The sequence below is a fragment of the Balaenoptera ricei genome, chromosome 5 (assembly GCF_028023285.1).
Source record: "Balaenoptera ricei isolate mBalRic1 chromosome 5, mBalRic1.hap2, whole genome shotgun sequence".
Classification (NCBI taxonomy): Eukaryota; Metazoa; Chordata; class Mammalia; order Artiodactyla; family Balaenopteridae; genus Balaenoptera; species Balaenoptera ricei.
In genome coordinates, this window is record NC_082643.1 from 140211749 (window position 1) to 140352750 (window position 141002).

The window sequence follows — 141002 nt, forward strand, 5'->3', positions numbered from 1 at the left end:
ACATACCCCCCGGAACCTGTCATGTCACCTCACGTGGCCAGAGGGACCTTGCAGCTGTCATCAGGTGCAGGGTCCTGAGATGGGAGGTCACCCTGGATTCTCCGGGGGGGGGGGGGGGCACGTGACCACAGCGTCCCGATAGAGCGAGGCAGGAGGGTCAGACAATGGATGCGAGGTTGGGGTGACATGAAGGGGCTGAAGACTGTGGGAGCCCCTGGAAGCTGGAAAAGATGGGGAAATGGGTTCTCCCCTGCAGCCCCCAGAGGAACCAGCGCTGCCCACACCTGGAATTCAGCAGTGACACTGACCCTGAGAACTGTGAGAGTAAGTGGCACTGTTTTAAGTCACTGCATTTATGGTGATTCGTGACAGCAGGAGCCTGAACCCTCTCTAAAGCCCATCCATCCTCTCTCCCCAGGAAGCCTGGCCGCACCAGGCCCCCAGGGAAGTCCCTGCTTCCCACATCCGGTCTGTCCCACTGTTCAGTTGTATACTGACCGCTTCCTTTCCCAGAAGGCCGGCTCCAGGAGTTTGTGAATTTCTCTGAAGTCCCAGCCACGCCCCCAGAGCCAGCCCGGTGCCTGCAGCAGAGCAGGTGCTCAGGGAAAACACTCCACTCAGGTGGGGCTCGTGAAACCGAGGTCCTCTTAGCTCTAACATTCTGGGGCCCGTGCCTGCCGCGTCACTGCAAGCCAGACCCCCAAGTTCCATATCAGGGAAGGCCAGATACCCAGGGGCGTGGAGACTCGGGGAGGGGAGGGGAAGGGCAATGGGGGAGGGCGGAGAATGACCCCAGTTTCCTCATTGCCACGGATTTCTCTGAGCCCCGGGAACAAGCCTCCCTACACCCACAGGTGTCCACTCTGATGGAGCAGACCACGTGCTGTCCCTTTACCCACCCGGAGTCACCAAGCTCCACCCGGGACCCGCTCCAGGCTCTGGGGACATCTCCGGCCAGGAGAGCCTCCTGGGGAAATGGACCGTCCTCCTCAATTTGGCCTCCATCCTGTTCCCTCCCCTCACTTCAAAGGAGGCCCCCCCCACTCTGGGGCCACCCCTCCAGGGCTCCTCAGAGGCGGTGAGCCTCTCACCTCACCCCTCACCCCTCACCCACTGAGAGGGGCCCTCCTCCCTCCTGCTGCCCAAGTCCTCTCTGACGTCCGTCATCTCTACACACGGTGGTCACAAGCCACACGCTGTCCCACAAATGGCTGCCCTCTGTCTTCTCAGGTCCAGAGGCGAGGCCAGAGTCTGGCCCTGACCCACCTCTGCAGACCCTCCCAGACTCACAGCCCCGGCCCCTCCAAACCCAGGTAAACGGAACAAGATGTGACAGCACACGCGCTCACACTGCACATGTGACTATGCACACGGCCACATGTAAATATACACATGCAGACACGTGTGCACACAGCACACGTGAGTGTGCACAGGGCACACATGTGAATATACACACAGACATGTGCACGCACACACAGCACACACGCACGCGATCGCCCTGCTCCCCACCGCACCTCTGTCAGCGTGCCGTGTCCTTGTGCACATTTCTTTTCATTCCACGTGTCAGGTTATACCCACTTTTCTTGAATTCAGTGTCGTCTTCTTCCATCAATGTCTTTTTCGTTTTGGTTGAAATGTTTCTTCAAGTAAATGTTTTCTAAAAACGGCACAGTGGGTAAATGAAGAGTTGACATGCTTGAAACGTTTTTATTTTTTCAGAATCATTTTTCCTGTGAAATGTGACACATAGAGAAAAGGGCCCACGCCTACGGTGAAGTGTATCATCTGAAAACAAACCCACACCGCCACCCCACCTTGTCAAGAACAGAAGCCTGACAGCCCCCACGCCGCCTGCAGTCCCTCCCACGACGCCCCCTCCTTCCCTCACTTTGTGGTCATCATTTCCTCCCTTTGCTTTAAAGTTTTATCACCTACGCCCGCATTGCTAAACACAAGTTGAGTTTCACGTGCATCTTTCACTATTAAAAATGGGATCCCACGGTGGGTCCTCATTTGTGTGTTTTACCAAATATGGTGCTTGTCAGCCTCATCCACAGCGATTGTGGCTTTAGTTATTGATGTTCATCAGCACTGCAGAGCGTCTGGTCCACGAGTACCTGTCTCCTGGTGACAGACACTTGGGCTGTTTCCAGCTCGGGGCTGTGCCCCAGCTCCTCCACGCAGCCGTGAGCACGTGTGTGTGTCTCCAGCGACTGGGCGAGCATTTCTGCTGGGTGCCTTTCTAGGAGTGAAACGGCTGGGTCATTGGGTGCATGTGTATCCCGTTTGGGTAGAAATATAAGCTTTTCGAAGTGGTTTTACTAACTTGCACTCCCCGCGCCCCCCGCGTGGATGAGAGTTCTCACTGCGCCACACCCTCACCAGCGCTTGACGTAGCCAGCCTTGAATGTGAGGCATTCTGTGGCCATGGAGCAGTAGCTCTTGATTTCAGGTTGCAAATCTGTGACTTCTGGGAGCCTGGGCAGCTTTGCAAACACTTGTTGGTCATTTAGATGTGCTCTCTGGTGCAGGACGTTTCACATCTTGCCCGTTACTCTCTAGAACAGCCTTTTTCTTATTGCTTGGTGGTTCTTTTATACACTGTAGAAATGAGCTCTTTTTCAGGATTTTTGTGCTGAGAACACCTTCTCTGTCTCTGTAGCTTGCATTGCCACTCTTCAAACGGTATCCTTTGATGAACAGAAGGGTTTGTTTTAATAGCCCAATTTACCCATCTTTTCCTTCCTAGCCAATGTTTTTTATATCTGGCTTAGAAAGTATCTTCCTACCTCAGGATCCCTACCTTCCTGATAGCTTCCTGAAGCTTTATTATTTTACGGTTTACACTTAGATACATAATCCAGCTGGAACTGACTTTTATGTGTGGTGCAAAGGAGAGGTCAAGTCCCATCCTTTTCCATCTGGACATATGGAGATATCATTGTCCCATAAAAGGCAATTATTTCTCCCTTTGTCAGAGCCCAAGCTCCCATATATGCCTGGTCTGTTTCTTGGATCTTCCCCTCTATCCTTGTCCCAACACCATCCAGTCAAAATCACTTTAGTTTTATGATATATTTTATTATTGAGTACAGTAAAACCATCCACATTGTTCTTTTCCTTCAAGGGTGCTTAGCTGTCCTTGACTCTTTGCTTTTCTGCATATATTCTAGAATAAGTTTGTCAAGTTCCACCTCTTGTGAATTTCATTAGTATGGCACTGGATCTACAGATCAACTTTGAGAGAGGTGACATTTATAATATCCAGGCTTCTACTACATGAACATGGGTATTCCCCCATTTATTTAAATTTCCATTAATTTCTCCAAAAATGTCACATAGTTTTCTGTGTAGATAGCTTACATTTGATGTTGTAAATAGTATCCTTCAAAATTTTTAAAAATTTTCTGACTATTGCTGATATATAGCCTTGTTTTTATGATTTTTTTCTTATTTTTCAATAATTTTGTATACTGGTCTTATATCCAGCAACCTTGTTAATTCTAACGATATATATAGAGGGAGTATTTTGGATTTTCTACATACTCAATAACATCATCTATAAATAATGAGTTTTGTTTCTTCCTTTTCAATCTTAATACATTTTACTTGTTTTTCTTGCCTTGTTGCACTGGCTAAAACTGCTAGTTCAATGTTATGTAGAAAAACTGATAATGGACATCTTAATCTTGTTTCTGATCTCAAAAGAAGAGATTTCCACATTTCACCATTAAAAATAATGTTTCCTGTAAGTTTTTTATACTAACCTTTATCAGCTTAAGAAAGTTTCCTTTTATTGCTAGTTTGCAATAATAATAAAAACTATGAATATTGAATTTTAACAAAAACCTTTTCTGCTTCTACTAAAATGATTAAATGATTTCCTCCTTTGCTCTGTTACTGTACTGAAATACCTTGATTTTAAAATGCTATACCAACCTTGCACTACTGGACAAAATCTTATTATGGTGTAATATCCTTTTTTAATATTTTGCTGGCATTTTGTTTGAGTTTTCTGTGTTCATTAGTAGTTGGTCTATAATTTTCCTTTTTCCAGGTGTTCACTTTGGAGTTTTCTATCACGATTATTCTGACCTCATAAAATGACTTGGGCAGTGTTTAATCTTTTTCTGTTCTCTGCAAAAATTTGTATAAGATTGACATTATTTCTCTCTTAAATGGTGATAGAATTTTCTGGTAATGACATCTATTCTTGGAGTTTTCTCAAAGAACCTTCTTGGGAAGGTCTGAACTATGGATTCAACCTCTTTAGTGTAACAGGGACAATTCAAATTTCCCATTTCTTCTTATGTCAGCTTAGGCAAGTTGTGTTTCTCTGGGAATGTGTTTATTTCATCTAAATTTTGCAAGTATTGACAAAATTGTTCATAATTTCCTCTTTTTATTTCTTTAATGGCCTCTGTTTCTCGCATTATGTCCCATTTTCATTCTTGACACCACCATTTGTGCTTTCCCCTCTTTTTATCCTGATTAGTCTTATCGGGGGTAATACATTTTATTACTCTTTAAAGAAGATTTGACTTTGTCGACCCTTTCCATTGTATATTTGTTTTCTATTTCACTGATGCACAGACGTGTCTCAGTGTCCAACCCAGAGTGGACACCCAGACCTGCTGTGCCCCAACTCCTTGTTCAGAAGATGAACCATTTCCAAACAGACCCAGCTCTGTTCTCAACTCCCCTTGGCTCACAGCTTTCCCAGGGCTCCTGCCCCAAAGCTGGCATACCTTTGGGCTGGGATGGATATGTCTGAGTCTCTGGGGGTCAAGCTTAGGCGCAGCTGATTCCCCGCCACCTGCAACCTGCTCACACACGCGGACAGTGTGCCATCCCGCCCTCCTCTCTGCCACCCAGGCCCCCCTCTCCATCAGCCAGGGCTGAGCTTTGAGCAAATCTCCTGACAAAAGACTGTGCATGTGAAGAGCTCAGGGACCCAGGGCCGCACCAGCCAGGGGCCAACAAGGCCCTGTGTATATGCTTACGTTCACTGAAATAAAACTATGAAGACCACCAATCTGTTAGATGATCTGTCACGACCCAGATCACAGGGTACTGAGAGGCAGGGAGTCTGTGAATCAGTGTACTGAGGGGCAGGGCGTCCTGGGCGCCTGCTTTCCCTTCAGTCCAGGCCTGCTCTGCTGGCCCCACAGAGAGCAAGAAGCATGCCTCTCTGTGTTCACTCCTCCCGGCCTTCTGACCCAGCATCCTCACTCCTGCCTTCAGGCCCACCTGGATTCCTGAGACCCTGAGCAACTCCGCTGCTTGACATGCTGTGGGTTCATCCATCCCACAGTCACCCAGGGTCGCGGCATCCCCGCCGGGCTGTGCCACTTCCTGCACCCGGTCCTCCTCCCGCACCTGGCTCCCTTCCATGGTTCCAAGTCCAGGCTCACCTGCGCATTCTCAGCCTCTTTGAGGCCCCAGGACTTCTTTGCAAACCCTCTATTCTTCCCAGCCATCGTCTTTACCTTTATCTTCTATCCCCACCTGGGACCTCTTTTTCTGCTTGTTCTAAATAGGAACAACAGACTTGTCAGATAACAGATGTCATTGTCGCTGAGGGGCAGGTGTGCAGGAAAAAACACCATATCCTGGAATTCTCTGAAAAGAAGAGTTGGCAGGAGGTGAGGGTTGGAGGCACACCAAGGCCGAAGCATTTACACACGAGGTGTCTGAGGCCAGGTCCCCCAGATGTTGACCCTGAGCCATGGATTCAGGCGTAGGTGACCCCCAGAAGCCCTGCAGGGAGTGGGGAGTTGGGACAGGGAGGCAAAGGGAGCCAAGAAGCTGGTGACTTCAGAAGCACCTGGGGCGTGATCCTGCTGGGGGAGAAGGGAGATGGGGAGGAGGAAGGGGAGGAGGGGGAGGAGACAGAGGCTCCTGTCTGAGCCTCCATTTTCTCATCTATGAAATGGGATAGCAATGTATCCATCTCATGGGGTGGTTATGTGGCTTGAGAGAGGATTCAGGTGAAGTATTAGTACAGCACCAGCCCGTAGTGAGAATGCAATGAATAACTAGGGGCTATTATGATTTCTGTGTTCCTGAGATGGTCCAAAACTCCCAGTTCCCACATCCAGTGGCTTTCTAACTCAGGGAAGCCATGATAACGATAAACGACATCGAGCACACTCCTTTAGCAAGTAGGATCCACTGTCTGCCTGAGGTCTGCCTCTTCCCACATGCCTGACACCGAGATCTGCCCCGGGAAGAAGTGCCTTTTTATGAGGTTAACTGCAACATGTTTCTGCAAGCATTTTTATACTGTATTTGGGTAGGAAGCATCGATGTGTCCGGGTCATCCAAGGGCGGGGCTGTCTGGATCTGTCCGCTGAAGGCGAAGCCTTGGCCAGCAGGCCATGACATCCACAGATAGAGCCATTTTCTATTTTGGTGTCGCAGAGTGGGCTGCTCGTGGACAGGATCCAAGTTGGCCACTACCTTGACAATGTGTTTGCGTTTCCAGCTGAAATGGGTCTAAAAGTAGGTCTGGGAAAGATGGCTGCTGAGGCCGGCATTCTGAGTGCCCAGTGGCAGGTTTGGGGGCTCAGGATGGAGCCCCGGCTAAGAATGTGAGCAGAGCAAATACAAGACCCTGCCTGCTGGCCTCCCCAAGCCGCCATCTGAGCATGCCTCCTCTTCTCTCCAGGGCCAAAGGCCACCTCCTCCAGGAAGCCTTCCCGACCCCTCAGCTGAGGTGGCCTTCTTGTTCCTCCCCTGTGGTCAGTTTACCTGCCTGTCTCCTCCATGAGACTGTGAGCTCCTTGAGGCAGGGCTGCTGCTTCTTTGCCTTTCTATCACTTGGCCTAGATGCTTAGTGAAAGCTCTGAATCAAGCCCACATGAATTTTCATCTTGTCTCTGAGTCCCCAGCTCTGTGACCTTAGGCACAGGCTCTCCCTCTCTGGGCCTCAGTTTCTGCACCTGGGAGGCAGAACAGCAATCCCTCCTCATAGGGATTGGTTGTGAGGCTCAGAATATCCAGGCATCCCCTTCCTTGGTGCCCTTGCACTCTTACACCTGCAGGAGCAGCTCTTTCACCTGGAGCAATAGGGACATGGAACTCATGCTGGGAACGATAATGGTGTACACTTAGAGACGGTTCATTAGGAATAAATGGGATAAATCAGGTAAAATAAAATTAATACTGTGCCTGAGACTTAGTAGGTGTCCCCAAGTATTAGGAGCCATCATCATGATTACCATCAACAGTCATCACCGTCACCATCACCATCATCGTCACCACCACCATTAACATCACCATCATCATCACCACCATCATCACCATCACCATCACCATCACCATCACCGTCATCGTCACCACCACCATTAACATCACCATCATCATCACCACCATCATCACCATCACCATCACCATCACCATCACCGTCATCGTCACCACCACCATTAACATCACCATCATCATTACCACCATCATCATCATCACCATCACCATCACCATCACCGTCATCGTCACCACCACCATTAACATCACCGTCATCATCACCACCATCATCATCACCACCATCATCATCATCATCACCATCATCATCACCATCACCACCATCACCATCATCACCACCATCACTACCATCATCATCACCACCATCATCATCATCATCACCATCATCATCACCATCACCACCATCACCATCATCACCACCATCACTACCATCATCATCACCACTACCCCATCATCAGCATCACTATTGTGATCACCATCTTCTTCAGTATTTCTCAAGAAGAATCCTCTTGCAAACTATATGAGAGAAATATTGACTACTGAAGATTTCGTGGAGAACAAGGGAGGGAAGGTACATCACAGCCTCACAGCAAACAACTTAAAAATGTCTGCAAACTACAATAGGGTTGCTTCCCCTGGAACCCCAGTCCTCACTGGAGGACCGCCTTCCACTCTGACCCCGCTCCACCTGCTCTCTGCATGCTCCCCCTTCTCCTCCCTGGTCTCCCCAAGGAGCAGCAAGTCCCCTGCCCTGGTTTGCAGAGTATCCTCCCAGCAGGCAGGCTCGCCACGAGGCATTCCTTGACTCAAGCACATCCATGGTGGCTTCTACACACTTGTTCCACGGTGTTAATGAACATGCACCCAGCCCCGTGCTAAGTATTCAGGGCACAGCATCTCATCCAGTCTTTCCAGAAGAAACTACAGCTCAGAGATGCCAGAGGACGCACACTCAGGGCACAGCTGTAGGTGGTGGTTCCCACAGGAGCACTGCCCAGCAGGGTCAGCTGTTATGTCATCTGTGCCATTAGTTCAGTGGAACTAATGTGGGGCCTGGAACTGGCTGAGTGGGCCTCAGTTTCCTCACCTGTAAAATGGGGATAATAATACCTGTCCTTGTGGTTTGGGAAGGACGGACACAGGCAGGCGGAGAAGGCATCCACGAGGCTCTTCTGAGGAAAGTGGGCCCAGCAGGTTTTTCTGTGAAACTCCGAGGACGGTCACGGCTGGTCTCAGCCACACAGTTCAGTGGGCAGGCCCGAAGTGTCCGAGACAAACCCTGCCCACTGGGGGAGCTGCCCACATACAGAGAGGGACGCCTGACGCAGGCAGAGCCCCTCGTTTCGGGGGACAAATGCTCTGGCCCCAGAGGAGCCCACATGTGGATTAAGGTGCCGCCTGCCCAGCTGCTTCTCTGACCCTCCTTGAAGCAGGAACAGCTGGGCCCGGGAGGCTGCGGCGGGGAAAGCCTTCCTGGGTTGTCCCCAGCAGGCTGGACTGTGTGCCCCTCCCAGCGCCAATGCTCACCAGCATCATGTTGGTGGCTCAAAATCAGCCACTGTGGGAGAATTTACACGTGACAAGTGGCAGACCCCACAAATCAGGGCTCTGTCTTTGTTTTACCCACGGAGCCAGTGGTTAAACAGGTACCAGCACCTGGCCCTCCCTCTGCACCTACCTCCTGCATTTACACGGGACCCAAGTGTGCCTCTTCCCAGCCACCCTGGGGAGTCAGCCGGACGACCCCCTCCCCCCCTCCCAAAGCCTCAGTTTCCCCATCTGTGAAATGAGGCATCTGGGCTCAGACTTTTGGAGTCTAGAAAATGAAGTCTTTCTAAAACTGGGACAGTTTTTCTGCCTCAGTTCTCCTAGCGCTGTTCTTAAATAATTACCGTAGACTCAGGGCACCTGAGTTACCTTCCACCCTCCTGCCTGCAGGCTTCTGACCCTCTGGGAAGCCAACCGTCCAGGCAGTGGGCTGGTCTGTCTTGTCCTCAGCATCGGCCCCGCAGGCTGCGGTCCCGGCTCCCTGCTCCTAGGGACAAGGCCTCCGCCACCAGAGCCCCAGTGAGCGCTGCTGATGTTCCCCAGAGAGGGGACGTGTCCCCTGCCTGCTTGCACGAGGACAGGGCCAGGCACACCACACAGAGGACAAACAAATGTCAGCAAGCACAAGGGAAGGGGCCAGCGTCACCAAGAATGGGGGATGGAAAGTGACAACCACCACGAGATGCCATGCTACCATCACCAGCGGAGCTTGGAGGCACTTAGGTCCATCCGGGCCCAGGTGCGGAGACAGGCCACACACCCACCGTGGGCAGGAGACCTTCTTGCAGGGCAGTTTGGCCAATGTGTCTATTAGAGGGTTAAATGCTCATCGCTCCAACCCAGAAATCCATACCAGAAAAATACACGTCTGCGCAAAAGTATGTGCACTCCTGGCTGGTCCACTCATTCCACGGCTAACGAGAGCCTCGCAGGGCTGCCCTCGGGAAAACTGTGGTCACTTCCCCGGCTCCTGCTTCCCACAGGCCACCCCTCCCTGCTGCTCTCCCTGGGGCCACTTGCCCTGGCAGGAGGACTCCCGGGCCGGCCACTCTGCAACGTGGCTTCAACCCCTCCGCTCTGCAAGGGCTGGTGCTCCTCCCCCGTCTCCCTGCTCGCGCGGTGCCCTCGGATTTTCCACGGCTGCGCCCAGCTCTGTGCGGCTCGGAGAGACATCTTTCTGCCGGCAAGTGGTTCCCTCCAAGCCCCGCACCCGGCTTGGGGCCTGCACGTGCCTCTCCTCTCACCTGGGGCTGGAGGCGCACAGCTCCCGGGCAGCTCGCCCCTGAGCACCCTCGCTCCGGTCCCTCTCAACCACGATCACCAGAAGCGGGTGACGGCTCGGGTCGGTATGCCCAGCACCCCTTAGTCACCCCTCAGTCACCTTTTCAGAGAGGTTCTGGCTCCTTCTTTAGAAAGGGTGGGCATTAGCCCGCTTTGCTCTCAGAAACAAATTCTGGGTGGGGAGAGCCCCATCTCATGGCCCGTTACCATTGTGATGCTGTGCTGACCACTCGCCAGGTGGAAGGCTGTGCTCTGAGCACGTGATGTCTGGGTGACATGGAATCCTCTGATGACCCTGTAACTGAGTTTGTTTCCCACTTTTGCAGATGAGAGACGTGATCAGAGAGGTTAAGGGTGTGCCCAGGCCACACAGCACAGAGCGGGTGGAGCTGGAATGTGATTCCAAAGTCAAGCTGTGAGCTCCGCGCACACTGCCTGCAGGGCCAGCGCCCCTCCCGGGCCCGAGCCTGTTTTACAGGGACCAAGGGTCCTGCTTTGACTCAGAGTCTTGGAGCTACTACCAGCTCCTGTGACAGCCTCAGGTTCAGGGCCTGGCAGATCTGGGGCTGCCGATAAATATTTGTTGGATGAATGAAAGCTTGTCGCCTCCCCGGGATGGGTCAGAGCTGGCACGGACTCTCCCGGCTCTGTTTTCTTCATCAAACCTCCGGATACCCGCTCTGGGCGCAAGGAGAGAGGGGCTGGGGGAAGTGGCAGGCGGCCTACCCGGGCCCTCAGCCTGCCTTGCATCAAATGCCGCTCCAGGCTAGCGTGGGGGGCGCAGCCTCTGGGGTCCTGTGGTTGCCCCAGGACACGGGAGGAGGCGTGGTGACGCCCCATCCCCACCCCTAGGCCAGCCCACCTGCTGACGGTCCCGTCACTCCAGCCAAAGGCTGCCTCTGTCTGCCATTTCAGGCCAAAGGACCAGCCTGCAAGTGTGCCAGCAGGTGCCCAGGCAGGACGGACATGCCTGGGAGGCTACGCCCAGGAGTGGCCCTCAGCCAGTGAGGGATGGCCGCCTGCGGGTGATGCCAGCTTCCTCATGCCTGGGTGGGACCACTCGAGGTGTGCTCCACAGTCTCCCAGGGGGCCCCACTGGGATTGAGCCCCAGGAGCCTGCAGCTGTGATTCTTGATGCACCCTCCGTCCCCCACTCACTTCCTCACTCCCCTGTCAGGGGTCACTGGGGTCAGCCTGATCCCCTTCCCTAGGTTCCTCCACAAGGAGAAAAAGCTCAGTGACCCAAGACAGGGCAGGTCAAGCACACTAGGACACCAGGCAAAGGGGTGAGCACTGTGGGCCCAGGAAACCAGAGGGGGCTTCCTGGAGGAGGTGGCACTGGAGAAAGGCCTTAAAGCCAGAGCAGAGTCCAAGGAGCAATGCCCTCACAGTCCTTGGGCCTCCTTGGGGCCTTTCCGCTGCAGGCTCTGTGGACAGGGGGCTTGACCGTGAGGAACTGCAGTTGGGCTTTTCGGCAGTATCTGCTCCATCATCTATTTCAAAAGCCTTTCAAAAGAAAGGACTCCAGCTGGAGAAATAATCCCCTCTCGGCCCATCCAGACCATAGAAAATGGATGCTTCCCAGGTGTTCCATCTCCGCAGATGTAAAATGCAGAGAGGCCCAGACCCCAGGCCAGTCTGAGTTGAATTTCACTGTGGGACTATCTCTCCAGCAAAGCGCTTGGATGGGGCAGGCTGGGGGCGGGGTGCCCAGACACCGGGAAGGAGACGTATGACAGCTGGCCCCAGTGACACTCCTGGGCCCCGTCCAGCCAACTCCAAAAGGCTCTGCTGCTAAACTCTTCTCCCCGGCCCCTCTCTGCTTACTTTTCTTTCTTGCTGCATTTATTTCTTTTAAAAAATATATAACTTCATTGCTCTTTTCTAATGTTAAAAGCAGCATATGCTCATGGCAGAAAAATCAGAAAAGCACAAGTAAAAAAATTAAATCACTCGTAATGTCAGGGCGCAGTGGCAGTATCTGCTGACTTTGCTGTGTCCTTCTAAGTCTTTTATCGACGTCCACAACAAAACAGGCTGAGATTTTAATTGGGTTGCTGTGAATCTATAGATCAAGTTGGGAAACTGACATCTTGACAATATAGAGGTTTCCTGTCCACGAACATGAAATATCTCTCCGTTTATTCTCTGATGTTCGTCTTTTTCCTATGTCCGAATCTTGCTGCATTGAGATCACACTGTAGGTAAATTTCAGTGCTGCTTTCCCACTTCATATTATGTAACGTTAAGCCTTTCTTCAAGCACAGATGCTAATTCCTGCCTAATTTTCCGATATGTGGAGACACAAGAATGCACTAATCATCCCCCATTATTGTACCTCTAGGTTGTTTCCAGGCTTGTTTTGAACTATAATAACAATAATGAAGAAACGCTTGTCTTCTGTTCACTAAAACTTGAAAGCAGTTCAGCAAAAAGCTCAGAAAACGGCTCATGCACGCTCAGTCAGCTGTCCTTCTCACCATGCAAGCTGCACCCACCCTGTGTGATCACTGAGACCTACGGTGAGCAGGCCCGGGGCACTCAGAGCACAGGAGAGTCCTAAAAGCATGGGGTCAGGACAGGAGACCCATTCACCGATGCTCGACCAGCGTGAGGGCACGGGACTCACCCCCACCCCCACCCCGGGCATAGATCCTTCTGTTTCCAAAGCACCTCAGACTGATTCCCTTGGGGGCTCTTTGAGCCTCTGCACACCGTGGGCACCCTCAGAGCTCGCTGTTGATGTAAGACCCTGAAACATTACGACATGTCCTTCATCCTACTTTCCTGTGATTCCTTTGCTAATGAACCTTCTCCTGGCTATAACGTACATACAGAGCAGCTCTAATCATCAGGGTACAGCTGGTGACTTTTCACAAGGTGACCGTGCCATGCACCCAGCCCCGGATCCGAAAGGGAACGGTACCAGGAGTGCCTAGGGGTAACCTCTAGTCCGGGGCTCTCAGCTGGGGCAGTGTTGACCCCGGGGCACGTCTGGCAAGGGATGCAGACACTTTTGATTGTCACAACTGAGAGGGCGCTGCTGGCATCAAGTGGGCAGGGGCCAGGGACGCTGTTCAAAACTCTGTTCTGCACAGGCTGGTCCCCAAATGGAGGACTATTCAGCCCCAGGTGTCCACAACCCTGAGTTTGGGAAGCCCTGCTCTCGTCTATCCTGACTTCCAACTGCATAGACTAGTTCTGTCTGTCACTTAATTCAATGACCAAACCTGGTTCAATTTGATCTTTCCAGAATCAGTTCACAGTTCCCATCCATTCCTTCCTATCCTCCCCGACCTCTGAGTCCAGACTCTCATCACATCCTGCCTGAGTGAGGGTCAAGCCTCCCCAGCCCAGACGTGGCGTGGTGCCTGACTTAGAGGTCAGGGACGAGTGAATGGAGGAACGATGCCTGCCACATCGAGCGAATGCTCCCCAGGGCTGGGACAGGTCACCAGGGTCCCATCTCTGAGCAGGACCCCAGCGCCAGGCAGGCCCCCGAGTCGGGTTCTAGAGAAACCCCAGGCCCCTGGGAGGAACAACGATACCCCAAGGGAGGAGGGGTGGTCAGGGACTCTCCCACGCTGGGCACCCGGAGATGGACCCAGGAGGCCCGTGCCCCTCAGGAGCCCCTGTGCCGAGCCCGACCAGGAAACAGTCAGGGGACCTGCAAGAGAGTGACTCTGGCCAGTGGCTGGGGGGCAGCAGAGGCAGATGGAGAAGCGGGAGGAGTGTCAGCCTGGGAGGAGGCCGGAACGGGGGAGACCAGGAGAGATGGGGAGGCCGTGACTTCTCAGGGAAGCAGGAGGCTAGGTGACGGTCCTGGGGGAGGGGACAAGCCAGGCCCAGGAGCTGGATGCCGGGAACAGGGGCCAGGCAGGCACACGGGGTGTGGGGGACGAGGTGCAGCTGAGCAGCAGGGCCACCGGGCCGGGTCCCTGGCATCGGGTGACACCCCCATCCACACTCCTGGCAGGCTGGAGGCTGCCTGGCAACCCAGGAGAGGCAGCTCTGCCCTCTCCGTGTGCCACAGCCGCTGGTCACCCAGCTGCCGAGCAGGCATCAGGCTGCACCTAGGATGCCCAAATCACGCCTCTGCACTTGCACGCCCCCGAGAGTGGGCACCTCGTTAACCTGTGCCCTGGGCACCCACCCTAGTCCAGCCCTGCGTGAGCCACTGGGAACAGGGACCCATTAGCACGTGAGGCCCCCTGGGTAGGGCCTCACCCTTCACCTCCCGAGCGCCAGGCCCAGGAGGACGGCACCCTGCATGGAGCTGGCTCGTGAGGGAGCCGTGTGGTGGAGACACCCGGGACCTTCCGGGGTGTCAGCGTCTCCCCAGAAGCCAGCAGGGAGCAGATGGGCTGCCGATTGAGGGTGTGGGTGGGGAGGAGGGCGGGTTTCAGGCCCCTGTCCCAGTCGGCTGGGCTGCGGTACAGACCGCATGCTGCTTCTGAGGGCACTGGAGGTGGCACGTTTGAGGAGACTATGTTATTCTTCAAACCAGAAAGAAATAAATTGTATCTAACGAAAAATTAAAGTCTGAGAATGTTTTAGCACTACAGCCCTCCGGGGAGAATTGCTCCTGGAACCAGAGATCAGACTCCGCAGCGTGAGACTGGACCAGCTCTGGAACATCGAAGCCTGGAGTCCTGGATGCCTCGGCTGGCCCTCGCGTTCTTTCTTTTTTTGGCCGTGCCGCGCAGCATGTGGGATCTTAGTTCCCCGACCAGGGATCGAACCCGCGCCCCCTGCACTGGAAGCACGGAGTCTTAACCACTGGACCGCCAGGGGAGTCCCCTGCCCTCTTATTCTAAACAGGTCCTTGCTGCCCAAACCATGACTCCCGGCCCCCACTCCCACCCCCTACCTGGGGGGGACCAGACAAGGAAAGCGAGGCACCCGGCGCGGCACCGGAGGAGGTGCCGCTCGCAGGCCGACACCCGAGAGAGAGAGAGCTCGGCCTCCTTAAACGTTGCCCCTGGTGCCTCTCTCCCCTCGCCTGCCCCACCCTGGGCTCAGGCCTCGACCTTGACTTCTGGACCACAGAAGACAGCAACCTGTCACCTCCTCACCACGTGGAAGGCTCCAGCAGGCTCCACGCTCAGCCTGAGGCTCGTTGGTGGCATTTCAGGAGGTCATTGGGCCTGCTGTCATCAGAAGGCAGGGAGGTGCATCCTGGCCCCTCCACCCACGGCTCTGAGACCCTGAATTGATCAGTGTACTTCTCAGACCTCAGTTTTCTCATCTGTTAAATGGGTACGGGCTCTACCCCACAGGGTCACTGTGAAGAGTCTCCGAGACCACCCCTGGGCGAGCGGTCCAGCGCTGCACGTGCTGCCTGCCCCTCCATCCTCATGATGTGAGTAGCAGGATGAGTCTGAGACATGAAACACACCCACCCCCAGATCCCACACCCAGCTCGAAGCAGACTCAGGAACTTTTGTCCCCTCTCTTAGGCTGGCCGGCTGGCTGTGGCCATGGTCCCGCAGCTGGCAGCCCTGGGCGGGTGAGGTAGTGTCTGTGCCGGGCCCGGCTCTGGTGCCCGCATGATGTGGGTGCAGGAGTGGGGGGCTGGCGGTGCAGAGCGGAGGTCTTTGGGGAGACTCAGGGAACAGCAAGCTGGCTCCCTCAGGCAGGGGCCCAGGTGGAGGGCACTGGGCCACCCCTCAGCCCCTTCCCCTCGTGGGACCACCCCCCCCACCTGTGCGGCAGGAGAGAAAACTGAGCTGGCCTCCTGCCCAGGGGACTGAGGGAGGTGGGCAGAAAGATGAGGTCACAGGGACAGAGGGAGTCACTTGTTTACAGTCAAACACCCACAGCCAGAGACACTGCATGGACACACACGCAATCCTGTGGACAGACAGCCCTGCACGGAGAGGGTCGGGCAGGCGGGGCCTCAGTCGTCAGCCGGCTGGCATGTCTGGACAGCAAGGAGGTGACACATGTCACATGCGAGCAGCGGGCTATCAGGGCTTCCGCCACATGGCCCAGTAGGAGCCGTGCACAAGGCCCCCTGCTGGGCTCCACACGAGGGGCCCAGGCACGGCCAGGAGACCTGCACGGGGGAGGGGCCCAAGGGCGAACCTGGGCGGCCTCGGACCCATAGACAGAGAGACCCCGCAGGCCTCAGAGGGACCACAGGCCTCGGTCTCCCCAGGGCACCCGGGGGAGCAGATGACAGAGGTATCAACCCCTCCTGGGTTTTTTTTTTGTTTGTTTTGTTTTGTTGTTGTTTTTGGTTTTCGGGTTTTTTGGCCAGGCCGCGCAGCTCGTAGGATCTTAGTTCCCCGACCAGGGATTGAACCCGTGCCCCAGCAGTGGAAGCGCTGAGTCCTAACCACTGGACGCCAGGGAATTCCCAACCCCTCCTGTTGTAAAGCAGGAGCCACTAAGGCACGTTAAACGGGAGTGAGGGGTGACCAGGCGTGTGCCAGGTGGCCTGGGTTCCCCTGCAGCCCTGGGAGAGGGGGAGGCGGGCAAGTCTGGGGGCTGCAGGGGTGGGCAGCCAGGAGGTCACCAGCCAGGAAGTGACACACCCCTACTGATCTCACATGCACGCTGGGCGGACTCACAAGTTCCCACCCACTGAACTCACGCTCACACACACACACACCCCGTGCGGCCCAAGCCCCAGGAAGACGTGGGCGGCCCTCCTCTCAGCTCACCAGCTGGCACCGCATCCCACACGCAACGCCTGAGCCTCCGCCGCCCAGAGGAAGGGAATGAGAACACCACGTCCACTTCAGCCTGGTGTCGGGACCTGTCCTCACCGCTCAGGACGCGCACAGCTACCTCCCGCCCAGAAGCCGCCAGAACCAAGGAGGCTGCCCTCAGACGACCCCTTGCCTGTGGTTGGCAGGAGGAAATAGAAGGAAGGGAGCAGGTTGACCCGCCCACAGGTAAGATCAACATATTGCAGCCCCTGAAGCACTGCTTGAGCACCATTTATGCACCAGGCCCAGTGCCTGTCCCACGAGACAGAAACTACTACTCACTGCTAACCAGGGGCTCCCAGGGCTGTGGAGGGGTGGTCTTCACCACTGGGGCAGCCGAGCTGGCACTGTGGGACTGCTGAGAGAAAAGAGAGCCCGTCTGAGAGGCACGGAGGGGTCTGGGCCCTGACAACACTGTTTGAGCCCTGGATCCAGCAGTGCCTGAATCCTGACGTGCACTTAGACTTATCAGTCACTGAGTCAATCAGTCACCCTTTGCCTGAAGCTGGTTTGAGTTGTGTTTCTGCACCTTGTGACCAAGAGGGTCCAAATGAACCCAGTAAACGTCTTCTGAATCTGAAAGTCATCATTTGAAGACCTGTGTCCTGAGGAAGCACGAGGAGGCACCGCACGTGCACCCCACTTAGCCCACATGCCTACTTTGCCCAGGGCTGTATGATGACCTCCGTGGTGCTCAGCACTTTTGCTTTCGTGGATTCCTTCCTTCATTAAAAAATATTAAAATTATATCTTACAACTGTGTTGGTACAAGTGTGAATGTGATCCAGGCCAGATTCGTTATTATGTATTTATTCTTATTTTCACTTTTTATTCTATTTTAAAAAAGAATTAAAATCGAACATTTCCAGGGGCCCCTAGGAGCCTGTCAGGCCCTCAGGTATGTGGGTGCTGTGTCTGCTGGAGAAGTCGGCCCTGACCTAGCCCAGAGGAGACTGGGTGCTGTGCCCATCCAGCAGCCCAGCCTAAATGCGGGGCGAAGCTGACACAGAGGAAAGCCACCCTCCTGGCAAACTGTGTTCATGGAGGGGGCAGGAGGGGGCAGAAATCCTGCTCAAAACTCCCGCAAAGGCACCAATACTCGAGGACCCCGCTGACTTGGACCCGTGGACCACCAGGGAAGGGAAAATCCCGAGGATGGAGACCCGAGAGGCGTGATCCAGGAGACAAAGATCAGAGCATCCCAGGCAGACCTTGGGGACACAGAGGGAGTCCTCTCCCCAGCACCTGGCCAGGTACCCAGTGACCTCCTGGATCCCTCCCCCCATCAGCCCCACCTGCCCCATCCCGTCACAGAAATCATTCTGGACACCGCCCGCTCCCTCAACCCCACGTCCAGGAAATGCACACTGTCCGGCGGCCCCTGGGGTCCCCAGGGTAAGGGCCGGTTCCTTATTCCAGGGTTCCAGCCTCTGCCCATCTCTGCCTCGGGTCCATCCTCTGTAGCCACGCTCACCTGCCTGCAAGAGAGGCTTCCGACGCGATCCTCACCCACGCCTGGAAGGCCCACAGGCCCCCCGGTTCAGCGCCCGTGGTCCAGCCCAGGCCTGCTCACGGACCCCGAGTCCACATCAGGCCCTCCTCCGCCTCCTTTCTGGAAGGTGCAGGTCCCCTGGCTTGACCCGGCTGAGCTGACGGCACTCGGGCTGTGACGGTCCCAAGGGGACTGTGACGGTCCCAAGGGGACTGTGAGCCATGGCACTGCCCAACAGGGAGGGGTAAGGGAGGTGACAAGTCCTGATGAAAACCAGAGGGGGCGGGTGGCCCAGCCCTTCTTGGCAGGAGTTCCCCCGCCTCCCAGAATGCCGCAGCTCCAGGTCGGGGACAAGGGGGCTGTGGTCCGCATCAGGCTCCAGCTCCCTGGGGACAAGCCTGGACCCTCTCTAAGTGGAGCCTCAAGGGCGTGTATCACAAGTGTTAGGCCCACCAAGGACCCCTGGCTCCTTGGCAGACAGTCCGACGGTGAGTGTGAGGACCCACCTAGTGCCACTAAGTGCTCATCAAACCATACCTCGTTATTGCTTTAATTTTCAAAACAGCTCTCCTCTCCCCACTTTACAGGTGTGGAAACTGAGGCCCAATGGGTCAAGCCCCTAACCTTGGTTTACACGGCTGTGAGGGCGGCCCTGTGATTTTAACCTTCTAACCCATGCTCTAACCCAACCCAGCACGATCCCACTCAAACCCAAGGCAGACAGGAGGAGGGGACACAGTCTGCCTCCCTCGGAGGGTCGCCTGCAGCATCGGGGGCCTCACGTGCTCCCCACTGCACCCCGAGTTGGGAGAGATGCACACCGTCAGCTACCTGAAGGGCCGTGGGGACCCGGGAGGCGGCTGATGTAGAGGCGGCTGGGCCAGGTGGGCGCTCCCGCGGGTGCATGGGCGGAGGAGGCAGGTGCCCTGGCGCGGGGATGATGGTGCTGGGCGCTCCCCCTGCCAAGGGCCACTGCGTGCCGGGCACTCCACGCAGCGTCCGCGGCCAGTTCTACAGCGCACAGACCCACAGGGGTAAGATTCGTGACAACAAGGTTCACCCCCCCACCCTCACATCACCGTGCCCGCTGGCTCCACACTAGATGGGACATAAAGCCAAGATTTACTCCTGAGATTAATCTGGGGCGTGAAGTCAGCTCCCCCGGACATACGTAAAACCAAGACTTGCTTTTGCCTGTTTGAAAGATGCAGGCGTGAGGGCCAAATGAGAGCATTCACAATTATTTTTTTTAATTACTTTAATTTTTGAATAAGTAATAGAAGAGCAAAAGGTCACACGTGCAGGCGTGAGGGCCAAATGAGAGCACTCACAATTATTTTTTTAAATTACTTTAATTTTTGAATAAGTAATAGAAGAGCAAAAGGTCACACGTGAAGTATTAGGGATCAGGATGGCTTTGGACTTGACAATGGTTATACCAGCAACTAGAAGATGATAGAGAAATTCCTGCAAAATTGGCCTCTGACCACCCTTTTCTATAGGGAAGTGATTTCCAAATTAGAATTTTATACCCACTGCGATAGACTGAATGTTTGTGTCCCCCACCCCCAAATTCACAGGTTGAAATCCTAACCCCCAATGCGATGGTGTCGGGAGGTGGGGTCTCTGTGAGGTGATTGGGCCACGAGGGTGGAGCCCTCATGAGTGGGATTAGTGGTCTTATAAAAGAGACCCCAGAGAGCTCACACACCCCTTCCTCCACATGAGGTCACAGCAAAATGATGGCATCTATGAACTGGGAAGCTGGTCTCACCGGACACTGAGTCTGCTGGCGCTTTGATCTTGGACTTCCAGGCTCCAAAACTGTGAGAGATAAGTGCCTGTTGTTTCTACGCTGCCCAGTCAACGGTATTCTGCTGTAGCAGCACGGACGCCCTGGGACAGCCAGCCAAACTATCAATCAAGTGTAGGATGGCATGGACCTTTCCAGACGGTTGAACTCTCCCCTGCACTCTTGTTGGAAAGCCAGCAGACTACAAGCTCCCAAGACAAGGGAGTAAATCCAGACCAAGGAAGATGCAGAACACCCCATGTGTCTGAGGTCTGGAGATTTAGACAAGAGGCAGAGGGTCTGAAGCTGGATTAACAATAAGCACATGAAGAAAAAAAAAAAAAACAGATAAAACAACATAGCGATTGATAACCGTAGGGGAAAAAGGTAAGGCAGGAAAAGTAATGATAGTATATTACCTGGCTCTGCCGTAGGCTCCATTTACATGATCGTGTGAATGTAACTGAAACCACGCTCTCTGCATCGCTGGGCTGGTGCTGGGAAGGAGGTGGTAGGGGTAGGGGCAGTGGATGAGGGGAAATTTATGCCCCTTCTCCATAAGGGAAGTCAGTAGATCCTGATTCAGCTGAAAAAACAAGAAGGAGCAATACAAGAATGTTATTTAGGAATACAGACAGAAATACCAAAAGAATTACTTTTTTAGAAAAGAGGAAGTGGCTGCCTCTGGGGAAGAATAACTGGGGTGGGTGGGGTGGGGGGTAGGGGATTGCTGTTTTTTTATAAGAAGCCCTGGGAATGACTTAACTCCTTAGATTATATGCACATACAACTGTGATTTTAAAAGACTTTAAAAAAACGTTTTCCTGTGAGCTGTGGATAAGCGAGAGCTCAGACTGCAGCTCAAGGGAAGTAGGCCCAGGGAGGCGGATGGAGACCCTGACTTGCCTGAGAGGCACGGGGGAGGGAGGACGAGTGAGAGCCAAGGGCCCTGGGCTCCCTGGTGGAGACGGGGATCTCAGAGACCACCAGGCAGTGTGGCGGGTACCCGCTCCGTGGGGCATGTCCACCTCCCGCTGCAGGTCCGGAGGAAGACCCTTGGCAGCAGGGCCCTGAGATGCTCAGGGAAGTCACAGCGGACAGGCCGTGAGGGGTGGGACCCAGGTCTTCCCCCCCTGGTCTTGCCTCCCCTTAGATCCTATCTGGAGACCCTTAGGGGCGGGGACACAGGCTTGGGCGACGCTGGTGCCCCGTACTGAGCTGACTTGGCCGCCCTCAGGCCATTCCGGGGACTCTGTCCTCCCGTTTCCGGATGCAAAACCAACACTGGATTTTTGCCATTTGAAGGACGCGGGAGTGAGGGCCGAGATTCCTTTGTGTTCTGAGAAAAATACAACATCTGGCTCCTCTGCCCCCAGCGTGGGAACAAACAACCCTCAAAATGTGTGGGCGTGCGTGCGTGTGTGTATGTGTGCAGAATCACACTCCTAGGCCCCATCTGTCCTTTGGGCTTCAGGATAGTTTCCTCCACGTTGCTGACAAATTCTGCAGTTCTGACAACAGCTGTGAATACTCCGCTTAGTCTCTGTGAGCCCCATGGCCACACAAAGGGTTCAGTCTGCCGGCCCCTAAACCTGCCCCCAGCGGTGTGCCGGGCAGTGACACGGGGGGTGAGGGGCCAGCGCGGGGGCCTCGATGTGCTGGGCCCGTGTCCTTGCTGCTCAGAGTGTGACCGCAGTTGGGCAGCTGGGTGTCACTCGAGAGCTTGTTGGACAGGGGGCTCGCCAGTGGCACCCCCAGATCTACCCACTCGGGACCCACGTTCAAGCAGATACCTGGGAGGTTAAAGTCCAGGGCTACCTGGTTTATAGGACTTAATGCTCACCCCAATCATGCAAGGTTGGGGTGTCACCTGAGGGTGAGAAAAGTGAGGTTCAGTGAAGCTGGGTGACTGACCCCCCTCACCCAGCCATGAGTAAACGCACTGGCCTTGACCCCAGGGCCGGGCCAGCTGGGCTCAGAAGGGCTGCCGGCTGGTCTGGACATGGCCTCTGGTGACATACAAGGGACACCAACTGTCTGGGGCCGTTTCCTCAGCTGGAAGGTGGGGAGGATCGGATCTAAGGGCACCTGCATTTCACACACGGTTATGAACCCCACTCCGCTGTGGGCCAGGCAGGCCCGGCCAGAGCCTCCGAGGGGCCAGACACAGGCACGGGGCAGACAGGCGGTGGGCGGGCAAGGACCCAGGCGGCCAGATGCACGCACCAGGTGCCTATCTGCATCCTGACTCTGCTCCCGGCGGGCTGTGTGACACTAGGCAAGCGACCTGCCCTCTCTGTGCTTCAGGTTTCCTCCTCTGTGAATGGAGAGCAACTGGAGATGAAATACTTTACTACCTGTAAGGTGCCTCCAATGGAGCCTGGCTTGACAAGCACTCTAGACTTGTTTCTTAAACAGATATTAAAAAAAAAAGTGCTAGGCCAAGTTCAGCTCAGGGGCAAGAAGGAGCGGGGGGTGAGGGGGTGGTACGTAACAGCCAGAAGGGAGGTGGGATCAGGGGAGGCTTCTGGGAGGAGGAGACCCCCAGGCTGAGATCACCTGGGACAGAAGGAGCAGGGGTGAGGGTCCAGTGGAGAGAAAGGAGACCAGGGGCCCCTCGGGGATGGGATGCACCCCCGGGAGCTGGCTGGTCCCAGCGGGGTGGGAACAGGCTCCCGGGCAGGTGGGGAGAGATGAGGGAAGGCGGGCCTGCTGGACCCAGTGCCCACCTGGGGGGTGAGATACCAGGTCCTCAAAGTCAGAAACGATGCCCGACCCCTAAGTGAGATGTTTCCAAAGAGCTTCCTTTGTCTTGTAGAAAGAGCTGAATGAAGGACGTTGCCAGGAGTGAACGCTGGGCTTAGGTTTGGACTGCTGACGGCTGCAGCCCAGGGCGCAGCTCACGGGAAGGATCCCAGGCCACTGTGGGCACAGAACCACACTCCATTACGGGCACCCCCTCTTTGGGCACCCCTCCCAGTCTCTCTTCCTTCCCAGGTGGGGCAGGTGTGGACCGGTGGACCGGGAGATGCCCAGGTGAAGGGTCCCGAGGTCCAAGGACACAAGCTCCGGACTGGGCAGGGGCAGGGAGGTCATGCAGGAGCAAGCTGGGCCGCGGTGGTGGAGCTGGGGGACCAGAGTGACCCCTGGGAGCTCCAGGAAACGGTGCCCAGGGATGGGGCAGATGACCAGCCTTCAGAGGAACGGCACCAAGCACGGACGTGTAGGTGAAAGGCTTCCCGCGCAGGGGATGCGCCCAGACCTGTCCAGCGGCACGTGTGTCTCCTGAACTGTCAGGAAGCAGACTCAGGACTTGTCACCTGTCCCAAGTCACAAGGTAACAAACGGCTGGGTTCAGGCCCATCCGAATCTGCCTCCTGGACACCTTCAAAGTCAATCTATCCCCTTCAGGGTCTACCTCCTGGAGACTGTCATCTGACCGGCTGTCACCCCTCTGTCTACCACCATCTCAAGCATCTGACCAGCAAGTCCCAAAGGCCTCACCACCCGCAGACCTAGAACTTTCCCACCACCTCGCTCGGAGCCACCATCAGCTGGTGGCTGTCTGCCTATCTCCCTGCTTCCGCCCTTGCTGCCCGCGGCCTAGCCCTGCCCCGCCTTTACTTTCCCCAGAGGACATGGCGTGCTCTGTTTACTGTTTACGCTTTAATCTAATTCTCCCCATGGGGATGTCAGCGCCATGGGAGCAGTGCTCTCTGCTTTCTCCCTTTGTGCCCCCATCCTACAACAGCATCAGAGAGGGCGCATGCGCAGGCAGGGAGGCCAGCTGGGGGGCTGCAGTTCTGATGGAGAGAGTAGGGGTGCTGACCCAGGGGCCCAGGAGGGCTCCCTGGAGGAGGTGTGACTCAGTCGAGTGGGCTTGGCTGTGCACGCTCAGTGACTTACATCAGCAGAGGCTCAAGAAGGACGCCTCACCTCCCTGCTAATCAGGACGCAGCTTTGAAGGAGCATCTGCAGAGGCCCGACCCTGGCCACTCAGCTTTGTGCCTCAGGAGTCAGCAGGCACCCAATGCGGTAGGACTCCGTCCCGCAAGTATTAAAAGGACTCTGTCATTTATATGCGAGGCTAGAGGAACCTGGAGGGGAACCACAAAGCCGACTTCCGCGCGAGAGCACGTTTCCGCCCGAGAGCACGTTTCCGCGAGAGAGCACGCCTTCCGCGCGAGAGCACGTCTTCCGCGAGAGAGCTCGTCTTCCGCGCGAGAGCACGTTTCCGCGCGAGAGCACGCCTTCCGCGAGAGTATGTTTCCGCGAGAAAGCACGGCTTCCGCAAGAGAGCCGTCTCTGGAACGCAGGCAGGCCACCTGGGGCACAGAGACGGGGAGGCAGAGCGAGGGTCGGTCTGGGAAGAGGAGCTGCTGGGAGGACAACGAAGGGAATGGTGTTGGAGGCAGAGGGAACAGCCTGTGCAAAAGCTCTGAGCAGGAGGCCCCAGCTGCCTCTCTGTCCTCCCAGGGACCTGGCGGGATTGTGGGAGGACAGCGCTGGGCCCGCCATACCGCAGTTGCAGCTCTAGGGGTGGGTGCAGGGCCCTGTCAGGTGGACTTTCTCCAGCACAGCTGTTGGCTTTGCTCACGTGTCCGCCAGCGGCCTGGCAAACGTGCCGCTGAAACCCCACTTGGTTGTTCTGGTTTGGGTTTGGGTTTTTCTTTTTAAGGAAAAACAGCTGCAAGGCCAGGACAGAATGGCCGTTTTGGAGAAACTTCCGATGCCACGGGCCCGGCTTATACACTCAGGGCCAGGCCCCAGAGCCACCCCCTCCCACAGGCCTGGGCACTGGGCTCCCCCGTCCAGCAGGATGCCAGCCCTGCCCCCTCAGGCCTCGGGCTCAGGCCGGCACGACATCGATCTCCCTTCAGCTTTCTCAGACGAGGGCCTCCCTCTGGGCGGAGCCCAGACCAGCTGCTCAGCGTGCTCTCCGGAGCCCAGCTCGCCAGGCCGGGCTGAGCCCAGGGCCCGTGCGCGGCCGCCCTAGCCGGGGCTCCACCCTGAGCACCTGCCGGGCCTGGGGCTGCCCTCCATGCCCCCAGAGCCCCAGACGGCACCATCCTCCCCGCCGTGACCCTGCACAGCAGCAGGTGGTCACCACCTGCTAGACGTCTCATGGGAGCCCGGCCCACTATCTCCTCAAACCCTCACAGGAGCCCTGCCATGTAGGCGGGCCGCCCCATTCTACAGGTGTGGAAACTGAGGCACCAGCAGTTTGTGTCGCTTGCCTGATCCCGGGAGCAGGGGTCGGGACCCCTTATGTCAACACACAAGTTCTCTCCCCTCCGGGTATCTGGGTCCAGCCTAGAAAAGGGATGAGAAGAGGCACGGGCCCGGAAGTCCGAGCCTGGGATTGCAGGCTGGGCTCTGACGTCACTGCCGCCGGAGAGGCTGGGGATGGAGTCCCCACCTCCCTCACCCTCCACCTCTGCCGTCCCACGACCAGTGCGGGAAAGAGGGTCCCCACGTGCCTCTGAGGTGAAGCGGAGAGGGAGGGGCTATGGTGGCCGTGGGGGCAGAGGCAAGGGAAGGTCTCAGAGAGGGTCCAAGCCGAGGCTGGCCAAGGGCTTGGTGAGTGGCCTGAGGTGACTGGTGCTAGGCTGCAGGGGCAAGAAGGGGAGCAGGTGGGGGGTGGGGGGCGTGGAGGCTGCCATGAAGGGCCCTGAATGCCGTCCAAGGAGCTCCCCCCTGGCCCCCAGGGGCGGGGAGCACGGGGAGGCCTCTCCATCAGGCCCAGGTGATGGGCGCTGGCTCAGAGAGCTTCACGGGTGGGCACGGAGAGGAGGGGCTTCTGAGGGAGGGGGCACCCCGGGGCCTTGTCAGGACCAGGTCGCTAGGGGCCAGCGGTGACTCCAGGGTGTCTGGCTGGGGCTCCCACAGCTGTGCCCTTCCCTGGGGCGGGACCTGGGGAGCAGAGGCGTAAGCTGACCATAGCCATTGGGGTGGGTGAGATGGGACCCCGGGGCTCCCGGCCTGCCTAGCGCTCTCCACGTCCACCCTGCCTCCCTCTAGTCCTGGCCCACCTACTAAATTTAAATGTCCTGCAGTAGCAGTGCCTGCACTGGGGGGTAAGCTGACAGCCGCATCCCCAAGCCTCACTGTTGACTTGACAAATTGGGGTTTAACAAGCGTGAAAAGCAAACTTACATGAGCCGGTAAACATCAAAAATGTGCATGGACCTCGACCCAGAAGTCCCACTCTTGGAGGGCACCGTATAATCCCAAATACACAGGGGAGGACACGCACATGACCTTGTCCACCCCTCGCTGGGCCATTTGTCATAGCGGGAATCAGAAAACAGCCTTCACATCCAACCACAGGGAAATGGCTACAGCAGCCGTGGCCCTGCTCGCTTGATGGAATATCATGCAGCCACTTGAAAAGATGGGTGTGAGCGCTGTACGGTGCCATGGAGAATACTTAGAATCGAATATTAACAGAGGAAACAAGAAAAACCACGTGAGCCCAGGAGTGTAATGACGTCCAGAAAACCCACTGCAGGTGAAGGTGCGGGGTAGAGCTCCCCACGATGAAGGATTTGCTGTTTGGAGGCGTGTGGCTCAGGCTGTGGGTGATTCTCTTCCTTGAGCTGAGAATTTTATATGATGTGTTTATATTGTTTTTCTGATTTTAAAAAGAACCCTTGGGCTTCCCCGGTGGCGCAGTGGTTGAGAATCTGCCTGCTAATGCAGGGGACGCGGGTTCGAGCCCTGGTCTGGGAGGATCCCACATGCCACGGAGCAACTGGGCCCGTGAGCCACAACTACTGAGCCTGCGCGTCTGGAGCCTGTGCTCCGCAACAAGAGAGGCCGCGACAGTGAGAGGCCCGCGCACCGCGATGAAGAGTGGCCCCCGCTTGCCACAACTAGAGAAAGCCCTTGCACAGAAACGAAGACCCAACACAGCCATAAATAAATAAGTAAGTAAGTAAGTAAGTAAAGTAAGTAAGTAAGTAAGTACGTAAGTAAGTAAGTACCCTTAACAGAGAGAGATGATGTCAGCCGGAAGGCTCAGGGTAGAACTTTGAGTTCACACTCGCTCCTTTGGTAGACGGGGAATCTGGGGTGCGGAGGGGAGGTGAGGTCCGCCCAGGCCAGGGGTGCTGCTCCAGCACCAGGGCCCCCCTCTCGCCCCCGACCCTCTGCTGGGCCAGGAGCTGTGGGGGCCTCCAGGGGGCCCGACCCGGAGGCAGGGATGGGGTGGGGGAGGGACTAGGAGACGCCCTGGGGAGGGGGCGGGAGATGAGCACTCCCGCGGACCCGCTCTCCTCGACCCGGAACCACGTGCTTCCCCGACGCTGACAGGCAGGCAGGTGGGCTAGGCAGAGGGGCTTCCCAGAGTCTATCCCTCTCTTAAAACGTCCCCCAGAAACCCCACCCCCAAACTTCTGATTACACCTCACTGCCCAGACCCACCAGGCACGGTGTGCTGGTTTCCCGGGGCCCCCGTAACACAGAACCAGACTGAAGTTTATTTCCTCACAGTCCTGGAGGCTGGAAGTCCGAGATCAAGGTGTGGGCAGGGTTGTTCCTTCTGAGGCCTCTCTCCCTGGCTTGCAGACGGCCACCTTCTCCCTGTGTCCGCACAGGCTCATCCCTCTGTCCCTGTCTGTGTCCTGATCTCTTCTTACAAGGACACCAGTCATACTGGACTCAGGCCCACCCTCAGGACCTCATTTTCCCTTAATTGCCTCTTTAAAGGCCCTAACTCCAAATGCAGTCACTCTGAGGTATTGGGGCTGGGGCTTCAACATATGGATTTCGGGACAGAATTCAGCCCGAAACACACGGCCATCCCCAGCTGCAAGGGAGGCTGGGAAAGTAGGCCTGTCAGGCCCAGCCGCAGAGAGGAGACGACAGCTGTAAATCACGCACACGTGGTTCTGTGAACCAGCCCCGAGTCTGGTGAAAGGCACACGAGAATCAGGAAGGGGACTGCGGCCCCGCGTGTCTGTGTGACCCTTCGTGCCCAAGGCTTACTGTTGATCCATTTAGGCTAAGATTTCTGTTACGATGCCGTGGTTTCAGCTCGACTGTATTCATGGGCTCTGCCGCGGTGGGAAGTTTGCACAAAGGTAGCAAGTCGTGAAATTCCATCGGCTTCCTTCACAGCCAGAGCTTCTGAAACTCCGCTGCTGTTGACAGAGCCCCTAGCTTGTGCCCGGCACGGCGGAGCGCTGGGAGCACAGAGGAGGGTCCAGGGTAAGCGGGAGCTGTCCAGAGGCAGCGGGAAGGGTGTTCCAGGCAGGGGGAGCAGCTCGTGCAAACAGTCTGCGGAGGGGCTGGAAGGGGCGTTGGCTTGAGGGCAGGGGGAGCCCGGGGGAGAAAGGAGTTGGGCTAGGTGGTGGGGGCGGGGCGAGGTCTGAACAGAGGTGCCGTGGGGAGTGGAGGCGTGAGGCTGGGACAGAGGGACACTGGGCAAGAACCATGAGCGGCTGCAGTGAGAAGGGAGGCAGGGCGGGTTCGCCCGGACATCTGGCGTGAGTGGACGCACGGTCATCGTGGCTTCGTTAAATTTTTAAAAATTGCTTTAAGAGGCCCCATGGTGCCAGCCCTGCAGGGCAGTGGCGCTCCCTGCAGGTCCCCGTCCTGCTGCGTGGGGCCCTCTGTCTGCCTCTGCAGGCTCCCGGGGTGGAGGCACGCCGGCCCACTCACCACCGTCCTCCATCCTTCTGGCGCTAGGCGGGAGGGAGACCCAGGCTGCCCGGCCCTGCCCACCCCGTCCTGACGCTGGCTCTGGGCTGAGCACCCGGCAGGTCTGCCCAGGCTGCTGACTAGGGGACCCGAGGCAGCAGGCCTCGTCACGTGACCCGGGGTGAGTCTCGTGACCTTGCTGAGCAGGGGACCCGAGGCAGCAGGCCTCGTCACGTGACCTGGGGTGAGTCTCGTGACCTTGCTGAGCAGGGGACCCGAGGCAGCAGGCCTCGTCACGTGACCTGGGGTGAGTCTCGTGACCTCGCTGAGCAGGGGACCCGAGGCAGCAGGCCTCGTCACGTGACCCGGGGTGAGTCTCGTGACCTCGCTGAGCATACCTACTGAAATCTGGGGGAGTGGGGGGTTCAAGCGGTCACTTAGCTCGGGGGTCTGGCACAGCCTCGGCGTGCCAGGTGGCAGACCGACTGCTGCAGCTCAGCTCTGGACCGGAGCTCGGTGGCACCTGAGTGGTTAATGTACTGCCTGGCAGGAGGCTGGGAATTCGCCAAAGGAGTTGTCAGAGTTTACCAGGGGGCCTCTCTTCCCAAGACGCTCGCCCTGGGGGCCTGGGCTGTCTTAGAAGCTCCCCCCTGCAGGCGCCCCTGCCCAGCTCCCAGGGTTGGACCTGACCCACGGTCGGGCCGATTAGCTGGACAGCCGTGACCTCACGGGGCGGCTCCGCACAGTGCCCAGGGCTCGGTGATAAGGGACGGACAGGGTCCCGCATCTGGGATGGCTCAGCCGCCCTGGACAGGCCGCGGGCCCCGGGTCAGGCCGTGCAGAGACCGCCGGGGCTGGAGAGCGGATGCCGCAGTGCAGGAGCGCGCGGCACAGCCGAGGGGAGCCGGGCACGGAAGAGCAGCCTCCCCTGGCTGCCCCGGGTCAAGGGCTGTGTGTGGCTCTGCTAGATTTGGAAGTGCCAGGCGACCGGGCCGGTGGCAGATGTGCTGCATCTCCTCCATGCCCACTGCTTGGGCGCACACTCTGCGCCCCAGACTTTGTCCCCACAGCACCCAAGAGCCAGTCAGCGGAGATGCGGAGCCGCAGCAAAGAGCACTACAGCGGCCAGCCCCCTGCTGGGCAGTTCCAAGCACGGTGACCACGGAGCACCTCCACTTCCTCACCTGCTCAGAGACCAGCACACAGCAGACGCTTAGTGGGTGTTTGTTAAATAAATGCTTGGTGGTGCAAGGGGCGGGGCTGGGTGGATGTTGGGGAGGGGCTGGATGGAGGTGGGGGAGGGGCTGGATGGAGGTGGGGGCGGGGCTGGGTGGATGATGGGGAGGGCCTGGGTGGAGGTGGGGGAGGGGTGGAGCTGGATGGAGGTGGGGGCGGGGCTGGGTGGATGATGGGGAGGGCCTGGGTGGAGGTGGGGGAGGGGTGGAGCTGGATGGAGGTGGGGGCGGGGGCTGGGTGGATGATGGCGAGGGCCTGGATGGAGGTGGAGGTGGGGGCTGGCAGGTGAGGTGCCTATGGCTGTTGGCTGCCCCAGTCCCGCTCATGCCTCTCGGAGCCCATCACCCTGGAGTTTTCAAGGTTGCTTCAGGGAAGCGTGGGACCTGGTCTAAGGCTGAGATTTGTTGAAACCACTGTGGTCCTGGAGCAGAGCAAGGAAAGGAAACCTCTCTCTGGTGACCGGACTGCGGGGGTGCTTCTCCAGCCTGGCTGTAGGAAGACGTCGTGCAAACACAGACCAGACACCGTCTGAGGCCAGCAGCTGGGCAGGATGCCCGCACCTTCTTCCCTCCCGTCCCCACAAAGGGCTCTTGTGTCCCCCTGGCTGGGCCGGTGTCACCGCTTTCTGAGCAGTGTTGTCTCTGCTGCCTCTGGCGCCTGTGGGCCAGCCAGGCAGGGGCGGGGCAGGCACCGTCAGCAGAGCTGTCACCGTCATCGTGGCTGCAGACGGAGAGGTGAGGGTCCTGCAGAGGCGCCACCAGGCCCCGAGGCCTCCCGCCTCCCCGAGGGCATCCCTGGGTGCAGAGCTTCTTCCTGGAAATGCCCACGCTCTCCGGGAGGATGTTTGCCTGGCCCCAGACCTGGGCTCCTCACGTGCGGCTCTCCCGACCTCAGGCTGCGAGCACGCCCTCGGGACCGGCCGGATACCCGTGTTTCCTCGCCATCCTGGGGAGGATCAATCATCCCAAACCCCTCTGCTTTCCACTCCTAACACAGTCACTAGCGTGACTCTGAACACCCGCCCACCCAGCGCTCCAGACAGAACCAGCACACTGGTCCTGAGGCCCCTGCTATGGACGAAGGAACCTTCTGGAAGGACGATTTCACCGCAGACCACCTGGACAGAACACAAGGCAGCCGGTTTCCTCTTCCACACTCTTCTTAGCACATGACGGTTCTGCTGCCACCTTTGGACTCACAAAGTTAGCCTTGGAGGGGCTGCAGCCCCCAGCCTGGGAGCCCCTCCCCGAGGGACGGTGGAAGCACTTGGGACTGCAGGCTGGTCACTTGAGCTCTCGAGCAGCAGTGTCCTCACCTGGAAAATGGGGACGATTCCTACCTCTGGAATCAGATGTACACGGCCTGCAGTTTCTCCCCAGTGGCAGGCCAGTGCGCTCTGGAGCCGGGGAACCTGAGTCTGCATCCCAGCCCGACTGTGGGCTGCCTGACCCAAGAGCCCACTTCCTCGCTGTGGCCACCACCCCCGGGGCTGGTGGAAGAGAATGGCAGGCAGGGGAACGCCGGCTGTGAGGTGCCACCTGGACACCGGTCCCCAGGCCAGCTCTGCACACGTCTCCTCCTGGCTTCCCTTTCACTGTCCCACGCCAGCCAGCGCCCACATGCCCACGATTTCCCTGGAAACACACACGTAGTCCCTGTCCCCTTAGCCTTTTCCCTCTGGGCAGCGGAAACACAGGTTGAAATCTGCCCACTCTGGGTGCAGAGTGCCCGCTGTCAGAGGAGCCCTGGACCAGCCACCAGGCCACCCGCTGCAACAGGTGGAATCTTCTGGCCCCTGGCTGGGCTTGCAGAGATCATACGGGAATGGGTCCTGTGCGTTTCCTTGCTTGGGCTTCCGAACCACAGAAACTGATTTCCTCACAGCTCGAGAGGCTGGAAGTCCAAGATCAAGGCGTGGGCAGGGCTGATTTCTTCTGAGGCCTCTCTCCTTGGCTTGTGGACGGCCGTCTTCTCCCTGGGTCCTCACGTGGTTACCACTCTGTGTGTGTCTGTGTGCTGATCCCTGCTTCTCATTAGGACACCAGTCTTACTGGATCAGGACCCATGTGTATGACCTCATTTTACCTTAATCGCCTCTTTAAAGGCCCGTCTTCAAGTACAGTCACATTCTGAGGTGCTGGGGGTAGGACTTTGGCATATGGATTTGGGGGGACACAGTTCAGCCATAACATCTTGTATGGTCATTACTGTGGGGAAGAAGGACATCAAATCCAAGGTGCCGTAGCACTGTGGTCACAAGGGAAACCCCCGGACTCCAAGTCCTCCCTGCTGAGCTCCCCTAATTCAGAAGATGCGAAGCATGCTCCTTCCCTGGGCTTGCTCTTCCCACCTGGACCTCCCTTCTGCTTTTCCCTTCCTGTAAGTTCTCGTGGAAGGTCAGCATCCGCTCGCTGAATGACCAAGCCTGAGCTTGACCACTGCTGCTTCCCTGGCCAAGTCGAGTTCGTGTTCACAAAGCCTCTATCCAGCGTTCTGTCATTTGATACATGATTTTCTACATAGGAGTAGAAATACACTCTTGAAAAAAATGCTTGGTTACTGAGATGGGCAAGTGAGTAGCTCTGGAAATAGCATTTGTTCATTTAATAGGGCTGGAGGGGAGCAGTGGCTTTGGCTTTTTTTCCTTATGATGATTTTTAAAGAATTTCAACTGCAATGATACTGCAAGATGAAAAATGGACTTTTCGCTGGCTGGTGGGCCCCGTCTGGTCATACTGTACTCCAGCATTATTTCCACGGCGGTCCACACATCCTGCCTGCTGTAGACGGGATGCCTTTGGTCTTCAGTGTGAAGGACGTGTCCACCCCTCTGCTCACCTCTCCCTCCACGGAGCACCTCATTGGTGGCGCCCTGTGAGGGGCAGAGCTAGGAGACCATCCCTGGTCCCGGGGATCCAGAGGGGAGGCAGCCCCACCCAGGGTAGAGACCCCTGGCTACTGCCTTGGAATGGGGCTGACCAGGAGCTGCAGCCAGTACTGGAGCTGGAAAGGTGGGCGGGGGTCAGCATGGGCTCAAAGCAACAGCACAAGCCCAGGATGGAGACAGGAAGGGCCGAATCTCACACAGGAAGGCGAGCAGCCCCACTTGATGGAGTGACTGGGACCACAGCTGTACCTGCCATCGCTGGGCACTGGGGCCAAAATGGTCCTTCTTCCTTCAGCAGCATCTAAATCCACCCAAATCATTCTTTTACTCATTCATTCATTCGTTTCTTCACTCATTCATTCGTGAGTTTTTTCATGCAACTCATTCACTCATTTGTTCATCCATCCACCCACTCATCCACCCATCCACCCACTCATCCACCCATCCACCCATCCACGCCTCCCTCCAGCACTTGCCAAGTACTTCCCCTGTGTGTGGCCTCGAGCTGGGAACTGGAAACAGGTGATTCAGATCTGGTCCCTGACCTCAAAGAGCTTCCAGACCAATGGGAAGACTGACTACAAGCCAGTCAGTGCTGTGCTGTCCAGGGAATTGGGCTACTCATGCGGTAAAGGCAGCATGTCACATAATTCCTTCTGGCAGACGAGTGACAGCTCAGCAGGACAAGGGACAGGCCCCCCCTTGCTCAGATACCAGGTGGGAAGGGAGTCCGCTGCCAACACCACATCCGTGTCCACACAGAGGCCGTTGGTCGGTCAGGGAAGGGGGACACGCCAAGGAAGGACGGAGGGAGCCGGGGTTGGGACGCCACGTGGTCAGCCCTGGGACAGAGCAGATCGTCCATGGGGCCCCTGGCCCTCGACAGCCACGTGTTGAGGGCGCTCACAGACAAAGACCACGTGACCAGGGCTCCCCCGGAGGGCAGGCTTCTGTGCAGCTCAGTATTTGCAGAGAAGGGCCAGCCTGGAGCCACGTGAAGCTCCTCCTGCGGCCCCACTGGTCCCTGGTCCTCAGACAAGACCCTCCGCCCAGGCAAGAGGGCTGGAGGCGGAGGGCAGAGCCGGTCCCGGGCACACGCAGGAGGTGGGGGGGCTGCACCTGACCAGCCTCCATCCTCCATCTCAGCCACTTCGTACGGCCACAGGACGGCCCCTCCCCTGCCCCGGAGGCCGGGGGGAACGGAGACGGGGTGTCGAGTGAGAACCCAACCACCAGCCATCGTCCTGACCTGGGACACTCGAGTGACTGGTGGAGACGCCCATCAACCTCCTCCATCTGTCTCCCCCCACCACCCCATCAGGGCGCTCAGGACCGCGGAGCAAACGCCCCCCCCCCCCCCAGCGGAGCCAGGCAGCAATGGGTGTTCCATTGCCTGTAGGAACAAACCGATTCACGTAACAGAGTGACAAAGTACACAACTGGGAGGTCAGAACTTAAGGATGACCAGACGTTCAAATCATTATGCATTTTTTTTTCCTTTGGAAACATTTCTTTGATGGAAGCTTCCAGTTCCACACAAAAAAGTAATAAAACTGATTTTCTTTTCCTTCAAAATCTTCAACTATGTCATTCCGGTGGTCCATGGTGCAAATTAGTAAGGTTATAATTTAATTACATGAGAAAGTCAAACCAGAGTGAACAAAGAATCAGACTGGCATCGTATAGGGCTTACTGAAGCAGAGCCTTGTAAGAAATCTCAGATGAAGGCAGAATATTGCCTAACGCGAATTACCAGCGGCCAGTTTCATAATTAGCATATGAAAATAGAACGTACAAAGCTCTAATTATCAAAAAGTGCTCAGTCCATCAGGAAGAAATGATCTTACAGGTTTTCTTTTCACCCAGCAAATCAGGATGGACCCAAATCAGCCCTGCCCTTCAGGCTTTACCCATCCTGCTGAGACTCGGGGTGGGGGGCAGGCCAGGATGAGCGAGTCCCGCCTTGGGCTCGACAGGACGAGCAGCCGGGCAAGGGCAGAGCTGTGGGTTCGGAGAGCGGCAGCCACCTCTGGGGGCTCCGGAACTTGAACTCGAGGTCCATGTCTTCACGGCTTCATCATAGTTGGCCAGTACGACTACAGCTTTGATTTCAAACTTCCTATGACGGGCTTGTTGGCAGAGAATTCCGACCACCACGATGCCCTCTCTAGCACCTTGCTTTCCTGAAGCACAGCACTCCAGAGGTTTTTATAGAGCTGCAAAAAATACATACAGAACACACACGTATGTAATAAGAAAGATTTTGAGTGTGCCAATGCAACTGTGAAAACCCAGGAAGTTCTCTCCTGTCACTTCATGGAAACATTTTAAGATGATTTAAATTTAATTTATGTAAACCAGTCTTTGTCAGTAGAGAACAATTGTGAAAATGCAACTATAAAGGACCATAATGTGCACTTAATGATGAAGACATCCTGCTTGCCCTTTGCTTTGGAAATTCTCGTGGAAGGTGGATTCTGCAAGTCGACGTTTCTCTCGCACCCACGTGGCTGCTGGCTGGCCGGCGGCGGTGCAGCCAAGCAGCAGGATGACGGCTTGTCCCCTGGGCCACAGGGCCTGGGCACGCACTGTCCCCTCTCTGCCTGCCCCGTCAGACTGTGCCGACTGGGCCAGCTGGCCGTCGCCTCAGGGCCCCCCAGGCGGAACTGCTCTCAGTTGTTATCTTAGAGGAAGGTCCTGAGCGTGGCAGGCAGCCGCCTGACACCTCCCTGCTCCCAGCACGGCCAGCGTCCAGGCTGAGGTCCGTGGAGACAGGGAAGGGGCCGGTTTTGTATCTGGCTGATGTTGACAAATGTTACTTTTAAGAAGCCACCCTCCCCTGCACCTGCTAAACACACTCAGCAATTCCGCCCAGGTTCTGCTATTCTTGGCTCCCAGGGAGACACAGAGACAGGCTTTGTCTCCACAGGTCATCAATCCGAGGCCTGGAGCATTATGCTTCACTTACTGATGATCTCAATCTCCTACAGCTGTGCTTGTTCATCTAAAATGAATTTCTGGGACTTGCCTGGTGGCACAGTGGTTAGGAATCGGCCTGCCAATGCAGAGGACATGGGTTCGAGCCCTGGTCTGGGAAGATCCCACACGCCGCGGAGCAACTAAGCCCATGCGCCACAACTACTAAGCTTGTGCTCTAGAGTCCGTGTGCCGCAACTACTGAGCCCGTGCGCCACAACTACTGAAGCCTGCATGTCAAAACTACTGAGCCCGCGCTCTAGAGCCTGCGAGCCACAACTACTGAGCCCACGCACCATAACTACTGAAGCCCACATGCCACAACTGAGCCTGCACTCTAGAGCCTGTGAGCCACAACTACTGAGCCCACGTGCCACAACTACTGAAGCCCGCGTGCCACAACTGAGCCTGCGCTCTAGAGCCTGCGAGCCACAACTACTGAGCCCATGCTCCACAACTATTGAGCCTGTGCTCTACAGCCCGTGTGCCACAACTTCTGAAGCCCGCACACCACAACTACTGAAGCCCGCGCACCTAGGGCCCGTGCTCCGTGACAAGAGAAGCCACTGCAATGAGAAGCCCGCGCACTGCAACGAAGAGTAGCCCCCGCTCACCGCAACTAGAGAAAGCCCGCGTGCAGCAACGGAGACCCAACGCAGCCAAAAATAAGTAAATAAATAAATTTATGAAAAGTAATGCCTGACATTAAAAATAAAATGAATTTCTTACCCAGGAGCACCTAGTTCAAACCTCAGCCCTTACACCAGGAGGAACACGTGCTGTGTAAGGCACCCTGTTGGGTGAAGCCTCGGGCTGTCTCTGGTGTCAGCGTGGAACCCGGGGCCCCCGTCTCGGGACAGGACGGGATGGGACGGCCCTCCCCTACTCCTCCGCCGCCCGCCCGTGAGTCAGGGCCGCCGGGCGCCGCCTGTTCGGGGCTAATGCTCCCGTGTGTGCTGCCTGCTGCTGGGAGCCCCGTGTCGCAGAGGCCGGCCCCTCTGCCATGGCCTTGTGAGCACGTCCTCCTCGTGCTCCTGCTGGGGCCCTGGCCAAGAGCGAGGTTCACCCTCTCCTGCCTTCCCTCCAGACTGTCCATCTCAACCCCAATCCTGGCTCCGCTACAACCCGCCCGGCCCCTCCGGAGGCTGGGTTTCTCCCTGGCGAAGTGGACGTGGTAACACACACGGTGAGCGGGGATGCCCCGCCCAGCTGCGCAGCCAGAGGACAGCAGGCCGTCCACAGATATACGGTCCCCACCGTCCTGAATTCGATGGGGGACTCGTCCGAACTGCCCACCCCAGTGCCTGGTACTCCTGTCCCAACCCCAGGTGTGGCTTGGGCTGGTCAGAGGTCCAGGCGCCTGCTCCCCCAGACTGATTGCAGTGTCCCCTGGGGACAGACGGAGGGTTCCTAGCACCCTACGTTCAGTCTCCTGGGTCAGCAGAAGTCTCGGCAGAAAGAACACGACAGCCCTGGAACCCCAGCACGGGACTTCAACACTTTGAAATGCCACGTCTCCATGGAAACACAGGGACAACCACCCACAGGTAGTGGGCGGCATCGAGCAGACGCGTGGGTGTCGTCCAGCACGGGCATCTCCACGTGGTGGAGGAGGTCAGGTAGGGATACCTGTGGGCACTGTGAGGGTCCCACAGCAGGACAAAGTGGGGCCACTCTTGGGGGTGGCACTTCAGCTGGAGGCCGGAGAAGACCTCTCTGAAGAGGCGGCATTCCGCTTAGAATGAACAGAAGTGCTCCGGCAACAGGAACGCAGGTGCAAAGGCCCTGGGGTGGGAATGAGCCCAGTACGACTGAGAAACGGGAGGACAGTGAGACTTCAGTCCAGAGGGTGGGAGGGGCGCGGTGTGAAATGACCTTGGAGAAGCGGGCAGAGGTCAGGCCGCGTGGGCTGGGGATGCAGGAAGGGATTTGGGTGCCATTTCAGGTGTGGGGCATGTGCAGGTGCAGGGCTGCATCAGAGCAGCGGTCTGACAAGGTCTGCTTTCTAAGCCATCATTGCGGAGCGTGGGGAGGAGGGGGAAGAGAGGAGCTTGGGAGCCACATGCGGGCTGCGGGGGAAGCACAGGGAGAAGGGTGAGGGGTTACGAGCTAGTGCCGTGAGACGGTCAGAAGACCCGGGAGCGGAGAGGCTCCCAGGAGAGCGTGAAGACAGCGAGACAGCTGCAGGGCCCCGAGCTTCGCACAGGCTCGGGCTGACCTCGGCATCACGGCCCAAGGGGGCGGCAGTGCCATATCCCCTTTCTCGGAGGAGGGCAGGCTGGGGGATGGCTAACCCGCCCATGACCACCCCCACTTCTCCCAGCCACTCCCTCCCTGCTGCCCACGTGTGACCAGAGACTCCCGAGCCACGCCATCATCTCAGGCTCTGCAACGACTGCCATCAGGCCCCAGAGAGCCCCCGGCTTGCGGTCCCGAGTGCAGTGCCCCCAAGCGCCACGGGAGCGGGCTGCCCTTTACCTCGCCGTCAGCTCTGCCAATCGGTGAGTCCAGGATGAAGTCAGGAGGGGCGATCACATCCACCAGGGCAGCAGCGTCATCTTTCAGCTGTGGGAAAACAAAGTCCGTACACTTGGCAACTCCCGGCGTCTCCATGGCGACCACCGAGCAACAGAGCCTACAACCCACTAGCAACGGCAACTCCAGCAGGCAGGCGCATGCGGCTCCATTACTAAAGCATTATCTTTTCATTGGCCTGGATTTTAGGTTCCCTGAGTGTGTGTCTGAATATTTTCACCATGTTGCTAGCCACTCAAGACTTCCAGTGTTCTATTTTTTTTCAACAAGGTACGGACCGCTCGTAAAACTGATGATTCTGTAGCTCATTAATTGGCAACTGTCTTCAGAGGTTTGTCTCTGAACCCTGACTCATCTGGGCAATTACTGTTCCAACAGAGGAAAATATGTCCGGAAAAAAATGTAAGAGAAAAAGCATTTATGAGCACCTGGAAAAGCCATTATTCCAACGCTCTTCGGTTCCCAGTAGTTTTATTACCCTCCCGTCCCATTATACAAATTATTCTTCAATATGACAAATGGAATTTATATGAGAAGACTCCCAAGAATTTTCTTGAAATGCAAAAAATAATTTTCTTAAAATAACTATGAAATGCCGTGGCTGAACTGAAGAGAACGCTGGAACGGAGGCGACTTGAACGATGTATTACAGCAACTGTTGAGCAAAGAGTCACAGGAACAGAGGAAACGCAGCCCGCTTCGTGGTTCACATGCTGCTCCACGGCCCCCGCACACCCTCGGCACCACGGTGGGTGAGGGGAGACGAGCCTGCCCCACTGCAGGGGGAAACGTCAGCAGAGCAGGGTCCTGGTCTCGACCGGGGTCGGCCAACGTTTAATGTAAGGGGCCCACAGGAAAGAGCCCGGCCTCGTGGGCTGCAGGGTCTCTGTCTCACGCTCACCACTGCTGCGACGGTGTGGACAGACCCACAGACGATGCACAAGGGAATGGCTGGACCAGGGAAGGAGCTGGCGCCCTCCACCCGGCCGACCCCGGCCTCCCCGAGTCAGGACGAGCCTGGATCTGCCAGGCGGCTCGGGCTGCATTATGGCCCAGGACGGCCAGCCACCAGCTCCGTGGTGTGTCACGTTTGAGAGCAAGGAAAATGATGGCTGTACTTTTTATAATGGCAACTCACCACCTGTGGAACACACGAAGGAAAACCCCCTCCTGTTTAAGTAAACGTGGCCTGTGTACGCAGCACGATCACAGAGACGCCCTTACCCAGAGCCCACGTGGGGAGAGACGGGCGCTTAGGAAACACACCCGGGGAGAGCCTTCATGCCAACCACAGAGCCATCACCTGGAACTACATCAACTTGAAAGCCCTGAAAGGGGAGAAACAGAGAGGCCTGTCGCCCATCATGTGAGACACTGGGCAAAATGCTGGGGACTTTGGTTCATGTCTTACCATCAAAAGTAGAGAAATGCCTCTAACTGCACCGCCCGATATGGCAGCCACGACACACATGACTGTTTCGTTAAAATTAAAGAAAAACTGGACTGCCCTGGTGGTGCAGTGGTTAAGAATCCGCCTGCCAATGCAGGGATCACGGGTTCGATCCCTGGTCCAGGAAGATCCCACATGCCACGGAGCAACTAAGCCCGTGCACCACAACTACCGAGCCTGCGCTCTAGAGCCCACGAGCCACAACTGCTGACCCCGTGTGCCGCAACTCCTGAAGCCCACATGCCTAGAGCCCGTGTTCCGCAACGAAGAGTAGCCCCCACTCGCCGCAACTAGAGAAAGCCCGCACGCAGCAACGAAGACCCAACGCAGCCAAAAATAAATAAATAAAATATAAATAAATATGTTTAAAAAAAATTAAAGAAAACTAAATATCCTTGGTCACACCGGCCGCCATTCTACCACCAACAGCCCCAGGTGGCCAGTGGTGATGGTATGGGACAGCGCCGCCCCAGAACACGTCCACCCTAGGAGAAAGCTCCAATGGACAGAGTGCCGCCAGAACGTGATGTGGGGCTGAGGCCATCTGACTTTTCTGGGCGACAAAGGTAGAAGGATGCAATAAAAAAGGAAAATACCATGAAATGAACTAAAATTGGAGGCTAACTTGAAATGCTGTAGAGAATTATCGATTTTGCTGTAAAAAATATTATTAGAGCGAGCTGAACGTGTACAGATTCTATGACAGTCCCTGAAAGTGACGCTTCCTGAAATTTCTGACATAAGCACGTTCTCTGTAAGTTTCCTGGCTGCGCTAACAGCTGCACGCACACAAACGAGTGGGAAACTAAGGTCAGTGAACGTTGACATACAGGTGATTGCATGTAATGTGGAAATCGTATAAGGATATAAGGGGATTTCAACTCACCTGGGCACACAGGGCCAGGATGGCATTCTCTACCATTTTACCTGCTTGTTCACCAGAAAAGTAGCCACCTGTAAGCAGAGCGCTGGTTACTCTGGGGTCTGCTACCCTAACTCCCAAATTACCCACAAATTGCAAACATGCTGAAACAGCTTTCCAAAATAGCCCATTCTGTGTGAAAATGCCTCGCTACTGCTGCCCGAGCCCCACTGTGACCCCTTCACAGAACGGCACCGGCCAGGGCTGGGTTCCTGTGTCCCCCTTCCCGCCAGCTCACTGAGCCTGTGCTGGGGGTCAGAGCCGGGAGCTGGGGAGGCTAAAGCCCAGGAAGGGCGGCCTCGGGGGGCTGGGGGGAGACCTGCGGGGCAGGGCGGGCGGCAGGCAGAGCGCAGCGCGGGCGGTGGCAGGAGGCTGGGCTGGGGGCCGACAGGGGCTGCAGGCACACAGCTGCACCTGCGGGCATGTGGGCGTCTGTAGCCACCAGGGGCTGGGCACGAGACCCAGCTCCTCCGCCTCACCTCCTACACTGCGGCGGGCTGTGCCGTGCCGTCCAACAGGCCTAAAGAGGTGGCCCCGATTTTGCTGCGGGACTGGCTTTTGTCTGACTTTTGCCGCAGAGAATGGCGCCCGCTCACTCAGAGTGGGTGGGGTCCTCGCGCCACATCCCGCTGCTCCCTCCACCCGGGAGCCCTCGGGCATCACCTCCCAGGGGCAGCACCAGCCCCAAGAGGGAAAACATGGGTTCTTGGCAAGGGGGAGGGGAAAAATCTACTCCTCACACAGCCCAGATGTACACACAGAACGGGAACAGATACACAGAATAGCTGTAGTGTTAACACGTCATGGGGGTGGTTAGGAAAAAACGTCTAAAAGGGCTCCTTGGGGGATAATAATGAAAACGAAGGTTGAGAAACTCAGATTTACCCCCTTCCCACCAATCTTCCAGGAATCAGGCCATTCATCACCGCCTCCAGGAAGCCCTCCCGGATTCCCAGTCTGGGCATTCCTGGGGGTGCTGCCCCAGCAGCCCGGGCTCAGCCCTGTGGGCGCCATCCTGCTGCTGTGCTTGTCTTCTTGTGGCCTCTGGGCTCCTCTGCTCCTCACTCAACATGTGACGAGTGCTCAGTAAATGGCATGGAAGGAGCACCACACGGGCAAAGCAGAGTCTCCTGGGTAAAGCGGAGGGCGCCCAGCTCCTGGGCAGGGGGCTCACCTCGGTAGAGCAGGGCCGTGTGCTGGTTCAGGGACCACAGGGCGTAGAGAGCACTGAGCCGCCCGAGCACAGCCCGCAGCGAGGGTGGCACGTGGGGCTGGTGCACGTGCTCGTGGAACCTCCGCACGACCGTGAGCTCCAGGAATGCCAGGGCCAAAGGGCGGCAGCAGTACACCTTCAACAGAACACAGCGCACCGCGTTAGGGAACGCACACCAAGGTCTGCGTGCCAGCAGCACTAGTGCAGCAGGGGACAGACGGGGCCGGGCAGTGCCTCTGGGGAAGCACCATGGAAAGGCCAGCTGCAGCGGCTCTGGACCTCAGGCCCGGCGACCTCTCTCAGCTCAGTCCCATCTGGGACGCGGGGTGACCCCACAGCCAACACACAGGCACGGCGGGCTTGTCCAGTGCGGCCTGGCACTGCAGAGCAGTGGCGTCTCCAGGAGGTGGGCTCCCTGAGAGCACAAGGTCAATTCCCTTGTACCCGGGGCCACAGACAAGGCTACTCCGGGGAATCACCTGAAAGTGACGTCAGCTCGTCCAAGGGTGTGGCCGCGCCCCTGCCTCGCAAGTTTCTAAAGATCAGCCTTTGTCTCCCACTCTCCTATCACGTCCAGGAATAAGGGAACCGCTGAACAGGGGCCAAGATGTGCAGCCGTTCCCAGCCGAGTTTTACTTGCGTGTGAGTTCTGATGCTGGCTTTGTTTGTGGAAGCAGGAAGTCACCACGGATCTGGTGACCAATATCCAAAACATCTGCTGCTAATCATTAGCTTTGCTTGTCAGCTTTTCTTTCCCCATCTCTAATTTATCAGTTTACTGTTTTTTTATTAGAACAATTATAGATGCGTTCCTGATTTGTTATAATGATCATGTGTTGCTTGTGTAATTAAAAAAATAATCCAGCAAGGAGGTGACCGGGGATGGGGCAGGGTGAAGACCTTTATTCGGTGCCTGCCTACTTTGCCCCCGAACATCAGCCAGAATCAACAGAGCGCGGTCCAGAGTGCGGTCCGGGGGCGGCGGGGGGAAGGGGGCGCAGTCACCAAGGGGCAGGAGCTATGATTTCAAGGCCTGCTCTCGACTTTCAGAGCAAACACTGGGTCGTCCCTTGGTCACTTCCGAGGCCGAGGCTCTCCCAGGGCCTGCCCGAGACTAGGCGCCCTCAGGAGAAAATTCAAGGGGAGGAAGCTTCCCCGGCCTCGTGCCAGTCTACCTGGTCCGACCCCAAGACCCCGCTGGGCTTCTGAAGCCGTGAGGGCACACATCCTGCGTCCCCGTGTCCTGCCTGGAGGGCCAGCCCGGGGCCTTCAGAGCGGCTTTGTCCCCTTCCCTCTCGCACACGCCGTGGTGTGTGCGCCCTTGGCTTTGGAGGGTGAGCGTTGGGGGAGGCTGGGTGAGGAGACCTCACAGGAGGGAAGCTGACAAAGCTGACGACGGAGGTGGGCAGGGAGTACCCCACCCTCACCCCAGGCCAGGCACTAAGCTAATAAGAGCCAGCAGTTTATCACCTTGATCCTCCCTGGACCCCACGGATGAAACAAGGTCACGCAACGGGCAAGAGGCGGAGACACAGTTGAACCCAGGCAGGCTGGCCCCAATGTCCACCCCTTCACTATGTCGCTAGAGCATGTCATTACAGTAACCACCAGCACCCCTAAACGTGCTCACGCGCTGTGGGCTCCGCTCGGCGTGGGGACCCTTGCGAATCCCAGAGGCCGGGCTCAGAACTGAATCCAAACTCTCCATGCTCTCCACTTTACTCTCTCCTTTTCAACCACGTGGACTTTCTAGTATTAAATCGCATTGCGTTCATCTTATTTTCCCGTGCAAGCAGCGCATGTCCATTTCAGCTATGGCATCAGCTGGTGCAGGCCTGGAAAGGCGGCGCCACCTCTGACCTCGCCACCCGAAAAACGCATCCTGAGCCCCGCTGAGCTTTGAGTCACTGACGCAGAAGTGATTCAGGGTCGAGGGGACCAGCTTCCAAATCCACCCGGCTTTTCCAAATGTGCACGTGTGGACAAGTGGTTTCCGCCCCAAGCCCAAGCTTCTTGGTCTGAGAAGAGGGAGCGTCAGGGTGCAGCCTCCGAGCGCTGCCGGCAGGACCATCAGACAGCATCTCACGTGTCCAGCACCTGCTCGGGGTCCTAGAAGCTGCTCTGTGATGGTGGCTGCTATTCTACTCTGTCTCAATCCCAGGACTCGGACACGCACGAAGCTGCTACGTGTGCTTCTGGAAATGTTCAGATGAGGCCATCAGCTAGCTGCCTGGGGGACATGGGCTTTGGGGGTCCGCCCCACCGCGACCTCCGCGCCCAGGACGCCCGATGCAGCAGCGGGCTCAGGAGCCCACGTCTACTCCCCACCCCGCGGACTGGGCGCCAGGGGCTGGCTGGCTGGCTCTCCTGGCCGCCCGTCAGGCCACCTGACCTGCTGCCTGAGAACCTGAATGAATAGCCGTGGAGAACACAGTGCACGGGCAGTATGTGCTGGGCCTGGGTGGTCACGTGGATGTAGGGTGATGGCCACGCCAGGCCATGGGCAGGCAGGAAGTGTCTGAAGGGAGACATGGCAGAGCCGAGATTCCACGAGCCACAGAGAACGGATCTGCTTCTGCTTCCCATCAGCTCCCCGCTCCACACAGGAGGCTCCGCTGACTCAGGGGTCCTTGACTGGGGCCGGTTTGCCCCCTGGGGCATCTGGCACCGTCAGGAGACAGTTTGGGTTGTCACGACTCGGGGGTGTTGCTGGCATCTTAGTGGGTACAGGCCTGGGGTACTGCTGGGCACCCCACAATGCACGGACAGGTCCCCCAAAATCACACCGCCCAAACATGCATAGGGGTGAGGGCCTCACTCCAGCTCCCGTGCCGTCAACTTCCCTCCCAAATCCTTACACACGGTGCCCGTCCTTGACTTCTCCCGGACAGCCTGTCCTTGCAGCCAGCAGATCTGACCGCACTATTAACAGACGTGGGCCAGTGCCCACAAAGGGTCCTGTATGGTGTCCACTCTGGGGCCGTGGTGGGGACAGAAACACTCAGGGGTGGTCCTGCCCCCCGTGGCACAAGCCGCTCCATACTCAATGTTTCTGCCGCTCTGTCATCATGAAAAGCTCCAGAGAGAGACCAGCAGTCTGACGTGTGAGGCCAGGAAGGTCCGTTCCCCTCTCCCCGCACGGGTCCCAGTGCCAGGCTCCTTCCTCTCGTGAATCCCCGCCCCCAAGAAACCTACAGCCCCAGGGAAAAGATTCGGATCCAGGTATCAGTTTCTGGTGTGCTCTGATTTCTGAGTATATTTGCATTTTAACAAGTAATAAATATTTTAGGCAGAAAACAAACTCTGAACTATCCAAGTGTGGACATCAGCCGTGCAGTGTGGGGAAAGAGCTGGGCTCAGGGGTCAGCTGGCTTGGGTTCAATGCTTGGGAGTTCTTACAAGCAGAAGCAGATAAGGAAAAGTTTATCAACTCCCCCCCCGCCCCCCGCTGAGTCAAAGCGTGAACACGCTTTATATTTTCACAAAAGCAGCCAGTTACCTCCCCCAAAGGGCACAGAAGTTCACACCCTCGGCTGACGGCGCATGGAGCGGCCCTTGTCCGTCAGACACTGTCCTCTGACCCGCACATCCCTGGCCCTGGTTCACGGTCAGCGACTGCTCTGGCTGCCGCCTCGGGCCAGTGGCTGGTTTCCGGGCCAGGCTGACCCTCAGTCTGTAGGGACTCTTTCCTACCGTCGGTTACGTACGTTCCATGCTTCCCCAGACTGGAATCTGTCTCCTGACTTCGCTTGTAGTACCTTTTGCTGTTTAGAAAGGGTGAACGTGTGTGTAGTCAGAGCTGACGGTTCTCTCTTCTTTCACAGCCTCTGAGTTTCCTGTCATACTTGAGCAGCTCGGCCCGCCGAGGGCACGTAAACACTCGCTGAAGTTTCCCTCTCAGGCTCTACTGCTGCTCCGATCACCATACGGGCAGGGACCACATCTCCACAGGACCCTGAACGTCCAGCCCAGGGCTCTGAGGCGCTCTCAGCTGGCAAGATGACCCAGCGCTGACTCCTAATGCTCCGTGATCCAGACCAGGTCTGGAGAATGCAGCCCCCCTCTCGGGTCACCTTCCCCTCCAGGCCCCGCGGCCGCCTTCCAGCCCACATCACGGCCGCTCCGTCTGGCTGGACCCAGGCTGGGTACGCTGGCTCCTCCTATCCTCTGCCACGAGGCTCACTGAAGTGCCCTTACCAGTCGAAGGTCTAAATGTGAATTCCTTCTCAAACGACCAAGCCACACACTCGGGTTCTGTTTTCTGTGTGTGCAGGTGCCAGGCACAGGCCGGCGGGCACAACGGTGTCACAGAACGGCTCAGACGAGACCTGTGGTGACCTTCTGGGCAGCTCTGCGGGATGCGGATGTTGTGGGAATGGGCGGCCTCTGTGTCCTCCATCTCTTCGGGGTCTTGGGTTACAATGCAGAGAAAGGAGGAGCTCCGCAGCCGTCCGTGTCCGAGTGACCGAGTGTGCCGTGGCCCCAGCCCACGTGGAAGGATCATGTTCACACCTCCTCTCTCGGGTTCCTGGACTGAACTAGGGTTTCACCGACCTTCACGTCTGCTGAATTCATTTAAGACACAGGTGTGATCTTGGTTTATTCGCCCTCGGTCGGAGCCTTTCCAGTCGAGAGCCATCCTTGTGAGCCCCTCTCCCTCCCCGGGGCAGGCATGCCCAGCCGGTCCCTGGACGCCTGCTCTGCTCTGGCTGCATCTGCTCAAGGGCGTGAGGCTGCCCCTCGCAGCACAGGGGGCGGGGCCCCCGGAGGTGATGGGCAGACGCGGCCCCAGGCTCCCGGGGGAGGCTCCATCGCCCAGTGTCCAAGGAGAAGGGGTGACACCAGTTTTAGAAGCTTCCTGGGCTACGTTTTTCCCAAACGACACCCGTCACTGTAGAGGCACGGGGCCCACGGACCACAGCAGGACCAGATCCCGCGTAAAGAGGTGTTTAGAGCGGCTGTTTTCGTGGTGGGGATTCCAGACACGAGAGGCAGCCCTGTCCCGGAGTGAGAACCAGAGCTGCCCTTGGGCCAATCTCACCAAGCCTCCTTGGAGAGAAGCACGATGACTAAGGAAGCAAATGCAGACAGAGCGCGGGTGGGACCTCACAGGAGTCACTGAGCCGTCACTCTGCTGGTCGGGAGGGACCCTGGCAGCTGATGGGCTCCACTGTGCACCTCAGGCCCCCACAGCCCCGGGTCCCCCCTCCAACCAGCACAGCTCTGGCCGACGGGCCACACACTTGTCGGGCACCTTAGGTATGATGCCCACAACCTCTTCCACACGGGGCAAGGGGGGCGCCACTGTCCCAACAGCAAACCACGGTGCGGAGAGGTCAGGCCAAGCGCCCGAGGTCACAGGGGCTGAGCACCAGGGCCTGCCACCACCAGGACGTGCAGCTCACCAAGGACACGACAGTGCGGGAATTAGGAGCGAATCGTTAGAAAAGCAACTTTTAAAACAAACACATACCTGACAGTTGTTTCTTGCTTCAAAGTCGTTGCTTCCCGATTGTTTCTCTTGATTTAATTTCTGATAACTCTCGCGGAGCAGGTAACAGACCAACCACTCGTAGGCCGCCAGCGGGACTTCAAAACAAGAAACAGAGAGAACTGTAACCGATGCAACCGCAGGGCGCCTCACCCTTGTCGAGAACTCAGTTCTCCAGTTTACAGGTGCGGAAACTGAGGCCCAGAGACGGGGGACTGCCCGTGGCAACCCCCCCCCCGGGGGGTGGCCGGGCTGGGACAGGCGCAGGTGAGGGTATTTCCTGGCTCTGCTGTGAGGCCAGCCGTGTTCTACACGGTTCTAGCGGCCACGGAGTCCACAGGGCCACGGAGTCCACAGGGCCACGGAGTCCACAGGGCCACGGAGTCACTCTGGGGGCAGCCACCTGGTTTACGATGAGGATACACAGTCTGGAAGGAGCTCGGATCCGCACGGACGTCGGGACGACTTTCCAGCAGGTGGTCGGGGGAGGGGCTCCCTGTCCACCTGGCCAGCCCGGCCCTGGGATCCTGGGCCTCACACCGGCCCCCCGAGGCCTCGCCCCCCTCGCCCGAGAGCCCTGAGGGGCAGAGAGGAAGCACCACGGCAGGGGTGTAGACAGACAGGGGTGGGCTGGGAGGGGCTGGAGGGAGACCGCCGTCCTCCTCCCCATCCCCCAGCGCTGCGCCCGCATCTGCGGGTCCTTCTCGTCACGTCTCCGTTAGTTCCGAGGCCTCGGCGACCTCAGAACACCCTGCCCGGCAGGACTGCTACCGCCTCTTCCGTTAAGGACACAGGGCGTGAGGAGGAGCCCAGGCACATGGCGAGTGAGCGGGGCAGGGGTTAGGAGTCTGAAGCCACCACGCTTTCACCCCCGACCCAGGCAGAGGGCCCAGGGCCAGGGCGCCCAGGCCTGTGGGACCTGCAGCTGCTCTCGGCTCCGGACTCCCAGGTGGGATCTGGCCGAACTGGGTCTGGGCACAAAGGCAGGACACAGGGGACCTGGGATTTCCTTCGATGTCACACAGCCCGTTCCCTGGGAAGATGACACATGGTACCCACTGGGGTCCTGCTACAGACCCCCGACCGTTTCACGCTGTCGTATCCGTTACCTCAAAGCACAGCTGAGAACTTCATTAAACAGCAAACGATCCATCTCACTGGGCTGAGGAATTGAAGGCTCCAAGGCTGCAAGCAGCCTGCCCGAGCTCACACAGCTGTTCTCAGGGAGCCCAGTGAGGCGGGGGCGGGGACCTGGGACGAGGCACCCCTCCCAGAGGCCTGCCAGGTGGGGTGGCTGGAACGGGGCCCCCCGAAGTCACATCCATGTCCTAACCCCCTGAAACCTGTGAATGCGCCCTTACTTGGGCACAGGGTCTTTGCAGATGGAATGACGTGACAACACGGGGTCATCCTAGATCAGGGTGGCCCTGAATCCAATGAGAAAGAGGAGAAGCGCAGACACAGAAGAGAGGCCGTGCGAGGGCAGAGGCAGAGACGCGGGATGCGGCCACAAGCCCAGGGACGCCTGCAGCCCCCATGAGCTGCAGAGACGAGGAGGGAGCCTCCCCGGAGCCTCCGGAGGGGAGGGAGTGCGGCCCCACCCACACTGGGACTTTGAGCTTCGGTCCAGGACACATGCCTGCTGTTTTCACACCCGGTCCTGTGCCACGGGACGTCCACAAACCAGTGGCCCAGGGCGCTGCCCTTCAGGACATCCCTGAAAAGCCAGGTGGACGCTGGAAACCAGCTCTGATGCCGACGGGGCCCGCTCTGACGCATGTGTGTCCCAGGGTCTTTGTGGCTAAACTCTTCCTGCTGGATGGACCGTCACCAAGACGGTAACAGGTGGGCGCCACGGGGACTCAGATTTTCCATGATTTATTGACGTGGCAACAAAACCCAAGGAAGTCGCCAAGGCCAGAAGCCGCTCAGGCTAATTCCTGACTCCAGCCAGAGGCCCCACCATCCCAGGACGCAGCAACCGCGGCTGCTCCAGACTGTTCCCAGACGCTGCCCGGGCAGGCGACCCTCTGCAGAAGTGACCCGGCTCCCCGAGGGTCCCGCACCACGTGGAGCCACCGTGCCTGACGTCAGCAACCCGTTCAGTTTGCTCTGTGCTCCGAGTGAGAAGCAAGCTTGATACGTGAGTTGCTGGAACGTTTTTCTTTAGAAATTCCACGTTTAGCCCTTAATTCTTCACAGAGAAGTGGGTCACGCTGCTCTGTGCCCACACGGAAGGGGGGAGCCCCCAGCGAGCACACAAAAGGTACAGTCGTAGCCGGGCGGCGTGTGGGCCACTCGGAGAGTCCGTCTGGGCGTGAGGAGTCATCGGGAACAAACAGGGAAACTGGCACAGGTGGGCGGTAACGCTGCTGCTTGGGGGGCTGCTGAAGGCCCAAGACAAATGCTGCCTCAACTGCAGTCCTCAAGTCCTTGCCGGTCTCCTGGGTCACAAGTGGCGTTTGAGGCGCTGCCACACGGGGCCTCCTCGGGGCTCCCCTGGCTGCTTCCCTGTATCCCTCGAAGGCCCTGAGCGCCGCCTGTCTCCCCATGCCGGCCCCCCCAACCCAGGCGTGCTCCCAGGGCGGCCACTGCCACTACCGTCAGTCACTCCGAGGTCTGCCCACCTGCATGGGCTCTCAGCGTCGCGGCTCCCTGACACGCCCACCGGGCACTCAACGTGGGACACCTGACCTCCCAGCTTCACCAGCACCCACCCCTCCGGGGGGGGGGGGGTCTCACCTGGCCCTCCATCGAACGTACCACTCAAGCCGTCCTTTCCGTCTGACCATCCCCCCTGCCCTCACCCAGCTCTCCCAACTCTCTCCTGCACTGCCCCTGCCCGGGTTCTGGTCTCCTGGCTGGTCTCCCGAGTCCAGCCTTGCTCTGCGTCGGCACCAGAGCATGCCTTCCAAAGTGGGGCTCTGGCCCAGGTGCGCCCCAGAAAGCAAGGCTTGGCCACCTGGCCCCAGATCCTCGGCTGGCACACAGCCCCAGGTGTGGGAGCCACCTGCTCTCCCACCACGCCCACCCCGCGGCTCCCGTGTGGCTGACGGCCCCCCAAACACTCCGCTCTGAACCTCCAAGACCCACCTCGCGAGCCGCCTTCCTGGGAAGCAGCTAAGCTCACGCTGCAGGGGTCGTTCTGCACCCACCATTCCCAAGGGAGGGCCCCAGCTCATGGCGGCGAGCCCCCCTCGAGGGCGGGGGGTACCGCATTCCCTCCTGACACCTTACAGGGGAAACTGAGGCTCAGAGAGGTTAAGCATCTAGCTCGAGGTTACACAGCTGACTCCAGACCCTGAGCTCCCAGCCTCTGGGCGGTGTGCTGACCGCGTCATGTACCCCCCTGAACACGTGATGCTACACAATCCTACTGTCCTGTGTACGTACACAAGGGTCAGAGCAGCCAACACGCTGAACTCCAATTATTTAATATTTTTGCAAATAAGCCAACTAAAGGAAAGAACTGGGCCTCAGTTATTAAGCGACGTGCAGCTCCTCAACGCTCAGGACCATTTGTTACACCCATCCTCAGCACACACGCACCCTCAGCACATAAATCAGAGGAACCAGACAGAGAAGTGCCCCACCCGGCCCCTCCCTCTCCAAATAAACCTTTTAATCCCTGAAGGAAAAATCTCCTGACCTTGCAGACAGCCCTCGCTCAATACTGGAAAGGTCCTGAGTGTCCAGCCCTACGGAGCCCCAGGGTCATATGTCATTTACGGACTTTTTACCAAAGATGCAGCTGAGACAAAGGCTGGCCCCGAGACGTGGGATTTGATGATCGAATGCCCTGGAGACCAACGGCTGGCCGTGGGCTCCCTTCTCCACGTGGGGAAGATCGTCAGTGTTGGACGCCAAGCCCCTGTTGTCAAATGAATTTTGTTTGCGTTCTTTGCTCCAGAAAATGTTTTCACTTTGTTGGAACGAGCAGAAATTAGAGCACCCACAGGAAAAACAGATGACGCTGCCCTGGCGTGCTTCCTGATGCCGGTGCACAAAACAGCTTCCGCGTCCACAGTTCCAGCGAGCGGGGAAGGGACACAGCAGGCATAGCGGACACATCCTGAAGCTGGCACACCACGTGTTTACATTCTGATTTTACAGTGGGGGACAGTATTAGGGGAAAAAATTCCGGTGGGGTTGATGTTATTAGAATGATTAGGTCATTCCCGGGGGCTTCCTGGAGCACCATTTGGGGAGCTCTGTAACCATCAGAAAGAGATCTTCAAGTGTGTCCCTGCGTCCTCTTACCGCTTTAAAAAGGCAGATGAAGGAGGTGAGTTATTGTCAGAAAAGCTGTAACAAAGTGTGGTGAGGGAGACGAAGCAATTACTAGCAGAAACGTTTCTGGCTGATGATGGCGATGAAGAAGATGGAGGAGAGACGGCTGGCAAGTCAGCCCAGCCGGGGTCTGACGCCTGCTCCGGCCGCGGGCACGCACTGGGGTGGACTGGGCAGCCGTGGTCTCCTCTCCTGGAGACGTGAGCAGCGGTGCAGCCCGGCGGGGTCCCCCAGAGACGGCACGCCCAGTGCCCGCAGCTGCCGATGCTGCGATGTGTCACATGCCCTCCATCCTCCGAGTAAGGGAGGGGGGCGGCTCCTTCACCCGGAGGACCCAGCGACCCGCCCCCAGGGGACACAAACACTCCGTAAAGCCAGGTGCCCTCCTGCCACGCCGAAGGCTCTCTGCTAACAGCGTTCCGTGGACCACACAGCATCTAGACAGCGGTTTTTGCGATTAAAATCACAACCGTTAACACGGTGGGGGGCCAGGAGCAGACCCAGCGCCCCTTGCTCTCTGGCAGATGGGCTGCCATTCCGGCTTCTGCCGGGCACAGTGCAACCTGGAGACACGGAGGGAGTGTACTTACCTGAGGAGTTCAAGCAGTCCTCAGGGCTGCAACCCTCGAACCTGTGGCCAAGGATGTTGGGATAGGCTTCCAGAAAGTCCACGGTCTTCAGCGGGCTCTCGATGCGGGCACCGCCTAGGAGCACAGCCAGTGACTCAGGAGAGCCAGGGACCCTCCCCAACCCCAGGGGACGTCTGGCGGAAGGACCCCACCTGGCCCAGCCCATCACTTCAGAAGCTGGTCCATCCCCATTTGATCACACATTTCCTTCCTGCAAACCCAGGGTCCATCCTGACAGAAGAGCTAGCTCAAGGGGGCCTGGGAACCGCACCCTCCCGCCCCCAACTGGGCTGCAGGGGCGCCAGCCTCCTCACCTTGGTCCCGGCGCACCAGCAGGCCAAGCAGGTAGTTGCTGGTCTGCTGCAGCAAGACGTTGTTGTCGCCTTCGTATGTGCAGTTCGGGTCGTTGTCATCTCTGAGGTCTCCCAGACGGTTCACTGCAAGGAGGCCCCAGCGTTCTCGTCACTGGGGGTGCACATGTGAGAAGTGCCCCCCAACCCCCAACTGCCACCTGGGACTCTGAGGTCCCAGGCCCGGCTGGACCGGATGAAGCACTTCCCACCCTGCTCCCAGTGCCGACTCCACCCCCGACCCGCGGTGTGCCCTCTCGATCCAGCTGCTCCCTCTTTAAGGACATATTGGTGACACCCGCAAGGTCCCCAGGAAGGGAAGCGGGTGGCTCCACATGAAGTCCCAGTGCCGCGCTCGAGAAGCATCCGCTGGCATCAGCCTCCCTGTCCCTATCATGAGCCTCTCAGGTCACCTGGCAAAGCGCCCTCCAGTGGGGTCACTGACAGAGCTGACTACCTGAGCGGCGGGAGGGTGCCCTTCTTCCTCTTCCAACTGAAGGAACCCTTCTTTTGACACGAGACATTTCAAATGTCTGAAGACAACTCTCGTTTTTCTCTTGTCTTTCCTACCAGTGAAATAACCCAATTCCTTTGCAGATTTTATAAAGTATGCTTCCCAGATCCTCACCACCTAGGTTTCCATCCTCTGACAGAGAATATTCTCCAAACGTGAGGCTGAGACGGGAGAAAGAGTAGAACCCTAACTGCTCACACTCACTATTGCTATGAACAGCCCAAGAGGGTGTAAGATGTTCTGCAGCAGACGTGAGGCTTGTGGTCACCTATGACACGCTGATCGTCTTCCTCTGACTTGCTGCCCATGCCACAGTTAGACCACTGAACATGAAGGGCTAAGAGCGCCCTTAGAGAAATGATTTGCAACTGATATTTAAATCTAGATAAACGGCTTTACGTTTATCCCTGCTGAGTTGGGCCTCACTGGCTTCAGCCCTGTTTGTATTATGTGATGACACTTCCTTTAGTCATTTTTGTTGTCTGCAGGGCTGCATGATTCAAGTTCCTCCTTCTAAACTATTTATAGTGTCTCTATGAGCTATAACAACAAATAAATACTACAAAGAGCATTGCACAGAGGACAAAACACATGGATGAGTAACTTCTGCAGCCCCACGGTTACCCACACGTCAGTAAACGTGGAGTGTGGAGGAGGGGAGGGGCCCCCCTGCCTGCTGCCCCCGCACGAGGAGTAACTGGGACACATCCCAGTTACTAAAAGCTCCTAAAAGGCTTCCAGAGGAATAAACTGTCAAGAAGGTCTCTGCCAGTTCTGTTGTTGCCTTCTCTGAGTAACCAGACTTCAACCAGTCAGTTACTGAAGATTAGCACATGGGGAGTTAGGCAGGTAAGCTGCAATAATGATGATGACCACAATAATAATGATAATAATAACAGACCAAAATAACCGGGCACACGCCGTATGCCCACACTGTGCTAAACCCTTCACGTGGGTTAGTTCACTTACTCGTTGCAAAAACCCCCGTTGTGCTATCCTATCATTAGTCCCATTTTATGGAGAAGAAAGCTGAGGGGCGGTGAGGGTGGGCAGCTTGCCCGCGGCTATGAAGCCCGCGACCGGCAGAGCCGGGATCCGGTCCCGGGCTGTCGGTCACCCCTCTCTCCACCATCCACCAGCTGACCGAACAGCTGCCAGCGTCAATAAAAGCCAACTCTCTTTTTCTAAGTTTCAGAATTTTTCTTCGGAACAAAACTTGGTGCCGGTTTACTGCCAAAGTCATTAACAGTGGAACAAGTCATTAACATTGGAAAAAGTTCCAATTCAGATGAACAGATAAGCTCCTTTCTGTTCTGGTTTTCGGTCTCCACGCTGCCTCGTGACACCCGGATTTCGACAGAGGAACATCAGGTGGCAGCGAGCCGAGGGATTGGACTAGAGCAGGGGTTGGCAAACTTGCTCTAGAAAGTTCCAGCCAGTAAACGTTTTAGGCTTTGCTGAGACGGCTCAGCTCGGCGAGTGGAGCGGGAACACGGCCACAGGAAGTGTGTAAACGAATGGGCGTGACCGGGGGCCAATAAATCTTTATTCACAAAAACCTTTACCCACAGAGACAGCCTTTGGCCCGCAGGCTGTCGTTTGCCGACCCCTGGCCGTGAGCCGCATGGTGTGGGCGAGGACAGAAGACCAGCCCACGTGTCCCCAAAACCTACTGGCCAGATAGCCGTGTCCTCCGCACGCCTCCCGGCACTCCTGGATTCCGCGCTGGGCCGTCCACGAGGCCAGGGGCTTGCCGGCCGACGCCAAGGCGTGGATCTCGCGTCCCAGCTCTGCCTTGGGAGAGAGAAGCCAACAAGAACAGGTGAAAAAAAGGCTCCGACCCCAGAGGTCAGGGGTCAGTTCAAGCACAGCCTCAGAGGCTTACGTCCCCTCCAGTCTAATCCGAGGTACCCGACAACTACAAAGGGAAGAAACCCAATTTTAGTTTAAAAAACAGCATTCAGCTAAGCACAGATACCCTGCAGTACAGTCACACAACTTCATGACAGTGAAAATAAACGACCACAGCTCTGCCTAGCCGGTAAACACGGGGTGGGAGTGCGGGGGAGCGGGGAAGGCTGATCGCAGAAGAACATAACGTTATGACTCAGTTTACGCGAAGTTTGCAGCGGAGACTAAGAGGAAACCCAAGGGGTGGGAGGCGGTGCTGAGACACTGCCCCCAGGGGAGAGGGTGGCAGGCGGCCCCAGAGGACTGCACAGACATGGCCACTCGGTCCACACTGTGCGGAGGGCCCAGCCAACATCCCCAGCCTTAACACGTCTAGTAAATACCCTTTCGCCTCGACTCTATGTTCAATGCGAACAATTACAAGAAAGACACACACGCACACCCGCTAAATAACGTGATGTGTTTCACCAGCATCTTCAGCTTCAGAGGAGGGCTACTTTATAACCTGTGCCTGGGTTGAAGCACTGAGTTTCAGAAAGAACAGAGCTCGATGACACTTCAAAACATTTTTAACAGGACAACTCCATTGTCAGCTGGCAAAAGTTTCAATGACTCACGCTTGGGAGAAAAAACACGCGTAACCCTGCACTCCTGATGAAACGGTCTTCAGGGTCACGGTCGTCGCGGTCGGCCTGTGTGCTCAGCAGTGCACACTGCCGGCAACCCCCCGCCACCCCCCACCCACCTCTTGACTCCTGGATGTTTACGCTGAATATTCCAAAACGTGCTAATTTGATACAGGCTTTTCAGGGTGTGGTACATAACCCCGATCTGCAGCATTCCTAATCAGTTTTCAGACGCCCTTGGTGTGATTCACATTTCACCGCTGCCCATGAGGCAGCATAAGGGGGGAAAAAAACAACACGTGAACCGTCCACATAGAAATTAGCGGAGGACCCCTTTCTACGTAGGGGCCGATCTCAGTGGATTTGCACGCTCGTTTCTGGAGCAAGGCCTCGCCTGTCAAGTCAAATCCAGTCAGCTGGATTCAGACCTTTGTCGGGTTGTTTACAGAGAGATCAGAACCGTGAAATCGACGGAGGGGCCGGTAATGTGGATTTTGCAAAACCATCATGTTCTCAAGAGGAGAACAGCAGCTGAACTCACAGACGGGAACCAGGAGACGTGTCAGCACATCCTTGAGAATCGGGAATGTGGACACGTGCCTGACACGTTCCCATCGCAGCGAGGGCTCCGAGAGGACACAGCCCAGGGGTCAAGTCGGACGGAGGCTTCATCCCCGCGAATCCGCGCACCGAGGTTGTTTTGAAAGAAAGGCTGAATCTGCGCTGTCCAACCCCAGTGAAATTTAAAGGATGATAAACGCTGCGGAGAAAAGCAGAGACCCTCACCTGCCTGGCGCTCCGGTCTTTCCCCAGAAGGCCTTGCTGAAGCTCCACCAGATCCAGGAAGAGCGATTTGGAAAAGTGGTCCAAGGCATAGGCCGCGGCCAGGTAAGGAAGTAAGCGCCATTGCTGAAACAGACAAATCCCTGCCTGGAGACCTCCAAGTGCCCCCAGGGCCCGCCTGCCTTCCGGGGTGGGCGACAGGGCTGGAGCGCCAGGAACCCGCTGCCCACCGTCTCCACTTGTTGCAGAAGGTCCTGCACGTCTCCCGGACCCACCCCCGTGACACCTGCCCCCCGACGCTCTTCCAGTGCGGCCAGGTCTCCCGCACCACCCTGATGACCCCACTCAAGGAGAAACTGTGCCGTGTGCACCACCCTGCACGGCCCCGTCACCGCTCTCCCATCCACATGACCCCTGAGCCAGAGCAAATGCTGATCTACAAGAGAACTAAGAAAGCCAGGCGGCCGTGCCCGAGCGCGGGGCCCACCCGGCGATGCCTGTGCTTTGGGAGCCTATGGGGAATGAAGCGACCACCCCCCGAGCCAGACGGGGAAACAGGCTCACGGAGAGCCGAGTGAGGGTGTCTCTTTCACCAGCGCACATCCGCTGTTGCGTGGATGGAGGGAGCAGAGCCTGAAAGGACCTGGGAGACAGGTGCCACCATCGGCAGCACCATGGTCACCTGCCGTTTCCTGGGTGTGGTCACGGTGCCAACTGCTTCTCATGCACTGACGTATTTAATCCTTACAGCCACTCACAGAGACGTATTATCACCAGTCCCAACTTACAAAGGAGAAAACTAGAGCACAGAGAGGTTCAGTGGCTTGCCCAAGGACACACAGCAGGGAGGGGGCGGACCTGGGCTCAGGAGCCCAAGCATGTGGCTCAGGTGGGCTCTCGTGACCGCTGAGCCAGGCCTGATGCCCAGGCAGTCGGACGTGCCGTGACCTCACCAAGGCCACGGGGTTAGTGGTGTGGTGGACACTGTGCCAGCCAGGCATGAACCAGGCACTGGGCTTGTCCTTACTTGTTTATTTGGCATTAAAACAGGTTCACGGCCATAGCAAAAGAAGTGTTAAAAGAAACAACTTCGATTCAGTTACAATTTCCTGAAACTTTCGCTCAGATACACCTTTGCTCACGCCTAACTGACCAAGACCTGGGTCCGATTTAGCTGCTGACTCTGGCAGGAGCCACCGACTCGATCCTCGGGGACCCACCTGGAGCCCGGGGACAACCACCAGCCCACCTGGTGTGCACAGAAGGGCTGGGGGCTGGGGGCACCGGTGGGGGCTCGCTGTGATAAAATGCACGCCCCGCCCCGCCCCGGCGTCCAGGTGAAGCTCAGCCTGGGTTGCACCTTTGCCATCGAGGGCTGCCTCATCTCGGAGGACCTGGGAGGCGAGCATCCCCTCTGCCTAAGGAGGACGTCACCACGAGCAGTGCTGCCCACGCAGCCGCTGGGTCCTGGGGTCACTGCCCAGGGACGGGACGGGCGCGTTGGAGCGTGGCCCGGACGTGCAGGGCCCTGCAGGTGGGCTGAGCGTGCACACCTGCTCCCTCGGCCTCACCAGAGCGCCTCCTGCTGGTCGTACACGCTCCTTTTCAACTAAAGACCACTCATCGAGACCACGCGGGGCCCCAGACGCCGCACTCTTTCCCTGGGAGCGTCTGTCACTCCCGCTGTTAACTCCCGAAGAGGGCTGAGCAGCGACCAGTAACCCCGGTGCAGCGACCTAAGAGAGAAGCTATGTCTGCACGCGGAGCAGAAAGGAAGTGAACTCACGCCTGCGCAAGCTGTACCTGCGTCGGATACTCCAGCACCGGTGCTTCCTCCTCGTCTGTCGGTCCAAACTGACGCCTGGTGGCTGAGAAACGCAGAGCTATGGACACGGCCAGCTTCAGGTTCACGACGGACATGCCCGCGATGGCGACCCGGCCGGAGGACAGGCTGCGCAGGGAGTCGCTGAAGTGCTGCCTGGCGTCCTGCAGGAGGAAGGCAGGTGAGGGCGGACCTGGGACCCGCAGGCTGCCTCGGGGACGGGCGCGGACCTGGGACCCGCAGGCTGCCTCGGGGACGGGCACGGACGTGGACGGGCGCTCCTTTATCCACTCAACCCTTCCAGGCCCTGCCCCCGGGGCGCCCCAGACACAGGCCCCTGGGCCCAGGAGGCCAAGCTGCATGGGGGCCGGCGTCCCCGTCACGGGAGGCTGTGGGGGGGCCCGGAGGATGCCTAGCGACAGGAGGACGGGGCCCCGGGCAGATGCACCACCTGCAGAGACCTGCAAGCTGCCCCCTGGAAGTACGAAGCCCTGCTCCCGACCCCACCGAGGACCGGACAGCGTGCTGAGAGCGAGGCAGGAGCCGAGGGCAGAGGGCACGGCGGGCACCGACAGTTCGTTTGTAGAACAGGCTCCTTCCCCCACCCCCTCACCCCCCACCTGGGGTTCCTCCCGGCCCATCAAACCACCATTCTAAGGGGTGTGATGGTCATCTGTTGTCCTCTGTGATCTTTGAAACTGGGTAATTGCCTGTGTGCATCTATTTTTAATGTGTGGTAAATCGCAATGCACTTATCGCTGTTTCCAACAGTGGCTTGTGCTTTAAGGGCCATCGGCGGCGTTTGGGTACATCCGCCCGTAAGCCTCACCAAATTATTCGATCACGTGCGCCTCCCTTACCCGCTGCTGCTTCTCCTGGGTTCACTTATTTTACTATTCGGGTTTTTCTTCCAAAATTATGTCCACTCTGGTATTTGTATGGCAACACTTCAAGCCTCTGGCCGAGAATATTTATTATGTTCCCACGCACGAATGACAGTCCAGTTGGATTTAGAAGAAGCATGTTTACAGTTGTCTTCCCTCAGTGGTTTGAAATGTCATCTCGCTGACTTCTTGCGTCCGGCGTCGCGCCGCAGAGCTCTGAGACGAAAGGGGGTTTCATTCCGTGGGAGGTGGCTCAGCGCCCTGTCTCCGGAAGACCTCAGCATCTTCTCTACGAGGTTCTGCCATTTCTCCACAGTGAGTGTGGGATGGGAGATCCTGACTCCCCCTGTATGCGCCCCTCCGTCAAGGTTTTCTTCCTTCTTTACTTTAGAGACATTTATCTTCATCGTTTCTGCAAGACATTGTCTCCGTGGTTCTCTCCATCCCTTCCTGCCGCCTCCTTCACTCTGATTTCCAACCGCTAATTCACTCTCCCGCTGTATGTACCCCATCTGTTGGGTTCTCTCAACGACTTACTTTCGTACTTTTCGTTCATTTTTTTATATCGCTGTTTCCATTCTTGAACGGCTTCCTGTGTCTCCTCTAGCTTCTCTCGTCATCTGAAGGTACTTGTCACACTCGTTGAAGCCCTGTTCTCTCGGCTCCAAGCAGCCGACGCTCAATGTCAGGCAGGGATCTCACACGCACACGTGCTCCTGGGACGCGTCATCCCGGCCGTGGGTTCAGGACCGGGAGGGCTCAGCTACCCTGACTTGGCCACGTCTGGAAAGCGCCCGGGGCCGTGCCACTGCATGTCTACACTCAATGAACTTAGGTGTGTGGTCAGCCCCAGACACCAGAGGACACTGTCACCCCCGTTGATGCACAGCCCACCAGGCGACCCTTCACTCTTAAGCCCCTGGTGGGAAACAGAACTGGCGGGGGCAACCTCCCTAACTGAAGTGCCGGGGGGCTGGCAGGGGCGGGGTGGGGGGAGGTCATCGTGCTCGGGGCCCTGGGGGTGTGGCCGACCCAAGCACTCCCGTCCCTGTTGGCGGCACTGGGACCTGATCCTAGGCAGGTCTGCACGGGCCACGGCTCCTGTGGTGACTATCCCCCTCTGAGCACAGAGGGTGGGTGTCCTGTGGGCCTGGAGGCAGCTGTACCTTAACATGGGTGACGTAGGTGCCCTCGGGGGTGATATCTCCTGAGCGGTTCAGCAGGTCCTGGCGAGGAATCCTGACCTTGTGGAACATGGCAAATCTGTGCGGAGACACAGCGCTTCTGGTTAAACTGGGGTCGGCCCCCGGGGCTTATCTCCTCTCCCTCCTGAAACTCAGTCAAATAAAAGCAAAGGACAGCTCAAAAGGTGACATAATCCCCCCACAAAAAACCCAAAAAACCCAACAAGACAAAAACGCAGGAGAGAGAAGGCACCAGTAGACAGGACATTTCAACAAATTGTTCTATCCAAAAAAGCAGGCGTAAGCAAAAGGTGGTGTGAGTGATGGGCTCTGCGTGAGATAAAGCGGCCGTCTGCTGGTAATGATGGAGGCCAGCCCCCCCACGCCCCTACCCCCGGCGCTCGGGCCTCAGGGCTGCACGCGGGCTCCCGCTACACTGCACGCTGGGAGGAAACGTCCTCGCTCGCTGCGGCCAGAACACCCGGGACCGGTCATTCAGCAGAAAAGGCGGGACCGTTTTCGTAAAGATGAGAATCTCCGGTTCTCACACTTGAATCCCACGCCAGAGTCCACGCACGGAGTGACAAAGTCAGCAATCTGAGGTTTTAAACGTCCCACGTCAAACAGGAGAACCGCACCATCCCATTAGGGCTCCAGAGGCAGGCGAGTCAGCTCCCCTGAGCAGCTGAGAACACGCGTGCACACGCATCCCTGGGGATCACGCGTGTGTCAGTAATCGAAGGTATCTTCTGTGGTTGTCAGGAAGGAAAATCTGTCTCACGATAGTGCAGGGAACAAGGTTATGCGAAGTAACGGGTGGTACAGAAACTGTGCAAAAAAACCCAAACCATCTTAAAATATCAATAGTTCCGATGGTGCCTTATCTGATTTCTAAGCAGTTTCGATGTCACACGGAACATTCTTTTACGGAACCACGGGAAGCGGCTCTGGGAAGAGCAGCGGCGCCCTGCGGAGAAGGGGGGCAGCTCCTCGTGCCACCCCCCAGCTCCTCCTTGGATCCCAGGCTGTGCGGCTTCCCAGGCACCGTCCCGAGCCACGGCGCCCCCCCACCCCGAGCTGTGTCTCGATGGTCTGTACCTCTTCTTGCCCCATCTCCTGCAACAGTCTCCCCTTGGCTCTTTCCAGACCCCACCTCGTGCCCCTGTCCCGCACACGGGAGCAGAGGCCTTTTTAAACTTCAGCTCGGAATGGTCACACCCGGCACGAGAATCTTGGGTCCCTGGGGCCAACAGAATCTAAACCCGTAGGAAAACGTGGTAAGCCCTCCGGCGGGACCCCTGTCAGCTGCTGCGACAGCACCGGCCTCCTGGTAGCCCGCAGCCCGCAGCTGGGTCACATCTGCCTGTGACCGTCAAGCCGGCCAGGCCCTCTCCTGGCCTCTGGGCCGACGGCCCTCAGAGTGCTGCCACCTCCTCCAAGATGCCTGCCACGATTCCCACCCCTGCCCCGAGGTGAGCACCCAGGGGTCCCACAGCACCATTAGATGGCGGTCCTGGCCACGTTGCCCACTGAGCCACTTGCTTCTCGGTGGCAGTTAGTGACCCTGTTAGAAGGGGGCCACGTGCCTGGCACCTAGCAGACACGTAATAAGTGCCGGGGATGAGTCAACAGCGGCGAGACATTGTCCTTAGGGCGCTGGTGCACCCCCACAGAACCCCGAGTCCCGGGGCAGCCTTGAGGGGTGACACAGCCAGTGCACCTGGGGAAGAGCTGAGACCCGGGGCTGGGCGCGGGGCGGCTGGAGGGGCCCCTCCCCAATTCCTTCGGAAGCGACTAGGATTTCTGCACGCGAGGCCGCCAGGCCCCCACCAGCATCCAGGCCAGGGTCTCCCTCCGGCGTGTGAAACGCAGGCCCGGCCCAAGCATCCGAAGGCACTGCCTGGAGGGAGCCACTCGTCAGGGCCTTTGTGGGGTGGCTCTGACTGGCCCCGGGAGCCTTTGGCGGGTTCAGACACCCACGTCTCAAGAACGCCCGGCCTCAGTGCCGATGTCCCTGGTCTGGTCCAGCTCGTCACTTGAAAGGCAAGGAATGCTCCTCCAAGTCTGATGCTGTCAGCTCAGAGCGCCCTTTTTAAGGAGTGGAAAATCTTCACCCCTCCCTGCCGCACAGGGATGCAACAAGGCTGAATATATTTATAGTTGCGAAAGTATTCGCTGGACTTTAACTGAAATCAAAATTTTACACATTCTCCTGAGCACTGCCATGTGGCAAAGGCTGTTCCAGAAACAGTCGACGCTGGCCAGCCTGGTCAGAATCCCCAGTGTCCCCAGAGGGCACGGGGGGGGGCGGGGGCCGCATAGGTTGTATCTGACATGGGGTGTGCGTGACTTGGGGTGTGTGACCCGACAGTGTGAGCATACGGCAGGGCTGGGGAGCTTGCGGGCGGCAGGCCCTGCTCCCAGGCGCCGCACCCCCTTCCTCCCGGGCCTCTCGCTCCACGTCCCAGTGACCTCCTTGCTCCTGGGGCCTCTCACTGCTGCCCCAGCCCCACCGGGGCCCCAGCGCCTCGTGGGACGTCCTCCCAGCCGCTCTCGAGATGCTTCCCCGCCTCACCTCTGAGCAAGTGTGAGGAAGCCCTGCAGCCCACCTTGAAGGTGAGGTTCAACAGTTCACTTGAGGGATCATTTACTGGTTTGCTTTCAGAGTTATTTGGCTAAAAGTAATCCGTGCGATTTACGTCTGCCTCTGATTTCCAGACAGTGTTCCCACAGACGCGCGAATTCTTGTGACCTACCTATGAATCGTTAACCACTTTTTCAAAATAAAAGATCTCAGGCAGAACTCACTCAGTCGCGACACTGCTCCGCACGCAGCAGGCAAGCAGGGAAAGCCGGGGACCCAGACCCGCGCGCCCTCTGGTGGGCGTGCGCCCCGAAGCTGGCGGGCACAGCTGCGCTTCTGGCGGGGCGGGCACTGCCTGCGTCACCGCCCCTGGCCCACATCCCAGCCCCGGCCCAGGGGCCGAGGGACCCCAGGCACCACGGAACCTTCAAAGGCTCAGGGACCGGGTACGGCTGCTTCCACGTCCCGCCCGCCGGCCTCCAAGTGGCCCCGTGGGAACGGCGGCTCTGGTTGGGGGGGGGGGGGGCCGCTCTGAGCCGGCTTCAGGGTGGTCACCATGCTGCCCCCTGGCGGCACCCGGGCTGGCACTGCTGAGTCTCAGAAGAGCTTGGCTCCTCTGACGTGACATGTTTATTTAGGAGGGCCTTGGCGACGTCGGCGTGACTCCCTGGGACCATGGCCATAAGAGACAAATACTCAGGCTCTAAAACGGGACTTGATTTGGGAGAACCAAGTGCAGGGTTTTTCACGGATGTCCCAAAACGGTGTTAAAGGTTCTAACTCGTAAAACCAAACGAACGGGGACTGGAGATCTGTGACCTCGCCCAAGGCCTTCCTTGGACGGCAGTGACCCGGGAGCACTTGTTCACAGCTGGAGGGTCATTTCCCACCGCCAGGCGCCTGGAGATACACCTGCCCGGCCTTACGTGTGAGCACAGACCCTTCCACAGACGGAGTCACCACACACGCATTTTCCGGGTCCCACACTGGGACGCGTGGATCTGATAAAAGGACGCTGGTGGTCACAGAGTGCAGAGCAAGACGGGGCCTTCCACCTCCACCTCCCGCACGGTCCTCCTTGATGCTGGCTCACCTCGGCCAGATCGGGTGCATCTTCTCAAACACACCGAGCCGCGTGGCGGCCTCGCTTTGAGGGCTGCAGAGCTTCCCCTGCCCCAAGGACCACAGGCCACATGGCCCGTCCCTGCCGGGGGGGCCCCATGCACCCGCACAAAGCAGTGATGGAAGGAAACTGACACCCTCCTCCCCCCACCCCGGGCTCCAGCGTTAATTAACAGGCTCTTTTCACAGGCCAGCGAGAGAGGCACTCGAAGCTCTAGACAGGTATAGGTTAGAAGGGCTGTGTGTGTGTGTGTGTGTGTGTGTGTGTGTGTGTGTGTGTTTCTGGTTTCACTTTTTAGCGACATCCTTCCATTCTCTCCTCCAGCTACACAGAGTGAAAATCGATGGTTCTCCCGCCCTGTCTGGTACAGGCTGGGGCCCCACCTGTTCTGAGGGTCCAAGCAGAGGTTTGAGACACTCTCCGTGCCCCCAGCTCCCCTACCTCTGGGGAGGGGCGACAGCTGAAAGGAGGTTTCTCCATGCTTAGGGTGGTGGGAGACCACCTGGCCCAGCTTCTGTCTCGGAGATGAACTGCCTCCTGATTTACACTCAAGATGACCGGGGTCAGGATAACCAGCGGGGTCAAACTACGGCGAGGCGGGTTCCTCTGTTCTCTGCCCCCCGACGAAGCGGCAGGTATGCAAACGTTCCCGAGACACAGTGTGAGGTACACGACTAAGGAACCCCCGGCTGTGCTTCCCCCCCAGGTAGAAAGCATCTCAGGAGAACAGAGGGGCACAAAGCATCTCAGCCAGGCTTTCCGGGAGACGGCATGTGAGTCCCGCCCGCAGGCGCAGGTCGGGGAGCGCTGACAGGTAGCAAAGGTCGGTAAGACCGTGCCCGGCCCCCAGGCAGGGCTACGTGGGGGCCCGGCTTGCGGACATCATGCCCACCTTACAGACGAGGAGACGGCCAAGAAAGCTGGTCGAGACAACACAAAGAGGCAGAGGTGGACCCAGGATTTGAACCCAGATCTGTCTGATTCCAAACCTCATGCCGAGAATGAGCCCAGGAATCCCCCAGGGAGACTCCAAGGCCCTTCCTGACGTGGCTTCCCTGCTCACCCGCCCCCCTCCAGCTCCCCAAGCCCAGGTCTCATCTCAGACCACTCTGCCCCCGCTACCCGGAACCCGGCTCTATCCCCAGAAGCAGCGTGGACACCTGTTGGGTGCCTGAGCTCCAGGATGGGGAGCAGGCCCGGGTCACAGGCTGAGGCCCCACGGGAGACAGGTGTCCAGCCTGAGCCTGGCCTGAGAGCTGGAGCGGCCAGCTGCCGGGGAGAAGTTTGTGTGCTCTGCACTTGGGGCCACTTATGTCTCCTGAAGTTGGGAGTACAAACAGGACCCGGCCCTTTCCAGCATGATCTCAGGTGCAGAGGTGAGGCGCATCCCGCAGGAGTCTGGGAGGGTACGGGGACAGCACTGAGGGACCCGGTGGGCTCACAGGTAGGACGTACTGAGCAGGCAGCCTTGAGGAACGACCCCTGGAGGAGTGACCGTCAAGCACAAGGTACGCACTCACCCATTGTCCAGACCGTTCTGTCCAAGCTTCTTTCCGATGTCGCCAACCATCACCCCTGGCATGGGAAGAAGGGTCTTCGGGTCCCGAATCTGCACAAACCACAGATGGCAACTCTTATGACCACACGAATATCAAGATGAAAATGTTCGAAACCCCCAGTGACCCAGCCACAGGCTCCCTCCGTGTAGCTGCCGTGGGTTAAAGTGTCCTCCAAACATGTGACCTTGATGGGACACAGGGTCCTTGCAGATGTAATTAAGGATCTGGAGGTGAGGTCCCTCTGGGTTATCTGGGTGGGCCCTGAATCCAATGACCGCTGTCCTCCAAGAGTCAGGGGAGGAGAGGGCATGGAGAGAGTGGGGCCACGTGCAGACGGAAGCAGAGACGAGAGGGAAGCGGCCACAGCCCAGGAACTCTGGGGTCACCAGAAGCTGGAAGAGACAGAGGAAGGACCCTCCCATGGAGCCTCCGGGGGGAGTGTGGACTTTCTGACACCTTGATTTCAGACCTCTGGCCTCCAGACTGTGGAGAGTAAATTTCTGTGGTTTCAGGCCCCCAGTCTGTGGTGCTTTGTTTGGTTATGGTGGCCCCAGGACGCTGACGTAGGAGCTGATTAGTACGTGCTGCCTGGAGAATGCCAGGCGTGTCCCAGTCACGTTTTAGATGGAGGACTTTCCACTGGCTTTTAATGAAATGACAAAACGGTTGTGCGCATACTTGCTGTGGAGTATTTCTGTAAATCTCTGCTCCCCCAAATGAGTTTCCAGTAAATATACTTACTAACACACACACAGACAGCTAGCTGACTGGCCCTCGCTTCGTGCGCCCTAAGCGGACAGCATGGAGTTTCGTTCTCAAAGACTTTTAGTGATTTGTACCAGGCGTGATTGTGCCACCCTCCCCTCCCAGTGTCATTTGCCGATGTCTGCTGATATTTTTGGTTGTCATGAGTGGCGGGTACTACAGGCGTCAAGTGGGTAGAGGCCAGCAATGCTAAGCATCCTGTATAGGGTGGTCCCGCAGCCTGGAATTTTCCAGCCCCGAATGCCAACGGCACGAAGGCTGACAAAAACATCCGTGTTAAAGAACTACTGAATTTGCACTATTAGAAATTTAGCTGTTTGTATGAATTGCTAGTTTTTCTCTCTTTCAGTGGAACAGTTAGCTAATTTAGTTGAACTTTATAATACAGATAAAATAAAATTGAAGGCTAGCGACAAACAATAAGGCTCAGTAAAGATTCAGATAAAAACTCTTGAAATCCTTAGGAAACAGAAAAAAACAGTTTTACAAAAAAGATGGAGAGGAGAAGAGATATAAAAAACAGTTAGTGATTTTCAAGTCATCAAACAGAAAAATACTGCTAATGCCAGTTTTCAGTTCATCTAGAAAGAAATGATAACATAGTCCTTACAAACTTCATGTTAACCTCTCAAATCAAGGAAAGGACGCTCACTAAAGTCAAAACCAGAATTAAGTTAACGGTCTCCTCTTCTCAAAAGTATTTAATTGTATCAATTTACATATAACATTTCCCACAATATTTGGAGACTGTCCACCTGATATGATAACAAACCTGCAATAAGTTATGCCCTCCGGTAGGTACACACTACTACGTATAAAGTAAATAAGCTACAAGGATACGTTGTATAGCACAGGGAATATAGCCAATATTTAATAATAACTTTAAATGGAGTATAATCTATAAAAATTTTGAATTACTGTATTGTACACCTGAAACTAATATAACGTTGTAAATCAAGTATACCTCAATAAAAAAAAAAAACTTTTTTACTTAAAGAAAAAGAAGTATTCGTACCTAAGTAGTGTAAGCCACTACACTGTATTAAACTAATCCTGTTGAATTTTCCAATAAAAAAAACTATACCCCTCCACTGTATCAGCTAATGACCTATGGCACATATCACATTCTAATTAAATAGTTTTGTGATGACTTATGTCAACCTCTCTTTCTGAGTAGACGGTAAACTCCAGGAGGACAGGATTCACGCCACCCTCGAGCCTGCACTGGATATGCACTAATTACACAGAGAGGATATGCCAGATGGAGGGGCGACAACATCCTACCGAGTGTTTAAAGCACAACGTGTAACAGAATCCAGAACACCATGGCTCTATAGTCTAAGAACCAGAGACACTGAAAGACATTGCATTCAAATCCAATTTCCATAGGAAGTTCACTTCGGGTACAAATCTGTACTCCAGAAACAGTGTATGGTGGCCTTAGGTATCAAAAAATACACCTGGTCTGCAGGGGTTCATTGCAAATTGAAAAATAAGGACATGAGCACCAAAGGGAAATGGGTCAACTGGACGTTGTCAAAATTCAAGCCCTTGTGCACAGAGGACGTTATCGAGAAAGTGAAGATAATTTTAGAACAGGAGGAAATTTTGCACACCATCCATCTGATAAGGCTTAGTATGCAGAATATATAAAGAACCCTTGTGACTCACCAAAAATCACAAACAATCCGATTAAGAAATGAACTGAGAGTCTGAACATACAACTGGACGATGACCAGACCACGTGTGAAAGCAGGGCTCTGACCCTCGGCCCGCAGCCGCCAGCCCCGGAAGCCAGCCTGGTGGGAGTCAGACCTGCAGGAGGGCAGACTGCTGTCTCTAGTGACAAGCCAGGAAGCCAAACAGCCACCCCTGAACAATCGGCCAGGACTCGATCAATACTGACAGCCTGCCTAATCGTTGTCCTGCTTCCAACTCAGGACCAACCCCAGAAGGTCCAACCTGTCCCCTGAATAGTCACAAGGGATGCCTCCCTCTTCCGGTAGCCCCTCCCCCCAACCAGGCCTCCAGCCCCATCAGGCACCCTGAGCCCCCTTTTCCCCACTGGGAAGCTCACCCACTCCTCTGCCTGCCTCTGGGTCTCTGCCAATCACAATGACGAAGGCTGACCCCCAGCTCAGCCACCTCTGAGCAAACAGCCTTTGCTTTCTCAGTCCCTGCTTGGTTCCACAGGGCAAAGGATTTGAATAGACATTTTGACAAAGAAGATAAGCAAATGGCACAGGAAAATATGTTCTACATCATTGGTTATTAAGAAAATGCAAATCAAAATCACAACCAGATACTGCTTCATACCCACTAGGGTGGTTATGGGGGAAAAAAAGGAAAATAACAAGTGTTGGTGAGGACGTGAAGAAACTGGAGCCCTCGGCATTGCAGGTGGGGATGTAAAATGGTGGAAACTAGTATGGGATTCTACAAAAAGTTTAAAACAGAATGACCATACGACCCAGCAATTCCACTCCTAGGTACCTACCCCAAAGAACTGAAGACTGGTGTCCAAACAGACACTGCTCATGAATGTTGACAGGGACATTACTCCCGACAGCCAAAAGGTGAAACCACCCAAGATCCATCAAAGGACGAATGCATACACAAACTGTGGACCATCCATATAATGGATCATTCAGGCTTAAAAAGGAAGGGGGTCCTGGGACAGGCTGCGACGTGGATGAACTTCAAAAACACGTGAAGAGAAAGATGTCAGACACAAAAGGTCACATAGTGCATGATGCGTTTTATATGAAACATCCAGAAGAGGCAGATGCATAGAGACAGAAAGCAGACCACTGGTTGCCAGAGCTGGGGAGGGTGGCAGGGAGGCAGTGCTGAATGAGGGCGGGGTTTCTTCTAGAAAGGAAACGCTCTGAAACTAGAGAGATACAACATCGTGAATTCCCTAAATGCCACTAAATTGTTCACTTTAAAATGGTTAATTTTGGTAATTCCCTGGCGGTCCAGTGGTTCAGACTCTGTGCTTTCACTGCCGTGGGCCCGGGTTCAATCCCTGGTCGGGGAACTAAGATCCCGCAAGCCACACAGCGCAGCCAAAAAAATAAATTAATTTAATTTAATTTAAAAATAAATAAAATGGTTAATTGCATGTTACATGAATTTCAGCTCAATTTAAAAAAAATGATTATTTTCTTCTCTCATGAGAGCACCGCCCCCATCAGAAAAGCCTTTGAGAATAAAAAATGCCAGGATGGGTCTGAGGGCGGGGGAAGCAGGGTGTCATTCAGTATCCAGTCAGCCCAGATAGAAAGGTCCTGGAGAACCTCCCAGAGCTCCAAGTCCAGGGACACTGCAGCCGCCCTTGGCAGCGGGAAACAGGCCGGCCATCCCAGACACCCCCCGATGGCCAAAGCTCCGTTTGTGACCCAGGAAGGGGCTACATGAAAGCCCCCAAGTCAGACTTCACGTCGGAACGCCTGGAGCCCCTGAGACCGGCTGCCAGAGCCTGGGGGGTGGGGACAGGTGTCCCACCATGCCAGTGTGGCCCCCAGGAGGATGGGGATTCTCCCCCAGATGATCCTGGGCTCAGGGTTTCTCAGCGGCAGCACACTGACATTTGGGGCTGATCAGGCTTCTGGCGGGGGGTGGCAGCAGGGCTGTCGTGGGTACTACAAGGTGTTTAAGGCACCCTTGGTCTGTACCCCAGATGCCAGAAGCACCCCGTCCCCAGCTGTGATGAAAATGTCTCCAGACTGGCCAGACACCCCCGGGTAAAACCTGCCCCTACCTGCACGACAAAGGGGTGCAGCCCGTGGCACTGGCCCCCTGGCGTGTACAGCTGAGCGAACACCACCGCGTGCGTAGCCGTCTTGCCCATATTGCCAACCCAGAACTTGGCGGCTTCGAAATCAGGCGAATGTATGATGATTTCCTGCACGAGGAAAAAAAATTAAAGTTACAGTTGGAGACTGGGGAATACACGGAATTTCTTTCTCTCTTTGACACACTCAATTTTCTCTGTTCAAAATCTTTTGAGGAAAGAGCAAGAACGGGCTGAAGGTTATCTCCTGCATGGCACAGGTAGCCCTGCTTTTAAACAGAGCATATCCTGGGTCTTATGACTTAAAGAAGCACCTTCCTATGGAAAACGATGACCAGTATGTCGAACAATAAACTATACGCAAGATACCTTGGAAGCTGCCAACGCCCGACAGCGTTTACCTTCCCAGCAAGCCTCCCCTGAACACGGCCTTTGGGAGGAGGGACGGGTCCCCTCCTCTGCCTCACGCCTGCCTGACCCCTCATCCGCCTCTGATCCACGACGTTCTGTCCCTCTGCTCGCCCTGTCTCTCCCACCTACAGGCTAGGGGAGATGACGGGGGGATGACGCCCCACGAGCCCAGGAGCACGAGGCAGACAAGCACAGGAATTAAAGAAGGAGCAGACAGGAGGACACAGCCGGGGCCCTGGGGAGGCAGGACACAGCAGGAGAGCAAGAGGAAAGCAGGGCTGGGGGCTGCCCCCAGGGAGGCGCCCACTGGAGGGCCCGGGAAAGACTGAGCCACTCCAAGGAGAGGGCCTCCTGGTCACTGGACGGACAGCGCCTGCGGGCAGAGGAGAGCGTGTCACCTCCCGCATAAATTCCCGAGGCCCCTGGAGGCCAGCTCCAGTTCAGCTTTCCTTGTTCTTGCAGGACTCACAGGGAGAATTTCCTTCTGTAGCCGGCGGTGTGTATGATTTTATAAGCTGTACGTGTGCTACTGCACGAGGCACTACACAGGCACCGTCCCCGCACCCTCCACACTCTCCCCTCACCCCCCGCGTCTCCACAGCCCGGGCACACCCAGCTTCTCCACGCCGGTGACCGTCGGCATCTCCCCTCCAGCATAAGAGGCCCACCGGCCTGCTCACCGCTATGAGTCCAGGCCCTCGCCGCAGCTTCTAGCACACAGTAGGTGCTCAACAAATACCCGTTGTCTAGACCAACACAACCCGCGGCCCGTGGGAGGCTCGGGGATCCTAATCTTGACCGATCTGCACTTAAGGACAAACGCCAAGGGGAACGGGGTCAGAAACAACTGCCTGTCGCGTTCCGCCCAGGCCACCAGGCCAAAGAGGCACTGACCTCTCTGTGCCGGAGTTGGAAGCCCCCCTTCCCCCTCCACCGAGAGCCCAGGGGCACGGGAGCCGAGGAAAGAGAAGGCCGAGAGCCAGAAAGACCTGGGTTCAGACAAAGGTACGTCGTGGCTTAAATGACAGGTAAGAACCCAAGAGGCCATGCGGCCTGCTCTCAGCCCCGAGAGCGTGGCTGGCCCCCGGTTCTGCTCCCAGGCGCCACCCGGCAGCCTGCGGGCGCCCGCTGTGACCCCCTCCACTGCCCCTGCTCCGCCGGGGGCTCCTCGGGTTCATCCTCTTGAGCCCCCAGCCTGCAGCACGGCAGGCACACAGCCCACACTCGGCCGGCACTGCCCCGTGAATGACTGGCCACGTGGTGAGCAGACGCACGGGACACGGCTTCACTCTGCCGAACCACACGACCAACTGGGCGGGTGAAGGCCAAAGGGTCCCACGACACCAGAACCATGAGAAAGTGGCAGAAGGACGCGGGCCTCTGGGAGACAAGGGGGCAAAGGGGCCCGACGCCAGTGATGGCAGAGGGGCCGCAGGATGCGAGCAGCAGAGGTCACAGATCCCCCGCACGCCCCGTCCTCTCCGCCTCCCTCACTGCCGTCCACAGTGCCGACCGCCCCACACACCACGACCCCATCTGTTCACAGGCTCGCCTCCTCTAGAGCACGTGCCCCCTGACAGCAAGGACCGCCGGGATCCCACGGACACGTGCCACGAGAATCCACGAATGCAGGAGGAGTGCCAGGACCGGAGGGGCCGGGCCACTGCCCGAAAGAGCCTGGCCACAGGCAGGGGATGCAGACAGACAGCTAGAGAGGGACAGGGGTCACAGAGAATCTTCTTTACTGTTTGTTCTACAAAGCAGGAGCAGATTGAACAGTTTACAAATCATACACCAAACCTGGTAAACAAAGAAATAAATTTTACCAAACGATAGCTCGTGCCTTCACCACATTCAAATTCCACCCAAATCCAAACCAGGACAGATTTCCGGGTGGGACTGGGTTTCACCTCTCACAGCCTTTATCTCCTAAGCTCCACTGTTCTGCGTGACAGATCTCAGTGTGCACTCACGTAGAAAGACGGGTTTCTTGGTCTAATTACATGACAACACCACGTTTCATGTGCTCGAAGCCCACAGACAGACGGGCGGGTATCACCTACCTCAGTGGTGGGGTCATAGTGAGCGGTCGTCCGCATGGCCTTGGTATTACTCCCGTGACTCACTTCAGTCAGAGCAAAGCATCCAAAAATCTAATGTGGAAACAGAAAACGATGTAAGGCGAGGGTCCCCTTCGTGGAGGGACCCTGCCAACACCCTTCCCTTACGGCCTAAACCACCCATCAAAGCCCCAAATCTCCACTTCCTATCTAACAACCAGTGACCTTACTGAGCCATCCCGCCGTGCCGGCCGCCGGCCGCAGCTCCCGCCTGTGAGAACAGCAGGTTGGATGAGCGGACGGCGGCCTCGCTAAGTCAGCACGGCGGCAAGAACGGCTCCCGGGCGGCAGGAGAGAACGGGAGGCTTTACCTCGATAACAAAAACCTAAATTCCTATAACGCTGGGAATCTGGCACACCCCAGTGTGGTAAACAACAGCCTTAGCTATTTGGTGAAAAGCCTGAGAACATCATGAAATAAGACGGGCATCCCTACCCTCTGCTGCAAGCTGCCCCTTCCACAAACCTCTAAGGGGAACAGGGAACAGGATATGAGCTCGCGACTTACCACGAACCTCCACTGACCTCCATATTGAAGATCTTTGGAAGATATTTGAAATGCCTTTCAGAACCAGAGTTGTAGATCGCTGATCCAAAGGTCTGAAAATATAACATCATGATGTAAAAGGGTGGAAGCTAATGAGTGCTGCCCCCCTGGGACTTCACACCCACCCTACCACGGTCCCTCAGCACCACAGCGTCCCACAGCGAGGTCACCAGGTTCCCAGAGGTAAGGGCACTGGCGTCCAAGGTCCAGGGTCCCCTGAGACACAGCCTTGAGCTCGTGCAGTGGCGAGACCTGGGTCCTTGTCCCAAGCAGTTCACGTGAGTTACACAGAACTGTGCGGGTCCATGAACAGCAAGGAGATGGGGATTGGGTGAGGGATGAGGGTGCAGGAAGGGCAGAGTGAGCCCACCTTTCCTTCACACAGCACGTGGATGAGGCCGCCTTCTCAAGTTCAGCTCTACCCATGTATTTGAGGCAGAAACACGGGCTTCACCTTTGACCTACTTTCTCTCTCTCTCTCTTTTCTCTCTCTCTCTCTCTTTCTCTCTCTCTCTCTCCCTCCCTTTCTTTCTTTCTTTTTTGGTATAAAGCAAAAGTCCCAAAGCTCCTGTTCCTATGGGGCTTTAACTTCACAGCACTGCACTTTATCCAAGGACTTAACGCGTAAATATTTGCATAAATGGCTGAAAAAACATCGGCCTTCTCACTAAAAGTCACAAGATCTGCCCACACGTTCTCATCTCTGCTTTTGTTTCCTATCTTATTTTCTAGAAATCGCTCTAAATGAACATTTCCCCAACGCACAGATCTCCCAAAACTTTAGAAGCAGGCAAACGCTGACAACCACGAACCCACAAAGGCACCTGTCTCCCTCTCACGGGCCGAGTGTGCCTTAGGTCCACGTGGACAGACAGCCGTCGTGGCCCCGGGGCGCAGGGTGAGAGTGGGGATCTCTCTCCTCTCCTCTCCTGGGGCCGACTCACCAGCGTGTGCAGGAAGAACTTGGTGGCCAGGGACCAGTCGTACATGCCCAGGCACTGGATCAGCGCCAGGACCCTCTGCGGGCTCCCCAGGAAGTCCTCCACGCGGAGGAAGTCGTATTCGAAGACCCGCTTGCAGCGCAGGAAGTTCAGCTCCCGGTACTTCTCCAGCGAGAGACTGCCGGGGGGATGGGCGAAGAGGGGGTCGTTCTCCAGAGCCGAGAAGATGTTTTTCTGGAAACGCAGGGGGCACGGAATGGCTGATTTGGAGGTAAAGCATGGAAAGTCGCTATGCTCTGGCTTATGTGGATTTCTCATGGCCACGTCTCATGGCCTCAGACGTGCAGTCTAACCCAGAAATGCAGGGACAGAGGTGAGAGTCCTTCCCAGGGGGGAGCGGAGGGCCCCAGGCTTAGGAAGCTCCACCTGTCTGTGTTCATTCGTTCCCAGCTCCCTATGATTCCCCGAGGGCCCGCCCCACCTTCCTGCCGAGGAACCAGCCACCCAGCAGACCCTGCCCGACCGCGAGGGTCCCCCGGCGCCGCCCAGCCCAGCCTCACCTTGAAGCGCAGCATGTCCGGCCCTTCCCAGAACAGCGCCAGTTCCTTCCAGGGGAAGGAGGCGCGGGCGCGGGCCGCATGCAGGGGCCCCCGGGGCAGGTCTGGCAGCAGGGGGTCATCGCTCCCTTCCCCAAGGGGCGCCATCGCTCCCGCCACCTGCACAGACACATGAGCCAAGTCAGCTCGTGTGCTACTCACACCATCACCAACGACGGCATGTGTGCGGCAGGACGTGAAGGACAAACGAGCTCTGACTCTGAAGGGACAGCCAGAGGGGACCACAGAGCTGACAGCCATTCTCCCAGGAGAGAAGGTGAGTGCTTCGCGTTTCTATTCCTGAACCAAGGTGATGAGGAGTTGGACGGGGGCAAAGGGCAGCCCAGGGCCGGTGCTGTGAAGCACCAAGGTCCAGGGCTCTGTGTGCTACAGCCTGGCCTGAAGACACCTCGCCCCCGCCGGGCCATCCAGACCAGCGGCCCAGGAAGCCTCGCCCTGGAGTCGAGCCAGTGCTGGCCAGTGCACTCTGGCCACACCCCTAGGGTGCCCGTGAGCCCGCCTGGACGGGGGATGCCTGCCCAGATCCTGGACGGGGGATGTCTGCCCAGAGCCTGGACGGGGGATGTCTGCCCAGAGCCTGGACGGGGGATGTCTGGCTTCTACTAACAGAGCAACCCAGTTCTCTTGACCAAAGGTTCGATCTGGAATTTTCTGAGCAGACTGGCTCCTTCTCCACAGTGCCTGGGCCAATGAAGCCAGGGACGGGAGAGGCTTGTGAACACAGACCTAGAGGGCCACCAGGAGAGCAGAGTCCTGGGCGTGAACCCCCAGCTCAACTCTCTAAGGCCCAAGGGAACCTTTAAATCCTTCTAGTTAAACATTAGAATAGTCTAGGATGTCGGACTCTGAGTATGATGGTCAAGGTCGCTGATACACAATGGGAAAGTGGTCTCTTTACTGGTGAAGCACCTCTGTCTTCTGTGTGTGTGACAGGGGAAAAGATGGGAAGGGGCACATCTGACCACCCACTTGTGTGTCAGGGATGATACCGCGACAGACTGCAGCTTATTTCACCCCCCAAACTGTGAGCCAAGTACTACTCTCCCTCTCGAAAGATGCAAGAACCCCAGCTCAGAGAGGCTTGCTGTCTTTTGGGAGCTCCCACCGCTGAGAAGTGGTAGAGAAGGGACCTGAACCCAGAGTCTGACCCCAAGGCAAGCTCTTCAGGCACCACTTTAAGATGCTAGGAAAAAAGCACAAACTAAACCTAGAGCAAGCAGAAAGGAAGAAGATAAAAGATTAGAGCCAAAATTATGGAATAGAAAAGAGAAAATCAACAAAAACAGAAGTTGGTTCTTTGAAAAGACTGACAAAATTGACAAAATTCTAGCTTGATTGACCCAGTTAAAAAAGAGGGAAAACACAAATTACTAACCTCAGGAACCAAGGAGGGACTATTACTACTGACCTTAAAGAAATAAAAAGGATTCTAAGGGAATCCTATGAACCACTGTATGCCAACAAATCCGATACACTCCATAAAATGGACAAATTCCTCAAAAGACACAATCTACCAAAACTGACTCATGAAGAAATAGAAAATGTGAATAGACCTATAACAAGTAAAGAGATTGAATTAGGAATCAATAAACGACACACAAAGAAAAGCCAGAGGCCTTCGGTTGTGAATTCTACCAAACATTTAAAGAAGAATACCAGTAATCTACAAACTCTTCCCCCCATCCCCTGCCCCCCAAAAAAGAGGAAGGAACATGTCTGTAAAGTGTTCCATTAAGCCAGTATTGCCTTGAAACCAAAACCAAAGACATCACAAGAAAACTACAGACCAACACCCCTCATGAATATAGCAAAAGTCCTCAATAAATCTTGCAAACTAAATCCAGCAACATACAAAAAAGATTATACACCATGACCAAGTGAAATTTATACCAGGAATGTAAGGCTGATTCAACATTTGAAAATCAATTCATGTAATACACCATATCAACAGAATAAAGGACAAAAAATACATGGTCATATCAACAGTTGCAGAAAAAGCATCTGACAAAATCGAACACCCTTTCATGATAAAAACTCAATAAACTAGAAATAGTTTGATAAAAGCTATTTAACCTGATAAAGGCATCTACGAAAACCCCATAGCTATCATTGTACTTAAATATGAAAGACTGAATGCCTTTCCCCTAAGATCAGGAACAAGACAAGGATGTCCACTACCTCTTCTAGTCGACACTATACTGGACGTGCGAGTCAATATAATTAGGCAAGAAATGAAATTAAAGGCATCCAGATTAGAAACCTATCTCTATCTGCAGATGACATGACTTTGTATATAGAAATTCCAAAAAACGATTAGAATTAATAAATCAGTTCAGCCAGTTTGCAGAGTACAAGATCAGTAAGCAAAGCTCAACTGGTTTCTATATACTAGCAATGAACAACTCAAAAATGAAATTAAGAAAACAATTCCATCAACAACAGCATTAAATATGATAAAATACTTGGAAATAAGTTCAACAAAAGAAGTGCAAAACTTGTACTCTGAAAACTATAAAACATTTTTGAAAGAAATCTAAGACCTAAATAAGACTGCCCTGGTGGCGGAAGTCTTGTACCCCTTGTTCACGGATCAGAAGACTTAACATTGTTAAGATACCAATATTCCCCAACTCATCTACAGATTCAGTGTTATCCCAGTCAAAATTCCAGCTGGCTTTTTTTGCAAGAATTAAAAAGCTGACCCTAAAATTCATATGGAAATATAAGGAACTCAGAATAGACAAAAACACCTTGAAAAACAAAGTTGGAGGGTTCACACTTCTTCTTGATTTCAAAATTTGCTACAAAGTGACAATAATGAAGACACTGTGGTACTGGCATAAAGACAGACATATTTACCAATGGAATAGGATTGAGAGTCCAGCAATAAACCTTAACATGTAGGGTCAACTGCTTTTTGAGAAGGGTGCCAAGACAGTTCAACAGAGAAAAACAGTCTTTTCTCAAATGGTGCTGGGGCAGCTGAATAACTACATGCAAAGGAATGAAGTTGAACTCTTTCCACACACATACACAAAAATTAACTCAGAATGGATCACAGATCTAAATGTAAGAGCTACAACTATAAACTCTTAGAAATATATATGAGTAAATCTTTATAATTTCAGGATAGGCAAAGCCTTCTTAGAGATGATACCAAAAGCACAAGCAACAAAATAAAAAATATACATATTGGCCTTCATCAAAATGAAAATGTTTTGCTACAAAGGACACCATCAAGAAAGTGGCAAATCAAAACTACAATGAGGTATCACCTCACACCGGTCAGAATGGCCGTCATCAAAAAATCTACAAACAATAAAGGCTGGAGAGGGTGTGGAGAAAAGGGACCCCTCCTACGCTGTGGGTAGGAATGTAAATTGGTACAGCTGAGACAGGCCTGGGACCTGGGACCCTTTGCTGCAGTGCTTGCACATGGACACACCTCTCCTTGAGCAACAAAAGACAAAGAAACTATATGGGACTAAAAATAACTGCATGCATGGGCAGTTGGGGCAAATTCTGGACAAAATATACAAAAGACCAAAAAACTCAAATGCCACTTCCGAAGAGCCGGGAGCAAAAGCAGGGTACTGCGCATGCCCCCTGCACTCAACCCCACCTAAGCCACCCCTCCGGCTCGACCCCTGTACACACCCCTACCCTCACCCCATATAAGGAACCAGCTCACACCTGCTCAGGGAGCGAGCCAGCAAGGGAACCTGTTGTTTGCTCCCCCCTGCTGCAGCAGGGGTCCCAATAAAGCCTTGTTTGAATTTCTTGTCTGGCCTCTGATCAATTTCTACTGGTTGGGGAAGGCCAAGAACCCTGGCCACTATCACAGCCACTATGGAAAACAGTATGGAGGTTCCTTAAAAAACTAAATATAGAGTTGCCATATGATCCAGGAATCCCACTCCTGGGCATATACCCGGAGAAAACCATAATTCAAAAAGATACACGCACCCCAATGTTCATTGCAGCACTATTTACAATAGCCAGGACATGAAAGCAACCTAAATGTCCATCAACAGAAGAATGGATAAAGAAGATGTGGTACATATATACAATGGAATATTACTCAGCCATAAAAAAGAACAAAATAATGCCATTTGCAGCAACGTGGAAGGACCTAGAGATTGTCATACTGAGTGAAGTAAGTCAGACACAGAAAGACAAATATCATATGATATCACTTATATGTGGAATCTAAAAAAAAGGGTACAAATGAACTTATTTACAAAGCAGAAGTAGAGCCACAGATGTAGAAAACAAACTGATGGTTACCGGGAGTAAGGGGGAGGGAGGGATAAACTGGAATATTGGGATTGACACATACACACTACTATATATAAAATAGATAACTAATAAGATAACTAATAGATAACTAATAAGTTCCCTGCTGTATAGCACAGGGAGCTCTACTCAATACTCTGTAATGGCCTATCTGGGAAAATAATCTTTAAAAAAAAAAAGAGTGGCTATATGTATAACTGATTCACTTTGCTGTACACCTGAAGCTAACACAACATTGTAAATCAACTATACTCCAACAAAAATTTTTTTTAAAATAGTGAAATGACAACCCAGAGAATGGGGGAAGAGATCTGAAAATCATATATTGATAAGGGACTTGTACCCAGGCTACATGAAGAATCTTAAAACTTAATAATCAAGCCAAATAACCCAATTTAAAGGGCTCAAATAGACATTTCTCCAAAGATATACGAATGGCCAACAAGCTCATGAGAAGACTCTCAACATCATCAGCCATCAGGGAAATGCAAATCAAAACCAAAATAAGATACCACTTTGCATACTCTAGGATGGCCATGCATCAAAAAGATAGATAATAACAAGTGTTGATGAGGATGCGGAAAAACTGGAACCCTTATACATTGCTGGTGGGAATGTAAAATGGTGCAGTGACTTTGGAAAATTTGGTAATTTTTCAAAAGCTTAAGTATACTGTTACCACATGACCCGGCAATTCCGCTTCTAGGTATATAGCCAAGAGAAATGAAAATAAATATCCACACAAAAATTTGTATAAGAATATTCACAGCAGCATTTATAATAACCCAAAAGTAGAAACAACCCATATGTTCATCAATAAAATGTAGTCTCTCCATACAATGAAATATTATTTGCCACAAAAAGGAAGGCAGTACTGGCATATGCTACAATGTAGACGAACCTTGAAAACATGATGCTGGGTGAAAGAAGTCAGACTTGAAACATAACAGACTGCATGATCCCATTTAAGTGAAATGATCAGATAGGGTAAAAAGAGAGAGACAGAAAGTAGGTTAGCAGCTGCCAGGAGCTGGGGAGGTGGGAAGATAAGGATTGTGACAACTAATGTGTCCAAGGTTTCTTTTGGAGTGATGAACATGTCCTGGAATTAAACAGTGGGGTTGGTTGCACAACTCTGTGAATACAGGATAGGGAAAACCATTGATCTGTACACTTTAGATGGGTGAATTGTACAGTGAGTTATAGCTCAACAAATAGGTTAAATTAAAAAAAAAAAAAAGTAAGGCACAGCTCTTGGCAGAGACCAAGTGCCCCCAAATGCAAGCTACAAAGTCCAAGGGAACTCTGTATCTTTCTGGACTTCCCTGCAGGTGGCCCCATCCCTGTTGCTCCTCAGGGTCCCTCCTGTTCGTTGGTCCAGACACCACACTTCTCCCTCTGCTGCTCCTCTTCTGTCTCCTTGCAGACTGGGCCTCAGCCACTCTCGCCCTGCATCATCTCATCCGTTTACATTGACTTAATTCGCCAAGGGCTCCCAACTCCACACCTCCAGCCCCATGTGCTCATTGGCAGCTTCCTGGACACCCCTCTCCTCTCATGTTCCAGAGGTCCTCAAACTCTGAATGTTCAGCACGGAACTCACCCTCAGCCCCCGGCTCTACCTGTCCCCCTGCAGGGCCAGTTCCTTGCTGCCAGTGGCCCAAGGGTTAGTTGATCTATAAACCCAAGTGTCATCCTGGAACTCCCCTCTCCCTTGTGCCCCATAATCCAATTAGTTTCCAAGCCCTCCTCCCTCCCCCCGACCCCCCATTGCACCTCTTTAATGCCAACCGAACCCTTTCGTTTCTCGTTGCTCCTATTACATCTATCATAATAACCTCCAATTATTGAGCAAACATTGCGTGTGGGTGGGTGTGTTAATCTCACACTTTGCTAACAGAGATTGAATAGTTGATGTCCATGGTGCTGGCAACCCCAGTATAATCAGTACTCTCACTTTGCACGTGAGGAAACCGCAGCCTGTCAGAGTGGAGTAAATTGTCCAAGGTCTTAACGCTGTCATCAGGCACATCCCACCCCAAATGCCAGGATCCTAAGCAGCAAAATGCCGCCTGAGGTCACCAACAGTACTGCATGATGGTTCAGCTGTTACATACGAGGATCTGAAGCCAGTCACCTGGTGTCAGATCCCAACTCTAGAGCTTACGCGTCGGGCGAATTTGGCAAAGTCACTTCACCTCTCGGGGGTGATGACAACACGGTAAGGCTAGTCCTGTATCTAGTCTGCAGGCTGTTACCATTCACGGGGGCACTTGGAGCAGTTCCCCGCATGGAATGTCCATACCATTACTGTGGCAATAGCCACTTGCAGACAATTTCAGAGATGGCCCTAACATGCGGATCCGATCATTCTCCCTTTAGGTGACCTCAGGGGACAATGTCGTAACTCCTCAAAACGTCTCGCGCAGTTACCCGCCGGGCCGCCGGCCCTTGCAGCCTCTGCACCCAGCAATCCCGCGCGGGACACACATTTGCCCCCGGACCTTTGCACGTGCCGCCCCCGCGCTAATGCGGGCTGGACCTTCGGAACTCGCCAGGCCCTCCGGCTCGCGGGTCCTCGCACCGCCCAGCGCACACAGCAGGCACTCAACGCTCGTCCCCGGGACGGAGGCCGAAGTCCCAGACGAAGAGAAGCGCGCGCAGCCGCAGACAGGCCCTGCCGTCCGCACCGCCCCGCTTCTCCTCCCCCGCCCCCTGACGTCATCTCGCCGCGCCACCCGCCCCGTCGCCCGGGAAACGCAGGGCGCGTCCGCGCGCAGAGGCCGCTGAGGCTGCGCGCAAACGGGGGACTTTCCTCGGACGGTCCCTGGCGCTCTTCCCAGTGGACCTTCCTGCAGAAGAATCCCGGGGATTCTGTTCCCTCCCTGGTTTTAGGGCACTGCTTGACGTGCATTTGACAGGGAACGTGCTTTGGACATCTCTAGGTGGAATTGGGTGGACATAATGACTTTTTGGGCGGCGGCGAGGTGGGGAGAGAAGAAGGGTTCACACACTACTCAGGGTTGTTTTGCTGGGTAGATAGAGATGCCATGGAGACCGACATAGGAGGAGCCACTTGGGGGAAGAGAAAGGGAGTTCTGTTTTGCACATGTTTTCTTAGCTGCTTCCTGGTAAACTGCCAGGAGCTGGTGTGAGCAGTAGGGCAGGGTGCGAGCTCTTTCGGTAACTCAGCTGGCGATGATCTGGCTGTCCTCTGCTGGGGCTCTGCTGTCAGTCCCCAACCGCCCACTCTTGTCCTTTTGACATCTGTCCCACTCCACCCTGTTGGGTGCACCCATTCCCTGCTCATTTTGAGTCATTTGCTCTTTTGGCCATTGTCGGTAACTGCAATTATTTGAACACATTGTTAACACTAAAGTCTCCTCCAAAACTCTGGCCACTTGTCTCTCCTTATCCCCTTCCTCCTTTCTCTCTCACCACCACCACCTCCCTTACCAGTTCAGGATCCGCAGAAGAGTGGTTGGAAAGGAGTCACCAGGTCACTGGGTTGGGATGGGCCGTGATGATTTGGTGCCAAGTATGGTCCTGTCACAGCTCTGCCAGGACCACAAGCATCAACCTCCTTCCCCGTAGTAAACCTACATCAAGTACTAGGCAGCTGAGAATGGTATTGGGAAAGAGTTATGCAATGCAATATGGTTTTGTATGAGATGCACACACAAAGGGCCGAAGCTTTGATCTTCATGGCAAATGTTACAGGCATGAGTCAATGAAAGAATTTATTTTTGGAAACCATAAACCCAACAGTTCAATCCAAAGGGTTTAAACACTGAAGGAGGCTTGGCATCAGGGGAGTGTCTGGCTGAGGACCTAGAAAGTAATGGGGAGGATGGGCTCCTACTGAAGTGGCGTGAAGCCCACGTTCAGTCAGCATGATGGGGCTGGCACTCAGGACACTCAGAGCCTAGAGGGCCTTCCCGCTGAAGCCTCAGCCGCTGCTTTCCCTGAGCTCCACCCGGCGTCCAGCACTTAGATGTTGAGGACCCAGCCTGGAGGGTGTTTGGGAGTCCCACTTGGGTCTCTCTAGAGCCACACTGTCCAATACAGTAGCCACTAGCCTCATGCGCCTATTTTAATTCACATGTGCATTAGTTAAATACATTTCACATTAAGTTCCCCTGTTGCATTAGCTACAGTTCACATGCTCCAGAGCCACATGTGGCTACTGTTTCAGACAATGCAGACATAGAACATTTCCATCCTCACTGGAAGTTCTCTAGGCTAGCAGTATCCTGAGACCACTCCCAACCCCAGGCCACGGCTTACAACCTTGACCTAAGCCTGGCTCTGACACACTGCCTTCCCTCACGGACATTTTCACTCAGAAATTATCACTGGGTGTATCCAGTGTGCCAAAAACTAAGCTAGGGCTATGGTGGCAATCAAGCCAGAGTTCCTGACTTAAGGACGCTTGTGTTTCAGAGGAAGGAAACAAAACACACTACAACGCTTGGATAATTATAAGAAAACAAAACAGGGCAATAAGATATGAGGTGTCTGGAGGGCTCTTTTTTTGGCGGGGGGCGGGGGGGGGGCGTTCAGGAAGCCCCGTCTCAGGAGAGGACATTTAATCTGAGCTCTTAATTGGGAGAAGATAGGGAACGAGCATTCCAGGCAGAGGGAACAGAGTGGGAGAGAGGGGAATGAGCTTCCAAGTTCCAAGGACGAGAAGCGCCCCGTGCAGGGCTTAGCAGGTGAGGGAAGGGAAACGAGGTGGCAAGGGAGGCAGGAACCAGCCTGTGTGGGACGTCGGAGGCAGGTGCCCAAGAGTCAGGTTACCTGCAATTTTGATTCAATGTGTGGGCTTCTGGCAGGGAACCGGCGTGAGCTTATGCAGGGATACTGCCCCCATCGAACTGGAATTTTCTACCTCCCCCTAAACATTGGCCTCTGGATTTATGACCTCACATTGCTGCACTCAGGTCCAACTGCTTGACACTTGAAAGCTGATACTTGAGAGGCAGGTGTTGGTATAAAGGAAAGGTTGCTTTATTCAGGAGTCAGCAACCAGGGGAAAAGGTGGACTCCTGTCCAAAGGCCAACTACCCACTGCCAATCAGTGGGCAAGGGCTTTTATTTTTATTTTTTATTTAATTAATTAATTTATTTTTGGCTGCGTTGGGTCTTTGTTGCTGCGCGCAGGCTTTCTCTAGTTGCGGCGAGCGGGGGCTACTCTTCGTTGAGGTGCATGGGCTTCTCATTGCGGTGGCTTCTCTTGTTGCGGAGCACGGGCTCTAGGTGCGCGGGCTTCGGTAGCTGTGGCGCACGGGCTTAGTTGCTCTGCGGCATGTGGGATCGTCCCCGACCAGGGATCAAACCCGTGTCCCCTGCATTGGCAGGCGGATTTCCTGCGCCACCAGGAAAGTCCCAGAGGAGCCTTATAGTGTAAAAAATCTTCCCCTCCTTCTGCAGCCTCTGCACCCCGTATATCTTGACTGTTGCACTTTTCATATTCCTTGATCATTGTCTTACCTGTCTGCCTCCTCTGTCGGCCTGAAGGTTCCTCAAGGGCAGGATCTTAGTTCACCCTGCATCCTCAATACTTAGCCCAGGTCCCTCCACATGTTAGCAACTAATAAAGTTTGTAATTATTAATCTTTTGGCTGCCCCACCTGGCTAAACATCTTTGGATAGTGGCGGAGGTTGAATTATGTCTCCCCCCAAAGACATGCCAAAGTCCTAACCCACCATACCTGTGACCTTATTTGGAAAAAGGGTCTTTGCAGGAGAAGAGACACAGAGAAACACAAGAAGGCCACATGATCATAGAGGCAGTGATTAGAGTTATGTGGCCACAAGCCCAGGAACACTTACAATTGCTGGCGACCACCAGAAGTTGAGAGGCAAGAAATAGATTCCCCCTCCAAGCTTTCAGATCTGTGAGAGAATAAATTTCCATTGTTTTAAACCACCCAGTTTGTGGTAATTTTTTATGGCAGCCCTGGGAAAGCAATACAGACGGCATGAAAATCAACTCCGTGGTCAAAGACTATGAGGTTTAGTATTCATTTATCTTTTACGTAATTCAACAGACATTTGGTTTTTGCTCTTCTCTCTGAGAAATCACATGATCTGAGTTAGTTTTCACTCCTTGATTCTGACAGAGACCCTTTAGGGAAAATCCCAACTGAGGGACTATAATGTACAAAAAGAATGAAGAATCTTTGAGGTTTTCGGGATATCACTAGGTTCTGCAGACTGTGCAGGTGATGTTGGCCTAAACCCACAGTACCCGCCCTTCTCTGCTCCTCCTGGGAACACGCAGGTGACAGCTGACGTTCACCTGTCCTAATAAACACCCCAGGGCAGTGGTCAGACGCAGGAACGCACCAGCTGCAACTCTCCCACACGAGAAAGCACGCCAGAGTAAACATGGAGACGCGCGAGCTTTCATAAGAGCACAACCCTGAACATTCACAAACGTAGGCTCCATGACTTTGATCGGTAACAATACGGAGACAATCAGATGTCAGATGCAGGATTGACCTTTATGATTCCATAAATACACCATCTCCAGAATTCTCCAAAACTCAGCTCTGGTCATGTTACTATCCGGCACCGACACCCTTGGATGTTTCCCCAGAGAATAAAGCAAAGGTTAAATTCCTCAGCCCCCAGAGTGAAGTAAGTCAGAAAGAGAAAAACAAATATCGTATATTAACGCATATATGTGGAACCTAGAAAAATGGTACAGATGAACCGGTTTGCAGGGCAGAAATTGAGACACATGTAGAGAACAAAGGTATGGACGCCAAGGCAGTAAAGCGGCAGGGCGTGGGGCTGGTGGTGTGATGAATTGGGAGATTGGGATTGACATGTATACACTAATATGTATAAAATGGATAACTAATAACAACCTGCTGTATAAAAAAAAATAAAATTAAAAAAAAAAAAATTCCTCAGCCCTGAACTCCCCAGTCGAATGATGCCAATGAATCCAAAGCAGGAAAGGCAGTGAGTCCGTCTTCTTCCCTTTCACTTCCGGCCCCAGCGTCCCGCCCCCATGACGCAAACACGCCGCGCCGTAACGTGCGTCATCCCGGCGCGCCGCCGAGGTTCTCGGCAGAGACAGAACATGGCGGAGCTGGGAAGGGTTGCTGTGCGCGACCCGGATTCGTTGCTCCCTGGGGGCTTCTGGGCGGCGGTGGCCGTGTGGGTGGAGAGGCCGCAGGTGGCCAACAAGCGGCTGTGTGGCGCTCGCCTAGAGGCCCGGCGGAGCGTCTCCTTGCCCCGGGCCGAGCATGCCGGCCCCCGGCCGAGCTCAGGCCCCGAGCGGGAGGAGCAGGCCCCGGCGGAATGCGGGCCCAAGGAGGGGCCGGGACACGGCCAGCGTTTCCCCGAGGGGGGGCCCGGCCCTCGGCCGAGCGCAGGCCCCGAGCAAGGCCCCCAGGAGTCCCAGGGCCGGCGCCAGCAAGGGGAGGACCAGCGGGAAGCAGCCAAAGCCACTCTGCTCTCTGGGGCCCCTGGGCAGCCCGGCAAGGCTGGAGCCGGGGAGGGCGACTTCCCCGCCTCGGACCTGGATTCTCTCTGGGACGATTTCTCCCGAAGCCTCGCCAGCGGCAATCGAGAGATGCTAGCCTTCTTCACCCGCTCCTGGGCGGAATCGCAGCTAGAGGCTCAGCACGAGCTCGACGTGATTCTCAGAACCGTCATCCCGAAAACGAACACGCATTGCCCGCTCAGTGCTCCGAGGAGAGAAATTGTCGTGCAGGGTAAGAGTGTTTCTGATAGTGGCAGGTGCCAAAGATACATAGAGCCGGACACTAGTGAAAGTGGCAAGGATAGGTTTTAATTGGTAATGCGCACTATCACAGTAGGGAGAAGAGTCCAGCGTGAACTGAACTCCACTGCGATTTGTGCAGAGGTGACTGGGCTTTCTACAGGGAGAATGAAGGAAGAGGATGGGGCGGTAGAGTCAGGGAGGTGAAAAATTAACCAGAAGCAGGAAAGGTGGGGGATCGGTCCCTGTGACACCTATCTAGTTTGCTAACTGGTGCCTGTGGATGTTAGGTGCTCCCCTCCCACAGAGGTGGTCACAGGGGCTCTTGTTCAGGTGTGGGCTGGAACAGTCTATTCTTCTCTCACCCTTGAGTTTTTTCAGGTGGGCACTTTAAGGGGGCCTAGAGTCGTGCTAGGGATGTGGCCTTGAGCTGTTGGGAACTGTGACAGTGTTTGTTCAGGTCTTCATAGGCCAAGGTTGAACCCTAATTGACACAGGCCTCAGAGGAGCCTGCCTAGAGTTTGGTCCCGAGGAGAATCTTTCGCAGAGGATGCAGTTAGATTAAAAACCAGCCAGTAAGTGAAAAGGCACTAAAGGCACCTAGTCTGCCAGTTTCCTTGCCATGTCCTAGGGAGGTTGTAGATTTTTCATTGTTTTTGGAGGGGGCACGTAGAAATGTGAATCCTTAGTACAGAGGGTGGGGTTGTGGATTGGGGTGGTGTCTGGAAGGCTTGGGGAAGACGGCGAAGGAGCGCTGGACCATGAGTGGTAAAGAGGAATTTACTAGGTAAAGGGATAAGGGAAAAGGCCAGCTCCTGGGGCAGCTCGTAGAGGCCTCCCTCCATCTCAGAGCCGCACCCGTGCCGAATTTGTCTCATGCTCAGAGCCTCGTTGGCTTCCCCTGCTGCTGCATCTTTTCTGCCTCTAGCTGGAGACGGTTCTCAGCTGTTCAGGGCTCACGTGGCTAGGCTGAGCCCACCTGCGTAATCCAGGATACCCTCTCTCTCTTCCAAGGTCCGTAACCCTCGTCACATCTGTAGAGTCCCTTTTTGCCATGAAACAACTCCGTGTGGTCACAGGTTCTGGGTGTCAGGGTACGGGTGTCTCTGGAGGTTGTTCTGTCCACCACAAGCAGCGATGCTGAATTACTGGTGGGTGTGTACCCCCTCCCCGCCCCCCAATGCTGTGGGCCTCTGTGCCCCTGTAAGACTCTGGGCAGGTGTCCCCTCCTCCAGGAGGCCCTCTCTGACCCTGCTGCCCAGACTAGTTTAGGAGCCCTTCCAGCTTTGATCACCTTTTACACTTCACCTCTCCCGGCCTGAGGGGATGAGCGCATCTGCCCACGAGGCCTTCAGACGTGGATGTCTGCGTACTCCCATGGGCTTCACGGAAGAGCGGGGCCGGCTAAGCCTGTCCTCTTCCTCTTGGTGAGCATCGCTCCTCCACAGGGGGCGCCCTTTCAGGACTACGCTCAGCTCTTTGAACACGGCTGCTTCGTGTGGCGCGGTGCAGGCTCGGGGATGCGGCCGTGGCCAGGACATTCGCTGATGTAAATCGAGTGGGGAAAAGCCCTGGGGGTTGAAGGCACGGTGGATTCAGTACTATTTTTTTGAGACCACTTTTGATGAGACTCTGAACTAAGCAGTTTTAATTGATCATCTCTATCTTTTTTCCCCCAGATGTCCTCAATGGAACTGTAATTTTTTTACCTTTGGAAGAAGACAATGAAGGGAATTTAAAGGTCAAGACGAGCAACGTGTATCAAATTCAGCTCAGTCATAGCGAAGGAGAATGGTAAGGACTGGAAAACTTATTCCTTTCTCTCAACGATTGATGCCTTAAATCGATGATTTTTTAAAATTAATTAATTAATTAATTTTGGGGGGCTGCATCGGGTCTTCGTTGCTGTGCGCGGGCTTTCTCTAGTTGCGGCGAGCGGGGGCTACTCTTTGTTGCGGTGCACGGGCTTCTCATCGCGGTGGCTTCTCTTGTTGCGGAGCATGGGCTCTAGGCGCACGGGCTTCAGTAGTTGTGGCACACGGGCTCTAGAGCACAGGCTCACTAGTTGTGGCTCTACGGCACGTGGAATCTTCTGGACCAAGGCTCGAACCCGTGTCCCCTGCATTGGCAGGCGGATTCTTAACCACTGCACCACCAGGGAAGCCCCAGTCAGAGATTTCCTTAGGCGGCTGTAAGATTCCGGTCACCAGGGAGCAGCAGGGACTCTGTCTCAGGCGGTTCAGGTTTGTGGGAATGTGTTTTCTAGTTGGTGTTTCCTTGACGCGTCCTTGTCCCTGTTGGCACCTGGGTGGTCATAGCCTGGCTGGAGGGCCCGTACATTCCGTGTGGCCTTGATGGTTCGTAGCACCTGGTTCTAGCACCGAATTCAAATAAACACAGTCCCTTCGTTATTTTGTTATTTCCTACACCTTGGTAATGGGTGGTAAGTGGAACCTTCTTTTTTGTTGTCCACTGAGGCTCACGTGGTCTTAGACGTAGTGGGTATTCTGTGATGTTTATTATAAAAGCAGCAGTTTCATCCGTTCCCTTAATTCCGTGTGGTGTTTGGGCCTGTCTGGAAAGTGTGAAATTTGATTTACTTCCATTTGGTATTTTTTAAATGAAAAAGTCAGAGGAAGGTTAAATCACTCGCTATTCTTCTGCTGATGTTTTCCTGAGAGCCACGTGGGTCTATTCTTTCAAGACAACCTTGGGGATGAGCTTTGCATATGGTTTCATAGAGAGCTAAGGGGTACATTGGGAGGAGCTTGGTTTTGGAGTCACGTAGACCTGGGTTTCCCCACCAGCATTGAGCTTGGGTACGTTGCCTCTGTGGCCCTCAGTCTTCTCACCTCTGAAACGGGTTTAATCATTTTTGAGCCCCCCAGGAGGGGGCTGGGCTGGGCTTACCAGGGACCTGTTGCAGGCTTACACGCTGGGTGGAATACTCAGGGTCTGCTGGGGCGAAGCCTCTTGCCAGTTGTTAAATGCTCCCCGAGGGGCCTTGCCCCGAGGCCCTTTCCTCTCCCCTGGAGAGTGAGGGCAGACCCTGTGGGAAAGCTGGTGTGCCCGTGTGGGTCACCCAGGGGGCGCCGATGCCGGAGCTGCGGGGTGCGCGCTGGAGGCTGCTGTCCCCTCGCCTGGTTGGGGAAGCCCGGCCCGAGTCCGGCCGCGGCAGGCGCTCAGTGTGGCTGATGCGGTGGAATCCCAGCCCCTGTTCTCCATGAGCTTCTGAGTGCCCGGCTGGCTACTCCCCACCTTTCCCGGCTGACATCTCCTGTCCCCGGGGACACCTGGGAAAGAGCGTGGGGCCCAGGAAGAGCAGAGGAAAGGCCCGAGGCCATCAGCCCCAGCAGGATAGCTTCCGAGGGGAAGGGACGGGAAAGGTGAGCATCTTGGGGCGTGTCTCTCAGTGGACACTCGGCACCTGTTACTTACGGGAGTGAGCTGTGTCCCTTTGATGTGCCTGGTGGCAAAAGCCTGACAGTCCTAACTCTCAGCAGACGGGCCACCCCTTGCCCTTGCCCCTGCCCCACGCCTGCCCCCAGCCCCGCCCCCAGCCCCGCCCCCTCACCCAGCCGCCTGTGCTTCTGCTCCTTCTTAGGGGCCCCCATTGAGCGCCACCTCCTTCTCTGTGCGCCAGCGAACTTGATGCTTCTCCCCTTCATCGCACTGCCTGGGTCGCAGCCTCGGTGGATGTGTTGTCGTGACCTGGGCCCGCGGGTTGCGCGTTTACTCAGCGCCCAGACAGCGAGCGCCCGCTGTGATCAGGCACTGCTGGGGCCCGGGTCGAGCAGCGAACAGAACAGACAGGGCCGCGGCCTCTGCGCTCTGGTGGCAGAGGACACACGGTGACCTAGAAGGCCTGTGAGCCACAGGGACTGTGTATGTGTCCTCAGCTTGGTGACCGAGCACTCAGCTTTCTGGATGCGAGATACTCAGTGGACCAGCGTTCTACATCTGGGTAGCACATGTGAAACGTATAAAACCTAGAGAAGTTAAAGAAATCCATAGATGTTTTAGAATCTAGCTAATCAGTGCATGAAGTGGGAGGGTGAGAGGAACTTCGTCGTTTGCCATCCTTCTGATGGGCTTCGTAAGTTGTGTAAATGCATTTTAACAACGTTTGCAAGAGAGGAGGAATTCTTGCTGCTTTTTAAATGTGTTTTTCTCTGTAGGATGAAAATTCTGTAACTAGTTCCAGATTGTCTTGTGTTTGGGGTACAATATTTTGTCATCATAGCTGTCTTAATTTCTCTGTTCTTTTGGCAAAGAAATGTGTAGTTTAAAAATAAGAATTGAAACCAGCTCTGCTTATTCATATTTCTCTTATTTTCAAAGGTTCATATCTGTTTTAATTTTCTGTCCAGAAAGATGGCATTCAGATGGCATTGTGTATCCCAAACCCACCTGGCTTGGAGAAGAGTTGCTGGCCAAACTGGCCAGGTGGTGTGTGGGGAGCAGGCAGAGTGGGTTCAAAAGCACCCTGTCCCTCATTTCCATCATGAAGTACAGCAAGGCTTACCAGGCGCTTAAAGAGAAGTATAAAGACATGGTCAAGGTAATTCTGGGGAAAGACGTCTGTGACCTCCCCCACCCCCATTTAAACGAGGTGATATACCAAGCTACTGCAGGTAACGTTGTTTCGCCTGTGTGCTACAGATGCAGACATTAAGTCAAAACATACCCACCTGAAGTCCCACATTGCAGCCTGTACTTTGACATAGTTAGGGATGCAGACCATAAAAACATTGGCAGTTACGCTGTGGAAAAGGATTTGGTTTTTTTTGTTTTGTTCTGTTTTGGCACGTTACTATTTTTTTTCAAGAGAACAAAAGGAAAATAACTTAATTTAAAATAATTGAATATTTAAATACTAAATTACCATAATTCTTTAGTACAAACATAAAGGTATTTGAAGAAAATACATGAAAAATTAAAGTACAAAAGCATATACTTCTAAAAAGGAGACAAATCTTGTAAAATGTCCTTAACTTTAAGATGTAAAAAGAAGGTAACAATAAACATCTGTGTATTCACACCCAGCTTAAGAAATAAAGTATCACAAGCATATCTCCATTTATTGTGCTTTGCAAATATTGTATTTTTTACGAATTGAAGGTTTGTAACGGCCCTGCACGGAATAGGTCTGTTGGCACCATTTTCCAACAGCGTTTGCTCACTTCGTATATCTGTGTCACATTTTGGTAATTTGCACAATATTTCAAACTTTTTCATTATTATATTTGTCATGGTGACCTGTGATCAGTGACCTTTGATGTTACTACTATAACTCACTGAAGACTCAGATGATGGTTGGCATTTTTTAGCAATCAAGTATTTTATTTTTTGGCTGCGCTAGGCGGCTTACGGGATCTTAAGTCCCCAGCCAGGGGCTAAACCCACGCTCTCTGCTGTGAAAGTGCTGAGTCTTAACCATTGGACTGCCAGGGAATTCCCAGCAATAAAGTATTTTTTAATTAAGGTACGTCCGTTGTTTTTTTAGACGCAGTGCTATTGCACACTTAATGGACTACTCTATAGTGTAAATGGAACTTTTATATGCACTGAAAAGCCAAAAAATCTGTGTGACTCGCCTTACTGCAATATTTACTTTGTTGGGGTGTCTGGAACTGAACTCGCAGTATCTCCAAGGCGCCTGTGCTAACGGAGTTGAACTTGCTTTGTCCTCTTCCTGTTCGTATCTCCCCCCCTTCTCCTAGAAGTAACCGCAGTTCATCGTTGCTGTGTGTTTTTGTATCAGTCCCCTCCTGCTGTGTAGCAAAGCATCCCCCAGAGTCTCAGGTGTGAAACAGTAACCACCCGTTCCTGCTGGAGCTGGCTGACCTCGGCTGGGTTCCCCTTCTCTCCCAGGTCCTGGCCTAGTGGTCCTTCATTATCGTACTGTTTAGTACCTTTAAGAAGGGACTTCTTTATTCTTCCAGCTTTTAAAATTGTCCTTGGTGAGATGGTTCGTCCAAACTGTCTAATCCACTAGACTGGAAACAGAAATCTGAACGTTTAACATTGGCCATTGGTTTTTTTCTTATCTCCCAAACTCCTGTTCTGCACGTTACTGATTTTAATAATGAGGCCTCACGCTTGCACAGCCAGTGTTTTCTAGTTTCATAGTACCTGATGGTCATCCTGCATGGTAATTAAGTCAAAGTCTTTATCCCTGCTTTACAGATAGGGAGACGGGGACAAAACAGCTGAGTGACACTCCTGACAAGTGACAGCAACTCACTGACAGACCAGAGGGTGGAGCACTGACCTCCTGACCCCTGCGCCTTTTCGTCCTCTACCTCCCCGCCCCGCCCCTCATTTCCTTGTTTGTCATACTTGTCTAGAGAAGTGATGAGGGTAGTATAGCTCAGCGTTTCCCTCTGATGCCCAGTGGCCCCACCTAAATGTCTTACAGACAATGTGTTTATTCCACAGTCTTGCTTCAGACTCCATTGGTCTCAATGTGTCCTGTTACATACAGATGCGGTGAAAATTTACATATGCCCTTGAAAATGTTGTAGGTGTGGCCTGAAGTAACTGACCCTGAGAAGTTCGTGTATGAAGACGTGGCCCTTGCTGCCTACCTGCTGGTAAGACTGTTTGTGGGCTGAGTTCAGGTGGAAGGGCGGGAGGTTGCTACGGGTAGCTCAGGGCTTTTATAGTTCTGTTTGCCAAGGTTGGTTACACAAGTGATTTTTTTTTTAACTTTGCATGGTGCTTTTGCATGAATGTAGAACAAGTCTGAATTGCGAAATGTAACCTCAGGAACTGAACTGAAGCAGTGCTTTCCTAATTAGTAGTCAGCGTGGAACACGGAGATGCTGGCTGCGTGTGGGGGCTGCCGTCAGGGCCCGTCTGAGAAGCACCTGCCTACCCGTCCTCGCATGCGGTCTTTCTAGTTGTAGACCTTCTCGGCTGCCTTGCTGACCGCCTGGATCTGGGCAAGCCTTTAGCTTCATAGTCTTGATTTTCACATCTATGAGATGTTTAGAGGAGATACCTTCCAATTTCCTTTCACCCGTAATTCTCTTAGTCTTCGAATAACGTTGCTTCTCAAAGCACACAAAGCTTGAAGAGTTGAGAGAACGCCTGAAGGAGCTAACAGTAACCTGTACAGCCCTTGCCCAGAGACGACCACGTGAACGTGGACTCTGGGTGGCAGAAGACGGCTTCGATGCCTGCGCGGCGTCTGGCCGGGGCCGCGGGCGAATCCCGCCTCCCCCTGCTCACCCGGGCATCACCTGCGCGGAGGCCCAGGGCCTCGGAGGAGGCCACTCCTCCTGTGTGCGAGAGGATCTGTCGTTCCACGTGGGGTTGTGTCTGAATTACTCTGGCGTAGAGTGAATCACAAACTGATTTTGGGTTTTTTTTTTCTGTTTCCTTAGATTCTATGGGAAGAAGAGAGAGCTGAGCGGGGAGAGCCAACCAGGCAGTCCTTTGTCGACCTCGGCTGTGGGAACGGCCTCCTGGTCCACATCCTGAGCAGCGAGGGGGTAAAGCATGCCCGGGGCCGTTTCTCGTACCTTTGCTAGAGCGTCTTCAAGCCCAGCGCGAGGTCTTTCTCTGCTGGTCCGGTCTGGACTCAGAGGCGGCCTGGCTGTCGGCGTAGTGGCCAGTTGTGAACTGTGGAGCAGGCAGCTTGTAAACAGGACCAGAGACAGCTTGTAAACAGGACCAGAGACAGTGGTCTCGTTAGACTGGAAGAGGGCTCTCAGACACTCGGCCTGTGGAACCACACACTTTCAACAGCTCTGATGTTTTTGTTGTCAGTATTTTCTTGGGAAAACCCACCATTTCAAGGCACAGGGAGGGGAATATAGAGGATAAGGTGGGTTCTGCCCTAGAGAAGTTTAGATTCTAGCTCAGAGGACAGTCAGGCACCCGTATATTGTATTGATACACATACATATGTAAAACTGTGATAGTCAGTCTTGCACCCATTTTCTGGATTGTGAAGCAGAGGCATTGAGAGCTGAGAACAGCCCCGGCCCTGGGAGCAGTTCAGGACTCGCAAGCGTCAGCTTTTCCCCGGCGTCTCGCAGCGTCCGGCGAGGCCAGTGACCTGGGTACAGCAGCGCCGTCACCTGGCCCAGTGAGCTTTGTGCTCGAGAGTGACAGTGGGGATTGAAGCCCAATGGTGGTGACCCGAAGGCTGGTTTTCTTGTGACCATAGCGTCTTGCCTTATGGACAGACACATTTGTCCTCACCTGTGGGACTTTGGAATGGGACTGTTAGACGGGGCTTTCTGAGGTGCTTTGTAAAGGAGTGAGGCTGTAGTTGTGCCCCTGTGAACAGGTTGTCTGTGGGGTGTTAGCGCACCTGGTGGTGACTAGGAGCCAGTGGGTGGAGACATGGGGGTGGGGCCCCGGGAGAGCGGCGTGTGGTCAGGGTGCGCTGGGTGAGAATAACCCTGAGGACGAGGCTCGTCTGGGGGCTGGAAGAGAAGGTGAGCCCGAGAGCTGAACTTGACCAGCTCAGAGGAGCCGGCGCCCTTTCCGGGCAGGCGTATTTCCCGGGGCTGCGTGTGGCCGTGGAGGTATTCCCACGCCTTGGCTCTGTTCCCCCTTCGCAAAGCCTCGGCAGCACAGGTTCCGTCTGTGCCCCGCGGGACGCGAGTGTCTGTTCTCAGCAGCCAAGGAGCTGAGGGTCTCCTGCACTTCACGCAGTGGGTGATACCTGCAGAGTTTGATTTGTTCTTGCTAATTTATTATGGTGTACTGGCCTTAACCTTTGATTCCTGAAATTCCTCGTTTCAGCATCCAGGCAGAGGGATTGATGTCCGAAGACGAAAAGTTTGGGACATGTACGGACCAGAGACGCACTTAGAGGTACTTCCTCTGTCCCTTCCCTTGACCTCAGCGCGGTTGTTTTAAGGGGTGTCTCTGTGTACAGGCCCGTCAGAGATGCTCATAACCACAGCAGTCCACATTCGTCTCAGTGCTCTGAGACGGTAAAAGCGGATGAAGCTTTAGACCTCCACAGCCTTCCGGTTAAACCGAAGGAGGGATGCCGGAGCCGGAGGCATGTCTCCTTCCCCGGGTCTGCCTCAGGCCCTTTGCATCTCCTGTGGGTGCCCGAGGGGGCTCTCGGACGCCTTGGGGGCAGAGGCGGAGGACGACCCCTCCTCTGCATCTCCTCTGGTGCTTGGGACAGGCCACACGTTCAGACCTCCACTAGGCAGTGGGTGCCCACCCTGCCAGGACCGGGCCGGGGCGGGCACCGTGGGCGGTCCCGCTCTGTGAGCAGCGTGGCCAAGAGTGGCCTCCAGCAAGACAGCGAGCTGGCGAGGAGTCGGGGGAGGGGAGCGCAGTGGAGAGGCCGGACCGGGCCGCACACGTGCAGCCGTCCAGCGGAGACGGACAGCACGCCTGGCCTCAGTCGTGACCGCGGGGCTACAGGGAGCCCCGTCCGCCCTGTCGTGGTCCAGGGCAGCTCCGAGCCATCAGAGAGCGGGGTCTCCTCCGCAGCACCCCACGGCAGGTCTGGGCTCTAGCGATTCCCGGCGTTGGTCTCTAAGAGCCCAGGCCTCCAAGCCGGCAGGGGAGCGCGGTGGTGGGGCCGCACCCTTGGCTCCGGGGCGCCGTGGGGCCTCTGCTGTCCAGCTGCCTGCATCGCCTCTAGACCCCGTTCCCGCGCGAAGACGCGCGGGGGTGACCGGGACGCCATGTCTCATCTGCTCGAGGGCAGGATGCTGGCCGGAGAAATGAAAAGGGCATTTGCTTTTCATTGTGGGGAATGTCAGGAATATACCAAAGTGGAGAGAAGCGCGTGCCAAACCCCAGAAACTCATCGGCCCGCCTCAGCGATTCTTTTGTCTCATTCCTCTCCGTCCCCAACCACAGCATCTGCCCAGCCGTGGTTTCGAAGCAGATCTCGGGTATATCATTTCATCTATGAAAAGAAAACGAAAGTTTCAAGACTTACTTGGATATTTTCTCTTTGCCTTTCTATTAAAGTCGAGAATATTATTGCAAAATATAAAAAGATTGGAGGAAGGGAGGTTTGTTGCAGCTGCCCGACAGCTTTTTATTTGCTCAGTTTCTCGTTATATTTTTATACTTTGCTTTATGCTACAAGGGTTTACATTTGCTTGTATGTTCATACATTACAATAAATTAGAACATTTAAAAAAAAAATCTCAGGTTTGAGGAATGGTGGTAAACCAGATGAAGGACTAGGGGAGGCTCTGCAGCTACATGTACAGACCACGTGTCCTTACGCAGGTAATAAAATTGGGCTCTGAATTTCGATGAGGCTGATGATCAAAGCTAAGGGAATAACGTGGTTGATTCCAAAATCCCCTGTGTCCCAGGTGAAAAAGCAAAATAATTTCTTTGGGTAAAAAGTTCACACAGCAGTTGAATAGGCTCTGTTTAAATCATGACCCCAAAGAAGAGCTGGCTGGCACAATGTGCCCCTTGGAGAACAGATAGAAGATTCTAGTTCTTTATTCGAGGTTCCCTGTGGAGTGGGGGAAACCCCACCCCATCACTCCGTCAAGGCCTGCTAGTAGGAGTGCTGTGTCTCACCTCTTGTGGATTTTTTTCTCGTTACGCCTGGACCTCTGGTCGCGGAGCTGGAAGAGTCCCGCGTGTTCCGATGTTAAACGTGAGGGTGGAGGCTGGCCACGCTTCGAGGACACCTCTGCTCTAGAAGAACGTGGCCAGGAGCGAGCCTGCCTTTGTTGGCAAGGGCTTGGGGCTGTGTGTTTCCTAGTAAATGGCTGATTTCCACGAATAGGCACAGTCTGGGCATTCGAAGGCCAAGCATGGGGTACAACTTTCCTTTATTTCAAAAACCTCATTTGATTGTAAGCAAGAGACAGTTAAGAAAAACACATGCTTTTGATAACAGCATTGTGATGAGCACAAAGTGTCCTAATTTTGTTTGTGAAGCTCTGTAGGAAATAGGAATATTGCAATTTGCCATATTCAAAATCCCAAAACTTTTTCTAAGACAGGTAGAGCTTTGTTGTCTAGCATGTTGTTGGAAAGAAAACTGTAAATGTGATTATGATAATTACTAAGCGTAATTTGTTTTTGTAAACATAGACCATTTAAAGAGGCAGGCAAATTTAAATGTAGACTGGGTGGGAAGAAAGAATAAATAGTATCAAAAGTTTGTTTTGCCTACTTTTGAATTACGTATAGACCATTTTCAGTATTTCACTGAAATACTGTTTTCAGCATTTTAACATATGTGAAAATAGCACATATGCTTATTCAAGAACCAAAAAGATGAATTTAAATTCAATTTTTATATCTATCAGCTTTGCAAAACACTCCCGTGACCTTGAAAGGTGAGTGTTAACATCACGTCTTCCCCATTTGTTCTGACCGAGAACTAACACGTCTGCTTACTTGCCTTGGGGGTTCATTCTTCAATTCTAAAATTAGAGGATTTTGAGTGGTTATATAGTCTCTTTTGTCTCTCTTTCCAGTTTTTTTTTTTTTTAACCCTTTTTTTTACATTGAAGTATAGTGAATTTGCAGTGTTGTGTTAGTTTCGGCTGTAGTCTCCAGTTCTCACTGACAGCTTCACCATTGAGACTGTTGACTTTGGTAATTAATGACGGCCTGCTGATTAGCAGAAAGGATAAGGTGTTCACTTAAAGTTCTTAAATCCTCAAAGCAAGCTGTTCCCAGCTTAACTACAGAAACTATCACAGTGGTGAACATGCCTGTTCAGTGGGTAAAAACTTGCTGTCTGAGAGTTCACAAAAGATAATAGCGTAATAGCAAAGGCTGGCGCACACTTCTGTAAATTCTTCCTATATTTTCTCTTTTCACAGATGCGCTCATTCTGTGGGTTGTGTAAGTGCGTCAGGTTCTATGTCAAGTCAGCATCAGACCTCCCGGCTTTGCGCTCACCCCTCTGCAGGCCGTTTCTTGCTCCTCCTCCTGCCAAAAGTAAAACGGTTCACATGTCCCCTGTCTCCTTTAGCTGCTCTTATATTTATGTGAAAAGGCTATTTTTAATATCAAAAGGAGATGAGCACCCAGAAGTGTTGGCTCATCCGGCGCAGCAATGATGCTAAAAGTTGTCAGTAGCCGTGCCCTCGGGCAGGCCGGGCCGGGCACACACTTCTTCACTCCTGGCCCAGCTTCCGCCTTTTGCAGATGAAGACCTGCAGCCCAGAGGGTCTGAGACCGGGCCGGGAACAGCTGCGGTTCTGCAGGGGTGGCTGCGTTTGTTGTTGCCCTCTGTGCTCTGATTTTATTTACTAGACGTTTAGTCTTGTTCTGTGTCTTCCTTTTAGGAAAGTGCAATCACACCAAATGATAAGACCCTCTTCCCGGACGTCGATTGGTTAATCGGAAACCATTCTGATGAACTGACGCCATGGATACCTGTGATTGCGGCCAGGTGAGTAGGTGGAGGTGTTAGCACAGTGGTGTCCGGGGATGTTTTGTTGCCTGAACCTCGCTGTCCACAACCGTAGCCACTGGCTGCTTGTGGCTATCGCGTACTTGAAACGTGGCTGGTCCAGATTGATGAGATGATAATCTGTTGGATATATTGGGTTAAATTTAAAATAAATTCCACCTGTTTTATTTTGCTATTGAAGATACGGATACTAGAAAATATAAAATTATGTATGTGGTTCACACGTCCACATTATATTTTCGTTGTGATTACTTCCACAGTGTTTATATCCAGTGTTGAAAGATGTGTTTTTCCTAATAACAATAGGGTTTGTCTTTCAGTGTAAAGACCCTCTGCTGAAATGTTTGTCTCTTCAATTTTGGGCTCTCTGCCTCAGTCAGACTTCTTTAAGATGCACGTTACCTTGCTGCCCTTTCATATTTCATTGCCGAGTCTCTTTTATCCAAGGTTCTTTTGGACTATTCTATTTATTTATTTTTTTAATGCCCTCCCCCCCCCCCCTTTTCTTTTAGGTACAGTTGATTTACAATATTATGTAGTTTCAGGCGTACAACGTAGTGATTAAAAATTTTTTTGGTCATACTGTATTTGTAGTTATCATAAAATATTTCCTGTGTTCCCTGTGCTGTACAACATATTCTTGTAGCTTATTTATGTTATACATAGTAGTTTGTACCTCTTAATCCTCTACTCCTGCCTCACCGCTCCCCGCTTCCCTCTCCCCACTGGTGACCACTAATTCATTCTCTATATCTGTGAGTCTGTTTCTTTTTGGTTATTTTCATTCGTTTTATTTTTTAGATTCAGCATACAAGTGATAATGCACAGTATTTGTCTTTCTCTGTCTGACTTCATTTCACTAAGCATAATTCCTTCCAGGGCCATTCTTTTGGACTTTTTTAGAATAATGTAGGTCAAGGAGCAAATCATAATCTTTTTTGTGCTTACCTCTGAAATTTCCTATCCAACAGCTGAAATCTCCAAGTACTTCAGAAAGTTTTAGATTACAGTTGATGATCATAATTGCAATAGAAAAAAAATATTTTTAATAAAAGTAATTAGATTCATATTTTATTGAAAGATACTATGCTACATTGTTTCTAGAAATTAAATTGGGGAAGGCTATAACGCTTCTTTTTATATAAAAAACAAAATTAGCCAGTAGCACATCGTTTGCATTTTGCCCTGACACACTATTGCCGTGTGGCTTTCTGGGGAATTTTCTTTATTGAATCTGTTTAAGACTTTGGGTTTCCGTGTCGCTGATTGTCTTTGAAGGTCTTCCTACAACTGCCGCTTCTTTGTCGTGCCCTGCTGCTTCTTTGACTTCATTGGGAAATACCAGCGGAGGCAGAGCAAGAAGACCCAGTACCGAGGGTACCTGGATTTCATCACCGAGGTGGGGTCGACCTGTGGCTTCCACGTGGAGGAGGATTGTCTTAGGATTCCTTCCACCAAGAGGGTGCGTCCTGGTCACCTGGGCTGTCCTCAGCGGGCGACACGTGGTGTTTAGATGGAAAGCTTGGGGCCGTCCTTGTCACAGAACCGTAGACGACACTGGGATGGTTGCAGGTGTGACTGTCTCAGAGGTGCCCTTGCTGATCCCAACATCCCCGTCACTGGCGGGTCCAGAGGCTTGTTCTGTGCCTGCAGTCCCCTGCTTTGCAGGCGTTCTGGCACTTCCTTCTCCAGCCCTGTGGCAGCTCTGCAGGAACCCTCAGCGGGTCTTCATCCCTTTTCCAGAAACTGTGACTGCCCCTCGGGGACCCTCCCAGAGTGGGTGTCAGCTTGGCTTCTCTGCAGGTTTCTGGCCATAGTGCTGCCTGCGGCTGAACGCTCTAACTTCTGACTTAGGGTCCCAAATGACTGGCTGAAATCGCTTCAGAAGTTCAAAATTATTTCACATTTCCTCATTAAAAGACTCATTGATTCAGATTTACTTGAAATGAATTTTTCCAGGTAGAAATTGACCCTTGCACTGCCTGTGACCCTGCCAGGTGGTCGGGGCCGACCTGCTCACCACGCAGGGGGCTTGAACTTATGAGAGAGTCAGGGGAACCGTTGAGATCGGTTTTATTAATCTCTGGTAACTTTCTTTCATGAGACTCTATGGCCGTCAGTGCTTTTTTGTGAAAAACTAAACAGAAAAACCTGTCATCCGATCTCAGCTTGATGGCTTGACAGTGGTGAAAAGGATCGAAGGTTTGAGCTTGACTCTGGGCTCTGCCACTTCCTAGCAGTGCATTCGGGGGCACAGTACAGACACTCCCTGCCCGTGTCCTCACTGCCAACGTGGGGGAGCAGCTCGCCGGCCGGTGCTGGGCCCTCACTCGGGCTCCCCTGCCTGCGCTGGGCCCTCTGTCGGCTTCAGTTACGTCACTGCTGTCGCTGCTCAGGATCGTTTTGGAACGTCCTTTAGGGCTCACCTTCAGAGCCTTCATGTCATTCTATTAAATGTCCTCTCTTCTGGCAAGTCAGCCTTCTGAGGTTGGGATGGAATTCTGCTGGAGTCTGGGTCACGTAGGTACGAAGAGCCTACAGTTTCGATGTTTGCATTTGCTATTCGTTACTGGTTGCCGGAGAGCATGGAGCATTGCTTAATCTCTCCGAACCTCAGTTTTCATATAACTGGGGGTCAGATGCAAGTGCGGGTGTCCACACACAGCAGCTGTTAACTGAGGACTGATTACGTGTCCCGCCTTCTCATTCCACGCACACAGAAGTTGTCACCTGCCCAAGATCACACATTCAGCAGGTGGCACAGCTGGAGAGCAGTGAGGGGTGGCTCTGATTGCAACCAGATTCGCCTTCATCGGGTTCGGGCCCGGAGAGGACGTCCAGAGACGCTGTACCCACTGCAGCGTCGCCGGACGGGGCCTGGCTCTCCCCAGGGCTCCTGAGGGCAGCCTTCGTCTGGACGTGCGAACAGGGAAGGGGACGGCGTGAACTGGACGTCCCCGCCATGCCAAGTGCTCTGCTAGGGGTGCACACGTGCTCTCCTCGCTCTGGCAGCGCTGCCCTTGAGAGCTCTGGAGGGTTACCGTCAGGGTCTGTGTGTGGGGCGGAAGAGGGGTGCAGTGGGGTGCGGCTGGTTGGCTCAGTAGAGGTGACCTTGGTCTGTCGTGTCTGTTAGGCTCTGTGGAAGTGTGAGGGGTGAAGCTTCCTGTGGGCTTTTGCTGATAGTATATTAAGTCATTGATTGGTATGAGTTTTTAAAATAAGGATTCCTTTCATGATGGGTGTCTAAGACATTCGTGGAATTTATTCTCCAGAACAAGAGAGTTCCCTGGAGAACGTTGAAATACGATTGGAACCTGCTAAAGTACTTCTGTGCTCTTTTCACGTGCAGGTGTGTCTCATTGGGAAATCCAGAACATACCCGCCTGCTGGAGAAGATTCTGTGGATGAGCGGAGAACCCGCTACATTAACAGCCGGCCGGGCGGCCCTGTGAGCCCACCTGGCCAGGTCCCTGCCCCTCCCCTACCCGGGGCCGCCGCCGGTGGTGCCGATGGCCCCGAGGGGCATGGAGCCCTGGACGCCGGGGCCGGGCACACACCAGAGTCCTCCGCTGAAGGGCTCTGGCTGTCTGGATTTCACCCCAGAGAAAAAGTCAAGCGCGTGAGGAACTGTGCCGCCCTCCCTCGAGATTTTCTCGACCGAGTGGTTTTGCAAGTGGCGAATTTGTTGTTGGGTGGAAAGCAGTTAAACGTGAGAAGTTCTCAGAGCAGGAGTGCGAAGGCCTGGAATCGAGGAGGTAACGACCACCCTGGGTACTGGCTGGGTTTCAGGCAGTGACTCTGTTCTCTTCTAAGAACCAACTTAAAACTGTGTGGTCATTTTTATTTTTATTTTTTTTATTTTTTAAATATTTGGCCGCACCGGATCTTAGTTGCCCACGTGCGGGATCTTCCTTGCGGTGTGCGGGATCTTATAGTTGCAGCAGGTGGGCTCTTAGTTGCGGCATGCGTGTGGATGTAGTTCCCTGACCAGGGATCAGACCTGGGCCCCCTGCACTGGGAGCGCGGAGTCTTAACCGCTGGACCACCAGGGACGTGCCTGTGTGGTCATTTTTAATTAAACGTCAAGAGGAGTCTTTGTCATTTTTGTCACGTCGTTAGGAGTGTGCAGATGGGCTGAGGGAAGGAGCTTGTTGGTGGGCTGCCGCCCGAGGGGGTGTAGGGCTTCCTGAGAGCCAGGCGCTCGCCCTCTGAGTTTTGGGGTCACTGGAGGAGATGGAGGCCCCACCCTCAGCCTGTTGGGGACGCTGCCCGCTGGCCCCGTGGGTGGGCCGGCCCAGGGAGGGGTGAGCAGTGGGTCCTCCTCCCCCCGCAGCGTGGATGGCGCTGTGCTGAGTCTCCTTCTTCATCCTCACGCCCCTCCCATCCCAGCCTCGCAGCTGCACGCTCCCCCCTTGGTCTCTGGACTTAGTGAGCCCTGCCCCAGCGTCAGGCTCGGGACCCCCAGTGTGTCTGAGCCCTGCGCGACGTCAGTGAGCGGGTCTGTCCCCAGGACCTCACTCATCCCAGGCTGGGGTCTACCCTCTGCCAGGCATGGCCGAGGGGACGCAGGGTGGGAGGTGGCGGGGTCGGGACACGCACACGTGGAAGGGTGAGAGGCGGCGGTGCGGGGCTGCACGTGCGAGCCCGCGTCATGGGGTTCTGGGCGGGGGGGAGTGGGGGTTTAATTTTCCCCTCAGACTTCCCGGCTCCTCTCGGAAGGGGTTTGAGGTGGCTGCGAGGTGGGCTTGGTGCGGGGAATTGCAGTCCCCTCCCCCGAGCAGCGGCCAGGCCGCACGGCAGGGCTGGCTTTCCGTGTCTGGGAGGCTCGGTTGTCCTCGGGGGTCAGACACGAGCGCGCGGCCCGGCATCTCAGGTGCGATGGCTCTGCCTGCGGAGTTCCAGCCAGCCGTGGACTCAGTTTAACTCAAGTTCTCGTGCGGGGGAAACCCCGTCTTCCACAGGGAGCCTGTCCTTGGCGGAAGTGGCCGGGGAGCTGGACAGAGACACGCTGCGGAGGCTGAGGCGGGAGCGCGGGGGCCTGCGGACGCTGCTGAGGAACAGCTCGCAGGTGTTCCACGGTGAGGGCTGCGCCGGGGCTGCCTCGGCTCTCGGCGCCTGAGGGCGGGTTCCACGGTTCCCAGGCAGCGAGAGGTGGCGCTCGTGCAGATTCCACCACCCTCTCCTTCCTTTCCCCCCGTTTTTTAATGAAATGAACCTTATCGGAGAGGAGTGTCAGAGCTAGAGGATAGATCCCCTCATGTGCATCTCAAGTCCCGACAGGACGTGGGTCGCACCTCTGCTTCTGTGATGCTGCCAGCCTCTGCCCGGCACCCCCGGGCCCAGCCCCGCCCTGTCCAGGACGCGCCCCCTCCTCCCACGGAGGGAAGAGCCGCTGGCAGGGCCTCCTGTCGCTGGGGGGCTTTTTCGGGTGGAGCTTCAGTACTTGGCTTTGCTTTGGCCCCTGGCTGCCTGCAAACTGGAAGCATCCTGAGCTCCCATCCAGGCCCTGGGCCTAGAGGAGGGAGGCCTCCCTGCCCCGGCCCGTGTGCCTGCACCCACCCCTACCCGCCCCCCCCCACACACACGCAGGCGCCCTGGGCTGCAGGTGGGTGGAGGGAGAACCCCCCCCACACACACACGCAGGCGCCCTGGGCTGCAGGTGGGTGGAGGGAGAAGTGCCCGGGGCCTGCGTGCTCTTCCACGCAGGCTGCAGAGCTCTGCAGAGCGGGGCGCCGCCGCTCCTGCCCTCCTGGAGTTTGCAGCCTGACAGGGAGGGGAAACGTCGCAGATGTGTACGTGGGCACCTGGGGTTCCAAGAAGTTCTGTTAAACTTCACCAGCGTACACAGAGGAGATTCTGTGTACACATCAGCCGGAGGGTCCATCAGCTGTCGTGTTTGCTTCGTAAAGCTTTTTCCCCTTTGTCTTTGTGGAAGTATTTTAAGCACAGCCCAGCTGACGTGCTAGTCACCCCTAAGTACTTCTGTGCGTGGCTTTAAGAATAGTGGGCGTCTTCTTGCATCACCCTAATGTCGTAGGTGACCTTCTCGCCCAGGGAGGCCTGGCCTCACCTCAGACAGGCATCAGGAAGGCTTTGCTTAGGAAATGACATCTGAGCTGGGACTTGGCGAAGTGAACAAGGAAAAGCACTTCAGGCAGAGGGAACAGCGTGTGTGAAGTGGCAGGGTGGGGGCTTGATGAGCGAGGGGGAGGGGGAGGTAGCGCTGGCAGGCTGCAGCCCCCCGTGGCCGTGCGGAGGATTTGGGCTTCTGTGACTGGCAGGGGCATGCTGACTCGCTGTGATGGTGGGGAGGGGCAGGCCCAACCGGACCGTGGGCTCGTGCAGGCGGGGCCGAGAGGTGGCCGGAGACCAGTGCGTCAGGCTCAGCGCCTGCGTGGATGAAGGATGGGGTGTCCGACAAGGAGGACATGCCTGCCTGACCCCACTCTGTCCGTGCTGGGGGCTGCACGCCCAGATGACGGCCTCCCTGTCCCCACTCATCCCCGGGACCTGGCGGGTGGGTGGGCGCTCCGAGCAGTGGGTCCAGCCCCTTGGGACAGGTGCCTTGGGGGTCTGTGTGGGGAGGGGTGACGGGCCCTGCTGGGCTGGGGCCTTTGCAGAGGCGGGGAGGCCACTGTGGCAGCACGGAATAGAAGTCTGTCCCGAGGGTGCTGGCCAGCACTGGGCCTGAAGGCCTTGTCCCGAGCCCCGGGATCTGGACCTATCCGCCACACCGCACCTTTGTGCTCCTACCGCCGGGGTGGTCGCCGTGTGACGGGGGCCGTGGGTGGAGGGGCTGCGCACGGAGGTGCGGAAGCACATCTGTCCACTCCTCGGCCTGTGGACCTCCTCGGGAGGTGAGCGCTGCCACCTTGTGGTCCCGCCTCCACGCGTGCACCTGAGAGCTCCGTGCGCAGCGCCGTGTGTGCACCACCCCGAGGCATACACACCTGCACCAGCCGCCCCGTGTGTGTGCCCCTGAGAGCGCGTGTGTTCACGCCCGCAGCGCCTTCGGGGGGCCTGGTGGTTTGTCCTTCTAGAGCTAACGTTGGTTTTCGTTGCCACTTGACCTCAGTCGGCTGACTGCTGCTCTGGCGGTGGCAGTGAGCCCGGCAGTGGAGCTGGCGGGTCCAGGGTTGGGGGGTGTGGCGGGCAGCCCGCTGGTGGGCGGAGAGGCAGGGGGGCGGTGGGCCTTGCGGCTGGGAGTCCCCACCCAGCTGGGCTCCACCGCATGGAGCTTTAGCGACTACAGCTCGCTGTGTGTGCCCAGGGGGCCGCTCCGCCTTCTGCTGTTGCCAGCACGTTTTCCGGTTTGGTTTCACGAAACAGTGTTCTTTTCTCCCCCGCCATAAATATGCCTGTGTGTGATGGGTCTTCCGTGCGGTTTGCATCGAGGAGCACGTTTATTTTTGGAAACACTTCTGCGTAGGCGGCTTGGGGATTGAACTCCAGTGAACATTCTACACCCAGTCATGCAAAAAGTAAGCACCAAAGCTGGGTCTGACCTCTGTAGGAGATTTTTTTTTAAACTGGCGTGGTTAGTTTTACACGAGTGAGGAGGTGAAAACAGTTTCGGGTGAGCACCTTGTGGGGCGGGCATGCGCCGGGCGGGCGCGGGAGGGCAGGCGCCGCCCTGGGCCGGGCTTGGAGCCCGCGCTCAGCCTTGAGGACACGGACGCAGCTCAGCAGAGGGGGGCCTGCCCAGCCTGGGGGCGGGGGCCTGTCAGCCAGCCTGGCCCCCCGGGACTCGCCGGCCCCTGCCCCCTGCAGGGCCACCCCTCGTCATCAGCGCCTGCTCCACAGGCCGTACAAATCCTGCCTGGGTCCCCTTCCCCCAACCCTGCAGGGATTGCTCCAGAGACGTGGTACGGCCGGTGGAGGGCCCGCTGCGAGCCAGCCCGCCCTGAGGGGAGGGGACGGGCCAGCCTCTGTGGAGGGTGAGGGTCTGCACTCGGCTTTGGTCCCAGCGAGCCCCTCGCCCTCTCGCCCGGCTTTCTCTTGAGCCCGTCCAGGCCATCAGGGGCTCCTCCTCTTTCTGGGGCACCCATGGCAGGAGTCCGGGGGAGTCCCGCCTCCCAGGCTCCTTGCACACGGCCGGGGGGCTCCGGCCACCCCGCCCCGGCTGGGGCGTGTCGTTCCCGGCTGTGCCGGGAGGGGCTGCTGTGGGAGCGCCTGTGGAAGGCCGTGGCTGCCTGCCCAGCGGCCGGGCCAGGACAGCCGAGCTCTGTGCGTCTGCCGCGTTGGAAGCAGGGCCGGCCTGGCCCTTCCGAGGTGCTTCTCGGCCGCCCCCGAGGGTGAATCCCTGCCTTGTGTCCCTCGTGCGGAGAGGCACCTCTGCAGTTCCTTCCTCTGGTTTCAGGGGACAGTTTTCGATAAACATCAGTCTGCAGAGACAGACAGTCTGGTTATTGTTGCAACACGAGGCAATTTGAAAGCGAAATTCAAGCTTGAATGCACACTTTCAAGTTTTCCTTAGAAGTTGGAGAGCCAGATTTGTTCACTAAGCTTCCTTTATTTCTGCTGAGCCTTTCCGTCTCCAGGTGGCTGTATGGCTTCCAGGAAAAGCAGGACGGGTTTGGTTGCTCTGGCCCCGTCTCACGTGGGGGTGTTGGCTTCTCGGGAGGAAACGGCCCAGCGGAAGCTCCCAGCGCAGCTTCAGCCGAGTTGGGGCGACCGGTTCAGGAGGCGTTTGGGCGGTCCCGAGCCCTCCCCCTGCACCGCCCTGGGGTCCTCCAGCGGCCCAGCTCTGCGGTCACCCCGCCCACACAGGTCCCCCCGCCGCATCTCAGCCCCCTGCTGCTCTGTGAAGGCCCCCCGCCCTGCCCCTGCCGACAGGGCTGCCGTGCCCCTACCCGCTACTTCCCGTTTACGTCTGGGGGCTCTGCCTGTCACCCCGGTGGCCCCCGCAGCCTGCCCCTCGCCTCCACCTGCCCGGACAGGGCCTCTCCGCCGCTCCCTCCTCATGATGCGGACGCGTGCCCTCGAGGGCCAGTGCCGCCACGCAGACGTCCTGCCCGCGTCGGGACCACGCTCGGGGTCGTCGTTAGCCTTGTTCCACGAGCCGGTGCCCACGAGTGGTCACGCCCGGGTCCTGTCACCACCAGGACCTCCGGCGCCAGCCCCTCGCCCTCCCCCTGGTGTGCGGCAGCTCCTCATGGCTCCCAGGCGCCACAACCCTGTCCTTGCTCCCCCCAGCCCCTCCCTCGTGCTCCCGTGTGTGTAGGGGGGACTGCAGGCCGCCAGCAGGTGGGGGGCTGGGGCCACCGCCCGGGATCCCAGCGCCTCTCCCCGTCCCGCCGCCGAGCCTGCCGGGGGCTGCGTCTCCCGTGGCCGCACCCCGGCCCTGGACAGCTGTCCCCACAGAGCCCGGCGACCTGCCCAGCTCGCGGTTCACGCCTCAGCTGTGTCTTTTCTCCTTGTTCCCACCCCAGTTCTGGACGGGCGAGTTCGCCTCCGCGACTGGCGGGAAGAGAGGCCTCGGAAGGAAAAGGAACCAGAAGTAAAACGGAGGCTGTTCTCGGAAACCTTCAAAACCCGAATCTGTTGGTTTTTCACTCATCACCCTGACGGTTGTGTTCTGCCTTCGGACCGCTGCCCGTTTGCCCACGGGCCTGGGGAGCTGCGGCCGGCCACCACCAGGAAGAAAAAGCAGCCTCTGTGAGCTGCTCCGCCTGCGTGGAGGCCTGGTGCGGGGACGCCGAGCGTGAGGGAGACTCCCAGCTCTGCCGAGCGCTGCGCTTCTGACCTGGTGGCGTTCAAGGTCGTTTTCCTTCCTCCTTCCTCCTTCCTCCAGGTTCTCACAGGGGACGTGATCACGCCCCACAGAAGCTAAAATCCCTCACCCCTCCCCCCGCCCCGTCCGAGTGCTGGGTTTGTTTTAAATGTGGTCAGCATCTTTACATCAGGAAGAGAGAGTGACAGGCTCCTGGTGTCTCGTGGCTCAGGAGGTGCAGGAAGTGCTTGAACTGGCCCTTCTCAGTGTGTAGCAGGGTGGCCGCCCCGCCAACCACTAGCCGCTCCGGGGTTGGCCTCCTTCTCCTGCCCTAGATTTTCTCCCCACAGGTACCGTTAATTCTCATTCCGGGAAAACAAAAAAATCCCCAAATCCCGATGTGCTTCTATTTAAAATTGCGTTTATAGTTTTACACCAAAAGCTGTGTCAGTGATATTGTTCTGCCCCTTGATTTTCTGTGGAACGTATCCGGTGGCCTTTTCCTTGTGGAGTGTTCCTCGTGCGGGGTTCTCCATTCATTCGTGACTGATGAGAAGGAACCCACTCCGTTCCGCTCCGTGCAGCATGACTGGGGCTGCCGCGGGGCACAGGGCCCTGCCCTCGGGAAGCCCTGGTCAGCTGGGAGTCCCCGGTGCCAGGTTGAGGTCAAGGACAGGCCAGCAGGCGCCTGGCCAGCCTCCAGGAATGGGCAGAGTTGGCCGGGTGGGGACATGGGCTGTGCCTGCCTACCACCCGCCCAGCCTCTCCCTTGCGTGAGGCCCCGCGAGGACATCCTGGAGGGCCTGAGTGGCCGCACTGACGCCACTCCGGCCGTGGTTGGCTTGGCCTGTGCAGATGGAGCCATTCTGACCAGTGAGGTGGGAGGGGACCACCGGGGCTCCCGGGGGCGGTTTCCTGGCTGTGGAGACCCCTCCTGGTGTAGGAAGTCAAGGGGGGCAGAGCGAAAGCTGGGAGGAGCCCAGGTTCCCAGAGACTCTGAGCTGTTATTCCCAGAGCCGAGGCGCCTCCATCCTTGAAGCCGCTGAGCTGAGGCTGCTGTTGCCGGCTGCCCGGCACATCCGGGCTGATGCCCTTCCGGACGAGCCCCCTGGCCTCCCTGCGTTGGGATCCGCCCCCCTTCTCCTCTTGGAAGGGAAGCATCCCTACGGGGTGAGCCCTGGGGCTGCCCCAGGCCTGCCCCACGTGCAGGGTGTGCCCCCCAGGCAGCCCGTCTGCCCGGGCCCGCGAGCACCTGCTCTCATTTTCCAGCACGAGGGTGTGCACTGCGGCCACCGTAGCCTGGGTCTGCGGGATCTGGACTCAAAACCCCATCCAGAGCTGCCTGTCCTGGGGCAGGCGGGGTGGCCCTCAGGAAAATGAGCCGCACCCCTACCCCCAGGTCCCGGGACGGACATCTTTTCCTGAAAAGCCCCAAGGGTACGTTCTCAGCCCGGCGTCCAGTTTGGGGTCAGGAAGATGACCTCAGCCCTCCCTGTTGCCCCGGGGACACCTGCCCCAGCTGGCGGCGTGGTCTCTGCCTGTCCCGATGGGGGCTGCCAGGCTGAGAGCTGCGCTGAGCGGGGCGCCACGCCTGCAGTTCCCCCGTGTGCCACCCAGCGTTGCCGAAATGGCTGCGATGGGCCGTGTCACCCAGATCCAGCCTCTGGGTTCCGGGAGCCATTTCTTACCAGCCCCCAGGACCGCCGTGCCCTCTGCCCAAAGGTCACCGTGGCATTGGGCGTCACACACGCTGTAGCATCGCAGCAACGTGCCGCCCATCTGTGGGTGCACAGGCCAGGTGATCGCTGAGCACAGTGGCCTGGCTGCGGCCTGCCCCGAGGACACGCCGGGTGACGGCTCTGAGCCGGAGCGTCTTGTGGGACGTGGGCTCTCGTGGGCGCCGCACAGGTGGCTGTGAGGTGGACTGAACCAGGCCCACGCGGTCTAGCCGCGGGCCAGGCGGCGTCAGGGCCCACAGCGGCCTGTGTCCAGGCGGCCCAGCCCGAGGTCCCATTTCCTCCAAGGACCAGGGAGCCCTGTGGACTCATAGGTGCGTGGCCCTGCAGCCCTCGCCCATCCCCAGAGCCTGGCTCACCCCGTCTGCCTCGGAGGAGGTGCACCGAGGGGAACAGTGGTTACCGTAGTGACTGGCCTGCCGCCAGCCGGAGCTGGTCGGGGTTAGCAGGGCAGGAGGTGACCTCTGAGCGTCCCGAGGGCTGGGTGGCTGTGAGCCTGGTGGCTGGTGCGTTCAGAGGCCGTGGGCTGAGTCAGTGCTGGTGGTGGAGCGAGACCCAGAGGGGAGGCTCCTGGGGGGTCCTGCGGGCAGGGGAGTGACCTCGGGTCACGTGGCACATCTTCCAGGTGCCGTCCAGCCTCTCTCCGTCCTCCACCCTGTTCTGTGTCCCTGGCCGGCGGGGGGTCTGCCTCCCTGGGCAGCCACCTTCCTGTCCCACCCAGAGGTGACCCCCACCCCCGTCTCCCCATTAAAGACCCCCGTCACCTCAAAGGGGATCGGGAGCTGAGGCTGTGCTTCGTCCCTCTGGGCTCTGCTTCTGGGGTGACTGCCCGCCAAGGGTCACCGTGGAGGCCCAGGGCTGCTGCAGGGAGAGCTCCGGCACGGAGAGGTGAGAGCGCCCTTTAACCTCCTCCCCGCCCGTTTCCGGCTGGCCCCTTCCTGGGGTCGTTTTTCTTGGGGTCTCTGTGGTTAGGGGAAGAGGCAGCTCATAGGAAGGTGCATTAAAAGTGGGTGAACGGTGGGTCTTCACTCAGGAAACGGTTACCGTAGCTGCTTGGAGCCACCCGACTCATCCAAGATGGAGCCCTCGGTCCAGTGTGGGAGACAGGACTTTTGGGAGGTCCTGGACCCGGCGAGGATGGGCTGCCTGCAAAGAGATTGCTCTCGTCCAGACGGGAGGCGGACAGGACAGCCACAGCCGTCCCCCGAGTCCTGTTGCACTTGACGGTTTATATCTGTTATCATAGTTAAACCTCACCACCCATAGGGTGTCAGTGACCTGGTCCCCCAGAAAGCAAATTGAGGCTCAGAGAGGTTGGGTGACTTGCCCAAAATCACACAGCAACTGCCAGAGTCAAGATTCAAACCTGGGATCCCACGTCCCAGGTGGCTCTTTCCTGGTAGGGCCCTTGAGCAGAGGGGCCAAGCAGAGGTTTAATCTGGGTGTGTGTTTATTTCTCACCCTCCATTTAGGGCAGGTGGTGCCGGTCTCCCATGGTCAGTGGTGAAGTGTATTTTCAAAATGAATCCGTTTTAGTAAAAAGCAAGTCAGTATGATACAAAATGTTAAGTAGATGATGATTTAGTTGGTTCGTGGATGGGGCCAACTTCACAAAAGCGGTATGGACTCGAATGATCCCAGTGTGGAAATCGCTGCCCTCTAACTTCTTCCAGAATTAAGATCGGGCAGCATCCACATCTCGCTGTTTTGCAGGCAGAAACCACTGATCTCCTTGTCCCCGCCCCACCCTGAGCCGCAGTGGCAGTGGCTGTTTCCTTGTCTATCAGGCTTCAAGGATGCGACTAAGGGGGGGAGGAGTGGATGGGTTTTCGGGGTCGCCGGCCGGCCCCCAGGCAGGAGCTCGGCTGGGTGGTTGGTATGGTGTCAGTTGGTGCAGTGGGTCGGACTCCAGAAAGGCCCGATGGCTCAGGATCGGCTGGGAGGTTAATTAAAAGCACATTAATCCACGTGGCCTTCCCAGCCAGTAAATTTCCGCCTTGGGCAATTAGCAGTCCAGTGAGTCTTAGTCTGTAGAGGCCGAGGCAGGCTTTTGTAGTAGCCCCTGCCTCCCCCCATTCAGGTGGTTTATCCACGCGAGGGCTGCCAGGCGTTTGCCCACTGGGCTTTTCTGCTTTTTACCCCACACCGGGCATCATGGGCTGGATGCACCGTTCCGGGAGAGAGGCAGTGGGGACGGGTGCGGGGCAGGAAGAGACAGCCTAGCCCGTGCTCAGAAAACAACAAAACCAGCCCAAACAGACCTGGGTTTGAATGTGGGCTCCGCCTCTTAGCTGTGTGACCTCAGGCAGGTTAGGGAGCCTCCATTTCCCATCTGTAAAATGGGAACGTGAACGCCGGCTGTGAGAGAGGCTCGTGTGGCCCACCCAGTGCAGACCCAGTCTCTCCCTCCACCTGAGGCTCAGTCTCTCCACGCCTGGTGAAGGTACATGTGATATATTTCTTACTATAAATCACAATATCACACCTGCCCACCCACAGCTGATGGGACCAGGCCAGAGGATCAGACCCCAGGGAATCAGCCAGAAGCAACAGACTCAATTGTGTGGGAATCTGAACCCGAGAGGTATGGGGTGTGGGCTCAGGTGGAGGGTCCCGAGCAGAAAGGCCAGCAGGGCCACGTGCCGACTGGCGAGGAGCAGGGAACTCCTCTCCTGCCCAGTAAGATGTAGATCGTGGGTGATGTCCCGGGTGGGGGATTAGCTGGCAGTGCTGCAGCCTCGGCTTGTGAGACTTGGGGTGGCTAGAGACGTCCCATGGCCTCCTCTGTGGCCCTGGAGAGGCAGCGGGGTGGGCGGGCTGGGGTCACGGGGTGAGACGGAGCTGGTGCAGCAGAGGTGCAGGAAGTCTGCTCATCCTCAACCCCCAGAGAAGGGTGTCCTCATCGTCCCTCTCTCTGTACTGATGAGAAGTCAGACAACAGAGAGGTTGAGACACTTGCTTAAGGCCACACAGTCAGTGGCAGCACCAGAGCTGGAACCCAGGGCTGTCTGGCTGGAGTGCGCGCGGGACATGAAAGGAGAGAGGGCTCCCTGCTCTAGTGGGTACTCTACGAGGAGACGGCGCTCAGAGGGACGCCCAGGAGCCGAAGGAGGGGGTCACAGCGCTCCTGACGGGCAGTCCCCCGGCTTTCAACAGCAGGGGGTGAAGCAAAAGGAATTGCTCCTAAACCCTCAGCGCCCCAGAAAACGACTTTGCTGGAATTCCCCGTTTCTTAAACTGCCTTTATAACCATGAGAACTTGATGCCACTAAAAGGAAAGCAGAGCCCTCAGCCGGGCCTCGGCCAGGGACCCACAACGCTCAGCGCCCCCTTAGCCTGATTTAACCTCGGGCTCTGCGGCCCCTGCCTGGCTCGGGCAGTTCCCTCCCTCGGCCGGGGGTCCCTGCAAGCGGGGGAGCGAGGGCTCTGCCCGGGGAAGCAGGCCAAGTGGTGCACTGCTCTTCCCCTTGGCGCCACCCCTCCTCAGCACCCACCCGGCCGAGGCTCCAGCGGAGGCCCAGCTGGGAGCGCTGGGAGCCGTTTCCTGACACAAGTGGAACCCCACTCAAGCTGCCTGTGGCTCCAAGTGAAAAATGTGGCTTGGTTAGTAGGGCAGCCCATCCCCCTGTCCCGGCTCACTGAAGGCCTGGCTGCAGCCGGGGAGCTGGGGGCCTCAGTACCGGCTGGCTTCTCCTTAGATCGGCGGATGGAGCTGCCCTCGGAGCGCCCCTGGTGCCCGGTCAAGGGGTCAGCCCACGGCCTGTGACCATGCCAGCTTCCCCTGCCCGGCCTGGGGCCAGCGAACCCCTGTAACCACTCTCCGCCAGCAGCACTGAACTCCCCACAGAGCCCGGTTGGGCTGGGAGAGGCAGGAAGGTGACATTCCGGGCACTTGGGCTGTCAGTAGCCAGTGGCTAGGGGCTGCAAGGGCGGGTGAGGGCTGCCGGCCCTGCCTGTGGCCGTAGGCTACTGCTGGGCTGGTGGAGGCGGCAGGAGCCCCAGAACCCCCGCCCCAGCTACTCCCCAGCCAGAGGGAGGCCTGATGCACCCAGAGGCCGCTCCATGTCACCTGTTTGTGCAGGCGGACACTCGGAGGCCCCAGGGGGGCTGGGTGGAAGGGAAGCCTGTCTCAGCCCCTCAGGGCCTTGGAGTCCGCCAGCCCCGACTGTGGCCATGTGGTTTTGGTGACCCGGACAGCGGCTGTAACGTAAAGTGCCGGCTGTGAGCCTCAGATGATGTGCCCACAACACAATCATGTTTGCCAGGGTCCCGAGATTGGTCTGTGGGGTTTGTGGCAAGTCCCTTCCCCTCCCCGAGCCTCAGCTTGCTCACCTGTAAAGTGGGGGAAGAGCCCTTCTCCAAGCCAGTAGCTGCTTCTGAGACCTTGGGCTGCCCGTCTCCTCTGGGCCCTTCCCCTTCCCAGATCAGGCGCTGGCTGGCCAGCCTCACACCCCATCCCGTGACGCCCTGAAGGGCTGGCAGCTGGCCGCTCGGAGGGGACCCAGTCAGGCACTCCTCTCCTGAGCATGTGCCGGGTAATGCTTGGGGTTTCCATGGAAACTGGAAAGCAGAATACAGGTAAGCCTGAGATTTTGTGATTGTACCTCTCCTAGAATAACCAAAGAAGCACAAGCAATCGTAAATCTAACTCTAGCCTTTGGGGTTGGGATTGCTCCACAGTCCTGAGCACCGGTGCCTCCCGTGAAAGGGGAGCCTGAAGAGGCAGGGAGGGAGGGAGGGGCGCCTGTGCCCCTCGATGGATGCCCACCGGCATTTCCCGACGGGCAGGACAGCTGAGGGCCGCAGCCGCTGACCACTGGACAACCCTGCACAAGTGACACTCGGGAAACACCAGGCGCGCGTCGGTTACCTCTGCACCCAGCCTGTGCGAAGCAGGGGGCCAGGTCCCCTGGAAGCGGAGCCTGAGACAGGGATCCCGGAACGTCAGGACCAGGCAGGGCAAGGAGTTAGGCAAGAAAGTAGTCTCGCTGGAGTCACGCTGGGTCTCTCGGGAGCTGTGTGTGAGCAGTGCCGTCCGGCAGGCCCAGCTGGCAGCAAGGGCCCTTTTGTACCTCCCTGTGCTCTGGGCTGGGCGGGAAGCAATCCCCCAGGGGTGGCCCTGATGAGGGCGATTTCCATTGAAAGTGGCAGAGCCGGGCCTTCCCTGCCTGCCACACTGCTCTCGTGAGCAGGGGCCCGTTTCAGTGTGGAAACTGCAGCCCGGGCGGTTGGGCCCCGCGAGGAGGGTCTCACAGGTGAACCGGAGCAGAGGCGCTTGACACGTGCCTCACCGCCCCCCCGTGTCAAAGCCCACCTCGGGTGGCTTCCGGTCATGGTGTTTGACCCAGTGTCTGTCACTCGGTGGGGATGTGAAAGGGGTGGCACGGTGGGTGGGTGGTGAATTCATTCCTGGATGTGCTGAGTTTGGGGTGACACCCCCATGGAGACATTGGGGGAAGTTGGGTTCATGTGTCTGGACGCAGGAGCGGGATCTGGGCTGGAGCTGTCCTTTGGACCACCCAGGTAGAGACGGAGATGGTACGTTAGCTTCCTTTTGCTGCTGTAACAAATGAGCACAGACATGGCGGCTTATACAACCCAAATCATTATCGGTCTCACGGCCTAAAGTCAGGTGTGGTCAGGGCCACACCCCGTCTCGAGGCTCCAGGGCGAATCCACTCCTCACCTTTTCTAGCTTCTAGAGGCGCCGGCACTCCTTGGCTTGTGGTCCCTCCTCAGAGGGACCCTGTCACATCCCCTGCCCCATTTCCGCAGTCATGTCCTCTGCTGATGACCCTCCCTTGTCCACACTGAGGGACCCTCTGATGCCATCGGGCCCGCCCGACAGCCCAGGACCATCGCCCATCTCAAGGTCAGCTGGCGAGTAACTTCCTGCCGTCTGCACCCTTCACTGCCCCTTGCAGTGCGACCTGACCTCACGGCTTACAGGGATTCCCGCGGGGACGTGTTGGGTGGGGGGGACACTATTCTGCTGACCCCAGATGGTACCTGGGGCAGTGGGAGGGCATGAAACCAGCAGGAAGTGTGTGCAGAGGATGGAGCGCGGGGGCCATCAGAGGGAAGGGGGCCCCGGAGGGAGAAAGCATTCGGTATAGACGCGGATCTGAGGTGGCACTGCAGGACGGAGCCGGCAGGGACAGCGAGGGGGCTGGATGGGGACCCCGGGGCCTCCGGGACATGGAAGCCGAGAAGGGAGTCATGGGGCTGAGGGGCACAGGCCCCCACGGTCCCAGGTCTGCTTCAGAGTCTGTGCTGCTCCCCGACCTCCTCCCTCTGCCTGGCCACCTCCACCTGCGACCATGAGCGTCGGTTACCCCAAGAGGACAGAAAGTGACCGCGGCCGGAGGCTCCTGGGGGGTGAGCTCAGCCCGGGGACTCGATGAGGAAGGGTGAGCGTGGAGATGGAGCCGGAGGGTGCTCCCTGTGGTCACATGTAACCAGCTTTGGGGACTGCCCGAGCGTGCCACCGCGGGAAAGAGGCCGCCGCTGCCGCTTTAGTGTCCGATGGGCGGGGTGCGGGGGGGTGGGTATCCTCGCAGCCGTACAGAGCCCTGTGCTGAGCGTCACGGAAATGACCCGGACGCGTTGAGCTTTCACAATAGCGAGTCACAGAGAGCATGGGTCCCTTCCTGAAACCACCACGCTCAGAGAAGAGTCTGGAAGGACAGATGGGAACATGCTGAGTGATGATTTCCAGGGGACTGATGCCGGGGGCTGCTTACTTTCTCCCCGGTGGTGGTCTGTGTTTGCGGTCAGATGACGGCCCCGCAAAGATGTCCCCCACCGTGGGGACCCGAAGCCAGCCGCCCTCCTCGCTCACCCTGTGTGGGTGGCCCCCAAAGAGCACGGGTGTGTCATCGGCCAGGCGGCTCTGCGCCTGCCCCTGACAGAGGGACAGACCCAGGTACGTGGGCACGTGAGTCGCCCAGAGATCTCAGAGGTTCGAGCATTAAGTCGATGGGAACCTCCAAGGAACCGCTTCAGGGGCATGATGGCAGGTGACAGTCCGGCAGAAACAGGAACGGATGAGGGAAGGGGTGCGGGGCTGTGACCTGGGAGAGGGGCGACCTCGGGAGAGGCAGCAGGAGGGCCGAGGCCCTGGGGGGGAGGGAGCTCGTGTCACTTCGGCAGCACAGAGCAGGGGGGCTCCGGGAGGGCCCGGGCCTGTGAGCGGAGGCGAGGCCCACGACGGGTCCCACGGGTGACATCGTTCCTGTCTTGGTCCTGCTCAGAAGCCTGGGGTCCGCCCGGTGTCTCCTCCCCGACCCCAGGGCCAGTCAGCAGCCTAGCCCTGTCAGCGTCGCCGCCACTCCTCTCTCAAGTCGCATCCCGCCCCCCGCCCTACCGGCGAGTCCCCGGCCACCACGCGAGGCCAGCCGCCCTCACATGACTTTGGGTGCTGGGGTCAGCCTCGGAGCACGAAGCTTGAAGGACCTTGCTGGCTGGGTCCGCTGCTGTGTGCTCAGCACGAGGACCGGGCGGGACAGAGAGCGGACACAGCAAACGTCGTGGACGAGGGAGCGGGTGCGCCCGGCCTGCGTCTGCCACGGCGCCGCCCAGGCTCCCTCCTCCGGGCCATCGGCCGTGCTCACGGTTGCTGACGGCCTCTGTCTGCACAGGCCCCTGTCTGCACAGGCCCCGCTCCCGGCTGGCACAGAGGGAAGGAGGCACTGTGGCCTGTGCTGGGTGCATCTCAGGGGCCAGATCCCTGGGGGAGGCTGTCGTGTGCCTCCCATGACCCGCAGGACCTGGGGGCTGGGAGAGCAGAGCTGGGCGGGCGCCTGGCTCAGCACCTTCCTCCAGCCCTGCAGTGGCTCCTTCCCCCCAGCGACACGCCTCCCGTCGCCTGCCCGGAGGACACCTCGTGGCACCTGGATTGGGGTGGCAGGGACGGGTTGGGGGTGGCGGGGACGGGTTGGGGGGTGGCGGGGACGGGTTGGGGGGGTCACTGCCGGGGTCGCAGGTGAGGGAGCCAGGCACACCCGCCTGGGGTCTCAGCTCAGCCACTGAGTATGCGTTCGCGAAACTCCCTCACCAGCCTGCGCCTCAGCCTCTTCATCTGTAAAATGGGGCACTGGCCTCCCCCGTGGGATCTCGGGAGGGCGGGATGAGAGGCTGGTGGGATCCCGGTATCTGCTTGTTAAACGTGAGCGTTCTGGGTGCACCGGGGGCTCACGATGACCCACCGTGGGGGCTCACGATGACCCACTGTGGGGGCTCACGATGACCCACCGTTTGAGCTCCCGACGGGGAGCCGTCCCTTGGCGGTGTTTCCCGCAAGGATCCACCTACACCAGTTTAGTCTGACTTGGGCGCAGAGAATTGCTCGAATTGGAAGAGCAGCCCCAGTCGGCTTTAGGCGCCCCGGAAGCCAGCTTGTGCCGAGTCAGCTCCGCGGCACGTGGGCAGTACAGCCCGAGGGCCGTCTCCCTGGGTCTTGGCTGTCCAAGCTCTGCGGCGCTGCCCCCTTCCTCGACAGGAGTGATGGAAACCGGGAGAAACGGGAGTGAGCTCTGTGAAGGGCTGAAGGAAAATAACTGCCAATAAAACCCCAGTGGTTCCTCGTTTGGGAAAAATCGACGGGGAATGTCCAAGGTGCATGGAAATGTGAAGAACCGAGAACAGTCATGGCGATCTTGAAAAAGCAGAGCTACGCTGGAGGGACTCACTGACAGGGTTAATCCCTGTTATAAAGGGGCGTAAACGAGCCGGGGAGGTGTTGGCACCCGGACAGGCAGCCAGACCGAGAGGAGGGGGCATACAGAGCAGCCCCCAAGTCCCTGCGCTGATGGGGGAGGAAGGTACCTCTGCAGGGGAAGCGTGCACTTTCCCGTTAAGGTGCTGCAGCCCGTGTCTGGGAAAGTGAGCCTTGCCCCCGGCTCTCCGCACACCCCAGCTCAGTCTATGATGGACAGCAGATCCGAACATGGAGGTCAAAACAGAAAGCCTTTTGGAGGACAATGTAGAACACCATCTTCAGGACTCGGGGCGGTGGGGGTGGTGGGGGCGGGGGGCGGGAAGGCAGAGGTTTCTCCACAGGGACACACACGTAAGTTCTACTTATAAAGACAGCATTGTAAATTGGGCTATAGTAGAATTAAGGATGTCAGCCCATCAAAAGCTACCCGTAAGAAAAGGAACCAGCGAGCTGAAAACGGAGGTGTTTGCAGTACGTACAATGGACAAAAATATCTGAATCTACAATAAAGAACAACTACAAACCATTAAGAAAAAGGCAGATAAAACATACAAACGGGTAAAAGACTTTAAAGACACACCTCAGGAAAGAGGATGTTCAAAGGATTGGGAAACCTGAAGAGGTTTTCAGCTTTCTCAGTTCTCGGGGAGATGCGGATAGAACCACACGCAGGGTCATTAAACGCCCACCAGAAAGAAGTCCTGAAATACACCAGACGTTCCAAGTGCTGCGGCAGCCGGAGCTCGTGGGGCGCCGCTGGGGCAAGCGGGTTCTGGCGCTTTGAGCCAAAGTTTGGGTCACACCGTCTGGCAGCATCTGCTGGGCGGCGACTCAGCACTCCCACTCCCGGGTGGACACCCAGCAAAAAACGCACACGTCGGGCACCCACTGGAAACCACTTAGGTGTCTCCAACAGCGAGTGGCCGACCTGAGTGCGAGGGAGAACCGCATGGCAGTGACACGGCCTCGCGTGGCACACAGCGTGGGTGGATCCTGGGCGCGGGACGGCTGCGCGGGGCGGCCGGACAGAGGAGATGTGTCGTGTGTGCCGCCTTTGAGAAGGTCCCGCCCAGGCAAGGCCATCTGCACCTGCGGGGGAAGGAAGTGCTGCTTTCAGGAGGGATGTGGTGCTTGCGGTGGGGGCGGGCAGAGGCCTCAGAGTGCAGGTGCTGGTCTGTGCTTTCTGATCTGGGCAGTGGCTGCACGGCTGTGGCCGCTTCATGAAACTTCGTCCACCTGCCCAGTGAGGGTACTTTCTCTAGCTCCCTAAGAAATTTACCAAATACGCCCCCCAACTCAGGGCTGCACAGTAAGACAATTAACTAGACTCTCCGGCACATAGGCGTGTTGGAAGGACCACGTGAGATGTCCGTCCACACGCACCGGGACTTCGAGTTCATTTATTTAACAAATACTCTCAGAACTCCTGCTCTGGGCTGGGTCCTGTTCTAGGCTCGGAGGAAGCAATCTCGAAGAATCCAAGCTGAGCCTCGCCAAGCTGACTGCTAGGAGCTCACCATCCAGTGAAGGGCGCCCAGTGACTCGCACCCTGGGTTCTCACTCCGTGCCAGGCTCTGAAACGGTGCTTCAGACACAGCCCCTGTCCCCATGCTGCTCCCGGGCTGGTGAGGACTCCAAGAGAGGCTAACACAAGTGTCACCAGGGGCAGAACCAGGGCTGTGGGAGCCCAGAGGAGTGTTGGACCCAGGCTGGGGAGGGGTGAATCTGGGAAGGCTTCCATGGGGAGGTGACCCTGGGATGAGCCTGAAGAATGTGTAGGAGGCTGGGGTTGGACTGGGGGTTGGTGTTGCCTCGTCCAGGGAGCAGGGTGTCCCTCTGCCTGTGGTATTCTTTCACCAAAATACTCATGCAGCTCACTCACTGCTCCCTCTCAGCCTTGGCTCAAATATCCTCTCCCGGGGCCAGATGATCTGAGGGGGTTCACTTCTGCTTCTCGAAACAGGACTTTGTGTTCTGCCTGGCTGGAGCCCAGGAGTCCAGCCCAGGGCCTGGTATGTCCTGGCAGCTCAAGAAATATTTGTGCAGCTGATGCTTGATCAGCTGGCTGACGTAGCAGCCAGGACCTCCGTGCTTCGGGCCGGCTTTTCTGTGCCTGTGAGATGGGCCTTTCAGCTAAAAATATGCCAGATTTTGCTGCTGGCGCTCTGAGGTCCCAGTCTCAGCGCTAACACTTAAATGTTCTGTGATTTTGGTCAGAACATGTCTCTTCTCTGAGCCTTGGTTTCCCTTGTGTTTCAAGGGAGCTACACCTGCTCCCTACGCTGGGTCAGAGCCCGGCATACAGCAGGTGCTCAGCGGGTGCAGAAGACACCATTATTTTGTACGAGGCCATTTATTGGAAGGATTGGGCTGCCTGAGTCTTGGCCAGGCAGGGCCATGGCCACCGGCTTCAGGGGGACAGAGCACCCCTAGAGGCCGACACGTTGACCGGCACAGCTGGCGAGACCCTTCTGTGCCGCTTGTCTGGCCTCGGATCTCATGACCGGGAATACACCGCAGGCTGCCTGCGACTACCCCGCCTGCTACCTACCACCCCCATTCCCCCGCTCGACCCGGAGGCCGCCGGCTGCACCAACATTGTCTTCTATTTGTAAACAAACTGCTTTCCTTCTGCTGAAGACAAGAGAGACTTAAGTGGTGGGGGCCCAGCCCAGACTCTCTGCAGATGGGACAGAACCCTCCTGGCCTCTGTGCCTGACAGCCTGGCCTTCATGCTCCTCTGACTTCCCTAGGGCCTCTTACGCAGGCATCGTGAAGGTTCCCTGGGGGTGCTGAGGCTGAGGGGATCAACTTCTAAGAGGGAGTCTCGAATAAGCTGGTTTCTATTCCCAGGAGGTCCCTGAGCTGGGGAGTTTAGGGGTTGGGGAGAAGAATGGGCCAACAGAAAGGAACCTGGTTCTGTGTGAGGATGAGAGACCCTGAGTCCCCACGTGGCGGTGCGGGGCTGTGACGGCAAGACCCTCAGGAAAATACACCCTCTTTTTTCTTAAGCGTTCAGATCGGCACTTCTCAAATGATCTATGGGGAAGAACGGTTTCAAAAAATTCCCAATCTGTCAGAGCAATACTTTTGGAAAATATAATAAACTGTTAGAAAATGAAATAAAAAGGTAGTCATTCAAAGGACAGGCTCATTTAAACATCATTGTTTTAAGATTTAACAACAAACAAAATTGCTTTGTCAAACTGTCACAAACGTTTCTGTCTACTCTCGATTTCTGTGCCTTTTTTCCCCAACCAGTCACAATGGTTTGCCAATGGCTCTGGACCAGGGCCAGCTCGGGGTCATGCTCTCCCAGCGGGGTCAGCCTCAGGAAGATGGCTTGTGCTTGGCCGGAGACGGTGAGTTGCCTGGAGCTGAGAGGCCTGAGGGCCCTGGGGGTTGGGCGTCCTATGGAGCTGCAGGCCCAGGTCCACCTGGGGCCCCTCAGCGTCTGGGGTGGGGAGGTGGCTGGTGCCAAGTCCATTTTGACCCTGAGAGATGGGGGGGGGGGGTCACGGGCAGAAGTTTGCAGGTGGGTGTGCTACCTCTGAAGACAGGGAAGATGGTTGGGGAAGGAAGGCTTAACTTTGGGAGGGGGGGTTCCCTTTGGACCGTGTGAAAAGTCAGTCTGATTAGACAGGCTTACACTCTTTCCTTTTTACACTGTCGTGTCTTTTAATTTCTTAACCTTAGGAGGGAATTTCATGATTCTTTACAACTTTGGCAGGAGGACCAAAGAGGGAAACGAGGGGAGGGGAGATAAACGGGAGTGGGGTTTGCTCCTTGCCCCTCTGATAGCCTAGGGCAGCCTGGCAGCATCAACAGCAAACCGAGAGGGGGTTGGATGGTTGCGGTGGGGCCTGGGCCTTGGACAGAATGTCTGTGAGCTGCCTAGGTAGGTTCACAGGGCCATAGGGAGCACTGAAAATACCCCTCCTCCAGGAAAGGAGCAGTGGTTCAAGGGACAGGATGGGCCCTGTAGGTAAACACCCCTATGTTTGCAGTACTCAAGAGGGAGGATAAAGCTGACAGTTGAGGCACATTCATAGAAGCTGCCACTTATTGAGAGCATTACATTCTCTCATTCAATTTCCATGACGGCACTGCAAATGGGGACAATTACTTCCATTGAATAGGTGAAGAAACAGACCAAGAGAAGTGAACTGACTTGCCCATGTTACACAGCAGGTAAGCACCAATGCATTGATTTAACCTGATCAGACTCCAGAGTGCAGGCTCCTTCTAATGCACCACACTGCCCTTTATTACAACTGAGCTCACGACACAAATGCAGACATATTCAGCCAAGGTTGAACTACACTGGCTTATGCAAAAGGGGAAACTGCCTTCTGCATTCCTTTTGTGGAAATGGAGCATTTTTGTTCCCCTTCCAGTTCCAGGCTGTGAACTCCAGGAAGAAAGACTGTGTCTTTCTTGATTACCACTGAATTCCCAGTGTCTGGAATGGGTTTGGTGCATAATAGGTGCTCCATAAATGTTTGTGGAATGAATGAATGAATGTACCTGTGGGGATGTAGGATCTATCCTCACAGTTACCCATCTTACCAGCCATCCATCATCATCCATCTGTCCATCCATTCATCCAACCACCCACTCATCCATACACCCACTCATCCATCTATCCATCCATCCTTTATCTACCCACCATCCACCTGTCTATCCATTCACTCTCCCTTCCTTCCTTCCTTCCTCCCTCCCTCCCTTCCTTCCTTCTGTCCTTCCTTTCTTCCTCCTTCCCTCCCTCCTACCCTTCCTGCTTTCTTCCTTCAGTTCAGCAAGATGTTATTGAACCAGGGACATTCCATGTGCTAAGCACTGTGTTATCCCGAGCGGGGTCCCTAGTGACATTTGCAGTAATGTAACCCTGTAACACTGTAACCCGTGCTACCAAGCAGACAATTTCTTGAGAAGCCTGGCGTCTCTCCTAGCTGATTTCAGACATTGCATGAGGGGTTGGTGTGTGGATGGAGCCTCTTCTTGATGGCGATGCTCTGTCCCCCGGTTCATTCCTGTCTGGAAAGAGAAGGAACCTGAACAACTGCAGAAGGTGCCTAGTACTGGGCGACTGGTCATGATTACCAGGCAGCCTTCAGTGCGGCTCTAGCTGGTTGGGTGGCCCAGTGTTGTAGCCGCATAGCATTTCTTCCGAATGAACCATTAGCAATGAGTTATTTCCAGGATTTAAAAAGGGAGACAGCAGGAAGCCGCCTGACAGGTCAGACGGGACAGAAGCCTCCAGCAGACACAGGCAGTTTTCGGTTTCCTGGTGCCATGATTCATCCAGAAATTTATTTTGAAATTCATTTCTATCCAGTGGTAATCAAGGCCAGACCCTGGGGAAGTTCTCACCCCTAGTGCCAGGGAGGGAGGAGGGGGAGGGAGCTGAGGGAAGGGCTGGCCATTTGGAGGGGAGGGGCACAGTCTCCCCGGTTTGGGAGGCAGTGGCAGGCATGTCCCACCCCTGTCACCAACCTGCTGTGTGAGGCCGGGGGCCCCCACCCTCTCTGGGCCTCCAAGTCCTCACCTGAGGACAGGCTGGGTGGCTCTCTTCTCCTTCCAGCTCAGCTGTCCTCTGACGTTGACAGTCTCCTGGGTTCCTGCTCCTTCACAGAGTCTGTTTTCAGCCCCAAGAGGCCATGGCCGGGGAGGGCACAGGCTTTGGGGTCAGGAACACCTGGCCTTGCCACGCACTCTGAGTAACCTGGGTCAGACCCTTCTGCCCTTGCCTGCACAGGTGCCCAGGGCAGCACCTCCTGTCTGCAGGAAGGAGGGAGGGTATGGCAGGGCTGCTGGGGTGGGGGACAGGGGCTGGGATGGAGGCCTTGCAGGGTCTGTGCACTCCTGGGGCCAAATAACAGAGGGGAGCCCCAGGCACCTGTTGAGAGGGTCCGCTCCACTTCATCTCCAGCCCCCTCGCCCAGAAAGCCCCCAAAGACACGCCTGGTGGAGGCTTGTCCATCTGGCCAGGAGGGGCCCAGGCGATTTGGCTCCCTCGTCCTCCTACTGGTGGCCAGGCTCGAGGCCACGTCAGCTGCAGGCCCACGGCTGGGAGGCGGCCCCCTCCTCTCAGGGTTTTCACGAGGTACAAACTCCTGGCAGGACGCGAAGAGGGCGGACACCTGGGGAGAGAGAAGGAAAAAGTGACTTCCAAGAACTGAGTTGCATTCAGGAATCTCTTTGCCTTGACGGTGCCCTTTCCCTGTGCTGGCCCACACTGGCCTGACTTTGCCCGTCCAGGCTTCAGTTGGGTGTTAGGGCAGAAGGGGGGCAGGAAGCCTGCCGAGATTCTCCTGACTGGGCTGGTGTGGGGTGGACGACAAAGGGGCTGGGTCAGGGGAGTTAGGGCTCTGGGCAGGACAACAGAGCAAGGGGTCTGAAGTACCTTGGGGCAGTTTAACTTAACTTCCCGTCTGCAAAATGAGAAAGGGCCTTCCCAGTGCAGGGTGGCTGGGAGATGACTGACCGAGGGCACGGAGTAGCCTTTGCTGTGGACGCGTCTCTGCTCACAGCCCGCCTGCAGCCAGGCCCTGACTCTTGTGGCTGCATCAGCCTGGACAAGGTGCTTCTGGGACCCTCAGGCGGTCCACCTGTGGGCGGGGGACAGAAGACAGCGTAGGGGAGCTGCTGTAGGATCATCTAGAACTTTCTCCAGTTCTTTCCAACCCTGGTGATCTGAGTGTAGGGTGGGATTGTGCCCGTGCTCTGGGGTCATTTGCCTGTTTCTGTCCTGGTGTTTCCTCAGCTGAGGACACGGGCAGGGGTCAGTGGTGCCCACCCTCTGGGAGATGGGAGGTGAGTGAGTTGCATTAGGAACTGAAGCACTGTTCTAGGAAGACAAAAGGACCCTTTGCTGAACCCTCATGCTCGGCACCACGTCTGACCTGTGTTGGGGGCTGAGCGGACTTGGGGAGTGGATGAGAGAACCCCCCGTGGTCAGCAGGACCACAGCCCCGTTTCTGGAGGGCTCAGAGGCACCTGGCACCTTGGCTGTGAGGTGACTCATTCAGCCGCTTACTGGGTGGTCCTGGATCCTGCAATCAGTCTCTTGGAATGTCATCTTCAGAGAGCCAGACGGATTGTGCCAGCCAGAGCTCTGGGCGGGAGTAGTGGCTGGTGTGGTCGCCCTTCTGGGGCACCAACTTTATGAGACCCTGGGTGAGCCCCTTCTCTTGGGGCCTGAGTTTCCCCCGTAGAGTAATGGGGAATGAGGACCATCCTCTGAGCTTCTGGTGGGAAGGAGATGGGGCACAGAAGTCTGGTGCGGAGTTGTGTTGGGGAATGAGTGGGCTTGGTGAGACCCCAAGAGACAGGCTGAAGGGAGGAGCAGGTGAAGTTGGAGCTGCAGGTATGGCCAGTGGAGTGGAGTGGAGGTACCGGAGTAGAAAATTAGGAATGTTCCTTAAAGGGGGACAGATAGCAGGTGCTCACCCCCTTAACCTCTCCTCTTCCCTTCTTCTTGGCTGGAATGCATGTGTGCTAGTTGGAGCTGCAGCAGCCAGATTGTGACTTTGAAGATACATACCACACAGTGAGTATGTAGAAGCAGAAAGGGAGCAGGCTCTGGGGTCTCTGCTGACCTCATGTCTCTTGACATATTTTACCTGAGAAAGTAAACTGCTGAACTCTTTAAGCCATTTAATTCTGTTTTCTGTTGTATGCAGCCATACCTGGTCCTACCTTGCTTGGCCATCTTTGGGGCTCAACTGGATACAGGACCAGATGGTATGAGCAGAAGGGAAGGAGGGGAGGAAATGTTAGGGGTTCCAGAGAGAATGTGAAGTAGCTACTGGAGAAGCCAATTCAGCATGTCTTTACTATTTTGTAGGAAATCCTGTTTGGGCAAAGCCTACCAATATTACCAATATCAGGGATGAGAGAGGTGACATCACTACAGATTTCATAGATATTAAAAGGAAAATAGGGAATAGTACATACAACTTCATAAAACTCAACAACTTAGCTACAATGGACAAATTCCTTGAAAGACATGAACTACCAAAGCTCAAGAAGAAAAAGATTGTCTTTTCAGAGTATAGCCCTATAGCTATTAGAGAAATTGAATTAGTAATTGAAACCTCCCCAAAGAGAAAATTCAGGCCCAGATGGTTTCACTGGAAAATGCTACCAAAAATCTAAGGAAGAAATAACACCAAGTATCCCCAGACTCTTCTGGAAAATAGAAGAGGAAGGAATATTTCTCAACTCATTTTGTGAAGCCAGCATTATCCTGATACCAAAACCAGACACCGACATTACAGAAAGTACAGACTAACTTCTTTTATGAACATAAGTGGAAAAATTTTAAACAACTTGAATCCAATAATATATAAATAGAATAATATATTATGACCAAGCCAGATTTATCCCAGGAATGCAAGGGTGGTTTAACATTTTAAAAGCAATCGATGTAATTTACCACATTAATAAGCTAAAAATGAAAAACCACATGATCATCTCAATAGATGCAAAAAAAGCTTTGATAAAACCCAATGTGTATTTTTGATAAAAACTCTCAGCACACTAGGAATAGAAGGGAACTTCCTTCAGCTGAGCAAGGACACCTATAAAACACCCCTATTCATGTCGTACTTTGTGGAGGAAGACAGACTGCCTCTGAGAAGAGGGACAGGACAAGGTTATATGCTGCCCCACTCCTGGTCAGCATTGTACTGAAGGGCCGGCCAGTGCAAGGAGGCAACAGAAAGAAATAAAGGGCATGCATATTGGAAATGAAGAAGTAAAACTGTCTTTTTCACATGCACCATGGTCATCTATGTAGGAAATCTGATGGAATCTGATGGAATCTACAAAAAAGCTATTAGAACGAATAAGTGAGTTTAACAAGGTTGCAGGATACAAGCTCAATATATAAATCCATTTTTAATACACTAGCAATGAATGATTGGAAACTGAAATATAAAAGAACCATTTACGAGAACATCAAAAAGTACGAAATACTTAGGAATAAATCTGACAAAAGAGATGAAAGGCTGGTGCACTGAAAACCGCCAAATACTGCTGAAAGTAAAGACCTAAAGACACAAAAGAGGTTAAGATGACTCTTCTCCCCAAATTTATCTGTAGATTCGACCTAATCCCAGGCAAGCTCTCAGTGGGCTTTTTAGTAGAAATTGACAAACCGATTCTAAAATTCATATGGAAATGCAAAAGACCAAAAGTATTCAAAACAAGTTGAAAAGAACGAAGCTGGGAATTCCCTGGTGGTCCAGTGGTTAGGGCTCAGTGCTTTCACTGCCCAGGACACTGGTTCAGTCCCTGGTTGGAGAACTAAGGTCCTGCAAGCCACGTGGTGGGGCCAAACAAAGTGAAGCTGAAGTATCCACTATTTGAAGGAGGACACACACAACACGGTATCTCATGGCATCCTTTCAACGAGCCCAAGAGGAAGCAGGTGTAGGGAAGTTGTTGCCTTACCCAGATCCCACAGCTCGCAGGTGCTGGGCTGGAGGCTCAGGTGGGCAGGACCGTGCCTGCCCTGCTCACTTCTGCATCCTCAGCTTCCAGCCTCGTGCCTGGCACATGGCAAGGGCTTAGCAAGTAATAATAGTAAGAATCATAACAGCCAATGTTAGTGTACACCTTCTGCACGCCTGGCACTCTCTAAGCACTTTCTATCCATATCCACCCTGTGTAGACAGAGTGGGAGCGGCAGATGGCATTTTTCCTCACCTAGTGTCCTTAAGGAGGGATTTTCCTAAACCTGCCTGGAGGAGAGAGCTCTTCCCTGCTGGGGGAGCAGGCTGTGCACGAGCTTCTCCGCCCTCTGTCCCCTCTGAGTTCGCAGCGTGGTCAGCTCCCCCCGGTGGCCGGGTTTCGGGGCAGCCCTGACAGGAGGCCTGCAGGGGTCACTGCTGCCCGTGGCCCGACGATAGCCTAACCCTGGTGGCCGGCACTAGGAAGCCACGGTTGCTACCCGTCCCAGCTATGTTCTTCTGAATCCAGCTTTGTTTGTCTGTTTTAAGTATTAAAGCTGGTATTTTATTCCTAGTCCCATCTGCCTGATTCCTTTGTCCCCAGTTGGCTCCAGGCTTGGGCAGGACAGACGAGCGTGATCAGTGAAGGCCTCCTCCCTCTGGGAAGTAATCCACACGCCATCCCTATGGTACGGGCACTATTTTTTATTTTTATTTTTGGCTGCATTGGGTCTTCGTTGCTGTGTGCGGGCTTTCTCCAGTTGTGGCGAGCAGGGGCTGCTCTTCGTTGCAGTGCGTGGGCTCTAGGCACGCGGGTTTCAGTAGTTGTGGCACGTGTGCTCAGTAGTTGTGGTGCACGGGCTTAGCTGCTCCGCGGCATGTGGAATCTTCCCGGACCAGGGCTCGAACCCGTGTCCCCTGCATTGGCAGGTGGATTCTTAACCACTGCGCCACCAGGGAAGCCTGCAGGCACTATTAATATCCTCATTTTTCAGATGAAGAAATGGAAGCACAGAGAGATGAACGAATGAATGAATGGATGAATGAACAAATGAAAGGACAATTTGCCGCCTGGGCTCTGCCATGAACTATCCTGCCTTTGACATGAAGAGCCAGGTTTGGCTGGAGGGAAATGGGTGGGTCAGTAGCTGGCCCGGGTACAGACCATCCGGGGGGTAGACAGCAGCTGCCCTGTGCCCTGTTGCTGTGACTGGCCGGACAGAACCCCCCAGGGCCCGTCAGCTCCTCTCTCAGCGATGAGGTCTCGGCCCGGGACTTGGGTGGGTTCCATCCTCTCTGACCCCCTGCTCCTATCACAGGCTGGACACAGAAAGGGCAGGAAAGTCGTGTTGAAAGGACCGGTGGGTTTTAAACATGTCACCTTTTCCGTTCTGACTTTTAGTGCAGGAGGGGAAGCTGAAGGCCTGGGTCCCTATGCTGACCCTGCTTGGCTGTGTCCCCAGTGGGGCGACGGGAAACAAGGTGGCAATGAGCAGCTCACCCTCCGCGCCGGGCTCAGGGCTGCCGCCGCGGGCTGGAGAGCGTTCTCAGCAGGAATTCAGCCGCGGTGCTCCGGGGCCATCTGGAGAAGCCCTCTCCAGGACTCGCCCGCTAGTGCTTGTACGTCCAGCGGGAGGTTGCCAGGGCCTATTTTCCACTGTGAGAAGAGACGCTCTGGAAGGGATGCGGTGGCCACGTGGATTGGAGCCCCGATTCCAAGCCAAGCCCAGGCTGCTCTTCCTTTTAACCGCCTCCTCCCCATCGTGATGGCCGAAGCTGGGTCCTCTCGCTGTCCTGGGGTGCGAAGCTGCCTTCTGTTCAGCAAACACAAACACCCCCGTGGGGCAGACCCAGTTCCTGCCCCCAGGAAGCTTTCCATCTACTGGGGGAAACAGACAAGGAAAGAGATGGTCACAACATCCACAATCAGCATTGCAGCTATAATGATCATTTATGGAGTTTTTGTAATATTCTAGGAAGCTTATAAAGATTCCTTATTTAATTCTTTTTTTTTTAAAGGTGTCAATTTATTTATTTATTTATTTTTGGCTGTGTTGGGTCTTCATTGCTGTGCGTGGGCTTTCTCTAATGGCGAGCAGGGGCTACTCTTCGTTGCAGTGCGTGGGTTTCTCATTGTCGTGGCTTCTCTTGTTGCGGAGCACGGGCTCTAGGCACGTGGGCTTCAGTAGTTGTGGCACGCAGGCTCAGTAGTTGTGGCTCATGGGCTCAGTAGTTGTGGCTGTGGGCTCAGTAGTTGTGGCTCACAGGCTCTAGAGCGCAGGCTCAGTAGTTGTTGCACACAGGCTCAGTAGTTGTGGCTCATGGGCTCAGTAGTTGTGGCTGTGGGCTCAGTAGTTGTGGCTCACAGGCTCTAGAGTGCAGGCTCAGTAGTTGTGGCACACAGGCTCAGTAGTTGTGGCTCATGGGCTCAGTAATTGTGGCACGTGGGCTCAGTAGTTGTGGCTCATGGGCTCAGTAGCTGTGGCACGTGAGCTCAGTAGTTGTGGCTCGCGGGCTCTAAAGCGCAGGCTTAGTAGTTGGGGCGCACAGGCTTAGTTGCTCTGCGGCATGTGGGGTCTTCCTGGACCAGGGCTGGAACCCGTGTCCCCTGCACTGGCAGGCAGATTCCTAACCCCTGTGCCACCAGGGAAGCCCCTCCTTATTTAATTCTTACCACAACCTTTAGGGCATACATTATTACCCTTGTTTTATAGACAAGGGAACTGAGCTAATAGAAGGTAAGGAATTTGCCCAAGGTCACACAAGTAAAAGAGGAGAAGGATTTTAACCTTTCACGACCTACCCCAGTTTATCAGACTTCATTTCTGTGTTTTCTGCTGTGGCAGAGGGAAGCAGAGAGGCTGCAGGAGCCCAGAGGAGACACCAAACCCAGGCCTGGTATCAGAGAAGTCTGCCTGGGAGCAGTGAGCACATCGGGTATTGAAGGATGAATAGGAGTTGGTCAGGGGGAGGAGGTGAGGGAGGGCATTCCGGATCCCAAGTCAGAGAGCTGGTCTTGGCTCCCCTCTGTCATTTAGTGTGGAAAGGGCAGGCACTTTGACAGATGGGGCTGAAATAATTGCTTGTCTGTGTGGGCAATGAAGACGTAGGGCCCTATCGTACACAAAGCAAATTCTGGATGCATTGAAGACCTACATGGGAAAAGCAAAACTCCAAAACGTTGAGAAGAACATCCAGGAGAATGCTCTTGCGATCTCAGGTTAGAGAACGCTTTCTCCACCAGGACGGGAAAGTCCAGACCGTAAACGGAAGTGGTGACGTACAGCGTGTGCCGCAGGGCGCCGACACACAGTCGGGGTCGCTCACACGGCACATGACTTCAGGGGGCAGCATCCGGCGCCCACCGTGCGCTCCCGGAGGCAGAGTGCCTCCCTCCTCTCGGCCACGGGCCCCTTCTCCTGCTCATTCTTCGCTCACACTCACTCATTTCTTCCTTCAACGCGGCCTCTGCCCGGAGGCCTCCTGCTGGGACGTGGCGCCCACGCACTGCTCGGGGGCCCAGCCTGGGATCGGGACACACCACAGCCGAGAGGCCCCAACAGGCGGTTCTGCGCAGTTCACACCAGGGGGCTGTCGCAAGATGCTTGTCCCGGGCTCCCGGCGAGTGCTGGGAGACTTCACCGCAGTTTGCCTGGTGGCAGCACCCAGCACGTGCTCGTCAGAGGTCATCCTGATGCAGACATGCCAGTTGCCGTGGCGAATCCCACGTGGCGCAGGCTGCACGCCCACGCACAGTAGGGCCTGTAGGTTTTGGTCTGGGATGAGTTGCTTCTTCCCCACGGATGCCTTGCCCAGGTGCTGCCCCCGGGTGGGGCTGGCTGTCAGGAGGGCTTCCCAGGGGAGGTGTCTCCCAAGGTGACACAAGGTTCAGAATCCATCTCCATGGAGGCCCATGGGACCCACAGAGGCTGAAAACTCACAGCCTCTCAGTAAGGCCCCTCCAGGGAACCCTGCTCAAAAGGACGCAGGCCTTCCTGTGAGCCAGAGAAATTGCTGGGCCGCGGGAGAGGCAAAGGGCAGCAGAGAAAGCAGGACAGAAGGAAAATGCATTTCAAAAAAGGCTCAAGAATTTGCTGCTCAGGAAATATTTCTGGAAAAGTTCAATGGGGCCACTGTGTGGAATCTCAAATATTCCCAGTTTAAGAGGAAGGAGGGATTGTGTTCCCGGGGTGTGAGGGCCGGAGAGGCCTCCGGAGCTGGCCTGGGGAGGGCCGAGGTCGGCAATGGAGGGGGCTCGGGCAGGGAGGGTGCCCGGGGAGGGCGGATATCAGGCCAGAGCTGAGCTCAGAGCGTGGACACTTGGGGCGACCTTGCTCCGCCACTCACTCACCCCGCTTGTGTAGAACTGCATGGTCCACAGCCCTGGGCCCCGGCTTCCTTCTTCAGTGAAGCCCCCGCCGGCACCCTGCCCGTGTCAGCCGCAGGAATGAATAATCATCACATCGTCCTGACTCTTAGACATGGACCGCTGCCAGGCGCTCCCTCGTCTACCTGCCGCTAAGAGATAAAACCCGTTGCCCGGAAACCAGACCCGGCGCTTTCATCTCAGCGCCGGACACCGCCTTTCTGAAGACACGCTTAGTGGCCATGAACTGGACTGCGTGCTGAGAGGGGTCTGGGCGACCGCCCGGCTGAGCTCAAGGGGGGGATGCCGGTGTCCACGGCAAAGTCGGGACAGGCAGTGAGGGTGATGGTCTCGTTCCCCGGGCGCTGGAGTCTTGGCACCTCCTGTTTCTGTGTCTTCCTGGGGCTCCTTGGGGAACCAGGGCTGGCCGCTCCGCGTGCCCCCGGCTCACTCCTGGACCCGGCGTGGTGCCCACACATCACAGGTCGAGTGTCAGGACTCTCCCCTCTGGGGAGCTGGTGTTTCCTCTCCAGTGGTCCAGTGGTCCAGTCAGCCACCCCAGAGCTGCCTGTGGTCTCCTCCAGCCGTAACCCCTGGCCACCAGTGACTTGCTTTCCATCACCACGGTTCTGTCTTTTCTAGAACATCTTATAAATGAAGTAAGACATTGGGATTATCTGAAAAAGGCTACGAGCAACGACTGTGAAAGAAACCCAAGGGGACAGAGAGGCCTGGAGAATGGCTTCCTTCCTCAGCGAGATGCCCTGGGGACCAGCCAAGGAGTTTCCTGTGTCAGCGGGGCCTTCCTTTGTCCACTGGGTGGTTTCCGTTGTACAGATGTAGCCTCATTCGTTTATCTGTTCACCCACTGGAGGACATTTGGGTTGTCTCAAGCTTATGTCTTGCCAAATGTGGCAAGTTTTCAGCAATTCTTTCTTGAGGTTTTTTTCTGCACTGCCCCCTTCCTCCTCTCTGTCTGGGACTCTGATGACACAAGCATTCGACCTTACATTATTCCTCACAGGCCTGGGAAGCTTTATTCAGTTTTTTCCTTTTTTTAAAAAAAAGTTTTGGCTGCACTGCACGGCATGTGGGATCTTAATTCCCCAACCAGGGATCGAACCCGCACCTCCTGCAGAGGGAGCTCAGAGTCTTAACCATGGGACCGCCAGGGAAGTCCATTTTTTTCCTTTTATTAAATTGTATTTTTTATTGAAATATAATTTATGTAACCTAAAAGTCACCGTTTTAACCATTTTAAAGTGCACAAATCAGTGGTGTTTAGTATATTCACAATGCTGTGTAATCATCACCATTATCTAATTTCACAATACTTCTATCATCCCAAGAGGAAATCCCACACCTGTTAGTGGTCATTCCCAATTCCCCCCTCTCCCTCATCCCCTAATGACCCCTAATCTGCTTTCTGTCTCTATAAGTTTGCCTACTATGAACGTTTATAAATGAAATCCTATAATATGTGGCCTTTGTGTCTGGCCTCTTTCACTTAGCATAATGTTTTCAAAGATTCATCCATGTTGTAGCTATGTCAGTGCATCATTCCTTTTAATGGTTGAATAATCTTCCATCGTATGGATGGACCACGTTAAAAAAAATCCATTAGTTGATGGACATGTAGGCTGTTTCCACTTTTTGGCTGTTGTGAATAATGCTGCTATCAACATTTATGTGCGGGTTTTTGTGTGGACCTATGTTTTCATTTCTCTTGTTCTCTTCATTTTTCTTATATACTTAGGAGTAGAATTGCTGTGTCACATGAAAATTCCATGTTTAACTTTTGGAGGCACTGACAACTTTTCCACAGTGGCTGCACCATTTTACATTCCCACCACCAATGTACAAGGGTTCCAATTTCTCCACATCCTCACCAGCACTAGTTGTGTCTGTTTTTGATGACAGCCATCCTAGTGGGTGTGAAGTGGTGTTTCATTGTGGTTTTGATTTGCATTTCCCTGATGAGTAATGATGTTGAGCATCTTTTCATGTGCCTGTTGGCCATTTATACATCTTCTTTGGAGACGTGTCTTCAGATCCTTTGCTCATTTTAAAGTTGGATTATTTGGGCTTTTTATTGTTATATTCTAGACACCAGATAGTTATCAGATATATGGTTTGCCAATATTTCCTCCCATTCTCTGTGTTGCCTTTTCACTTTCTTGAGAATGTCCTTGGCAGCAAGTTATTAATTTTTTTTAATAGATCTTTATTGGAGTATAATTGCTTCACAATACCATGTTAGTTTCTGTTGCACAACAAAGCGAATCAGCCGTATGAATACACATGTCCCCATATCTCCTCCTTCTTGAACCTCCCTCCCATCCTATCCCACCCCTCTAGGTCATCGCAAAGCATCGAGCCAATCTCCCTGTGCTATGTTGCTACTTCCCATTAGCTAACTATTTTACATTTGGTAGTGTATATATGTCGATGCTACTCTCACTTCGCCCCAGCTTCGCCCACCCACCCCATGTCATCAAGTCCACTCTCTATGTCTGCCTCTTTATTCCTGCCCTGCAACTAGGTTCATCAGTACCTTTTTTTTTTTTAGAGCCCATATATGTGTATTAGCATATGGTATTTGTTTTTCTCTTTCTGACTTACTTCACTCTGTATGACAGACTCTAGGTCCATCCACCTCACTACAAATAACTCAATTTCGTTTCTTTTTATGGCTGAGTAATATTCCATTGTATATATGTGCCACATCTTCTTTATCCATTCGTCTGTCGATGGACACTTAGGTTGCTTCCATATCCTGGCTATTGTAAATAGAGCTGCAATGAACATTTTGGTGCAAGTCTCTTTTTGAATTATGGTTTTTGCAGGGTATATGCCCAGTAGTGGGATTGCTGGGTCATATGGTAGTTCTATTTTTAGTTTTTTAAGGAACCTCTGTACTGTTTTCCATAGTGGTTGTATCAATTCACATTTCCATCAACAGTGTAGGGGGGTTCCCTTTTCACCAGACCCTTTCCAGCATTTATTGTTTCTAGCTTTTTTGATAATGGCCATTCTGACTGGCGTGAGGTGATACTTCATTGTAGTTTTGATTTGCATTTCTCTAGTCATTAGTGATGTTGAGTATCTTTTCATGTGCCTCTTGGTCATCCGTATGTCTTCCTTGGTGAAATGTCTATTTAGGTCTTCTGCCCATTTTTTAACTGGATTGTTTTTTTTTCGATATTGAGCTCCATGAGCTGTTTGTATATTTTGGAGATTAATCCTTTGTCTGTTGTTTCATTTGCAAATATTTTCTCCCATTCTGAGGGTTGTCTTTTTGTCTTGTTTATGGTTTCCTTTGCTGTACAAAAGCTTTTAAGTTTAATTAAGTCCCATTTGTTTATTTTTGTTTTTATTTCCGTTACTCTAGGAGGTGCATCAAAAAAGATCTTGCTGTGGTTTATGTCAAAGAGTGATTTCCTATGTTTTCCTCTAAAAGTTTTATAGTGTCTGGTCTTACATTTAAGTCTTTAATCCATTTGGAGTTTATTTTTGTGTATGGTGTTTGGTAGTGTTCTAATTTCATTCTTTTACATGTAGCTGTCCAGTTTTCCCAGCACCACTTATTGAAGAGGCTGTCTTTTCTCCATTGTATGTTTTTGCCTCCTTTGTTGTAAATTAGGGCCCATATGTGCATGGGTTTATCTCTGGGCATTCTATCCTGTACCATTGGTCTATATTTCTGTTTTTGTGCCAGTACCATACTGTCTTGATTACTGTAGCTTTGTGGTATAGTTTGAAGTCGGGGAACCTGATTCTTCCAACTCCATTTTTCTTTCTCAAGATTGCTTTGGCTATTCGGGGTCTTTTGTGTTTCCATACAAATTGTAAGATTTTCTGTTCTAATTCTGTGAAGAATGCCATTGGTAGTTTGATAGGGATTGCATTGAATCTGTAGATTGCTTTGGGTAGTATAGTCATTTTCACAATATTGATTCTTCCAATCCAAGAACTTGGTATATTTCTCCATCTGTTTATGTCATCTTTGATTTCTTTCCTCAGTGTTTTATAGTTTTCTGAGTACAAGTCTTTCACCTCCTTAGGTAGGTGTATTCCTAGGTATTTTATTCTTTTTGTTGCAATGGTAAATGGGAGTGTTTCCTCAATTTCCCTTTCTGATTTTTCATTGTCGGTGTATAGGAATGCCAGAGATTTCTGTGCATTAATTTTGTATCCTGCAACCTTACCAAATTCATTGATTAGTTCTAGTAGTTTTCTGGTGGCATCTTTAGGATCTTCTATATATAGTGTCATGTCATCGGCAAATAGTGACAGTTTTACTTCTTCTATTCCAATTTGTATTCTTTTATTTCTTTTTCTTCTCCGATTGCCATGGCTAGGACTTCCAAAACTATGTTGAATAAGAGTGGCGAGAGTGGACATCCTTGTCTTGTTTCTGATCCTAGTGGAAATGCTTTCAGTTTTTCACCATTGAATATGATGCTTGCTGTGGGTTTGTCATATATGGCCTTTATTATGTTGAGGTAAGTTCCCTCTATGCCCATTTATGGAGAGTTTTTATCATAAATCGGTGTTGAATCTTGTCAAAAGTTTTTTCTGCATCTATTGAGATGATCATATGGTTTTTATTCCTTAATTTGTTAATGTGGTGTATCACATTGATTGATTTGTGTATATTGAAGAATCCTTGCATGCCTGGGATAAATCCCACTTGATCATGGTGTATGATACTTTTAATGTGCTGTTGGATTCTGTTTGCTAGTATTTTGTTCAGGATTTTTGGTTCTATGTTCACCAGTGATATTGATCTATAATTTTCTTTTTTTGTGATATATCCTTTTCTGGTTTTGGTATCAGGGTGATGGTGGCCTCATAGAATGAATTTGGGAGTATTTCTCCCTCTGCAATTTTTTGGAAGAGTTTGGGAAGGATGGGTGTTAGCTCTTCTCTAAATGTTTGATAGAATTCTCCTGTGAAGCCATCTGGTCCTGGACTTTTGTTTGTTGGAAGATTTTTAATTACGGTTTCAGTTTCATTACCTGTGATAGGTCTGTTTATATTTTCTAATTTTTCAGTCTTGCAAAATTGTACCTTTCCAAGATTTTGTCCATTTCTTCGTGGTTGTCCATTTTATTGGCATATAGTTGTTTGTAGTAGTCTCTTATAATCCTTTGTATTTCTGCAATGACAGTTGTGATTTCTCCTTTTTCATTTCTAATTTTATTTATTTGCATCCTCTCCCTTTTTTTCTTGATGAGTCTGGCTAAGGGTTTATCAATTTTGTTTATCTTCTCAAAGAACCAGCTTTTAGTTTTATTGATCTTTGCTATTGTTTTCTTCATTTCTATTTCATTTATTTCTGGTCTGATCTTTATGATTTCTTTCCTTCTACTGACTTTGGGTTTTCTTTGTTCTTCTTTCTCTAGTTGTTTTAAGTGTAGGGTTAGATTGTTAATTTGAGATTTCTCTTGTTTCTTGAAGTGAGATTGAATTGCTGTAAACTTCCCTCTTAGAACAGCTTTTGCTGCATCCCATAGGTTTTGGGTTGTTGTGTTTTTGTTGTCATTTGTTTCTATGTATTTTTTAATTTCTTCTTTGATTTCTTCAGTGATCTCTTGCTTATTTAGTAGCGCACTGGTTAACCTCCATGTATTTGTGTTTTTTACATTTTTTTTTCCTGTAATTCATTTCTAATCTCATAGTGTTGTGGTCAGAAAAGATGCTTGATACGATTTCAAATTTCTTAAATTTTCTGAGGCTTGATTTGTGACCTACGATGTGATCTATCCTGGAGAATGTTCCATGTGCACTTGAGAAGAAAGTGTATTCTGCCACTTTTGGATGGAATGTTCTATAAATATCAATTAAATCTATCTGGTCTATTGTGTCATTTAAAGTTTGTGTTTCCTTATTTATTTTCTGTTTGGATGATCTGTCCATTGGTGTAAGTGGGGTGTTAAAGTCCCCTACTGTTATTGTGTTACTGTCGATTTCTCCTTTTATAGCTGTTAGCATTCGCCTTATGTATTGAGATGCTCCTATGTTGGATGCATAAACATTATAATTGTTATATCTTCTTCTTGGATTGATCCTTTGATCATTATGTGGTGACCCTCCTTATCTCTTGTAACACTCTTCATAAATTATTAATTTTGATGGAGTCCAGTGTATATATTTTTTCTTTTGTTGATTATGCTTTTGGTTTTATATCTAAAAAAACTGTTGCCAAATCTGAGGTCACAAAGCCTTATACCTATGTTTCGAGTTATAGTTCTTACGTTGAGGTCTTTGTGTTAATTTTGAGTTAATTTTTGTATATGATGTGAGGTAGGGGTCCAAATTCATTATCTTTTGCATGTGGCTGTCCAATTATTCCTCCACTATCTGTTAAAAAATACTATTCTTTCCCCATTGAGTGGTCTCGGTGTCCTTGTAGAAAATCAGTTGGCCATAAGTGTATGGGTTATTTCTGGTCTCTAACTTCTACTCCATTGATCTATTTGTTAATCCTCATGCCAGAACCACGCTGTCTCAATGACGCTAGCTTGGTAGTAAGTTCTGAAACCATGAAGTGTGCATCCTCTTTTCAAGGTGGTTTTAGCTATTTGGGCTCCCTTTCAATGAGTTTTAGGGTCAGTGTATCCATATCTGAAAAACAGGAAATTAGAATTTTGATGGGGATTGCACTGAATCTGTAGATCATTTTGGGGAGTATTGCCTAAAATATTAAGCCTTCCAATCTATGAACACAAGAAGTCTTCCCATTTATTTAGGTTTTTAATTTCTTTCAACACTGTTTTTTATTTTAATATGTATTTATTTATTTGGTTGTGCCAGGTCTTAGTTGCGGCAAGTGGGCTCCTTAGTTGCAGCATGCAAACTCTTAGTTGTGGCATGCATGTTGGATCTAGTTCCCTGACAGGATTGAACCCAGGCCTCCTGCATTGGGAGCATGGAGTCTTATCCACCGTGCCACCAGGGAAGTCCCTCAACACTGTTTTGAAGTTCGGTTAAATTTATTCTTTGGCTAAATTTATTCTTATGTATTTCATTCTTTTTGATGCTATCAATGGAATTATTTCCTTGGATTGTCCATGGCTAGTGTATAAGAATACAACTTATTTTTGTGTGTTGATCTCATATCCTACAACCTTGCTCCCCTTTTTAGTGACTCAGATGTTTCAGTGGATTCTTCATGTTTTCTATATATAAGATCATGCCATATGTGAATCAAGATAGTTTTACTTCTTCTTTTACAATCTGGTTCCCTTTTATCTTTTTCTTGACTAATTGTCCTGGCTAGAACTTCTAGGACAATATTCAGTTGAAGTGATACTCTTGCCTTGTTCCTGGTCTTAGGGAAAATCTTCCAGTCTTCCGCACTGAGTATGACGGTAGCCGTGCTTGTCTCATAGACACCCTTAATCAGGTTGAGGAAGTTCCCTTCTGTTCCAGTTTGTTGAGTGTTTTCATCATGAAAGGGTGTTGGATTTTATGATCATTTTTTAATCTCTTTTATCTCTTTTGTCCATACTGGATAATTTTTATTGCTCTATCTTCAAGTTCACTCACTTATTCTCCCATCATGTTCATTCTGCTACTGAGTCCATACAATGAGTTTTTTATTTTGATAATTGTATTTATTTTCAGTTCTAACATTTTCATCTAGCTCTTCTTTATATCTTCTATTCCTTTGC

The 141002-nt window shown here is 54.9% G+C and overlaps 2 protein-coding genes across 4 annotated transcripts; one reads left to right on the plus strand and one right to left on the minus strand.

Moving 5' to 3' along the window:
• Window positions 1-34329: 34329 nt before the first annotated feature.
• ACOX3 (acyl-CoA oxidase 3, pristanoyl) lies at window positions 34330-81816 on the minus strand. Of its 3 annotated transcripts, none has more exons than XM_059923659.1 (18): window positions 81702-81816; window positions 74845-75000; window positions 74288-74518; window positions 73322-73396; window positions 72740-72829; window positions 70233-70376; window positions 65666-65754; window positions 60421-60517; window positions 58352-58534; window positions 56552-56674; window positions 54902-55022; window positions 52679-52801; window positions 52326-52439; window positions 47428-47543; window positions 41916-42090; window positions 40706-40773; window positions 38313-38399; window positions 34330-35074 (listed from the first exon to the last, which is right to left on the minus strand). In XM_059923659.1, the coding sequence occupies exons 2-18, from the start codon at window positions 74986-74988 to the stop codon at window positions 34955-34957; spliced, it is 2100 nt and encodes a 699-aa protein (XP_059779642.1). In that variant the 5' UTR covers window positions 74989-75000; window positions 81702-81816; the 3' UTR covers window positions 34330-34954. The 3 variants fall into 3 exon arrangements, with proteins under 3 accessions (XP_059779642.1, XP_059779643.1, XP_059779644.1); XM_059923661.1 differs by lacking the exon at window positions 34330-35074 and adding an exon at window positions 39594-39697 and having other exon boundaries at window positions 38331-38399; XM_059923660.1 differs by lacking the exon at window positions 56552-56674.
• A 4457-nt stretch (window positions 81817-86273) lies between these two features.
• On the plus strand, window positions 86274-109485 carry TRMT44 (tRNA methyltransferase 44 homolog). The gene is made up of 11 exons (XM_059923656.1): window positions 86274-86930; window positions 88618-88732; window positions 91280-91499; window positions 93466-93534; window positions 94330-94437; window positions 95702-95773; window positions 99205-99311; window positions 100611-100794; window positions 102682-103087; window positions 104294-104410; window positions 108764-109485. The coding sequence occupies exons 1-11, from the start codon at window positions 86294-86296 to the stop codon at window positions 108991-108993; spliced, it is 2265 nt and encodes a 754-aa protein (XP_059779639.1). The 5' UTR covers window positions 86274-86293; the 3' UTR covers window positions 108994-109485.
• Window positions 109486-141002: the final 31517 nt, after the last annotated feature.

Coding starts and splice junctions, on each gene's coding strand:
- TRMT44 (XM_059923656.1), top strand. CDS start 86,294: ATGGCGGAGCTGGGAAGGGTTGCTGTGCGCGACCCGGATTCGTTGCTC. Junction 100,795..102,681: donor GGATTCCTTCCACCAAGAGG/GTGCGTCCTGGT, acceptor TTTCACGTGCAG/GTGTGTCTCATTGGGAAATC. Junction 103,088..104,293: donor GAAGGCCTGGAATCGAGGAG/GTAACGACCACC, acceptor CGTCTTCCACAG/GGAGCCTGTCCTTGGCGGAA.
- ACOX3 (XM_059923659.1), bottom strand. CDS start 74,988: ATGGCGCCCCTTGGGGAAGGGAGCGATGACCCCCTGCTGCCAGACCTG. Junction 58,535..60,420: donor CCTACGTCACCCATGTTAAG/GTACAGCTGCCT, acceptor TTCCTCCTGCAG/GACGCCAGGCAGCACTTCAG. Junction 35,075..38,312: donor TTGGCAGAGCTGACGGCGAG/GTAAAGGGCAGC, acceptor TATTTTTTGCAG/CTCTATAAAAACCTCTGGAG.